Raw genomic sequence first — 125,204 nt, 5'->3', positions numbered from 1 at the left:
GACTGTATTCTAATCCAGCCACCCACTAACTGCCTGACCTTGGCAATTTCCTTGACATTCACTCTTCTTAGATGAGAAATGTTTGTGTTAAGGCCGTACCCTGGGAGAGAGCATGCATGTGTCAATTTTCAGTGTGCTGTGGTCCGAGGCACCGAATCAACCCAAGATGACACAAGAGGCTGCAGCAAGGCAAGATTTAATGCAGAGCAGCACAGGAGAAGGGAAGAGGAGGAAGATCAGGGCTGCAGAACAGACTCGGAGCTAAACTGTGACCCCGAATGCCAGTTGAAGCAACTATTTAAGCACAAAAATTATAGACATTTGTTGCCAAGTTACAGTTACAATTTTCACCAATCAGGTATAGAAATTGGGACTTCGTTGAACCTTCATCATTGTCAATCGATAAACAATGGCTTGCAATTGAACCAATCAGATTCATTTGTTCTTTCTCTTGTTAGGGACAGCTGTAATGTTTCTAGAGAAGTAAAAATGCATAATGACTTTGTCTGTGGTTTAAGGAGGAGGTAGGTCAGCTATTGGAAAGTTCTCAGCTCCCCTAAGGCTTGGGAATCTGAACTTTGTTTTACCATACGGGTAATGTGGAGTCTGCAGTCAGAATGGCAGTACTTTAGCCGAGGTGCTTTGCCTGCTACCCTCGGGGTGGACCCTGCCATGTAAGCACTTCTGGGCACACACAGAGAGTAAGCGCATCCTGGGTGAGTGGCATGTCATTATACTCACCTTCAGTCAGGACATGTTTATGGGAATGCCAGGCTAGACCAGGGGTCTCACACAGGAGCCCACAGAAAAGAAGCAGGGACAGTCTCATGTGGTTTGAGGGGGGCTTTGTTGTTATGGTTTTTTGTTTTGTTTTGGCTTTTCTTATGGTGTTTTTTTTAATTGTTTTTATTGAGCTATATATTTTTCTCCACTCCTCTCCCTTCCTCCCCTCCCCCTCCCTTTATACCCCCCTTCCTCCGCCCTCCCCTTTTACCCTCTCCCTCCCTTCTCCCCCCATATTCTACCCTCTCCCATAATCTTCATACTCCCAATTTACTCAGAATATCTTGTATTTTTCTACTTCCCATATAGATTAGATTATGGTGTGTTTTTAAAATGAAGACATTTCACAGAAAAATCAAGATTTCCAGTTTCCTTCAGAGTCTTCTGCAGACATGAGCATGTGTGTGCCTGCATGGCACAGCTTCTGCTTCTCAATAGATGTGTCCTTCCCAGGGGCACTCTCGACGCTGGCTGGTTTCCAGGGCAGTCCTTGGAGGGGATCCAAGGCAGCTCAGGAGTGCTTGTGTGCAGACATGTTCTCTGGGAAGAAGCAGGACAGGACCAGGAGCTAGCCTCCTCATAAGCTCTGGTTCCAACAGAGGCCAGAGAGCAGCTGCCTGCCCTCTTTGGAGATCTAAGACTGTGAGTCGGACACTAATTACAGACGGTAGTAACTGAGGACCCAGGGACTCTGCTGGTAAAATGCTCGCCGTGGTAGCAGGAGGACCTAAGTTGGGATCCCCAGGACCCACATAAAGAGCTGGGCACAATCGCACACATCTCCAATGTTGGCACTGGGAAATGGAGACAGTGGCTCCCTGGGGCATGCTGGCCACATAGACAAAGTTGTGATCTCGGGTTCAGTGAGAGATCTCGTCTCAAAATAAATGAGGCAAAGAGCGGTTACTGCCTCACCACCGGCCTCAGGCCTTCTCAGGCTCTCGTGCACTCCCACACACATACACGCACGTAAGGACATGTTACACACAAGCATGTACGTACACATACACGCACATAAGGACATATGTACACACAAGCATGTACGCACACATACACGCACGAAAGATTACAGGAATAGGTCTGAAATAGGGTAGACAATGGTCTCCCCAGAAAGCATTTAGAGCTCTTTTAAAAACAAGTTTGTTAAATACATTTTGAAAGCCCACAAATGAGACATACAAGAATGATGTTTTCCTAGTGTCCCTGGATTCTTTCAGGATGACAAATCAATCCCTATTGATAAATATTAACTGAGCCCTCACTGCATGGAAGAGGTAGGCTCGGGGGTGTCCAGGAGCATCCAGAGACATCATCTCTGTCCTGCCCCCTTAGCCGGCAGGAAATTGCTTGAAAGAAAGATTGTCACCTAAGCAGGAATGAATGCAGCACCAAAAACATAGGCTATTATTACAGAGATGTTCTGGATAAAAGACAACAGAAGACACAAGAAGAGGCATCTGGCCCTTGAACAGACAGTGCAAGCAGGGTTTTCTCTCTGGGATCCTTTGTGTAGACAAGGAAGTCAGAAAGGTTAAGCAAACAGCAGCCCCACTTTTACAACCCAATTGGCCCCTGGTTTTGGATTCTTTTAAGAATAAAGGCTGCTTCCCTGCTCCTCAGTCTGTTACTCCCAGCCTGCATTCCTGCACCCAAGTCTTGGCTCTTGCTGGGAATTTGTCTAGCTTGAGCCATGAGAGGAATCCATCAGAGAAAGGTTGGCACATAGCTTCCCTAAAAGAAAAAATATAAACTTTTTTAAGTCTATAGTTCAAAAAAATCTCGGCCTTTAGTAGAACCTTCCAGCATTTTCTTACCTGGTACCACTGCAAACCCAAATATGTAGAGCAAACCCCTAAACAGTGGGCTATACCCCTTCCCCAGTAGCAGGGTTTGAGTAATGAAGGATATAATGAGAAACTTCTCCCACTCTTCGAAGGGACACAGTCAAGGACAGGAGAGCTCTCCCCAATTCCTGCAGGGCAAGTAGAAGCTGCTGGCCCAGTTTCTGAGAAACAGCCCTCCTCACATCTTATGTGATTCTTGATAGATTGGATCTAGAGTTAACTAAAACCCCTAGCCTCGAGGCACACCTGTGGGGTGGTTTTAGGTAACAGGCTCATTTGAGGTGGGAAGACCCACCTTTAATCTGGGCCACACTTCTAGTGGCAGCCTGGATAAAGGACATGGAAGAAAGAAGCAATCTCCCTCTCCTCTCTCTCTTTCTCTCTCTGCCTGCTTGCGCTTGCCCTTGCTAGCAAGTCCATGCCTTTACTTACATTAGAGCCCACTTCTCCGGGATTCCTGTGTACACTGAAGACCAGCTGAGACACCTGGACTCGTGAATTAAACCACCACTGGATTCTCAGACTTTCCATTGGTAGACAGCCATTGATAAACTAGCTGAACCACAGCCTGTAAGCCACATTAATAAATCCCCTTCTCTCTAAACAGAATTCTTCTACCAGTTCTGTTCCTCTGCATCGTGGTTCTCAGTCTTCCTAAAGCTGCAACCCTTAATACAGGTCCTCCCTTAAATACAGTTTTATGGTGGTGACCCCATCCATAAAATTATTTTCATTGCTACTTCATAGCAGTAATTTTGCTACTGTTATTAATTGTAATTTAAATATCTATGTTTTCTGATGGTCTTAGGTGACCCTCTGAAAGGGTCAGTTGACTCCCAAGAAAATCGCAACCTACAGGTTGAAAACCACTGATCTAAAGAGTCCTGATTAACACATCTTGTTTTCTTCCCCCAAGACATTCAGGCTTCACTATTCTCCCACCAGACGCCAACCAAATTGGTTTAGAATGTTCTAGCCAAGAGCCAGGAAAAACATGCCTGTGGTTAGTGTAGAACAGTAATCAGGAGCCCCCTGCACCCTTCCCACCCATGGGGCAGGGCCTTAATTTCCACAGTCCATGAATGGGTTGGCGTGCAGCAAAAACAGACCCCTAGCACCAGACACATGGGGGCCCGAGAAGGCAAAGAGAAATGGGTTAGGATCACAGCCTTTCACACTGTGGGCATCTCAGGGTTGTCCTTAGCTATCATCAAGCTTGCCCCTGAACCTGCCATCTGCTTCTGAGAGCCATTGGCCTTCCTATGACATCCACATTGACTTCAGAGTGCCCAGCCAACAGCCATCTATGAAGACCCTGGGCCATGGCTTAGAATGCAGAGGACTTCCATAGTCTCTGGGCGTTTGAAACTCAGCCTGGACCTGTCGTGATGGGAAAGTCACTGAACACAGACTGCCTTCAACAGACCCAGACTTCTTAAGTGTTTACTAGAACATTATTTCTAACTTTACAACCCCCAAGGGCGAGGTCAAAGGTAGACTTAATGTTTTCTGATGATAATTACATCATCTTTAACTATTGTTTCCTGAAGTAAAATATTTACTTTTGTCTGTGCATGCACACACACACACGTGCACACGCGTGCACACATGTACACATGCCACAGTGGCAAATACGAAAGTCAGGCAGCATCTTGTTCAAACTGGCTCTCGTTTTCCACAATGTAGATCCCAGGGATCAAACCCAGTTTGTCAGGCTTGGCAGCACGTCTTTGCCCACGGAACCACCCCACTGGCCCAGAAGCAGACTTTTCCTAAGCAGTCTTGTTAGCACTCACTGATGGAAGATAGGTGAACGGGAGTCTAGGCATGGGTGGTAACAGCAGCCCCCCCTCGAGACTGCTTCATTCCAGGTACCCGTAAACCCCAGTTCTTATTATTTAATGTGCCCATCTGTTCTGCTGAAACAGAAAAAGGGGAAAGCCTACAAAGTGGAATTGTTTTTAATTCCAATTGTGTATAGCAAAAACAAGGAGAACATGTTTAACTATCACTTAAGCAGACATGAACATAACATGCTGTAGTTTTTCTAGTTTTTCTGAACTCGTGGGCTGTTTCTCTGACTTGCTGTGAATAGCAGCTGTACGTGAACCCCAAGATCCTGCCTTTGTACTGCAGGACCCGGCACTTGCTCGGCCTTTGCAGTGCAGGACCTGCACCTGCTCGACTAACTTGCTGTTGCTGGTGGCCTGCACTCATCTGTTTGGTCAAATGTCCCCGGCTGTGAGTCAGAAGTCAGCAGAGACTGAGCTGGCAGTGACAGGGAAGCCATTCCGTAAGTGTCTTTTCCTAGCCTTGGTGGTGAGCAGAGCAGGAGTGCATGGCGGGGTGGGGGTGTCTTTGGTTCTGTCCGGGAAAGGCAATGAGGTCCACTCCAACCATGCTTCCTTTCCTAAGAGGGTGAGCAAGCAGGACCATATCAGACGGCTGTGTTCAGTGGCTTCTTTCACTTCCTCCTCCACATAGTCTGGGGGGGGGGGGGCAGCAACAGGGCACCAGGGCACCAGGACTTATCTGTGTGACCTTTACCTCCGACCCAATAGAGCCATGTCTTCTCTCCGGTGTCAGACTCTCAGAAGGGTCCTGTGACGTAGAACTCTGAGTCCCAAGGACTCAAGGTCAGCAGCTTGATAAGGAACGCCAAGAGTTAAGAAACTGAAGAACAGGCTAGTGTGTTAGATGGAGACATGGAGTCAGGTGGCCCCACAGGTCCCAGCCGCCCTCCCCCTTGGTGATGTCAGCACGCAAAGCACCACAGAAGTATAGTTTCCATTCTGTAACTTTGCCATTGACCAGTGAGGAAACTGAGACCCAGAGCAGGGGAACAATGTCAAATATGACCCCAGCTTTGTCTGGGATCGTGGTAGAAAAAAAGCACACATATCTAGAAGTGAATGCTGACTCTTCCCAAGTTGCCAGTCACTGACTGCTTGACCTGAGTCTAATTAACTACCCTGAGGCCCCTGTTTTCTCACCTGGAAACGAAAACCTCATTTGCTCCCCAATTTTTGTAGTATTCTAGAAGCTACACAAAGAAATGAACATGTTACATTCAGAGCCATGACTGGCATTAAAGGAGCCACTTATTCTTGTGGTTACTACTTTAACCACAACCACAGACCCCAGTGCTCCAGGCTGGAGTGGAAGTCTAGTGACGCTGGTGACTTCTATAGCAACTCAGTCATGAACTCTTGGATGCACGTGAAGGGTGTTGGGGGGAGGGGATCAGGAAGGGTGAACGGCTGGGGCCACAGAGGCAGGCCAGCCACAGGAAAACCCTTTCCACAGCCAAACCTCCTCATGCACGTTTCCAGCTGTGTTTCAGCCCAAGATCAAGGTGGGGACAAAGGGGGCAGCCCCCACCGACAGGCTGCTGGCCACTGCTGGCCGCCTGTCCTGCTTAGAGTGCCTCTCCCCACATCTGCTTTGTGTACCTGGGCTCCTTTTGAGTACATATGAAAGCAAGATCTTATTGACAATAAAGCTTGAAAAATCCAGGGTTTTATGATGGCTAAGAAGCACCAGCCATTTCTTTTAGGCCACCAACCAGCTCCCAAATCCTGACACAGAGACTTATTATTAGTTTTGAATGCTTGGCCTAGCTTAGGCATGTTTTTGACTAGCCCCTTCAACTTAAATTAGCCTGTTTCTCTTTGTCTACCTTTGCCCCGGGACTTATTACCTTTCTTACTTCCATATATCTTACTTTCACTGCTTCTCTGCGTGTGGCTGACGATTCTCTCCTTCTCTCATTCCTTCTTGTACTTCTTGGCCTAGACTTCTCTTCCTATTTATTCTCTGTACCCGGCAGCCCTGGCTGCCCTTTCTCCTGCCTCACTATTAGCTGTCCAGCTCTTTATTAGATCAATCAGGTGCCTTAGGCAGGCAAGATGAAACAGATGCAACACATCTTTACATCATTAAACAAATAGAACAAAAAAATTACATATTTAAAGTAACATTTACACAGTTAAAGTAATAGTATTAACACCATTAGAGTAATATCCCACCGCATAAACAAATGTAACACATCTTACCTAGTTAAAATGACATTCTACAACACTAAGGTCATCTTCTGCCTTAAAAAAAAATTCTAGCCAGGGTGGCATATGCTTTTAATCCCAGCACTCAGGAAGCAGAGGCAGGTGGATCTCTGAGTTCAAGGCCAACCTGGTCTACAAGAGCGAGTTCCAAAACAACCAGGGCTACACAGAGAAACTCTGTTTGGAAAAGCAAAACAAATTCTATAAACTAGAATTGGAAAGGTTGTTCAGTCAGTAAAGTGCTTGCCACACAGACTTCAGTACCTAAATCCAATCCCCTGAAGCCACACCAGAAACACCCAGCATGGTGCTGTGTACTTGCTTACTAGAGCTGGAGTCAGGGAGAAGGCAGATCCCTGGAGCCTGTGCCCAGCCAGCCTGGCTTAATCTTCCAGCCCCGGGTCGCAGTGAGTGATCCTGTCTCTATAAAACAAGACGCAAAGCTCCTGGGGGACAAAACCCAAAGCTGACCTCTGCCCTCCACCCACACACGCACCAGCACACACGTACAGCCAGGGACATCGAAACATCTCTAAGCTATTATGACTTGCACTGCTCCTTAAACAGAAGACTCTGAATTTGCCGGCTCAGCACTCGTGGCTGAGTGTCTACACAGATTTGAGCGGGAAGGGGGATGACGACATAGGGCTAAGCGGCTGGGACCTCCTCAGTTTTCACCAGCTTCCTGCTCTGCACCCGAGGATTAGGCCATAGAGCTTACTCTCACAGGCCAGACACTTAAGTATTTCTAGGGGACTCATTTGTGTTCTATACTCCTCCATGCACAAAGTTAATTACACCTTGTTAATTACCCAGAATCCCATCCAGTCCTGACTGCTTTGCAGCAGCCACACACCGTATAAAAGCTGTTAGATCAGGCAGTCCCCTTCAGTGTCAAAGGTCTGACTGCTGGGGAACTGAGACAGACTGAAACCTTTGTGGTGGGTGCCTCTGAGATCCAAAGGAACAGGTGTGGGTGAGAAGGACATGGGTGGAGGCACACATAATCACTTGCTTCTCTAAATAATCACGGATTACCTAGAACTTCTGATTCCCACCCCCACCCCAGATTTGTGAATGCTAGGATATAGGTTTTTGCCTACATGCCCAGTTTTCTGTGTGCTGGGGATCAAAGCCAGGTCCTCCTGTATACTAAACAAACACCCTATCAACTAAGCCACAGCCCTCAGCCTGAGTCTGCTTCCTTGATCCTCCTTCACAGCCCCACCACAGACCACCAGATCCGAGTGAACGAGCACAAGGCCCGGGAGATGATTCCTCTTCTGAAATTTCTTAGAAGAATGAAGCAAGTGCCCCGGGCAGAGGGGGCGGCCTCCAAAAGGCTTAGTTCCTTTCCGAAGCAGAAGTTCTGCTCCCTGGCTGTTCCCTGGGCACTTAGTGGTTCTTCGGTGATGCCCCCTCTATTTCAAGAGCCCCCAAAAGTAAGCAGGGTGGCTACAGATGAGATTTTGGTACTTTCCAAAATTAAACTATTTCCCTTGGTAAATTTCCAGCTTATGAACTCACTAATCTGAAAACAGGATGTGGCGAGTGTGAGATCAGACGGCCTGCTCTTTACTCTTTACACTGGGGCAGAAAGGGAGAGGGGGTGGGAGAGAGGCGGGACCAAAGAGTGGTCCAGGCCCAGTGGTCAGGGCCCAGGATCTTGAGAAATGTCACCACTTCACCAAGAGCACTTGAGAATGGGTGACTTTTAACACCAGGAAGGGATACAGGGAGATCGTAGAATTCTTTACTATTAGAATTGAGAGGCCCAAGCTAAGCTGAGTGGCATATGCCTGGGATCCCAGTCCTTGAGAAACTGAGGCAGGCGGGTCACTAATTCTAAACCAGCCTGGACTGTATGGCAAGACCCTGCCTGAAAAAAAAAATTAAAAGCAGAAGAATGGGAAGCCTCAGAGATCACCTCTGACCATGCTTACACAGATCATGGAGATCACGTTTGGAGGGAGGGGGTTCCTAAGACACAACACTTGTCTTCAGGCAGACATTCCCCCTTCCAAGTTGAACCCCCAAAAGTCTTTACTCCACCAGCCAGCCAGATGCCCAGTCCAGTCCTGCAGGATCACCTGACTGCTAGAAACATGAGGCGAGTGGGTCTGTCATGGGTGGGAGAGAGACACACACACCTCCACATGCAGAACAAAACCCAGCAAGGCGACTCATGCCCGTAATTTTTGCACTACGAAAGCTGAGGCAGGAGGATGGCTTAAAGTTTGGAATCAGCAGGGCTACAACACAGCAAGTCCTTGTCATAAATAAATAAATAAATACATACATACATACATACATACATACATACATACATAATAGATCCAGTTAGAAGTCAAAACCAGATAGAGAACCACGAGCCATCAGAACAGGGCCATTAGACACCTGAGTACAGAAGGTGCCCTTGTGAGATTTCTGTTCACAAAAACACAAGTCGGTTTTTTTTGCTTGTTTGTTTTGTTTTTATCTTTTAAACCTTACTTGCATCCTGACACTAAGTTCCCTAACTCTTTTGATTAATATAAAGAGAATCATAGGGAATAAGAGGCCATGTGCTTGTGTATATACATGTGTGTTTATGCATGTATGTATGTGTCTGTAAAATGCTGCGTGTATGTGTGTGAATGACAGTCACAACCACTTCACTGCTGCACCCAGTTTTGTTGGCGCACAATGCCCTGAGAACCGCACCATCTCACTGCTGTCTGCCGCATCCACAGCTGGGTGGAGCCTGCAGGATGCTGGGCTCTTTGCAAGAACCCACTGTGGTAAGGTTCAGACTTGCTGCTTTTCCGCTCATGCTCTGGCAGGATTTCAGACTGGAGCTCAATGCTGCTTGTGTGTCCTTTGCATTTGTTGTACTGAGTACCCCACATGTGCAGTCATTGCGGGAGTCAGCTAGCAACGTGACCCCACCAGATGCAATCTGGGTCTCCGTTTCCTAGTTTCCTCGTGGGAGGAGCGCTCGCCCCGCCCCTGGCCAGCCTCAGGAACCAGCCCAGCCCTACCCACTCACTCAGGCCCTGCTTCCCTCGGCATCTACCCGCTATCCTGGTTCTTAGCACGGAGGACGCTCCCGCTCGCTCGCATCGCCGGATGAGAGAAGGCGGCGGTGCGCAGGTTGGTTGCCAGGCACCCGCAGATCCACCCCCCCCGCCCCCCAAGTGCTGCGAACGTCAGGAGGACGTTGGTTCGCGCTGAAGAACCCTCCAGGGTCCTACATCCCTCGCCCTTCCCAAGCGGTGCCCTGGTCCCTTGTCACCGCAGCTCTGCGCTCAGCTCTGATCTCGTCCTGACATGGACTTGGCAGGTCGATAGTCATCTGCTGGAAGAAATGGGGTCGGGAGGGCAGGGGGCCACAGGCAGGCGGCCCGACAGCATGCCCCAGGCTATGGGTGACAGCTGCGCCATGGGATCCCAATATGGGCACTGTCACCCCGACGGTCCAGGAGAAGTGGGTGTGGCCCAAGTATGACTTCCTGAGTTGGGCTTGGGAAGAGGGCTCTGCAGGGTCTGCGGTGCCAATGTCTTGGACTTCAAGGGAGGGGAGGTCCCTGCTCCTCTGTCACCATCATGACTGATGCACAATGCCCCAGGCAGGGTAGGGTCATCAGAGGCCTTCCTGCTACCTTTGGTGGCCTTAGTCATAGACTCCACAGTCTTAGTCTTAGAGACCACGTGTTCAATCCATTTTTTCAAGATAGGGTAACCAAGTGACAGTGTGAGAAAGTGGCATTTCCCCAAGGCCGCCCAGATACCCTAGAGGACCAAGAACTTGAATTTTGGACCTGCTTTCACGACCCTTGGGGTTTCCATCAGAAAGCTGAGCCTCACTGTTCTAGAGAATTCTACATGGCTCAGAGTCCCGGCAGGGGGGCGAGGGGGGGGTGTTGGCAGGCAACCTGTGGTTCTCAGGCAGGGAACCATGACTCTGGAGAACCACAGCATCGCTTTCTTCCTGTGACTGTCGCTTGCTTGTTCTCACTCTGAAAAATGTCTGGACACTCCTAAAGGTTTCAGTCTCTGTCCAGGGGCTTTTTCTAACCACAAAGGGTAATCCCTACTCCATCCCTACTGTGACTCAGCTGTGACGTCTACCACACAGCCAGAGGAGAAGATAAAGTCACAGGAAGGGTGGCCCAGGCTAGAACCCACCTCTCTCTACAGGCTCCATAAGGCCTCCGCTCTCCTTGACAGACCCTCCCTGGTCTGAAACCTCAAGATGGCCTCCAGCTCAGCAAGCGACCCCCGCCCAGCTCCTGATGAAAATGAGTTTCCATTTGGTTGCCCCCCAGCTGCCTCCCAGGACCCCTCAGAGCCCAGGGCTCTCTGCTGCACCACCTGTCTCTCTGAGAAACTGAGGTGAGGGGGTCAAAGAGCCAAGGGCCGGTGGGAAGAATGTCCAGGGAGGGACCCTGATGGGAGGCGAGACTGAAGAGATCGGCTGGCTGTGGACAGGCAACCTCACCCATTGAGCTTCTAGTTCCACGCTCTGTTCTTCCGTACATCGCCCCCTGGCCCGAGACAGGTGTGTCAGTAGCCACAGACAGCTGTCTGTCCATCATTATTGAGGTGGAACTTTAAGCACCTCTCGGCCACTTCCTAGTATGTGGCCTGGTTTGAACCTCGGGTCTCCGAACCCTGACTTCTTGCCCGTGGAGCTACTTTCTGTCTCAGAACTATTACAAGGCTCCATCAGTAATATTCCCCAACCTCTCACAGTAATGAACAGAAGCCCTCTTGGCAAATACCATACTGCAATAAAACACCCTTTTGTTTTTTTAAACCCAGTTAATGGGGGCAAACATGCAATAGGGTGTATGTTTATGCTTAAAGTGTAAATATCCAGGATGTGCTGCATCGATAGCAGCGATGACACCCTGCCTCGGCCATCGCTGTGCACCAAGTGCTCCATCCCTGTGTCTTCCGTCAGCCTGCCCATCAGTCACTACCCTATGTGGAGCTGGGAACTGCAAAGCCCCCAGAGACAAAGTCACTTACCACCTGTGGGTTTTCTGGTAAAGATCCCATAAAGGGCCGTGGGCCACAGGCATGACCTTTTCTTCGGGACCTTACAGCTTGCCAATGTGGGGGAAACTGAATCAGTCAAACGAGAAGTTCAAATTCGGTGACTAAGGGGCGAGGCAGGAACCCGGCGGGAGGCTGTAGAGGGCAGGAGGCTGTAGCAGTGGAAAGGCTGTGGGGGTGGAGGTCCCAACTGACTGGGCTTCCTGGCCAGCTGATGCTCTGGGCTCACCTCCTCCCCCACCCCCTTAAACCCGGCAGAGGAGGGAGCAGAAGCCGGCTGGAGAGTGCAGGTCCCAGCCAGAGGTGCCTCTGCCCTGCTCTGCCTTGACTTGCGCTCCCGTGGCCCATCCAAGGCTGCATTTTCTGGCCTCATTTTCCTCACCCAGAAACGGGCCAGCAGCACCCACTCTGGGTCAGAACCACTGGTGCAGGTGCCCCACGCTGTGCCCGTTCCAGAGAGACGGTCCCCGAGACGCTTTCTTGCTCTAATAGGCCGTGATCAGCTGCCACGGCCAAGAAATAAGAGACCAGAACCACACACACGGCACTGAGAAGAACAAATGGAGTTCCACACCACAACTTCTTGCCTAGACCTTGAGATTGGAAGTGTTTGGGTTTCTGCAAGTCAGTGCATGGGATAATTCTCCCTGTAGAGACCCTGTAACCAGGCACTGGGGTGGGTATTTCTACAGAGAGACATCCACAATCCCACTACCTGGGTGAGGAAAGGTACCACCAGGTCAAAGCAGGTGGGGATGCAGGGGCAACTCACTGCAAGCTTCAGGAAACAGTGGGTGCCTGCGGCACGGAAGCTTTGACGGTGGGGCTCCAGGATGGTGGAATTACTACAAGGGGCAAAGTCTGGGCTTTGAAGTCTGTCAGGAAGGTGGCAAATGATGGACAGCAAGGGCCAGCGAGGTGTGGTAATTGAGAATCTTGTTCATGTTTCCCCAGAGATGGTGAAGATCTGATCTGTCCCAAATGCAGAGCAGAAAACCTCCAACTTGTGAGCCCAGGAAGCCTTCTGACTCAGGAGAAGGTATGTCAGCATCTGACCATCTCTGGGGACTGATGGCTCAGTCTGTGAAGACCTAAATTTACTCACTAGAACCCACGTAATGAAAGCTGTGTGTGATGATACCTGCAATGCCAGCGCTGGGGAGGAGATGCGGGGACCCCTGGGACTCACTGGCCAGCTAGCCTAGCCTACAAAGTGAGTTCCCAGCTAACCAGAAACTTTGTCTCTAAAAGAAAGACGGGGGGGGGGGGGGTGGACGGCAGGAACGTGAGAAACTGCTCCAGAGGTTGCAGAGTGGGTAGTTGCCCATGTGGCCCATGACTTGCAGAAGCATCTCTGCTTTGTCTTGAGCCCACAATGAATTCACTTCCCCAGCAAGGCAGAGACAACAGCACATTGTCCTAAGCCACTTGGTAGGCTCTGATCTATTTAGAATTGGAACCCCCTTCTAGACCAGGAGTCCAAAAACTGGTTCCTGGACCAAACCCAGCCCGTCTCTTGGTTTTATACACAGCCCACAGGATAAGGAAGTTTTGTGTGTTTTAACTGATGGAAGAAACTGTATTTAGGAATTCAAAAGGACTCTATAGCATGCCAACTCTATGATCATAAAGCAAGTTCCACTAGTATCTAGCCACCCTCACTCTCCCTTATTGTCTGTGGCTGCTTCCTCCCTACAGTGGCAGAGCTGAGCACTTATAACAGAAATTTCAAAACCCCAAAGTTTATCCTCCAGCCCCTTACTTGGGAACTTCAGCCAGAGAGATATCATTTTCTATTCAAGCCAAGCTCCACATCCAGGAGTAAGAAACACCTTCGGACCTTTGGAAGGGGCCAGAGAGACATGCTTATGCAACAGCCTTGAAATCTAGTCCAGACCTTCCCACCAAGATAAAAAGACCTTCATAGGGTACCTGTGTAGCCCAGAGGTCTCCAGGTCCCACCAACTGCTGACGAAAAGTATAGAAATGTATTTGGTGTTATAAGTTAAATTATCTCAGCTTAGAGAGTCAATCTAAAGAGTGTGGACTTCCTTTATGTCACGGCATGAAGGTAGATAAGAATTTTGGGTAAACCTTTTACCAGATACAGAACAAGGACAGCAATCTTTATGTTAATCTCACAATTAAGATCCCGAACAATCTTGTGTGAGTTCCAAAGTCCAACCATGTAGCAGTCGCTGCATAACACCTGACTTCTTGGATGACGGGTGAGGAAGACACACTGGGACTTCAATGCCAGAGCCCCTCAGTGGCCAGGATCTCAGTTTGGTCATCCTCTCTGTCCCCACAGTGAGACAAACGAAGCTGCTTTTGGCCAAAGCTCCCTCCAGCAGTGAACAGTGGCCCACAGGTCCAGACCTCGGTGTACAGGAGTGGATTTATTTCTGTCAGTGTTTGGCTGGAAGCAAACTTGTTTTCAGACCCTGTTTCTCCTTTGGTAAAATGCAGATGCTAAGTTGGCTCTTCCCAGGATCTACGACATTTGAGTGGTGGGTCAACAGCTGCCAAGGCCCCCCTCCCTCCCTCCCTCCCATTGGCCCAGATGCAGAAGGGGCTCCACACCTGTTCCCCCTTCCTTTGCACCAGTCTCTGTCATTCAGAGTGTGGGGACTTCCTACCCTGCCCACAGCTGACTGAAGGGCTTTCCCTTCCATTTTTGGCAGCCTCCCCCTCCTGTGGGCCCTCAGAGAATAATAATAATAGCGGTCAAGTTAATTTCCAGGGAAGAACTTCTTAGCCTCCCTGTCTGACTGTCTCTGACCTGCTTCACAGACACCTTACCGTGGCCTCTGGGCCTGACGTGTGCAGCTCAGGAAAGGGGCTCTGTGCTTTCCAGCTTGCTTTCTTCTTTCCCCTTAGCAAAATTAAAACACAGCTCTTGTATACATGTAGGTAGCATGGGTGAGACACACTTTAATGTCACTTCATCTAGCATCTTTAGTTTCTTTGCATCTTTGTCAAGATAAACCCTATACACACGGAAGGCTTGGGTGAAAGGAGTGTCTGGAGCCGAGCCGGCAGTGATGTGTAGGTAAAGCCTTTATGTCCGTCTGTAAGCGACATGAATAGGAAGGCCTTGTGTCTGGCTTTCAGAGAAATGTAGCAGCAAAGCCCTTGCTATGTTTGGGTTAATCAGGAGAGGCTGAGAAATTGTTCTGAGACTGTTTAACCCTTGAGGAACTGTTTTTCTAGAGAGTCTCACTCGGTGTGTGTGAGAGCTATTGACCTTGGTCCTAAGACACTCCTGGCAGGCACAGAGCTCTTCCTTTTGCTTATGGCCATAATGAAAAGGGGCTGAGATTGTTGTGGGCTATCTGCTCTCATGGGCAGCAAGAGCAAGAAGTCTTTGGTTGTTGGAATCTTTCCCAGCTCCTATTAACCTTGTACATGTTTGAATAAAGTAACTGGAGTGAGCAAGCTGGGTGTCGGTCTTTTCCAAGAAGGCTGAACCCACTGCTCCTTTGGAAAGTTTAAAACTTAACATCTTGGAGAGCTTCTCTCTCTACTGCAGCACGATGACCCAACATCAAACAATATTATCCCATATTTTCCCCTGCCCCAGACTCTAAAGACTTGAGGGACTTCCAGGGCTCAGCCAGAGCACAGATTGAAATTTGCTTCTTTAGACGAACAAAGTAAGGAACCAGAGAGATGGCTCAGTGGTGAAGAACACTGCCTGTATGGACCACAGGGGAGTTACATGGGGACTCCTCTGATCCGGCCCCTGACGGGAATGTGGGGACTTTTAACCTGAGGAAAGTGACTAAGCCAGGCCTTTGCAGATGGTAACTCCCACCTTTTTGTCTGCATGTCTGAGGGAACCTAGGAGACAGAAGCTGGGCAAAGAGGCCAGACTGGAGAGCAGCTGAGCTCAGCCCAAGGTGCCCATCTCACAAACCCTGCTGCTATCCTCCCCTGAGTCTGTAATAGATCATCATCGCCTTACATAGGGCCACAGAAGCATCAGCTAGTTACCAACATAGCAAGCAAACATGAGAAGGTCAGTGATAACATAGAGAGGCTACTCTTGTCTGGAATGACCTTCCTGAACAATTGACAATAGGGTAGAGGACAAACCAGGAGCTGGGGGTAGGGAAGGGCTGGGCAGATGAGAGTTTTTGCTGTGAAAGCATGAGGACCCATGTTCAAATCCCCAGAACCTCTGCTAAAAAGGGGGGGCCAGACTTGGCCATGCATACTTGTAACACCAGCCATGTGAGGGGTGGAGACAGAAAGATTTCTGGAGCTTGTTGTTCACCAGCCTAGCTCTAGGTTCAGTGAGAGACCCTGTCTCAAGGGACAAAGTCTCAAGGTGGAAAGCAATGAGAGTGATAGTGCAGGGTATCTGATGTGGGTGCAAGCACACACACACACACACAGATGCACAAACACACATGCACACATACACGCACATACACACATATACACACATGCATGTACACACAGATACACATGATGCGCATATACACACATACACATGACGCGCGCGCACATATACACGTGTGCATACACACATACACACATGTATATACACATAAACACATACACATACACACACATATACACACAGCACACATACATATACACACACATACGCATGGTACACACACACATATACACACACATGTGCGCACACACACATATACATACACACACAAACAAAACAAACCAGGAACTAGGAAATAACATTTGATTATGTTTGCTGAGACCCCAAAAAGGGAATTCTGCTTCTCTCACATTCTTCCCTCTGAGGTCCAGTCAGAAAGATTGGTTTGTGGCTCATGATAATGCCATGGTCTTCTCTAGAACCCCAAATAACAGGAACTTAAGCAGTCTTGTGTAACTTCCAGTGTGTGCATGTAGTGGGCTCCTGCCACCTGGGGTTGTCTTTTCAAAGCAGGGAACTCGCGGCACTGTAACATGACCCCTCCACATGCCATGGCTTCTGGCCACCATGGTGACTTCTTCCATTATTTGGCTGAACCCAAGTGGGCTTCCTTCAAGGAAGGCCAGTCAGCCTTCTGTTCCCAGGGTCCTGGTGTGTGGGAAAGCACTAATCATGTGTCCCCCGTGTCTGTGCTCTCTGAAGTGCACTAACCAGTGTGACTCCCCATCTTTACACTCCTAAATGTGACATGTGCTCTCTGAAGTGTGTGTCTCCCATCTTTACCCTCTTAAATATGACATGTGCTCCTAGAAGTGCACTAACCAGTGTGAACTCTCCACTTTTACACTCCTAAATGTGACAGTTTGCATCTATAATCTGAGCCCTCCAACAACATCCTGTTAGTACCCTTGATTTATTAATAGTTAATATATGAAGGCCGAGGGCAAAGGAAGTGCTGGTAGCTGACCCTAAATCGATGGCAGAGCCAGGCTCCAACCTGTGCTCCTAGACTGGTAGTATTTGCTCCGTTTCAATGTCAAGTGGAAAATCAGCTCCCAAATGGTTTATACATGACCTCTGCACCTGGCAGGAGCAGTCAGACTCTGTAGGCACGAAGGCAAGGTAGGGCGAGCACCCTAGATTACCTGGGTGAGCACAACATACCACAGGATCCTTGTGAGGAGACAAGCATCCCTGGGGGGTGGGGGATGTTGACTTGGATGATGCAGAGAGGACCCTCAGGCCAGGAGCTGCAGGCAGCTCGAAGAGGAGCAAGCTGCTGCCAGCACCCTCACGGTAGGACTGTGAGATTATAAGTTGTGTTGTGTTAAACCACTTAGTGTTGTCACAGCTACAAGGGGTTAGCGATGAGCACGTATGTGTATCACCTCGTGTTCTTACAACAGCTAGCGGGTGGATTAGCGTTAGTCATTTTGCAGATGGCGAAACTAAACCTAGGAGGACTTAGTAACTCTCCCAGTGCCATGACACTATGACAGTGTATCCACACAGAGCGCCTCCTGGAGCCCACACCCGAGTCCATGGTAAGGAGTGGGTGATGGGTGACCAGAACTGGCATCCTGACTAACCCTAGGGCTTCAGAAGACCACTTGAGTTACCCCTGCCCATCTTTCAGCATTCAGTGCCAGTCGCAGTAAACTCCTCTGCATGCCTCATCATTAGGACCAGCCAGACATCCACACAGCCCACAGCAGGCTGTCCTGCCCGCAGGCCCTGCTTATCCACAGGTACATCCCACTGTGTGAGCAATGCCCGAATTCAAGTGTTAACTGTCCCACTTTCTTGTCCTTATCCCTCTGGGGACTATCGACTTCAAGCCACAAAGGATGGGGACCATAGGCATGGAATCTGACCAAGAGGGTCCTGGGTCAGAAATACCTGGCATCTGGTGCACCTGAGCCACATGCCATCACTAGTGACCTCTTGGAGAGGCTGTATTGAGGCCGATTCCCACAGCCAGGTTATCTCCCTGCTGGGACCCCTTTTGCCTGTCCCCATCAAACATCTGTTTCCTATTCTTGGTTGGGAACAGTCTGCCCTGTCGCAGAGGGCAGTGGGACAGGTGGGAGGCCCTTTGATAGGCCAGGCTCTGCATCCCAAACCAACTGTGTGAATGAGCTTTGAGAAAAATGAGCCTTGTGACTTAGTTTCTGCTCAGCCCTGAAGCCTCCCCTCCTTTTCTTTCATCCTAAACCCCTTGATTATTCTGTCCGAAAAAAAAAAAGTTCTCATGAAATGAAGACATCATTTACAGGTAAAAAAAAAAGTGCTCATTTTAGGTGTACAGTTTGCTAAAGTCCTGGTTAACGTACAAAATCAGGTGACTCCCCACTACCGAGATGGCACATGTCCTGCCCCACAGAGCTGGTCATTTCCTACCCACACAACCCACTCCAGACTGGTGACAGGCAGCAGCTGCCTCTCGGGACCATATTGCTCCCCTAAACTTTCTTCAGAAGGATGCCCTGGAGTACGTACCACCAAGTGGGCCACATTCCCAGCCCTATGAAAGCATTTTACAGAAAGCTGAGCCCTGCTTGCGTAAATCACTCATAACTTACAATCGGCCTGCAGATAACGCACATATTCCACTCCCAGGATGCATTCAGGGGAAGCAGAAACTCATGTCTACACAGAGATGTGTGTGCACATAAGGCCTGGGCTCGGTCCCCTGAATCTCATGAGCAATATTTGTGACATATGCTTATACTCAGCACTCAGGAATGGAGGCGGGAGAATCAGAACTTCAAGGCTGCCTGGGTGTAATGGCACATGCCTTTAGTCCCAGTGCTTGGGAGACAGGCAAGAAGATTTCTGTGAGTTTAGGGCTAGCCTGTTCTACATAGCAAGTTCCAGACCAGCCATGGCTACATAATGAGACACTGGATAAATAATAATGATAATAATAATAACAACTTCGGTAAGTTTTCCAGTGTGTCTTTACTATTTTGCTTTCATTGCTCCACATCCTTGCTGGGATGGCCTTACCATGCTAGTCCAGCTCTCCTGACACGTAGGAGCATCGCTCTTCTGTTGCAGTGACAGGCACGTTCCCCCTTCATGGAGCTCTTTTTGTGAAGTATCTCTGAAGAGCGGCAGTTCACTCCAGAGCTGTGCACACTCTCTCCCAACAGGATGGAATGAGCTGTTTCAAATGACAGCAGGGCTCCATCCTCTTTCTGTAGAACGATTACAGAAGGGCGAGACTCCAAAGGTGGAGCAGAAGGAACAGAGCGAGGAGAGTCACGAGCCTAGCCAGTTCTGGCCTTGTTGGCTCCTGTCACTTTAAGTGAGTCCTTGGGGTGGCCCCGGGTGTGCTTCCCAGCATCCAGTGACACCGTTATCATTTCCAGGTTCACCCTGAGGTGTCTGAGGCTGGAGTCATGTGTCCCTTTGCAGGTGTTGGCTGTTCCTTCAAGGTAAGTGACTGCATGTCAAATCTGTCCTTGGTCCCAGCCCCATCCCCCCTCCCAAAACACCAAGCTATTCCTCTGGTGTTTCATGCTAATGAGATGCCAAACAACAAATCCAGCTCTTAAGTCGTTGTACTATGGGAAGTTTTCCTTAATGCCTCACCTAAACTCTGGAGCATCCCTCAAGAGCTTAGTCCCCACACCTCTCTCCATGGTCCTGAATCATCTCTCTGCTCAAGGGCAGGGCAGAACGTTCACGCTAGAGACCTGGGTGTTAGCTGTGTGGGGGTCTCTAGGGGCTGTCTTCCTGTACGTGGCTTCATCCCCGCCCTTCCCCATAGAGACAGCCACTTCCCCTTTGCTGGGAGAATGTTCTGGCTCTGTTTGGTGGCCTTGGACGCCATGTCTCCTTGCTGGTCCCCTGGGTCTCCTTCCACTGTACATTTGCAACTCTCCCTCTCTCCTCAGGGGAGCCCACAATCCATGCAGGAGCACGAGGCCACCTCCCAGGCCTCCCACCTGCACCTGCTGCTGGGGGTCCTAAAAGAGTGGAAGTCCTTGTCAGGCTCCAACCTGGGCTCCACGCCCATGGCCCTGGAGCGGAACCTGTCAGAGCTGCAGCTTCAGGCGGCCGTGGAAGTGACTGGGGACCTGGAGGTTGACTGCTACAGGGCACCTTGCTGTGAAAGCCAGGATGAACAGGCCTTATGGCACCTCCTGAAAGAGAAACAGTTGGCTCAGCTGGAGGAGAAACTGCGTGTGTTTGAGAATATCGTGGCTGTCCTCAACAAGGAGGTGGAGGCTTCCCACCTAGCACTGGCCGCCTCCATCCACCAGAGCCAGCTGGACCGAGAGCACATCCTGAGCTTGGAGCAGAGGGTGAGTGAGATGGGCAAGTGCTCTTGACGTCAGCTCGGGGTGCCCCTATGCCCTCCAGCCTTCTAGTTATTCATCCTGCCCAAAGCTGTTGCTCCTTCCTAACCCAAATGTCCCCTCTATCCCAGCACCTATTGGGAAGACCCTAGTCTGAAGCTTGGGAAAAAGCCAATGCCATGCTGTCCGGTGCTTCAGGTCTTCTGGTTAGAATAGGCCTGGAACGCTCCCCCCTCCTCCGTTCCATTGCTGGGCAGTTCCACTGTTACACAGCCCCTCCTTTCGTAGAGCTGCTTTCCCAGTACTGGTCCTGGTTGTGATCTTTGGGGCCCACAGAGCAACAGGCTTGCCTGTCCCCACTCCTACTGTCCAGAGCAGTCAGTGCTCACAACCTAACAGATGATTTCCTTCAGTGCCCTCATCTGTTCTTCAGAGTATGGGGTGCCAGGATGTTCTCCTATGCTGCCTCAGTTTCTACAGACATCCCCATGCAGAGCGTAGTCCCAGACTGACCAGTCCGTAGTTCTGAGCCCACCTCCTCCATTCCGGGGGTCACACTACTCCTAATGGAGTCAGTCACCAGACTCATGTCACTCTTTTTAAAACAGCAACATTATTTCGCTGTGTCCCACTTAGCTGGGCCTGCTTTTAGTTCCGCCTCTACCACACCCGACCAGTTAGATCCGAGCCATTCACCTTCCATCTCCCAGCTAAGTTTATCCTTTCAGATGTCTCTGTGGAAACTCATTAGCAGAGGCAGGCACTGGGCTCCAATGGCCAGGCAGCTCTTCACCCCTGCTGTAAAGTAGGTTCCCCGGGGCAGCAAGGGTTCCCATTGCACCATCAGACTTCTGGCTCCACTCTTGGAGCTTAGTACTACGCAAGGTGTGGACATAGAAAGACAGGAGCCCGCCATGGGGAGGCAGCCTGGGCAGGAAGAGGAAGTCATTGTAAGAGTCGTGAAACACAGTGAGAGAGACTCACCAACTAGGACCGTGACTGGAGGCTTTACAGGAGGGGCTCTGTGAGCTGGGCTCCCACTGAATGATAGGAGCTGGCCAGGGGAACAAGAAGAGAAAGGGACGCCAAGCATGGGACAGGTGCGGGCACTAGGTGACACTCAGCCAGGGAAACCTCTCTGGGTTGATATATCCCTAGTCCCACTATCCCCTCCAGTCCCCCAAGCTGGGTGCTGGTACCCCTGGCTGACCAGCCTTCCCTGCAGGTGGTGGAGTTGCAACAGACCCTGGCCCAAAAGGATCAGGTCCTGGGCAAGCTGGAGCAGAGCCTGCGGCTCATGGAGGAGGCCTCCTTTGATGGCACTTTCCTGTGGAAGATCACCAATGTCACCAGACGGTGTCATGAGTCAGTGTGTGGCAGGACTATCAGCCTCTTCTCTCCAGGTAACTCCCTGTGGGCACAGAGACTGGTAGGAGAGACAGCATCCAGCGGGTCTGGGAGACAAGAAGCAAGAACAGCCATGCTAAGTCGGCCTGGAGTCCCTGCCAGTGATGGGGGAGACACAGACTGTGCTCTCTGAACCACGGCTCTGCCAGCACAGCCGCTGCCCTCTCTCCTTCCTGGATGTCAATTGCACTCTGCAAAGAGGCTATGGGATGAGAAGGGGGATAGGAGCCGAAACTCAACAGTCAGAGAGGTACAGCCTCTGGTGTCACTGCCCAGATGGCCATCTGCAGTAGGAGGCAGAGGACCCAGCCGGTCCCTGGGGAGCTGTGTGCCTGGGGAGATCCCGGGCATCAGAGGATTGGGTGATGCTTCCCTGTTTCAGGTCCCTTGCTGGACTTGACAGAGTAGTGACTTGACACTCTTGTTATTCACTAACTGGTAATCAAATGCACACGTGCATGCATGTGTGTGTATTCACATACAGATGGCATACATATAATATTTACATGCAGCACTGGATCTGTTTAACCACACCATCTTCCAGGACCAGGCCATTCCTGGATGTGACATCTGAGAGCCTTACCAAGTACTTGCCCTCCCAGTCTCATTTTATAGCAAATCACCTGAAGCAAGGAGGTGGGGTCCCCAGCAGGGGGTCTGCTTAGAGCCAGGTGCAGAGCTGTGCCCAAGGACGTACCATCAGGGAGAGAGCCACGGGGGCCCCCATGCTTGGTCACCGAGGATGGCTTGCCTCTTGGGGCCATTCCCAAGGGTTGATAGTAGAATCAAAAAGGGCCTTCTCACAGCAGCCTCCAGGGAGGACCCAACCTTTGGGCAGCCGAGAAAACCAGTGCCAAGATCTGGGAAGCCTGACTGGACCTTAACCCTAATTCTGCCCCAGCACATAAAACAACGCCCACCCACCTCCCTTTCTGGGCTCAATCTCTAGTGACTTGAGGGTTGGTTAAGATGGTAGATTCCACATGTAGCTTAAGACAAGCAGCATGGCACCACAGGGAAGTGGTAAAACCACAGATGCCAGATCACCCACTGAGCCAGAACCATCAAGTGGGAGCCTTCTCTGTGACCAGAAAGCCAGCTGCCAACCCCTAGGCTAGGCAACCTCCAAGAGCGTGGCCTTCATCGATACTCTCCTAGAGAAGAGAGCCAGGCCCCAAACCACACTGTGCTCAGTCCCTGCCTGCTGCACCCCATCTCCTCACCTGTGCTGACCCTGCCTCCGCCTTTCAGCTTTCTACACGGCCAAGTATGGTTACAAGTTGTGTCTGCGATTGTACCTGAATGGGGACGGCTCAGGCAAGAAGACCCACCTGTCCTTGTTCATCGTCATCATGAGAGGAGAGTATGATGCTCTACTGCCCTGGCCATTCCGGAACAAGGTACGGGCCCAGGAGAAGATGGGTTTGGGAAGGGCATGGTGACTTTAGCAATGCACCTGAGGTCTGGGCAGGTCTCCTGTGCTTACTGTATCAATTTCCTTATATAAAATGAAGCTGAGTGCAAATCCAGCAACCGAGGCTCCTGCCCACTGAGTAGAGCTTCGATGTCTGGAACAGAACTCTCTGGAGGAGCACTGGGATTTTTTAAAGCCCTCCCCAGGAATTCTAGTGCCAACAAGTTTAAGGGCAGCGTCAGCAAGGAGAAGCAGTGTGTTCCCTGGGGCACATTCAAGGGTTCCTGCCGGGGCAGAGCTTGTGTCATGCTAGGAGATCTGCTTCTCAGGGGCATTCAGGATCTGCCCTGGGTACACCAGAGCTCAGTGAAAGCCCCGTCCCCAGTCTGCTCTTGTTTTCTGCCTGGCAACAGAGGTCCCAACAGAAGTTGACACATCACCATGTAGGCACCTGTGCCCTGCATCCTTGTCAGGGCACCCTAGTCTCTGCAGCCAATTTAGTTATAGTAACAGAACCCCTGGGGAAATGGTGAATCCAGTTCTCAGAACCCACACCAAACACCAGGTGTGAGTACCTGCCATCCCAGTACTGGGAAGGAGGAGTTGTGAGGACCTCTGGGGCTTGCCATCCAGCCAGCAGAGCTTCACCAGTGATCTCCAAGTCTGAATAATAATAATAATAATAGCAATAGAGGAAGGCCTGTGATTTGCACACACACACACACACACACAGAGAGAGAGAGAGAGAGAGAGAGAGAGAGAGAATTCCCATTGGGTGAGACAGTGAAGGACAAAACCTGAAGCCGCCATAATACCAGATGTTCCTTCTGCCCCATGGGCCTCTCTCTAGTGCAGATGTCAGTCTTTTTCACCTCTGCTTCCTCTCCATATAGAACATGGTACCTCTTCTCTATGGTCAGAGGTACAGCCCACGCAGTGGGCATGGAGCCATCTGAGCCCAAACAACTGGGCTCCCATGAGAACCAATGCTATCCCCTAAGCCCTGAACCCTCCAGCTATCCCTACCCTGCAGGTCACCTTCATGCTACTCGACCAGAACAACCGTGAACACGCCATTGATGCCTTCAGGCCCGACCTGAGCTCGGCCTCCTTCCAGCGGCCGCAGAGTGAGACCAACGTGGCCAGTGGCTGCCCGCTCTTCTTCCCCCTCAGCAAGCTGCAGTCGCCCAAGCACGCCTACGTAAAAGATGACACAATGTTCCTCAAGTGCATTGTGGACACCAGTGCTTAGGGATGGGGCAAGTCTCCTGAGGGGCACCAACTCAGACTAGGGGACTTAGCTGGATAGGCCTCCAGGCCCTGCCCTTGGAGCCCACAGTGCAAGACAAGGATGGGCTGCAGCTGGCGTGACCAGAGTGCCACAACGGTTTGGTTGTGTCTACGGGGAGAGCAGGAGAACTGGAGCTGTGCCTGCAGAGACACAGTGGAGAAGGCAAAAGTGCTCTCTTCACACAGACTACATAACGCCAGGAGGCAGGCACACCCGCAGGCTGGCACACCAGGAGACCGGCACACCAGGAGGCTGGCACACCAGGAGACTGGCACACAAGGAGACCGGCACACAAGCAGACTAGCATGCCAGCAGACCAGCATGCCAGCAGGTCCTGAATGTTGAGACCACCTTAAGACTGGCCTGAGGCATGGATGTTGAGCCAAGGCTGTGGGGCCTAAGCAGAGGAGCACTCCCACTGGAAAGGTCTCTGTAGTGGAAACTGGAAACACGTCCAGTCTCTCTGTCCAGACTCAGATCTAGGACCACGGGCAGAAGGGTCAGACGCTAGTGTGAATTTGACCTGCCCGGGGCTGGGTTCCTATGTTAACAGATAAATCCGGAAGCTGTACCAGGAAAGGCTTGCTGGTTGGGTTCGAAGACCTTTGATGTTTTTATAGACGAAACAAATAATAACAAGCTCCCTGTCCCTGGTGAGGCTACCCCCACAGAGGACTCTGGAGAAATACCCAGGAGCCTCATATCCTTCCAGATCCCCACTCTCCTAACCTTGCAGCCCAGGTTCCCGACAGACAGGAGCACACCCAGGTCACATAAAGATCTTGCCATGCATATCGGGGCTGGTGTCCAAGACACGGCGTCTCCACGGCTGCTCACAGAGTGCCCAGCCAAAGTGGGACTGCTACACTCCTGGGGACCACTGTTCCTCCATTCATGCATCTTCCTGCCAGAAAGAATCCTCGGCATTCCTTCCCTCCCTTCTTCCTGTACCCCCTCCTGCCCCCTCTCGAAAGTCTCCAGTAGCCCACAATGGTTTCACACTCACTCTATGGTCAAGGATAGTGTCGAATTCCTGCTTCTCCTGCCTGCAGCCCCCAAGTGCTGGGATTGTCGGTGTGTGTCCCCTGCCTGGTTCCATGAAGTGCTGGGGACAAGTTCTGCTCCTGGGCAGCTGTGGGTAGCTCCTACGCCCAGCCCTGCCGGGGAAACAGTGAGACGTGCAGCCCACTCTCCTGAATCTCCTAGTTTTCAGCAGAGCATGATCACTAAATTAGGGTGATGGGGAAAGCACGGGTTCCACTGGACAAATCAGGGAAGGCCTCGCAGACGTGAGCTTTAAACCAGCCTGAACTACATTAAAATCGGGAAGATCTGGGTGTGGAGGAGAGGACAGCCTTGGAGGGATAGGACGCGTCTTGGCTGCAAGCAGGGATTGAGTGACCAACGGCCGAAGGGGAAGGCAGAAAGGCTGGGTCAGCCAGAACACAGACAGGCCAGCTGGCCAGAACACAATCACCAAATGCTGAGCTGTGGCGCACCTGCAGGGCCCTTGGCCTGTTAGCAGAGGATGAGATAATGGCTTAAACAGATCATTTATCTTCCAGAGAACCCTGTGCTTATCTCTTCCAGGAGATTCAGGAGTCAGGGAGGCAAGCTGCTAGTAAATCCTGTTTCACCGGATCCTCACGACCCCCACTGTGGTACCCAAGCTTGTGCCCATTTACAGATGGGGACGCTAAGGCCTGAGCAACCATGGCAGGGGCTGGCAATTCAAGCCCCATCTTTGGTGTCCAGCTCCCCTCCCTTCCGCCAGGTTTTCTTCCAGTGACACCTCTAAATACGACAAGGTTGCATCTCCATCTGTCCTGGGAAGGTGACAAGTTCTTCACCAAGCCTGAGGGCCAACTCTGCAGGACAATGCCAATCCCACAGTGGCCCTGACGACATTTGCTCAGAGGCTACATTGTCATGTCCACAGGTGACCCACAGAAAATTACTGAAGTGGGAACGCCCGTGATTCATGCCTTTAACCTGGAGGTTCTATGGAGGTGAGAAACACTTATAGCAAAGTTGGGAAAGTAGCCCTGGGCGGAAAGAAAAGTCGTCATGATCCCAGAGACTAGAGAGTGCTGCTTGGAAGAGTTTAGCGAGTTTTCTTGTGTTTTAAAAACAGTATTTTATAGATGGAGACACAAACTCGGAAAGGTCAAATCATTTCTCGGGCAAACAGGCAATAGGCAGATCTCAGCCAGCACAGTCAGGGGCTCACTGCTCACTGTGGTACCCTCCTGGGGACTGAGGCGAGTGGTATGGAAGCAAATGGGAAGGGGCAAGCCCCCGGAACAGCTGCCAGCCAGCCCCTCAGGCTCCCTCTGCAGTAGAGGTGCCCGCCATTTGCAGCACTCTGACTCTGAGGGAGGCTTCTTGTGTGGGATCTCCCAAGGACCCTGTGCCAGGAACTGGATTTCATTTGCCTCCACATCTGGGGCATGCACGCACACACACATGTATGTGTTTAAGCAGAGTGCATGCATGTGGCACACATGGGGTTTATGGAGCACAGCAGAGGGAGCTGGATAAGACAGTCACCTGGGCCACGGGCATTCTGCTGGGGCTTTTCCTCAAGCCCCAGCCATCTCAAAGCCTTTTTCTCCTGGCAAAGTCCAAGAGATGCAGTGGTAACAAAACTGGCCAGATCCCACCAGAGAGCAATAGCAAGGTTCATAGTGGGGCAGCGCTAGGCCAGGCCACCTACCAAGTTAGTAGCTTCTCCTCTCCTCTCTGATGGGCGGGGAGGAGGTCAGCTGAACCATTTTCCCACCCTGCCTATGGCCCTCAGCCTCCTGTAGGCCATGGAGTAGCTGGATCCATTCCCCCAGCAATAGGGACTGTAGGACTGTACTCTTGCAGAGTTAGCAGACGTGCCCCCCTCTTATCTGTCTCTCTCTCTCTCTTTCTCTCTCTCTCCCCTCGTGTGTGTGTGTATGTGTGTGCACACATACATGTACATATATGCAAAGGTGCTTAGAGGGGAATGCTCATACACACGTGTGCATGTGTGGAGGCCGGAGCAGTCTGGAGTGTTGTTCCTCAGGAGGTTTCACCTTGTTTTTTGAGACCGGGTCTCTCACTGTGACCCAGAGCTCAGGTGGTTTCACCTTGTTTTTTGAGACCGGGTCTCTCACTGTGACCCAGAGCTCACAGATTTGCAAGGCTGGCTTGCAATAGGCCCTAGGAATCCACCTGCTTGTCCCTCTGCGATGTCAGAATTTCAAGCAAATACCAGCACTCCTGGCTTTTTATGTGGTCACTGGAGACTGAACTCGGATCCTCACGTTTGGGCAGCAGGCACTTGGGCACCAACTGAACCGTCTTCCCAGGCAGGTCCCTTTGCAGAGGTTTTAGGAGAAGAACCTGGAGGCGCTGAGGGGCCACTCAGGGAAGCATCTCCTCTAAAAAGGCCAAGCCACTGTGGGCTTAGGCCTTCCTGGAACGCCCAGGAGCCTTCTGGTGTCACTCTGTGTGGGAGAGTCCCTTGTACACAAAACTAATCTCTCTGTATACTCTCACGATCATGCACAACTCCATCTCTGGAGAAGAGCCCAGCCTAGCAGTGAGATGGAACCCCCTGAGACATGAGCACCTCCCTGCGGCCACTGTCCTGGAAAGTCCATGCCCCATACACACCTTGTAATGTGGGGGTGATAAATGCACTCCAAACCAAGGCCATCAGAGCATGTGGCGTGCCGTTTCCTTCTGTGTTGGTTAAAGCAATCTCTCTCTATCTCTGGGCTCTGCCCTTTGACCAGGTGGGTGATAGTAGACACAGACCTTGAGCGCCAACCTTATCAGAAGCCTGTTTTCACTATGCCTTAGTTCCTCCATCTGTTAAATGAGGCTGTTATGTCCTGTGATGTCTACTGAGCACCCACCACACATTGCCAGAACTTAGATCTCCTACTATACATATCACACACACACACACATGCACATACGTGCACACACATGCACAAGTACACACATACATGTGCACACACATACACAGGTACACATATACAGATACACATGGGCACACATACACGTGCACACACATACACAGGTACACATACATGTACACACACATATACTGGTATACACACATACATACACACACGTATACACATAGACACAGGTACACATACACACATACACACACACACACACACACACCCCTGCCAGGATAGTTCCCTTTGCAGACAGTAATCATTTTACCTTCTGCTGATAGCACCCTAATGTTCACAGCTTATCAGTTTCACAGGAAGGCAAGTGTGGTCTTGTCTGCATATGAAGTAACTTGCCCTGGGGCCCATAGTTAGTTCTGACAGGTCACACTCTCACCTTTGCCCCCGGAGCTACCCTACCCAGTATGGTGGTCACGACATGTGGGCGCAGAGCAATGCAGGCTGAAGACAGCCCTCCATATGCTCAGACCTGGGCATGGGAATATGTTATCTTACCTGGCAAAATGGGGTTTGCAGAGGCAGTTCAGTTAAACAACTTTTTTGGGGGAGTATCATGGACTACCCAGGGGTCCAAGGTCATCACTAAAGAGATTATAAAAAGAACCAGAGGAGATAAAAAATAATGACAGAAACAGAAAGAGGTGACAACAGAAACTTCAGTTAGGTGGGTGCAACTTGACGCGGAGAAAGAGGCCCCAAGTCTGCATGCAGCACAAGGGACACCATTCCCTAGGGAGCGACTGTGAATGTCGCTGCAGGCTTTCAACCTCTGGGTCCGAACCACCGCATTTGTGCCAATGTGTTCCGGTAGCCACAGGAAGTGAACACAGCCCTTGAAGTGTGCCTGCACCCAGTTGAGAAGTGCCGAACCTATAACACAGACTTCGCAGCGAAGAGAGAATGTCGCTTAGCTCATTGACGTTTTATGTGGCTGACAGGCTAAAGCAATTTCAACATTCTGGGTAGATTGGATTTCTAGGAAACCTAGAAACACATCCGTAGTCCATGTGAGCTTGACACCCAACCACACTAGAGGACTCTTTCCATCGCCTTGGCCAGAAGGAACAGCCCCCCCCCTCCCCGGTGGCCTGTGGCCAGTTCCGCAGAGCTGAAGATGGGGATCCCCCTATGCACACATCCCCTGCAGGTGGGGAGCCCTGGTGGTGAGTGTCCCCACTCCAGCTTCCCCCACTCCCATCTGTCTCCAGGCCAGCCTGATGTCCCTGTAAGACATGATGGCTATTTTTAGCTCCCGCTGCCTCGGCACAGCTGGCTCTGAAGCTTTGCTGAGTGTAACCCAGCCCCAACCGCCATTTCCCTGCCGACAGGGGTCTTAGGAGGGGTCAGTTCAATAGTTCTGGGGCCCTTCTGGGCCTATAAGCAAGCTCCCAACCTCCCTAGCAAGGATAAGGGCCACAGTCCACGTTTTCGGATAATGAAACTGAGGTTCCTCTAGGCTCAGATGTGGTCGGGCTGGATCTTAGAAAGAAGCCATCTAACTGCAGCCTTCCTCGCAGCCTGACATTGGCAGGGTAAAGCTGGAGGTCTGCCCACTCAGTGCCAGCTGCTTTAGGGTCTCACACAAGCTTCCCCAGGGGCAGAGGGGGGAGCATTTTGTGCCTGGGAAAGTAATTTTGTTTTGATTTTTTTTCAGTGATGGGGCTTGATCCCAGGGCCCCTGGTGCACTAAGTGTCTTCCCTACCACACCCTCAGCCCTAGAGAAGTATTCTAAGCAAGACAAAAGCTAGCAGGCAACGTGGAGGAGGCTTGTGCGTAAACGGTTTTACTAACTAAGCCATCTCACAGGCCCACAGGCAAATGTGCTCGTGAGTGGTCCTTTTCTGTAAAATGGAGTCACAGCGACAATGTGGTCGCTTACAGGCTTGGAGTAAACAGGGGAAGCAAACTAATCTACATAGAGTTCTCAGCCCCAGGCCTGGCTCTGGAAACAACGCAGTAGAGCCATTGCTGTGACCCCGCCGGACCCTCCCAACCACCAGTGTGTAGAACAGGACACTTGCAGCAAAATCATGTGTTTGTTTATGTGCTGGGGATTGAATTCGGGGTCTCACGTGTGCTAAGTGCACGCTCTACCACTGAGCTACTCCCCGTCCCCAGCTTCTCTGTAGCCATCCAGGGGCTGATAAAGCAATGGCACTTGTTTTTTAATCTACAGACTGACACCCAGGCAGTTTGGGGGATGTGCACAGGATTGTATTGTATCAAGTTATTGTATCAAGAAGCTGTGAAGCAAACTCAGGCTGCTACTGTGCCTTTGGCCAGGCCCATCCTAATGCCTTCCTCAGCACCGCACTGCCCGCCCCTAGGTTCAGCCTCCCGTGCCCCTTGCACATCATAGTATACTCCGAAGCTGACAGTTTCACCCGTGCCCTGGTTAATTTGACCCATCAGCCTGGTTTCCTTGCAGTTTCCAGCTTTTCAGGTGTGACTGGAAAGGGGTTTTGTGGATGTAATTACCGCTTATAATTGGTCGGTTTAATTAAAGGATTATCCTGGTCGATCTGTTAGCAGGTGCTAGGAAACAAACTGAGATTTACCTGAAGAAGAAAGTCATCTTGTGGGCGGGAGCGGCAGCTGGCCTGACCAGGGTGGGGCCTACTGGCCTCAGCAGACCCCACAATCAAGCCAGTTCTTTGTGATAATCAACCCGAATGATTCAGCCCAGAACATTATTTTACCCCCACTCAATGTTATTTCTAAATGTGAATTTGTTTTTAAATGTATAAAATAAATCATAATTCAAAGTAAGGTCTAGTCTTACTTTATACTAAGTAAACTGGATTTCAACAAAGCCATTCAAATAATTATATTTAGGAGCCCTCTAGCCATTACATAAACACACGCAGCGATCACATTCCCTAAAACCCTGGATGGTAGGAACAGAGGGAGGCTTAACACTGACTGGTGTCTGCGCTTTGTTTTCTTACAGGGCCAGTCCCTAGCCTTCTGCCTCTTGGTTACTGCTGGGCTCCAGGGAGTAAAGTTATTCAGGGCAGAGCAGATGGAGTACAAGGAATCAGCACTGAATTAAGAGTCATGCCTGGACTGGGGCCCCACCATGCTTCTTGCTGTGCAACCTTGGAACTGTCACGTTGCCAGCTCTGAACCCCACTTTGGTCTTGGACAAAGTTGGTGAAGAGGGTCCTGAGTCCTGAGCAATCAGGATGCTCCAGCCTTTACAATGGGTATAAATGTCCTTGCCCGTGGAAGACCCTCGGATGTGAGCTGAAGCAGAGGGGAAGGGTGCTGACTGAAGAGAGGGAAGATTTACGGCTTCTTCTACTGAGCAGTTATTTGGAATTCATCCATTGCATCCTCTTGATGCCTTCTGGGAGCCCTGCCCAAGGCTAATGCCAGTGCTCAGGGTGTGTGGATGGGTAGCAACACGTGAGTGGAATAAATACGCCCTCCGGCAGCCAGAGGTGCGCCAGCGGCTACAGGGCAGGAGGACTTAGCCGCTAGACCCACCAGCCAGTGCCCCAGCACCTACAACAGGGTGCGGCTCATGCAGCACCAGCCCCTGGTGGCCTGAAACTTCTCCCATGCAGCCAGGCCAGAGCCCCTCTTAGGAGATGATCTGGAGACAAGGGCCAGGTGGCCCCAGAGGCAGTGCGTCCCAAGGATCTGTTGCTCTGTTGAAGGGCTGTAACTTGAGCCTCCGCTGGGGGTAGAGTGGAAAGGGAAACCCTGTGTTTCTATGCTGACCTTCCCTCTCCCTTTTCTTCTCCATTTAAGGAAGTCTGCGGCTTTTGAATTTACACTTTTAATTACTAGATGATATCCAGGATAGGCCAAGACTAAGAATTTAAACATGTAAACTATGTTAAAAATGACTCCTAATTTCAGTGTCAAAGAATGGATGAAGTTGGTCACTTACCTCAGGGAATTAGATGAAGGTAGTCTCAGAAGGGAGCATTGGAAGCTGTGGAATTGGTTCAACTTGGAAAATGAAAATTTTGTGTCCACGTGCCTGTCCATGTGCCCGTGGGGACGGGGTCCAATTTTTGACTTAATATTGACTTCAACTTGAATTTTTTTTTAATTTCACACTCACACATTTAAGTGCTTAAATTTATCTATTTTTTCAAAATCTTTAATAAAGTTACTCAGACCTTGGAAATTGCGGGGACATCAGAAGACTGACATTCAGGACCCCCGAGTCAACTTTCACACCAGGGAAAATGTCTCCCTTCTTCCTGTAGCTGGGTCTTGTCATGGGATTGGGATCACAGAACAGTCAGTGGTGACTGATCTGAAGAACGAACAGGAAGCCATTGCTTAGCACCCACATCTGCCAGGCAGGGTGCATGGTGGCCTCTCCTTATCAGAAACCTACAGCTACCCTGGCCGTGCATCAGCTCCCCACGGGTTGTCAGCAGAGTGCCAAGCCTCCCTGCGGTGCTTTCACAGGGGGAGAGTCGACCCCCCCTGACTGTCCACTGGGAACCTACCCTCAGAGGCTGCCCTCCATCATCCGCAGGACCGCTCCAGGCTACGACACAACACATCCATCGAGCCAGAAAATCCAGTCACTGCTCGAGATGACCCTGGAGGGATTCGGGGACAGCTGGGAAAGGTTTGCTTCTCAAGCATGACAACCCGAGTTCAGTCCTCAGGACACACGTAAAACTGCCAGGCACAACAGTGTGGTTTGGTGATTCCAGCACTGGGGATCAGGGGTCAGCTGGCCTCACCTGTTTGGGGAACTCCGGGTTCAGTGAGAGACCCTGTCTCAGGGGAGATTAATGGCACTCCTGAGGATGACATTCAGGACTGTCCTCTGACCTCCGTGTATGCACACACGTTATATACCTGCATACATACAACATGAACACACACAAATACGCATGCATACACATATATAAAAATAAAAAATGGGACTTGAGAGATAGATCAGCTGTTAAGAGTATGTGCTGTTCTTGGAGAGAAGTGAGATTTAGTCCTGAGAGCCCACAATGAGCAGCTCACGGCCACCTGTAACTCCAGCTCCAGGGCATCAGACATCTCTGGCATCTCAGTCACTTGCATGAATGTGCACATATCCACAGGCAGACATGTAGTTAAAAATAAAACAAATCTTAAAAAAATAAAATAAAATGTAAAAAGTTGACATCACGGAAGGAGCAGGGAACCCTGCTGGAAACCCTTAGAGCCTTTAAAAGATGGACATCAAGGGCAAGGGTAAATGAGGAGAGTGATGGGCAGACAGGAAGCACCTTTAGCCCCTCAGCATGCTGGGAGAGGAACGGGGCAGCCACTAGTAGAGCTAGCTCCCTGCTGTCATTGCTGTACCCCAAACTTGGTAAGCAGGTATCCAGCTCTGGGCCAAGCAGTGGAGGAAATATGGACCCGTGGCTTTCTCGCCAAGACTCGTTGCTTACACTTTGGGCCTCACTCAGACACAAGCCTCGTCAATACATGACTGAATGAAGGTCATGTTTCAGGATATCCTCATTTTTTTTCTTTTTTTTTCTTTTTTTTAATTTTTTTAATTAATTTATTTATTTATTAAAGATTTCTGCCTCCTCCCCCGCTACCACCTCCTATTTCCCTCCCCCTCCCCCAATCAAGTCCCCCTCCCTCGTCAGGCCTAAGAGCAATCAAGGTTCCCTGCCCTGTGGGAAGTTCAAGGACCACCCACCTCCATCCAGGTCTAGTAAGGTGAGCATCCAAACTGCATAGGCTCCCACAAAGCCAGTACATGCAGTAGGATCAAAAACCCAGTGCCATTGTTCTTGAGTTCTCAGTAGTCCTCATTGTCTGCTATGTTCAGCGAGTCCAGTTTTATCCCATGCTTTTTCAGACCCAGGCCAGCTGGCCTTGGTGAGTTCCCAAAAGAACATCCCCATTGTCTCAGTGTGTGGGTGCACCCCTCGCGGTCCTGAGTTCCTTGCTCATGCTCTCTCTCCTTCTGTTACTGATTTGGACCTTGAGATTTCAGTCCAGTGCTCCAATGTGGATCTCTGTCTCTGTTTCCTTTCATCGCCTGATAAAGGTTAATATTCAGGAGGATGCCTATATGTTTTTCTTTGGGTTCACCACTCTTGGGAATATACCCAAGAAATGCCCTATCATACAACAAAAGTATATGCTCAACTATGTTCATTGTTTGTAATAGCCAGAACCTGGAAACAACCTAGACGCCCTTCAATGGAAGAATGGATGAAGAAAGTATGGAATATATACATATTAGAGTACTACTCAGCAGTAAAAAACAATCACTTCCTGAATTTTGCATGCAAATGGATGGAAATAGAAAACACTATCCTGAGTGAGGTAAGCCAGACCCAAAAAGAGGAACATGGGATGTACTCACTCATATTTGGTTTCTAGCCATAAATAAAGGACATTGAGCCTATAATTCATGATCCTAGAGAAGCTAAATAAGGATATCCTCATTTTTAAAACAATCTCAGTTGCCTCTTATCAGGTGGTTGCCCTGGACAGGCACTTTTTCTACACCATCACATCCGGTCCTCCCAACAACTCTGATGAAGCAGGTAATAATTGTTGCTATTATTATTATTATTATCATCAACATCATCTGTATAGCTGAGGAAACCGAGGCAGACATAGATACAGTGGCTGAAGTCTCGGCCCCTGGGAAATGACAGGACTATTGTATATCATCTATAAGCCTCTGCTTTCCACTCCCCTGTCCCTGCCCCCTCGACCCTCCTCCTGCCCTCAGCCCCCTGGCCCTCCCCCTCCCGACCCCGTTTCCGGAGCACCTGTTCTGTGTGAAGTGCTGGGTGCTTCATTCAAGTAGTGATTCATTCTCATAGTCTCTTCTTTAATCATCTTTTCTTTTCTGGAGCTCTTAACTGTTTGTCGGGCTCGTTTATTTATAACACGCCGTCTTCCAGAAGGCACTTCGTGTCCTCAGTGGAGAGGGATTACAGGCACACCAGGCTCGGCTGTGACCACGTGGAGAACAAAAGGCAGAGGTACCAGAAGGAGCCGCAAGCTCCCAGAACAGGCCTGCATTCTCTGGGGGAGGCCACAAATCGCCTGCCCGCGGAGCTTTCTAACCGACAAAGCTCGACCCTACACAGCACAGTACTGGTGTCACAGACTCCCACACACTGTTACTGAGGCCAAATAAACCTCTCAGGGGCCCTCAGACCAGGAGTCTAAGAGGACACTGCTAATCCTGAGTAGTCATGTCCCCAAATAATCTCCAGCTGGCACACGCTGCACAAATCTCTGGGGACTGTTTCCGGAGCCCTGCTCTGTGTGGACCCACCGAGGAGGCTCTGCAGACAGAGACCAAAGTCTTCGAGGCAGGCTCATCCCTTTCTAGTTCAATATGCAGGCCGTCAGAGCACACATTTGTAGGAAATGACAAGGGGCTTTTTATTAGCCTGAACTTTGTTTTGAATTGTTTGAATTAATTGTTAAGAAGTTAGAACTTTTCACTGGCTAGTGGCAGCTCACACCTTTAATCCCTGCAGTCAGGAGGCAGAGGCAGGCAGTTTGAGGCCAGCCTGGTCTACAGAATGAGTTCCAGGACAACCAGGGCTAGACAGAGAAACCCTGTTTCAAAAAGTCAAAATTGAAACCTAAACAAAAAAAGTTAGAATTTTTCACACATGCACACATAAATACAGATTGTTGCCAATCTCTTTTAAAAGGAGAAATTTGACAACAAGAAGCCCGTATTCAACAAAGGACAAGAATTGGTTATAGCCACATTTCCCATCTCTCCAAGGGTCTGTGACTGTCCTGTTGGCCTCTAATGCCCCTCCCCAGCTCCACAAGTTACCTGGAGTCTGCAGCCAGTCTTAGGATGTCGTATGTATCAGAACGCCAGCTACCCAGGGTCCCAGGTCAGGCTCCTTGGACTGGAGTGGCAAGAGGTATACAGGCTTTCTTCTTGCCGCTGGCTATGGCAGGACAGACCGGGAGAGGCTGGGCAGCACTTAGACAAGCGCATAGTCCTGCCTGTCCATGCAATTGACGGAGAGTTTTCTTTCAACACATCACGGGGCTTCAGAGGTTGTGAGATGAAGTGGATGTCCGGGGCATAGGTCCTATAAATGGCTGTGTCATTCCTGACACATGTTGTCAGTTAGTGCCCTTCTTCATGACTGCACAGGAGAACAACCTAAAGGAAGTTCTTCAACACACGGCCTCCAACCCCATTCCTGGACCATACCCTTGACCAGCTCAACAGAAAGCTGTGTTGGGGGACATTGAACCGGGCACCCCCATACAAGCAGTCTGTTAGGAGAAATGAAATGGGCAGAGAACTGAGGCACAGGCAGGGGAATCGAACCCTGCCTGTTGTGTCCTAACCACAAGAGAGGCTGGGGCTGTCTGGGAAGTGAATATCCAGACATGAAGAAGGGGGCAGTATGTCCCAGCCAAGGTGGGTGTAGTCCAAGATTCTGAGTGGAAATTGAGGACACAGCTGGATCGAGGGTGGGCTAGAGAGTATGGGAAGACACAGAGACGGGCAGGTCTATATTCTACAAAGTCTCGTAACTGGACGTAGTGGCACAGTGCCTATAATCCCAGCACTGGGGAGGTGAAGCCAGGGCTGTGACTTTGGAGCCAGCTACAGTCAGAAGGCTCCTCTGGAGGGCCTTTGATGAGACAGAGTTACCAAAGAGGACTCTGGAAAGGAATCGAGCCTGAGACAAGGAAGAGATAGGGGCAGAAAACAAGGGTCCCGTCAGCCTCTTCAGTTAACGCTACAAAGCTGCTTCCCTCCTCGGTCCACACCCTTTCAAACAGTCTGAATCACAGACCATCTGTGCAAAGGATGTGTTTATCTGCTCTTTGAAAGCTGTGGTTTCTCTTTACCAGCTCCTGGGCCCCATCCTTCAGTTAGACCAGACACGGAGGAGGAATGAAGGAGGATCCTCTTGCTAACGAGTGCCGTCCAGGGGCCTCGGCGTAGCCTGTGGCGTCACTGGCTCTGCCGCCAGAAGTTTCTCATTTCTAACTGGGCAAAGTTTTCGGGACATTTTTATGGGCTGCCCCAAAGCCAGCTGGAAGCTCTTTTTCCATAAACTCTCCCGAAGACAAGTAGCCAAATTTCACATACTTAAAATGAAAATGTCAAAAGGGCTGCTAGAAAGAAAACATTGTGGGCTCATTTATGAGGCTGTAGCTCACAAAAGCTGGGTACGATGGGTACAGCAGCATCACAGTGGGTACAGTGGGTATGGTGGGTACAGTGGGTATGATGGCATCGTGGTGGGTACAGTGGGTACAATGGTATCACAGTGGGTACAGTGGGTATGGTGGTCACAGTGGGTATGGTGGTCACAGTGGCATCACAGTGGGTACAGTGGGCACAGTGAGTATGGTGGGCACAGTAGCATCACAGTGGGTGCAGAGGCATCACAGTGGGTGCAGTGGCATCACAGTGGGTGCAGTGGTATCTCAATGGGTATGGTGGGCACACTGGGTATGTTGGCATCTGCCCATTGTATTACATTGGTGATAGATGTTGGTTTGTTTATTTGATATCCTTGGTTGTTTGTTTATTGATTTTTTAGGACAGGGGTATTATGGAATCCAGGCTGTCCTCAAACTTGCTTTGTAGACAAAGATGACCTTGAACTTCTAATCCTGGAAGCTAACATTTCAAGGGTGTGCCACCATTCCCGATGTATGTGGTGCTAAGGCTCAAACCTGGGACCTTGTACAAGCAAGGCAAACACTTTACCAGCTGAGCTACACTCCAGCCTCTTTCTTGAGTTTTGTTGTTGTTGTTGTTTGTTTACTTGTTTGGGCAAAAGCGGTGGTCAAACTAGAACAATGGCAGTAGTCAAATGAGGACAACGATGACCGCTTGTTTGTCAAGTTACCCAGCAAACACTGGACACCCTGAGCAGAACAACAAGGTGAGAAGCTGCCTTGGCCATCACTGCCTGTTCCTACCACCCACAAGGTTCAAAATATTTTCTTCATTTACAGTGTTTGTAGGTTCAATACCCTCATTTCTCAGAGGAGGGAATCATGGTTCTTCAAGACCAACGTTTCGATCTAGTAGGTGGTACATACAACTTGGTCTTGAGTCAAGATGGATTAATTCTAGGTTCTGTGTCGTTAGCTTACGTTGGGCTATTGCTTCAAGAGGGTAGTTGTCACTTGGAATCTTCCCAGTACCCAGATAGATCATAAAACTCTGTTAGGGACAATTCCCCATTTTGAGGAATGGAAAGCTAACATTTACCTTGCCCGGCTGGCATCACGATAAAGACTGCCGTGTCTCCCTGGAGAGCAGACAGGCATGTGTGAAAGCAGCTTCGGATGACATCAGATCACTCTCCCAGGCTGACCCCTGGAGAAGACCCTGGAGTACACCGGGCCCCACGTAGTGGAGTTCTGCAGTTCCCTGGGTCATTGCCTTGTACTGTTATCTAGTCGCTTGCTGGCACCACAGGCCCTTGCTGTCCTTCAGCAAGATCCCACTTTGCCTAAGATGGGAGGAGTTCAGCCTGGTGGCTTTAAGCAAGACTCTGCAGGGATAGACAGCACTCGGGTCCTAGCTCTTCATCCTGTTGCAGAGCTGACTGAATAATGAGTTTCTGGGGTGCTCTGGACCCCTCTGGACGCTGTGAAAATGCTGGCACAGCCTCCTCACCATGGTAACACAGGGCCATAGGTGTGAATTGCCATAGGTGTAAATGTCCTAAGAAGCCAGGCCTAGTCTCTCACCTGTGGCTCAGGGCCAGCTTCCAGATCTGCCCGAAGATTCCTCTGGTCCTTCCGTTCCTATCTGGGCCCTTTGGAAGGTCATGACTGTGGAGAAGGTGACTACAGGAAAAGCCATGGCCTTGGAGGGCTGAAGAAGAAAAGTGTGGGATCTTTGAACAGAAGGCAAGACTGGAAAGGAGAACAGGACCCACAACTGCCGTGAGGTGCAGGCGATGAGCCTTGAGGAGCCTGAGCAGCCTCTGCCCTCACAGACTCCAAACGTGTGTGTTTCAGTTGATTTGGGGACAACATGAGACAGATGCATATCCATATGCAATACTTATAAGGGACATTTGTGGAATTAGCTGGTAAGGCTGTATCGGGGCGGCAAGTTTGGAATCTGCAGAGTATATCATTTTCACTTTGAACACCTTCAACTGAGTGGGGCCCGCTCACACTAGGGAGGGTCATTTCCTTAACTTAACCGGTGTGCACAGACCTAGGTGTCACCTTCACAACCACACCCAGACTGGCATTTGATTACACAGTGGGGGCCCACAGCCTAAGCAAGTTGACACCAAAGCTGCCAATAACACAGAGAAGGAAGCCCACGCGACACCTCCTGTGATGGACAGAGGAGGCTGCAAGCTGAGTGGGCTAAACGTGGACATAGGAAATGCCAGGGCGGATGGCCAGTCATGTAGAAACTGTGGTCACTCCGAAGGTGCATTACCAAGTACTTGGATGGGCCTGGCAGGCTGGGTGAGCATGTTACCTGTGGTTTCAGTCCCTCTAGCTCCCTTTTGAGTCCCCTGTATTCTGTACAGACTAAGGCTGTCTCCGGAGAGGCATGTCCCTCTGTTCACCCAATCTCCTGTTTCTTATCTCCCTGCCTTGGCATCTCTTTGCTTTGACTTCCTTTCAAACTGTGTCCACTATTCCCAACTCTACACTGCTCATGTCTCCCCTGCAGACCAGCCTCTTTAGATAACCTGCTGGCCTGTCCCCTGACCACTTGAACTTCACATGCCATACTCTGCCCTGGGGCTTGACGAAGCTTCACTGTTGGGGGCATCCTGTGATTTGAAACACACCGCATGAAAATGCACTCTAGGTTAGCGGGTTCCTACCTCGTGACAGCTCCCACACACTGAGCACCACCCCTCCCAACGTGAAACTCTACCTGGATCTTTCTTCTCCTTTGAGGTGGGAGAACAAGGGACCCAGACTGTGGTCTTAGAAGAAGCCAAAAGGCCCCAGCTAATCCTCTTAAACTTATTGCCCCAATATTGGGAACAGAACAGACAAAAGATGGGGCAAGGCAAGAGTTTGCTGCAAGAGTAAAGGCCTCTTTGTCTCTGAAGAACCTCAGGATCCTGATGACAGGTTCATAGCTCTCCAAGCAGAAAGGGGTCCTGAAGGGCCTCTCATACCTTCCCACTCCAGCAAGGATTCCCTTCAAAATTGTTTCATGTCACATAATTTATTTATTTATTTATTTATTTATTTATTTATTTATTTATTTATTGGTTTTTCGAGACAGGGTTTCTCTGTAGCTTTGGAGCCTGTCCTGGAACTCCCTTTGTAGACCAGGCTGGCCTCGAACTCACAGAGATCCGCCTGCCTCTGCCTCCCGAGTGCTGGGATTAAAGGCGTGCGCCACCACCGCCCAGCCTTGTGACATAATTTTTAAAGCAAACATTGGTGGTAGAAAGACTGGATGGGGCTGGAGAGGTGGCTCAACAGGGGAAAGTGTGGCTGCTCTTCCACCTGCTGCCTTCTGGCCTCCATGGCGCCACATGCGTGGAAGCAAAACCCTATACACGTTAAATTTTAAAAAAAGAAAGAGGAAGAGTTAGCTTCTCCCAGGAGGAACCCCTTAATTTGTGTCCAATACAAAGTGGTCAGCCTTGCAATCACACACACACAAACAACAAAAACAGACTTGGGCCACCGGGTCTTTAATCCCAGCATGTGGGAGACAGAGGCAGGAGGATCTATGCCAATTCAAGACCAGCCTGGTTTACAGAATGAGTTCCAGGACAGGTTGCAAAGGTACAGAAAAACCCTGTCTTGAAAAACCAACAAAAACAAACAATCAATCAAACTCGGCAGATTATATATTTATATATTTGTGCACACAGACATAAATACACACATATGTTGCATCTACATATATATGTAACAATACTGATTGGAGAAGAAGCGGAATCCACTTGAGAGATGGGGGAGACCTCAAAGGAGTAGGGGAGGGAATTTAGGGAGAGGTGAAGGGGGAAGGGAGGAAAGGAAAGGGGAAGTGATATAATTATATTTTAACTAAATCGTAAAAATAATTTAAAAGAAAAGACTCCAGGGACTGCCTGAGAGCTGACAAGACAATGCCAGCAGATCTGGCTTCTGCACTGATTTCCCACTCAGCCTGAAAGTCTTCCCTGCTTCCCTGTCCTTCCCCCACATGAAAAAGGGGACTTAGGAGTTGACGTGGGAGGTCCTCTCAGCTAGCTCCCTGGCCCCAGTGGCCATGTCTAACTTCCATCGGTGTGATTGTGAATATGTCACGTAGCTTCCTTAGCCACAGGTGAGGAAGTTCTGCCTTCCTGGAGCCTTGCTCACCCTGCAGCTGTGGGCGTGGGGTGAGACAGCATGTAGGTGAAATATCATGATATCAAAGGTGTCCTAGGCTGCAAATGGACATTCGCTGAGGCAGAAGGCCACACGTTAAGGGCTGGGGAGGAGGCACTGGGCTCGATGGCTTAACTTTGCTTCTGTCCGGTGCTCTGTGCGGTGCAGGTTGTCACTCCAAGATGAAATTTTAAGCTCTCTGTGGCAGCAGGCAGCTCCATTTTCTCCGAAGGACTGAACCCCAAACAACCATAAAAAGGCTTATTTTATTGACAGTTACACAAAGTGTTTCCTAGTACCAAGGTCCCTAACCCCAATTTACACATCTTACTACTGAAGAAGAGCGCACACGCTGCCCCCCACGGCTCTAGTCCTTTATTATGTATCGCTTGCAATACACAATAATACCAAAAGCTTCTGGTGTGCCTGAGGCTTCTCGTGACCAAAGTCACAAGGTGAGGTGGCAGCAAAGCCCCTTCAGCTGGGCAATCACTGCTTTTCCACAAGGATTCTTCAAGGTCAGAGTAGCTCTAAACAACAGCTCTTCATTCTGACGTCTGCCCTGATACAAAGATTCTGCTAAACTCCTGCAACCGCCTCAGTTTCCATCTCTCAAGACCAAAATGGAACAACACACCATAGAAGCAAGAAGACAAAGCCTGGCAGTGGTGGCACACGCCTTTATTCTCAGCACTCGGGAGGCAGAGGCAGGCAGATCTCTATGAGTCCAAGGCCAGCCTGGTCTAACACCCAGAGCTGAAACACAGAGAAGCCCTGTCTTGTAAAACCATTATTTAAAAAAATAAAATAAAAGAGAGAGAGAGAGAGAGAGAGAGAGAGAGAGAGAAAATCATTCTCAAAATCTCAAATATAAAACTTAAAGTTAGAATAGGTCAAGTATTTACGTGAGATCATGTATGATGAATGACAGAAAACCACACATTTGTTCTAAACGTTAACCACTGAGCAGCCCTGGTTAGTTAAGTATTTGTTTCAGGTTACCCCATAAAGGAGACACAAGGACCAAGGTCACAGGATCAAATGATTCAATTACTGGGGGAGGGGAGCAGAATACAGGAAGTCACTCTTGTGTGCTCAAAGCCAGCCTGCTTATCTGACCCCATCTCTGGCAATTACCTGCTGATGTATCTGTCCTGCTTCTCCCCACACCAGCTCTGGGCCAAGGACAACTTGAGGCCATTGGCTGGACTTTATCTTTATAGCACAAGATCCCAACAGACAGGTGTCCACAGCATGGCTCCCGAACTGACTGTTGAATGTTGAAAGTAGATACGAAAGACAACTATTTTTTCTTTGTTTTATTTTGGTTTGGTTTTGGTTTTTCGAGATAGGATTTCTCCATGTAGCCCTGGCTGTCTTGAAACTCACTCTGTAGACCAGGCTGGCCTAGAACTTAGAAATCCACATGTCCCTGCCCCCTGAGTGCTGGAATTAAAGGCATGTGTCACCACCAATCAGATAGGACTAATTCATTTTTAACAGATGGAGAGACTGTATTCCATAGTGACGTGGGGGTGGGGTAGCAGCAGTTCCAGTTCCATGAGCTGGCAAAGGTTCCCTTTCTACAGGAATAGACAACTTGACTTCTTTTATTTACCCACAAAAGCCACAGGTAAAAAGTGTTTATGGCTTGGCAGCTAACCAAGGCCACAGGCACTTCAACAGGTCACAGGCTGACCCCACCAACCCACTCATTTTCAAATAGTGTTAATGGCTGTGTTTTCTACTATAATTTGAAAACACCTGCCAGGCAGTGGTGGTGCACGCCTTTAATCCCAGCACTTAGGAGGCAGAGGCAGGTGGACCTCTATGAGTTTGAGGCCAGCCTGGTCTACAGAGTGAGTTCCAGAACAGGCTCCAAAGCTACACAGAGAAACCTGTCTCAAAAAGCAGAAAAAAAGAAAGGAAGGAAGGAAGGAAGGAAGGAAGGAAGGAAGGAAGGAAGGAAGGAAGGAAGGAGAAAACACCTCCATGATAAAATCATTCTAAGCTGACCTCCAAATTTAGACACAGAACACAGACCCATCTAACTAGTCACCTGAACGATAATTATTTCCATAGACTGAATGACCATAATATCCAATATTTGTGTAAAACATTCATTTCATATAGAACCTTCATGGATATTGCTTAGGACTTGAGTAAAGGGTTCTGAAACGAAATGATGTTTTTTCAAAGTAAGTTAGTGACTGTGTGCTAAACAAGCGAGTTAGGATTGGTGCACTGCACTCCAGGAAAAGTGATTTAAGTGTAAGACGGAGACCATCGCGGGTGGCTTGTATTTCTTCCTTGCACATTTCTACATCTTCCTTAACCGAATATAAAAGGGGCAGTGCTGAGTGAAGAGGAGGCACAGCTGAGGGGATGGAGCATGTCCTGGTGTGATGCATGCGTGTGCATGTGTGCATGCAGGTGTATGTGCGTGTGTGTGCAGGCACGCGTGCGTGCATGTGTGTGTGCGCATGCGTACGTGCACACGCATGTGTGCATTGTGTGTGCATGTGCATGTGTGCGCGCGTGTGTGTACGTGTATGTGCATGCGTGTGCATGCATGCGTGCGTGCGTGTGTGTGTGTGTGTGTGCCCCTGCCACTCTAACCCTCCACCCTCTCCCTGACATCTGTCAAGCTTGGCTCACCAAGTTGTGACAAATCTTAAAAGAGGAAGGCAACTGATGGCAGACCTAGGAGGAGCTGTGGCCTTAACCACCCTGCACACTTAAGTGGCACTGCATCCCAAGCCTCCACATTCGTAATCATCTCAGGACCTCCTGTGCCCATCTTGATGATGACCAGCTGTCCCAAACGTGGAATGTGGGTCTTTCCTAGGAGACTTGAACAAACACCTATTCGCCCCAAATGGAGAGAGCAAAGAATTGACTCCATTCTAGCCTATGCTGTGAACCAATGGGTTTATTGCCACTAATTGTAGCAGGGTGACAACCTACATCACCAAAATGCCCACGCCATTATGAGTGACAGCTCACTAAATCTCCTCCCTTAGATCTCCCCGCCCTGCAGTTAGCTTTGTTAAGTCTTCTCTCTCCAGATAGAGTTTACTACATTGGGGTGGGTTTATTTATATGTGTGCAAATGTGTTTGCCCATGTGTACACACGTCTGAAGGCAATGTCAGATGTCCTTCCTCTACTTTCTTGGGGTCTTGGGTGCCTCGCATCTTCACAGTGACCAGATTATTTGTAACTCCTCCCTGGGAGACATGAACACTTTTTTTTCTCTCACCAAACCTGGAGCTTGCTGTCTCAGCTAGACTAGGTGTCCAGTGAGCCCCCATGTCTGCTGTGAGCCCCCATGTCTGCTGTGAGCCCCCATGTCTGCTGTGAGCCCCCATGTCTGCTATCTCCACTCTGAGTTCTGTGGTTACAGAAGCAAACCACTGTGCTCAGCTTCTGTGTGAGCTCTGGGCATTTGAAGTCATAGCCTCACGCCTGTTACACACTTAACTCACTGAGCCAGCTCCCCAGCTCCCTTCGTTACTACTTTTATGACCTTACAGAGGGGCAGAGGTTGCAGATCTTCTCATTTTCATGAACTTCCCGGGTCCTGTAGGCTTCAAGGCTCCTAGTTACTCCCTCTTTCCTCCAGGAGGAAAAGTCCAGAAGCAGAGGGAGAGCCGCAGGCTAGGAAGGAGATAAGTAGAGATGACTAAAGGCCAGTCACCAGCTCCGTCACATCCTCATACTTGGACATATTTGGTCTTTTCTAAGAAAGAAATTGTACAGATCTGATTAAACCCTCTTTGTGCTTCTTTCCAATCTCAGGCCACACACACACACACACACACACACACACACCAGTCCAGTATCGTTCATTGCCCACAGATGGCTAATACCTCTATACCCCCTGACTATCACTAAAACCTTGCACAGTGCAGTCTCGCAGGTTTAAATGAACATTTTCTATCCCAGGCTACCTATCTACGTCCCTGTTCATCTGTTCCTAGTATGTATGTATGTTAGGGTCCATTGTCTTAGTTTAATTTCTCTCAGAATATACTTCTATTTTTGTTTGTTTGTTTGTTTGCTATTATATGTTGAGTACCATTAAACTGGAAGTACCCGTATCTTAAATCCCACTTGATGTTTCCCCACCAGGTCTCCAAAGTCCTAGCTATTGACATCCCATCAGCAGAACCTGAGAGGCCCTGGCACTGCCCCTAACTACCCCCACTCTCTGAGACAGGCAGATGTTAACTCTTTGCTACCCTGGGGACATGAGATGATGCCACAACATGGCCCTTCTCATTTGCATCTCCCACATGGCTGATGAAGGTGAACGTCTCTTTATATTTTTGGTCATCTTGGCCATTTGGGTTTTCTCTTTGGGGAAGGATCTGTTGATATCTTTTGTCTGGTCTTAAATTTTAAATCAGTTTTATTTAAGGCTTTTCAACATCAACAACCCTTTTAAAAACAACAACAAGCAAAGAACACAGAATTGCAGCAAACAGCATTCTTTTTTAAATAATTTATTTATTTTTATTTTATGTGCATTGGTGTTTCACCTGCATGTATGTCTGTGAGGATGTCAGATCCCCTGGAACAGGAGTTAGACAGTTCTTGTTGCGGGTGCTGGAAATTGAACCCGGGTCCTCTGGAAGAGCAACCAGTGCTGTAACTGCTGAGCCATCTCTCCAGGCCCCTAGCAAACAGCATTCTTATGAGGAAAAACGTGGAGTGATCATGAATCTGTATGTCATGCTTGCACAAGGATCATACTAAATTTCTCTGTATAATTCCAATTTTAGTCTATATACTGCCTAAGCAAGAACTGATCATTTATTGATTGATTGGTTGGTTGATTTCTTTAAGACAGGGTCTCACCATGAAGTTTTGACTATCCTGGAACACACTCTATAGACCAGGCTGGCCTCGAACTCTCAGAGATCCGCCTTCCTCTGCCTCCCAAGAGTAGGAACTAAAGGTGTGCACCACCACAACCCGGCTCACTGTTCACTTTTTAACGTGGATTTTTTTTTTCTTTTAAACACTGCCTGGCCCATTAGTTCCAGCCTCTTATTGACTAGTTTTTACATATTGATCTAACCCATTTTTAATATTCTGTGTAGCACCACAAGCTGGCTTACCAGGAAAAGATCTTAACCTGCGTCTGTCTGGAGTGGGAGAATCATGGCAACTGTCTGACTCGGCTTCTTTCTCCCAGCATTCTGTTCTGTTTACTCCACCCACCTAAGGGTTGGCCTATCAAATGGGCCTAGGCAGTTTCTTTATTAATTAACCAATGAAAGCAATAGATTAGAAAGAAATCACTCTCTTGAACCCCTGGACTCCTTGATGAAGCTCATCAGAGCTTGTGGGCCTGGCTCAGCATGCTTGTCGTGCGAGGATTGTGTCTTCTGAGCGTGTAGTCAAATGCTGTCAGGTGGTCATGGCACCAGTCTCTTCTCTGTGCTAGGTCCCAGGAAAGGAGCCCTGGGAAGATACTCACTTCCCTTGCCAATCTTGTTTCTGTTCTCACAGCTTTGCTTTCTCTTACGTGCTCTGGCCTGCCTGCTCCTCTTCAGGACCCTGTCCTGAGGGGAGTGATGTATGGGACTGATGAATAAGCGTCTCATTATCAGGGTCTGACCTGGAGTGGCCTGGGCACTATCACCACTCTGTAATCCACCTTGTGGGTAAGAAGATTCCAGAAGTTTGACTATAGGTTCCCTTGAGTAGTGCGAATAGGCATTAGCATGTGCCAATCTGCTTCCTGCTGGGCAAGTATTTAACGTGGATTTTTAAATTTTGTGTGTGCCAGTCCATTCGATTCCCTCCTCCTGAAGCATGTGCCTCCCATTCCTGCATCCTACCAGAAACTAAGCCTCTAAATCACAGTGAATGACACACCTTTCTTGTGGCATTACGGTGTCCTGCCTTGTCCTTCTCGCTTCTCACTTCACACACAAGGCCTCTTTGTAATTTACCAAAGCACCTGCTCATTTCTGTATCAACCTTTACTGGGGCAACGGCCCTGTGAGGCAGAGTAGTGTTGCCACCACCCAAAAAATGTGGTGCATAAACCGTGGGGACTAGCTCACCCACAATCCCTCAGCTCAGAAGCAGGGCTGACTTCGGAGCAAGAATTCCCCAATTCCATGCCCAGATCTTCTTTTTACATAAATGTGTTGCCCCAACACCAGACTGCAGGCCCTATTTCTCTTCCTCACCTGTGTGCCCTAAGCCCGGAGTCATACCCTATGCAAGGGAACAGAGGGTGAGTACATATTTCTTGACAAAGCACACTATTCCCCTTCTGCATGCCTGTGGACTGACAGGGGCTTTGCATACGGTGCCCCCTAACCTTCCCAACAGCTGAAATGACACACTCAGGGTCTCACACCCAGGGATGGGTGGCGCCAGCCTGTGAGCTGCAGAGACGTGCTTCCTCTGCTATCTCTGCCCCTGGAATCCTAAAGGTGCTGCTGGCCAGCCTAGAGGCTCTTGAGAGCATCCCCGACAGACTAGTGTTATCTCTGCTGAAAGTGACTAAACGCAGGTGTCTTTGAATTGGTCTTCCTAGACTGGAAGATCCTGTCTGATGGGATTGCTACCAACTTCCTTTCCAGACTCAGCAAAAGGAAGACAGGTTCTCAGATAACTAGGTTCTGGGTTGGGTCAAAGACCCAGAATGAGGGCAGTAAGACAGGAGGCGCAGGAATACTAGGGGATGAGGGGGAATGAGGAAGGGTGGAAGAGGACTCCTGTATCTCAAGCTAGGAAACAGGCAGACAGGAGCTTCAGGCTGCACTGCCAACATCCAAGAAGCAGAGGGCCAATGTGGGCCACTGGACAATGAGCAAGGAAGGCTCCCATGAATGCCCTCACTCGGCAGGGGTGTGTGCAGGCACCTTGGTAGCAGGTGCAATGGGCACTTCAGACTGAAGGCTGAATGTGAGTGAGGGGTGTCAGCCAGCACTCTCTCCAGCCCTGGTGCCAAGAGTGAGTCTGGATGGGAACACTCTGTCTTGTCGAGACTATCAACAAGATCTGTCCTAAGTGCTGTGTTTGTGCACGTGGTGTATGTGACTGCCTCTTTTGCATTGTATCTCTGCAGTGCGTGGGTGGCATGCCCGCGTGGGTCTTGTGGTTACTGTGTCGGCGCTCTATCCTTGCTGACTTATGTGCCTTACACGTGGTTCCGCGGGAGCCTATGCTGAGGGGACAGTGTCATTTTGAGTGTGTCTGGTTCTCTGAGGCTTGCCCTGGTCTCCCGGAGGTGGAGTGGGATATTGGTGCTGTAAGATCAAGGTGCTGGGCGACCTACCCGGGTCATCCAGAGTCTGGGTGTAACTCTCTGCGTGTGGTGTGCGCACGCCTGCCCAGCCGTGGTTCTGTGCAGCTGAGTTTCCGCGTGTGCCAGCTCGACTCGCTGCGCGGGGGCGGCCCCGGGAGGCGCTGCGGGGCCCCGCCAGCCACGGGCTCCAATGGCGAAGCCGGTGCGGCCCCTGCTAATTACATAAGCGGGGACGTCAATAATTCGCGGGAAAACGCGAAAAAGATGGCGCTCCGCGCCCTGGGGGCCCCTTCCTGAGCGCACCGGCCCCTCCCTCTCCGCGTCCCCTCCTCCCTGCGGCGCCCCCGCCCCGCCCCGCCCCCGCCGAGACCCCTACCCCGGCCCCACGGGCGGACACTCGGCCGGGCAGCCGCGGGCCGAGCGCACCACCGCCGCCGATGTGCCTGGTGGCCAGACTCCAAGTGGGACCGGCGAACGCGCTGCCTCGCGGTAAGTCCCGCGCCGCGGGCGCCCCGGGAGACTCCGCGTTTCACGCTTCAATCCCTACACACTACCCCTCTTCTAGAAACCTCTCGGTACTAGGTTGAGTCCTTCAGTCCCCGGGCGGGGGTGGAGTCCTGTGGAGCTGCGCGCTTGTGGGATGGGGACGGAGATGGAGACCGAGCGGTACCCTCAGAGCAGCGGGAATCCCAGCCACATCCCCAGCCCACCGCAGGGTGTGGGTGACAGGTCTCCGTTTGTGGCCGCGCGTCTTTTCTTTTTCATACGAAGCTGTGGAGGGGAGGATAGGAGGGCATTTGGGATTTTGCTCACGTCCAAAGTCAGGCTATGACGGACTGGGAGCGGGGAAAGTTTGCAGTTGGAGCAACTGAGGAAAGGAGTGCCTGAAGCCGAAGGGGACATTGCTGCAAGCTGTCCTCCCCCCCACCCTCAGAACACCCTTTTAAAAAGCCAACGGCCGCCCCGGAGCGGCCTTGGCGCATGAATCATCCGCGCTTCCTGCCCCCGCCGGGCCCCCGCGCGCCCAGTGCCGCGGATTTGAACTGGACGCCGACGGGAACCCGCAAACAAGCATTTCTGTGGCGATGGGTTTGAATCAGCCAATCACAGCCCGCGGGGGCCCGCTCCAGGAGGATGGAGGCGGGGTGGGGGGCCCCCCCGCTACCCGGGGGCCCAGCCCGGCCTCGGGGGGCGCAGCGACCCGGCCTGCCCCCAAAAGCTCAGCGGGGGAGGAAATGTCAGTTTGTGAACCTGCCGAGGCCGGTCCCGCTCCAGCCAGAGCAAGTAGGGACCTCACAGCGCCCTAAGAGCCAAGTGCCAAGGAAGAGGGCAAGAGTTCTGACTACAGCTCCTACCTGGTGCTTGTGCCTCTGCCCAGGAGTAAAAGACAGGAAGGAGATAGCAGAAGGAGGTAGACACCCGCTATCTGGACAGCCAACACCCTGACTCCATTGCCCCAGGGCCCCTCACGCGCACACGTGTACTTAGTCTCACAGACGGACTGGCACATTGCCACAGACAGTGTCCTTGCAGTCTCTGAAGAGGCACTCACATGAAAAACACACCCAGAGCTGTCTTTCTGTCAGCAGGCTGGGCACCAGGTCCCCAGCACCTAGGCAGAGAGAGGGAACCAGAGCAGGACCGCCCCCACCGTCCCCACACACTGCAACATAGGGAAGCCGAGTTTGACCCGAAGAGAGTGTGTATGGTGGGGCATGGTGCCAGGTGAGCCCACAGAGAGAAGAAGGCAATAAGGCTGAACACCAACCAGTTAAGGTTTGGGGAAGCATAAGTTTTCTGAAAGATTCAGGTTGGGGAAGCCAGGGTGACCTGGGGACTCCTCACTCCAGGTGCCAGGTAGTAGGAAGCAACGGGCTCAAGAAATAGGCTTGGAAAAGGTGAATGAATTAATTGATGGAAAAAGATGAGGGCAGAACTGAAAGCTGGGAGAGAGGGCAGGATGCTTGGCAGGGATGCTCAGGCCACTGTACCAGAAGCTGCTGTGGCAGCCCGCTGGCTGGAGAAGTTTTCTGATGTGTTGGGCTGGTATGGCCACTGTGCATGTGGACGAAAGCATGGGCAAGTTTAAATGTCCATGAAATCATCAAACAGTTGAGAACAGAGATGGGGGGGGTGGGTGTTTACAAAAGGCACATGACTTTGTCACCCCTGTTCCCAAGCTACCCCAAAAGTTTTCACTGCGAGGTGGGCTTTTCTCTGAACACATTCAGGGGAGACTTGAAGTCTTAAGTGCTTGCTCCCTCAGAGCTGAGCCCAGAGGGTTTGCTTACAGGACAAGGCCTCCGCCTCCTAGGACAGGTAGTGGGATTCTTCTTTCTCTCCTGGTGTCAGCAGAAACTGATGGAGACTCAAGCTCTGGAACCAGGGACTCGGGAAGTCTATGGTGCCACCAGTCACCTCCCTAACAAGGGGACCCTGTCTAAAACCAAAAAGAACTTCAAAGACTTGATGTCCAAACTGACAGAGGGACAGTATGTGCTGTGCCGGTGGACGGATGGGCTGTACTACCTCGGCAAGATCAAGAGGGTGAGTCTTCCCTGCCGCAGGCCCAGGTCAGGGCCATTCTGTTCACTCCTTGTCCCTCATTCCTAGAAGCTGAAAGTGGAAGGAACCAGAGCCTGGCTTCGCAGGCTCCGTCCTCAGGAGCCAGCGTGTCCCAGCAGGTTTTCTAGAGAACTTAAGCAAACCACCAGACTAGGAGGACATGAATGACACACTAGCCTGTTCTGCTCTTAAAAACATGCCCATGCAACTGTCACCCTGTCCCTGGTGGCCCTACTCCAAGGTGGCGAGAACAGTGCCCGTCTCTCCTGGCCTACCTGTCTTCAGAAGCACAAAGCACAGGATTTGGAGGAAGACCCCCCCTCCCTGCTGTTCCTTCATGCTGCCCCTCTCCTGTCTCAGGTCAGCAGTCCTAAGCAAAGCTGCCTTGTAACTTTTGAAGATAATTCCAAATACTGGGTCCTGTGGAAGGACATACAGCACGGTGAGTGTCCGAGGTCCCTGGGCCTCCCCCCCTCCCCCCCCCCCCCCGTGTCCACTCTTTCTTCTCTGCCTTCACCCTTTTTCCTGGCACCTTGGGCCCACCATGGATGATGATCGGATTTCTGCTGTCTGACACTGAGCCCCTGCCTGAATGCTCACACTTCAGGAGGGAGGCAGGGCAGATGGGGGAGGGGCTCAGGCAAAGACTAGAACTAAGAGTGCTAGGACTTGGTCTCAGGCCTGCAGTTTGTGTCCTTCCTGAATGTTTGGTGTCTGCTACTGTAGGACTAGGGAGGAGGAGGAGACCAGAGGACAGGGGTTCAGCTATAGAAGTGAACTGTGTTCCTTACCTGCATGTGAAGAAATTGGTGGGGAATCTCTAAATCTCTACCCCTAGGCAAGGAGGTAGGGGTGAGGCAAAGCCAGGAGAGCGTGAAATAGCCTTGCCTGGATGAAGCTGGGTCAGCTTTCAGGATGAAGGAGAGCTGGGCTGGGTACCACCCGCCTTCAGACAGCTGAATCTGTTATAGACATAGCCAGTCGGGATCGTTCAGGCTCTACAAGACAGATTTGGGTAGTCACAACACCCATGTATTTTTATCATGGAACTCCAGACACTAACTATGACAACTGGCATGAGAGAAGAACCCTATTAAATATCACACGTCCTTAACAGAACAGAGGCAGGTTCTAGGGTCAGACAGCCCCTGGACCATGTTCCAGATCTGTCTCCTACTGGCTACACAGCCTTGAGCCGTGACGTCACTTTTCTGAGTCCCCATTTCTTCAACTGAAAGGAAGAGACAGTGGAAGTCCAGGTTTCACCGGACAGTTGGGAAGAGTAGATGAGATGATCGTGTAGCTTGCTCAGCTCAGGGCCACTGTGCTGGAAGGGGGCAGTGTCTGGACTCCATGTGGGTACCACCATCCTTGGGTGTAGAACAAGGCAAGGTCAGCAGATCCATCTTGAACATCTACTGCCTCCCATATATCATGCGGGGCACTTAGGGCACAGAGGTATAACAATACCATTTCTGCCTTTACAAAACTTTCATCCTAAGGAAGAGGCAGAAGTTCAAGGCCAGCCTGAGCCACATAGCAAGACCTTTTCTCAAAACCGTTAAAAACAAAACGTTGCAGCCTTCTGGAGTAACACAACAGAAGCAACACATCAAAATGCATTTAAAGGCTGGAAAGATGGTATAGCATTAGGAGTGGGTGCTGCTCCTGCAGAACTTGAGCTTGGTTCCCAGCACCCACATCTGATGGTTCACAACCACCTGTAACTCCATCTCATGGAATCTAATGTCCTCTGCCCTCCTACGGCACCTGCACTCATGTCCACACACAGACACGCATATACCCATAAGTAGAAATTAATTTAAAAGTCATTTTCACTTCTTGCCTCTTACTCCTCTCTTACCTCTTCTTTTCTCTCTTGCTTCTCTTGTCTTTTTTGTTTCTTGCCTCTTCTCTGTTCCGTCTGTCTGCCCGCATCCCTCATGTCCTCACCCCAATGCACCTTCTGCTCTCTCACTGTCTCCCTGCACCTCCTCCAATAAGCCTCTTGCACTAAAAAAAATAAAATAAAATAAAAAATCTTTTTCTAACATATTTAAGGAGAATGTGGGAAGGTGGGTCAGTCAGTAAAATCTTATCTTGCTAGCACAAGCACCCAGATTTGGTCCCTAGAGCCCACATAAGAAAGTGGACATGGGACTGGAGTGGACTGGAGGTTAAGAGCCCTGGCGACTCTTCCAGAGGACCCATGTGGTGGCTCACAAACATCTGTGAGGGCAGTTCTGGGTGATTCAACACCCTCTTCTGACTGCCACAGGCACCAGGCCCACAAGTAGTGCACACACATGCATGGAGACAAAACCCATACTGGGAAAACTGGCATGGTAGTTCACACTTGTAATTCCATAAAGACAGGCAGATACTTGGAACTCACTGGCCAGTAAGCCTAGTCAGTGATCCCTAGATCTCAGTGAGACACCCCATCTCAAAAAGTCAAAATGAGGCAGTGGTGGTGGTGCACGCCTTTAATCCCAGCACTCAGGATGCAGAAGCAGGTGAGTCTCTGAGCTCGAGGCCAGCCTGGTCTTCAGGGCTAGTTCCAGAACACCCAGGGTTAGCCCCTGAGCAGTGTGGCCTGCACAATGTGCACCTGTCCGTACGTGAAGCTGTATGTGTGTATAGACACTGAAAAGTTGTGTTTGTGGGCAGTGGATGAAGTGGCTCTGTTTGCCTAGAATGTGCAGTCTTAGATTTTATGCCTGGCACCATTGCATACCTCAAAAGGAAGAAATACATTTAACATAACCACGCAAGTACTTCAGATATAAAAATGCATTTATTCTTTAACAAAAAAAGACAAATGTGAAAAAAAGATTGAAGATGAGCCAGTAAATGAAAAGCCATTTTATAACTCTGCTTCAGGGGCAGAGAGCATGCCTAGCAAGCACAGGCCCTGGGTCAGAACCCCAGCTCCAAAATAAACTAAAATAAATTAACTTGGTCACTATATCTGGACTTTGATTCAAAACATAAAATTGTAATGACATTTTAATCAGGCATTTGGAAATAAAAGTAACTTCAGGTACTATTAATAAAGGTTATGAGTGTGCTTAGAGGGAGCTCCAATCTGAAGTAGTTCTAGAAAAATGAATGGATGTCTGGGTCTTGACTTGAAATAACAAGTGGAGATGTGGGTGAGAATATAGTTGAAACAGGGTTTTCTGTGAGTTCACAGTTGATGGGAGCATTGCATTATTATCCTGTAATAAGTGTTTTAAAACATAAAAATTGTCTAGCAGAACAAGTTAGAGTAGGCAAGAGAGGGAGGCAGATGTGATCAAAAGAGCAAAGGATTAGCGGTGAGATTGCTGTGGGTTTGAATCCCACTCCCACTTAATATCTAAGCAAGGACCTTAACTTCTTGAGCCTCAGTTTCTCCATCTTTGGAACATGTTACCAGACACCTCCGAAAGGCTATGGAGGTTCGGCGAGGCAGCTTTGGGGGCCTGTTGGGAAGACCAGTGCACAGCCGGAGTTCGCCTCCTGCGCTGTGGTCATCATTATCATTGCTTTCATAACAAAAGTCCTTGACAGTTTCGTGCCCGTGCGGTATGCAATCCTGTTACCCTCTGTTCAACCTTCCCTGCTCTCCCTTCACCCGCGTCGCCTCTTCCCTCCTCTCCACCTACCCTTCTCCCAGAGGCTGTCAGTATCTGGTGTTGATGGCCCCATTCTTAGGCAGACCCAGCGTAGTCATTTGCAACTGTTAAGAGTTCATGATTGCCCCAGGGTGGTGGCGCACACCTTTGATCCCAGCACTTGGGAGGCAGGGGCAGACAAATCTCTGTGAGTTTGAGGCCAGCCTGATATACATAGTGAGTTCCAGGAAGCCAGGGCTACACAGAGAAACCTTGTCTCCAAAAAGCAAAACCAAAAAAACCTAACAAACAAAAAAGAGCTCACGATTGCAGTGGCCATGTCATGCTCAAAGAATAGCAATTCACAGCCCTTCCAGCTGTCTTATGTTATTTCCTGGGCCCCCTTCCAGTGTTTCATGAGCCTTGAAGGGTATGGTATAGATGTCTTCTTAGAGCTGAGCCCTCAACAGTAACTTTTCTCAGCATCTTGTAGAGCTGTTTCTCGACAGTTCACAGGAAACAGACACCTCTCTGTAACTGTCTATGAGTATAACGTATATTTAGAATAGTAATTGTCTATGTGTAAATGTATATTTAGAAGGCAGTTCAACGCTGTGACAACTTAGCTAAACAACAGAATTAGGTTTCCTAGTAGGAGGCCTATGAGCTCTGCCAGTTCCAAGTACAGATTACCTCCAAGTCTGGGATTTTGACTTTTTCTTGGTCCTGTGAGCTGGAGCCGAGTTGAGAGGACTTCTTTTTCAGCCGGTGTTCCAGGAGAGGAGCCCAAGTGTGACATCTGCCTGGGGAAGACATCAGGGCCAATGAATGAGATCCTCATCTGTGGGAAGTGTGGCCTGGGTGAGTGGGCCAACAGGGAAGGCCATGACTAGTGGGTCCCTCCCCCACTCACTTGCTGAGGTCCCATCTGCCTTCCTGTTTCTCCTCTGTCCCTGAAACAGGCATCCCTGCCTTGGGGAAAGCTGAGAAAGAGCAATGAGAGATCCAGTTGGGGAGGCACTGAAGCCCGTCCTTGGTTCCTCTTGAAGTGGCCAATACTGTCTTTTAGTCCCTCCTTGGGTACCACCAGCCAGTAGCCAGGAAGCTGGCAGGCAGCGCTCCCTAGGGCTTGCCATAGCTAGCCTCCCTGCCCTTGGCCAACTAGCCTTGGCCCCGAGTACTCACCGTCCCCTCCTTTGCCCTAGGTTACCACCAGCAGTGCCACATCCCCGTCGCAGGCAGTGCCAACCGCCCCCTCCTCACTCCATGGTTCTGCCGACGCTGCATCTTTGCCCTGGCTGTGAGGGTGAGCGCTCCCCTTTCCCAGCCCCTGCCTTTGTACCTCCCTGCCGACTGGGCAGACCAGAGCCTCGCAGACTCAGGCCCCAGCACCCATCACTGACTCATCACTTGGGCCTTAGAACTCAGTGTGCTCTGCCATCTTCTAGCTCTCTGTCCTAAGCCAGTTTTCAGAGCCTCTCTAAACCTCAGCTTCCCCAGCCATAAAATGGGCACCCAATAAAGGGTGGTTTGCTAAAGGACAACTTTATTTACATGCCCTTTACACGTGGTTAATTATTGTCTGTCTTGTGCTTACTATGCTACTAATGCTATTAATATCTTTGAAGGAGACAGGATGGATTTAGGATTGGTGAGAAAAAGCTCCTTGCTTTTCTGACCCTCATAAAATGCCTGGGTCTCCCCAACCCTGGCAGTTTTTCTCCTGATAGCTGTGTGCTAACACGAGTAGTTGGTGACCTGGGCCCTGTTTTTCCCCCAGAAAGGAGGTGCGCTGAAGAAAGGCGCCATCGCCAGGACGCTGCAGGCGGTGAAGATGGTGTTGTCCTACCAACCCGAGGAGCTCGAGTGGGACTCGCCCCATCGTACCAACCAACAGCAATGCTACTGCTACTGTGGCGGGCCTGGAGAGTAAGGTCGCAGGGCGGGGCACTGCGGGAGACCCGGGTTCCGGGTGGGCTGACAGGCGCCGTGAGTGACAGCCGGACACAAGAGCCCGACCTCACTGGGCGGGGCCTGAGTGACAGCTCGGGGGTGGGACCTGAGTGTCTGAAGGGCGGGTCTGGAGTGACAGCTGTGGGGCGTGTCCTAGAGTGACGTGACAGCTAGGAGGCGGGGCCTGAGCGTCAGGCTGTGAAGGCGGGACCTAAAGGGGTGGGCCCAGAGTGACAGCCTCAGAGACCTCAGTATCAGGCTGTGGAGGTGGATCTTGAAGGGGCGGACCCAGAGTGCCAGCTGGAGACAGGAGACAGGCCTGGAGTGACAGTCGCGAGGGCGGGATCTAAGTGTCAGGCCGTGGAGGCGGGAACTGGAGAGGCAGATACGCGACGTCATTTTAGGGAGAGCAGATTCTAATGATGGCCGTGTCACTCTGCAGAGATGGGGCTTTGGGAGGGAGACCTAGAGTGGTCGGTGGGGACCAGGCTTCTAGGGGCGGGTCCGGCAGGTCCGATGGCAGCAAAAAGGCAGGTATGAGTCAAGGAGCCTTAAGGGGTGGTCCCTGAAAGTCGACTCCGAGTGAGAACCTGTCCAGCGGGCAGTGGAGAGTAGAAGGCAGAGTGATTTTCTTGGAGCCACCTAAGAGCCGAGGCCTGACAGAGATGTCCATAACCCGCACAGCACCTAGCCAGCTCTGCCTCCCTGATTCTCCGTTCACTTATTAGTTTTTCCTTGTGAGCTTGTGAGCAGAGGTAACATTAAGGCTCACAGGAGCTGGGAATTGATACTCTGTTGCTGCTGCTGGTGGTAGTGCTGGCAGGAAGTGGAGATCAGTCAGGGAAACAGGTGGGTGCCCTGGTTTCCTGGAGACCTCCGGCAGGGCAGGGTCTGTGCTGGAGTCATGGAGGACAGTCTTGCCTGCCGTGGGCAGAATCTGGTCTTGCTTGTCCACCTGAGCATCCATAGACAATTGAATTTGCTCCTTTGGGCTGTCTACAATAGAGGCAGGGTCCCTACCCTCTGTGGAAGGCGGACTGCCCGCTTCCCCTGCCCTGAGTCTGAGGGCCACCTCTGATTGTCTAGAGATTACCTAAAGCCCAGCTGGGCTCTGACTACTCTGTTTGAACTGCTTCATCTCTCAAATGGGCTTAGTTACCTTAATTACCCTTGAGCTTCCCAGTATGCTGGAAGACCTAATGATTGACAGTATACGGAAACCTATATGGCATTAGTAAGTCGGTGCTTCCAAATGTTTAATGGGGCAATTGTTTAAAGGAAAAAATAAATGCACTTCCAAAAGTCTCCTCTGAAAACTAAGCCAGATCTGAAGCCAACCAGGGAATGTACGTATTAAGATGAAGGCGAAGGCGTAAGTCACAAACAATCCCACGCTAGTTTGGAATTATGATTAATATAATATTTATTTAAAGGGGAAAAAACTTACAGATCACCGTCCCAGACAACAGCCCTCTGCGCAATCAGGAAGGGAGTCTAGTCGCCGGAAGTGGAGCAGGAAGAGATAGCGAGGAGGGAAGTGGCCGCTTTTCTAAAGGGAGAGAGACCACGCCCCAATGGGCTGGTATCTCAGCGGCTATTGGCTGGAGGAGTGGAAGGACCTCCCGCAACACCTCCTCCTTTTGTTTAAGTAAGAGTTCTAAACCTACTACGAAATTATATACAATAAGTACAAATATCCTGTTCTAACTAGCTTAAGTCTTATATAATAAATAGCTTGGCCAAGTCATGAGTGGAAAGTAACTATATTTATATAGTCTTCAACCCCATCAAAGATGTGAGAAGGGAAATAATGTTACCTGAGTAATTAGGAAGTGCAATCAAACAACTTCCAAAACATGCAACAAATCACAGAGACAACTAGCTACCTGGGCAATCACCCAAGGTCACGTTTGCAGCGTTGAAGCAACCAACTTTGGCTAAGGCCTAACATAACTGACATACCATTTTCAAAGGCAAGTAACTTTTCAAAACTATCTTACCCTGTCTTGGCAGGATATGACAGTCCTGTTTTATCCATTGATGCACGCTCTGTATCTCTGTCAGTGGTTGAGGTATGGGCATTTCTTTGCCCAAAGGCCAGTTCTGCCAAAAAGAAATGCTCCAGGTGGAGTGTCTTTGGTGCTCAACATTCTCTCGGGAATAGAGCGGTGTTGCCAGGAGCAATTGTGTCTCACTACCACAAAACTCTGAGTTAGATTAAAGGCCATTTTCTACAGCTCTTTGAAGAGGTTGAAGATTATCTATCTATACTGAGTATAATCTCTATGTATCTAAAGAACCTGATTAGTCTAATTATAAATGACAAACTCAGAATACTATCGATCTATATAATTCTCAATACCTATCTAACTTAAAGACTAAGACAATAAGCGACTGTGAAACAAATGAGGACAATGACCTCCAAATATGAACAATGTACAAATATACATTACAGTATGGTAAATATATATCAATACACAAACAATATATAAGTATCTTAATCAGAGGTAGAAATGTACACTACAATATATATATATATACAATATATATATCAATACAATATATGTCAATACATAAAAAATGTTTTAAACAGAGGTAGAAACATGCATGCATACAATAGTCAATATAATTTAACTTTATATCAATATATAAGAATCGATACCAATATATTTGTCTCAAAACAATAACTCACAAGTACCAACAAGCACCAATCTATTATCCCATCATCCCTCTTTTTTTTTATTTGTTTTTAATTTTTTTCCCAAAAGATCCCTGAGCTTATAAAATTCCTCCCCCAACCCTCAACCATATACCTTCCTTTTTTTTTTTTGTTTAAACAGAAAAAGGGGAAATGATGGAGGAAGGTCATTGGTTAAAAAATAAAGAAACTACTTGGCCCTCATAGGTTAGAACATAGGTGGGTGGAGTAAACAGAACAGAATGCTGGAAGGAAGAGGAAGTGAGCTCAGACTCGATAGCTCTCCTCTCTGGGGCAGATGCGATGAAGCTCCGACCCAGGATGGACATAGGCTAGAATCTTCCTGGTAAGTGCACCTTGGGTGCTACACACATTATTAGAAATGGGCTAGTCCAGGTGTGAGAGTTAGCCGAAAAGAGGCTAGATATAATGGGCCAAGCAGTGTTTAAAAGAATACAGTTTGTGTGTTGTTATTTCGGGGCATAAGCTAGCCAGGTGACCAGGAGCTGGGGCAGCAGGAACACAGCCCGCAGCTCCCACTACATTAACCCTGTGTACATCGAGGCCAGAGACAATGGTGCATTTTTCTTCTGCTAGATGAAAGATCCAATGAGGTGACATAGCTCTGGCTTCACGGTGCTTGGTCCCTGTGGTCAATGATCCTCTTCCCCATCTCTGTGTGGGGGAAGTCTTGGAGCCTAGATGTGATGGGGTTGACCCGGCCCTTCTGTGTCTGCAGGTGGTACCTGAGGATGCTACAGTGTTGCCGCTGCAGGCAGTGGTTCCATGAAGCTTGCACACAGTGCCTTAATGAGCCTATGATGTTTGGAGACCGGTAGGTGCTAACTGGACATAGCGGACAGGGGTGACCGCAGCAACCTTCTCAGATCATCTGCCAAGATATCGTACAAAGGAGGTCTGATGTAGTCTATGCTGTCTATAGGAGACAGCTCAAGATAAAAGAGACACTAGCTATGCTAGGCCGAGAAGATGATAAAGGAACACGCTCGGCTACATGCCTAGTTTCCACTGATGTGTGCCAAACCTTAAGTAAATTCCTGCCTTCACTAAGCTCCAGTCTCTACAGATGTCTCAGGACAGAGAGTCTCTACCTTAGCCTTACCATGTTACCATAGAAGCCATGAGGGAAATGGGTGGCTTCTAATTAGTAGGGCTAAGCTAATGGGAGGCATTATATATGAAATCAAATATTATGCTTTTTTAAGTCTTGGCTGGTGGTTGGCATGTGTGTGTGCGCGCGCACACGTGTGTGTGTGTGTGTGTGTGTGGTGTGTGTGTGAGCATGTGTGCGTGTGTGTCAGAAGAGACAATGGTGTCCACTACAGCCCAACCTCTCTATGAACAGAACTTAATGCTAAGGCAGCAATATTTGGAGAGGAGTCAGGGATAGCGACATATTCCTTGGTCCCTCTTCCCTATACCACTCAGAGGCAGACAGCCCAGGAGTGGATGCCGACCGTGAGGAAGCAGGTGGGAGTGACAGGGTGACTGAGGCTGAGGGTCAGGTGCCCTCCCCTTACAGCCCCTTCTCGCCTACCCCCAGGTTCTACCTGTTCTTCTGCTCCGTGTGTAACCAAGGCCCGGAGTATATCGAGAGACTGCCCCTGCGATGGTGAGAGGATGGGACTGTCCCCACCAGCTCCTCCCTTTCCCTCTGCCCTGCCCTCACTTGGCCCTTGCCTTCCTGCCCAGGGTGGACATAGTTCACCTGGCCCTCTACAACCTGGGAGTACAGAGCAAGAAGAAGTACTTTGACTTCGAGGAGATTCTGGCTTTTGTTAACCAACACTGGGAGCTCCTGCAGCTTGGCAAGGTATGTGAGGCCTCGGTGCCAGAGATACCTACTCAGGACCCTGCAGGGCAGGGTAACATACAGATATCTGACTCGCACCCTTATGCTGCAGTTCCTTGAGTCAGAGCTTCCGAGCCTGTGCTGGGGAAGGGGCTTTGTTCTCCAGTTTGAGCAGTGGTCTTCTGGGGCCTCACTACACTGACTCAGCTTGGGAGAGCTAAGGCACCGCACCAAGTGAGGCTGGAGGCTGGAGCGGGACTCTCCACTACGGTATTTGGCCCGCACAAGATTTTCTGGCTAGGTTGGAAAGTCCAGTGTGTTTGTCATCTGCTGATCTGGTTCTGTGTTGTGTTTCCAGGGGCCTTAGTGCCCGTAAATAACAGACTTTGACACTGGCAGAGCTGGAGAGACCTAGCTACTTCTGCAGGGCTATGTAGACCTCTGCCCTAACCACACCCTTGGAGTCCTTTTTACTACTGCAGAATGAGATGTCTCCGCTCGCCACCCAAAACTTCTTTGATGAGGCAGGGTTGTACAAAACAAACAAGGGTCTTTGAGATAGTTCAGCAGGTAAGGGTACCCGCTGCCAAGCTTGAATTCAATCTTCAGGACCCATGTAGTGGAAGGAAAGAACTGACCCATGCCCCAAGTTGTCTTCTGACCTCCACAAATGTGTCATGGCATGTACATGCTATACACACACACACACACACACACACACACACACACATACACACACACACTAAAGTATAATCTTAAAAAAAAAACAAATAGGTAATTCTTACATATAGCATGCAGTTGTATATAATGTCTCCATTTATAGTGTTTGGTAAGCTATAAGACACAGAAAGCCTTGAAGGCTAGAGTCAGCATTTTTTTTTTTAGATTTATTTAATGTGAATACGTGTTTTGCTCAGATGTATGTTTGTGCACCACACACATGCCTGGTGACCACAGATGCCATAAGGAGGTGGTTGGTCCCCTGCAAGTGGAATTATGAATGGATCTTAACTACCATGTTGGTGGTGGAAATCAAAGCCCAGGTCCTCTGCAAGAACACGTGATAGTGACCCCTGAGCCACCTCTCTAGCCCCTAGAGGTGGTATTTTTTTAAATAACTTTCCTGCCTTATAGAAATCATGCATAGGAGCTAGAAAGATGACTCAGCAGCTAAGAGTACTTGCACTGCCTGTGTGAGACCCAGTTCCATTCCCTTCACATGCCAGCTCACAACTGTCTGTAGCTGCAGTTCCAGGGACCCAGCACCCTCCTCTGACCTCCATGGGCACTACATACACGGTACACATACGCACATGCAGGTAAACGCTCATAAAATAAAAATAATATGTTTTTAAAAACAATATATGTTTCTAATAGAAAGAAAATTTTAAATTATCAAAACAGAAGTATACTTTGAAAGGATCCATATTTTCACTACTCAGGAGGAATACCTAGGATTAAAGCATGGGTATATCCTGCTCCTTAACTTTTTTATGGTTCCCATGAAACAGTATATGCTATTTTAGATCATCTCTTTTATGTGGTTCCAGATTATTGATGTTTTCATAACCTTTTAAATAGTCGCACTTAATGTCCTCTCTGGTTGGGCACATTTGTGTGTGAAATTTCATCTGTGTCCCATACTTTATCTGTGTCATAGATCCCATAGGGTGGCACTACTGGTCTAGTGTGCAGATGTTTTTAAAGCAGCACTGGAGAATGAACCCAGGGCCTTATGCATGATAGGCAGTCTCCCACCGGACTGCAGCCGCAGCCTTGTAAAGTTCCTGAAGCCCTGGGGTCAGGAGTTTTCCTCTGTAGTACAGGTGGGCAGAAGAGCTCAGAGAGGTAAAAAGATTGTGAGCTAACGGCTCTCACCTGGAGGATGAGGCATCCGATGGCAGCGGTGGGCGGGGTGGGGGTCAGGCTAGTGCTCCTCTGATGCGTGTGTGTGGCTGACTGGCCTGCCGGCCTGCTTCCCTTAGCTCACCAGCACCCCTGTGACAGATCGAGGACCTCAACTCCTCAATGCTCTCAACAGTTACAAAAGCCGGTGAGTGCGGGGGGGGGGGGGCGGGGGGGGAGCTGCGAGACTCACAAGTGGGGTCTCAGTCTGAAGGTTCCCCCTACCGTGTAGCCTCCGCTCCCTGCTTGGCTCCTCCTCCTCCCACTTGCCCTCCAACCCATTGGTTGGCTGATTGCTTTTTGAGACAGGGTCTCTCTCTGGCCCAGGCCCAAACTCTTGCTCCTCCTGCTCAGCCTCCTAAGTGCTGAGTTCACAAGGGCGTGTCACCACATCCGGTGAATCCTGCACTTTGTTCCCGTCATTCCCTCTGCCTCTTGTTTCCTGGCTTCATGCATTTTGTTCTTCTGCCAGAATACATGCAGGAGACAGGGAGGCCCTTGACCACATTCCTGGCTGGGGGCTGGATTCATTCTGTGGACAGGGAGGTATATGGCCTTGCTGGTCACCTGCTCCACTCTGACAGCCCAGACCTCTTTCCTGCCCACCCCAGGTTCCTGTGTGGCAAGGAGATCAAGAAGAAAAAATGCATCTTCCGCCTGCGCATCCGCGTCCCACCCACCCCTCCGGGAAAGCTGCTTCCAGACAGGGGGCTGATGCCAAGTGAGAGAGGGGCCTCTGAGCTGCTTCGTAAGAGAGGAAAGAGCAAGCCCGGGTCAGTGCTGGTGGAGGGGCAGTGGCTACAGCCAGCGTGGGTTGTCTGACCAAGCTCACAGCTCCCTCCTGCAGGTGGGAGAAGGCTATGCAATGGGCCCAGGTGGTGTGGTGGCCCCACTGTAAGCCTGGGGTCCCTAGTCCCAGCAGGGTCCAGCTCTAGGCACTCTGGGAGAGCTAGTGAGAAGCTCACAGACTCCTCATTTCCTAGCTCCAGGGAAGCCTCATCCTGGGACCCAGCCCTGCTGCATTAGGGATAAGCAGAGAAGGTTCACAGAGTGTGATATGCCCTCATTCTCCTGGCTGGGCACAGCCTCCTCTCTAGGGGCACAAGGGCAAGGACCTTTTCTTTTTCACTTTCTAAAGCCACTCCACATTCATTGCCCCTGGGGCAGCTCCCAGGTTCACTCTGCCCTGTCCAAACCCTCCTGACCCCATACTGGCCACTGCCCCCAGCATTCCTGAGGCTTCTCACACTGAACCCCTCCCTGGCCCTCCAGCTCTGACGAGGCCACCCTTTCCCTTTTCTGTCTCCACAGTTTGTTGCCTCATGAATCCCAGCAGCAGAAAAGGCGAGTTTATAGAAGAAAAAGATCAAAGTTTTTGCTGGAAGATGCTATTCCCAGTGTTAGTTCCTGGTTTCTTATTCTCCAGTTCCACGTGCAGGGACAGTGTACACTAGGGGGTCCTGTACTGTACCCAAAACTGTCCACTTTCAGTTACAGAGAAACAGGGAAGAGACGGGTACCCTAAGACCACCACGGCCTTATCTACCCCAGGTTCTCCTGAGAGCACAGGGGTGGGGCACAGGTAGATAATATCCTGGACCCAGTTTGGACGAAACAGGGCTGTTTGGGGGCGGCAGCTTTCTAGACGTCACCTCCAGGCAGTGGCTGAGCCCCGCCAAGAACCATCTCAGCACATTTTCTTGTTCGATTATCCGCACTGAAACTCTCTTGTGGGCGGAAGTGTTAGCCATGCCTCAGGGCTCCAGCACTTTACAGTTTGCAGTACACTTTCACCAGAGCCTGGAGTCCTAACAGTGCCTCCTGTGAGCTCTGAGTAAGGCCGGCTCTGAGCTTGGCAGTGGAAGCAACTGAGTCCCAGAGAGGCAGATGGAAGTCAGACAGATGGCTGGAGAGGAGGTCAGGATTGGAATACAGGGTGGCTTGGCTCTCTGGTCACAGATTACAGTCAGGAAGAAGTGGCGGGCTTTACCCAAGGGATCAGCAGCCTTAGCATGCCATATACCTCTCAGCTGGGGATAAGGCTGCTTGGGGAGGGGGAGGTCTATTGTCCTGTGACTGATCCTGTCTCTTTTATGTCTACAGAGTGACTTCACTTCCGCCTGGAGCACCAACCACCACCTGGCCAGTATATTCGACTTCACTCTGGATGAAATTCAGAGTTTAAAAAGGTACCTGATACTCTAGAGCTGAAGGGGGCTCCACTCCCCAGCGTGAAGAAGGCACACATCCTGAGGGTGTAGACACTCTCTGCATGGGCCTTCTGAAAGTTCAGCTAAAAGATCCAGGATGCACAGGGCTGCCTGAGAATCTGTGGTACACAGCTTGTAGCATAGCGCTCTCCGCCCTCCAAAGCAGTGGTCCAGGTGCCCCACCTCTCTCCCCCCTTCTCCTGCCTCACACCTCAGACAGACAGTCTATGGCTACCTTCTCACTGTGGTTACATTAAGGCCTCTGCCCTCCCCCATCCCCAAAATCAGGATGTTTCTTCCTCAGGAAGCCCTCACTGGCCCTCCCGGACTGTGCTAGAAGCCTGCTTAGAGCTCATAGCACACCTATTTGGGTGATTCAAGGGCAAGGACTTCATCTTTTACCGCTCTGTTCCTAAAATCACTGAGGATCACTGAGGCCATAGAGCAGGAATGGGGGCATTTAGAGTGAGCCGGGAACTCGGGTCCATGTTTACCAGTTCTAACTGTGCAGTGTTAGCTAAATTCCTTAGCCCCCAGCCTCCTCACGCACTTTGTACCCGTGAAACTGCACAAGTGCCTGATGGCTCTTGGACTGTGTCACCAAGTGTGTCCGTCACTAGGGGAGGTTGGTCAGGGAAAGTTTTGTTGACTCCCGACTTCGAAGACTAAACGGGTGATAAATAAGACAGGGCAGGTCTGGGATGCGGAGAAGATGGTCTCTGCTGGATGGAGGATGCCTATCAGAGCCACAGAAGGCAGAGAGGCTCCCAGGGACCCCGAGGGCCAGGCTGGAGGCCTTGCTGAGCCTGGCCAGCAGCAGGCGTGTCTTCTCTTCCTCTCAGTGCCAGCTCAGGCCAGACCTTCTTCTCAGATGTGGACTCCACCGATGCCGCCAGCACCTCTGGCTCTGCCTCCACCAGTCTCTCCTACGACTCCAGGTGAGCTTTGCCGGGACAGCGGTCCCCAGCTTATCCACCTCCCGCTGCTGGATGAAGATATATTCTGCACTTCCAGGTCTCCATATAGAGAGGTGGGGGAGGGGGCTGGTCTGGCCCGAGTTTGCTCTGGACCCTCTATTCCAAGTTAGCAGGGTGGAAGCTGAAGTTACCTTCTGCTTGGGACAGTCTTTGTCTGCAGTGACTATGTGATCCCTCTGGTCACGCAATCTAGTTCTGGGACTGCTTGATTAGAGTTCTTTCATTCTGAGCCTCTTGGCCTCTGCGTGTCGTGACTGTGCCTCAGACCACAGGGCTCCTGCTCTCCTGGCTGTCTGATTGTATTTCAGGGTTTCCAAGAGGAAAATTCATTTATTTTAAGCCTACGTAGAGGGCAGACTGTAGGGGAAGGCAAAAGACCCTGGGGATCTGACTAAGGGTATAGCCCCTCTTATTGTGGGACACAGCCCCCTCTGCCCTCTGGCGCCTCCGTCTTCTAGAGTGTGGAGAGACTTTGTGGGTATAGACTTGAGACTGCAGTCTCTGTAAAGATGGGAACTGTTCTCTACTCTGACCTGTCGCTGCCTGGGTGTCCTTCTCGGCTGTGCCTCTGGAACTTTAATTTGGGTTCTAAGGATCAAAGCCGAGCTTCCTGCGTCCTAGGGAAGTACTCTATCCCTGAGCTACACACCCCTAGTCTTCCCGTTTCTTTGATTTCTCACTAGTGTTTCAGGCCGTGGCAGACATGTCTTGGCATCCATTAGTGTGCAGATTGTCTCGCGTATCTGTTGTGCTAACACCCCTGCTGTGTGGTACAAGGTCCTTCAGTTCCCGTCCTTGTGTAGCTCATCCAGCTCATACAAAGAACCAGGTGGCCTAAACAAGGTCTCTTGCACTGTGGGACTTCCAAAGCATATACAACAGTGACCCACCCTCCCAGATACAAAGAGCATATGCTTCAAAGCTGAACATATCTGGGTTTGAATCCTGGCCTTTGTCCTTCCCAGCTGATTTCTTCTCTGCAGCCTCAGTTTCCCTATTACAGAACTACTGTGAAGTTTGAGCAAGATAATTCGTGCCCAGGGTCCGGCACAGTACTAAGAGTACATGTCTGACTTGGTACCTAAGAGACTCTCAGGGTGAGGAATCTAATAACTGCTCCAACTCATCCCTCTCCCCTCCTGATACAGATGGACAGTAGGCAGCCGCAAGAGGAAGCTGGCAGCCAAAGCGTACATGCCCCTGCGGGCAAAGCGTAAGGCAGCCAAGCTGGATGGACGCTGCCCCTCAGACAGCAGCGCAGAGGGAGCTCTGGGCCCTGAGCAGCCAGACGAAGGCATTGACAGCCACACGTTGGAAAGCATCAGTGAAGATGACTCTTCCTTGTCCCACCTCAAGTCATCTATCACCAACTACTTTGGGGCAGCTGGGCGGTTGGCCTGTGGGGAGAAGTATCAAGTGTTGGCTCGGAGGGTCACACCTGAGGGCAAGGTTCAGTACCTGTTAGAATGGGAAGGGACAACCCCTTACTGACTAACCCTCAGGGGCTGCCTACTTCCCTGGAAACCAAAGGAGGGACAGAGAAGCCATTGGCTCCCTGTTTTCTCCAGGCTGGGGTGGTGGAGGGGAAGCAGGACAGAGCCAAAAGGGCCTGGCTGTAGCCCTACCTGCTGCCCGCCAGGCCAAAGTCTGTGCTGCTGTACCAATTGCCTGTGTCTCCAAGACCCCAGTGACTCTTTCTCATTGTACACTCCACACCCCTCAAACTGTTTATTGGTTCCTCTGGTTCCAAAATACCCTGGCTGTGACCCCTCCTGATCCTGAGGCCTAAATCTGTTTTTCATTGTCCCCAGCTCTTCATCTTCTTACCTCACCCGTTTTGGGTATTTGTGTGGTCACACATCTGCCGTGTGCACGTGTGCATCTGTCCCTCACTGGATTGCCTTCACTGGGTTCTCTCTGGACCCTGAGGGTCTCCCATTTTCTCACCAATACCCCTAATGCCAGGAAGGTAGGGGTGTCTGAGAAAGTTCAGAGTGCCTGAGACCCAAAGCCTGGGAGTGATGAACTGGGTCTCTGATGGAGAGGCCAGCAGCAGGGTCCTTTAAGTAGGCTCAGAGGAGAGACTACATGAGTCAGCTCTGAGGGTCCCAGAAGCTTGTCCCCAGGAATAACCCTTCACTGTCATCACGGAGTACAATCTGGCCTTGCTGCACAGAGGTGTTCTTAAACACTGAGATCTCAGAGGAAGTGATGGGGAGCCAAGCCAGGGTCAGACTGAATCTCAGACTCAACACAAGGTCCCACACCACACCACTGTGTGTGCAGACACACGGCCACATTCCCACGCCCTCCTGGTACCCTGGCTCCTGTCCTTGGCCCCTTCCAGGGATACATGCTGCAATTAAATGTGAAAACCAAACACTTGACCCAACAGAGAAGCACAAAGACTCCCCTCTTCTGCAGAGCACCTGCCTCGCCCTGGAACTGACAATCACTTTGGGGACAGGCTGGGATTTTTCAAGGGCCTGAATCGTTCCTTCCCTTCAGAAAGGAAGCTTTTGTCGATGATGGTATAAATAGAACCCTTAAAATGGACAAACAGCCCTATCTGGAGGGAAACCAAAATTAGGAGGTGGGCAAGGAGCCATTAGTTTGCCTGCAGAGATATTAGAAACTGACTCACTTGGTTGGAAAGTAGAAGTGCCTTGCCGTGGGAGGCAGGGATAGCAGATTGGGACCAGCCTCACTGCTGTGTGGCTTCCAGCTGGGCGGGGCTTTGCATGCTGCCAGCTGGAAGGTGAAAATGAACACCGTGGGGACATTAGTCCTATATCAGGGGCTGATGTTTCCAAGACTAGGCCTGACCCCTCCATACCTGCCTGTGAGCATTCAGGGGGTCTCAGAAGTTAGATGGCCCTTGCCTTAAACCTCAGCAACTGTAGTGCCTTGCAAAGGGACTTCTCCTCTCACTCTGGACACAGCCACTCCTTTCCCTCTGCTTCCCTGTCTTGTCTGAGGCAAGGATGAGCAGATGGGCGCTGGTCCTAGTTCTCAGTCTCACAGCTGCTGCCATTGAGGTCCCCCAGTGGAGCCAGGTGGAAGGAAAGTTGTGAGGCCAACTCCCAGGCTAGCGGTAGTGTGGGAACTGAAGTCAGATTTGTGGCCTCCTGTTAGCTTCAGTGAGCACGCCAACCTGCAACATCTGCCTTCCAGGCTGCTGGGAAATCCGGAGAGCAAGGCTGTCCCCTCCCTACTGGGCCTGAGGAGCAGGAAGGTGGTGGTGGAGCGGGGTGATAGCACAAGGCCTGACCAGGTCACCTGACTCCTAACGCCAACGTTTTACTCCCACAAGATAATGGCTGCGTTACTGTCAACTGACAGTATAACCCTGTGCACCTTTGAAAAGATTTTGGTTTTTGAATTGCTGCTTTTAATAATATTTGTTATATTAAAGTTATAATCGTGTCTGGTTTGCAGTATAAGTGTGTCCTTTGAAAGCCTGTATGCCCTGGCCCGCTGCTCCTGGCTTCCTGGAGGTTAGGCTGCTGGGGGTGAGCCCAGCCGTCGACCACCCAGCCACCCCCGCATTCTCTCGTCTATGTTCTCAGCAGTGTTCCCACCTGATACTGTGGAACTTTCTTTTTCTACCTCTACTGAGTAACAGAAAACATTTACCCTTAGGATTTGGGAATAAAGCAAGCATAGTGGCACACACCTTTAATGCCAGCACTCAGGAGGTAGAGGCGGGCAGATCTACAAAGCGAGTTCCAGGACAGCTAGGGCTGTTACACAGTGATGCCCTGTCTTGGAAAAACAAAACAAGGAAGGAAGAAAAAGAATGAATGGATGAATTTAGGAGTAAACTGGAATTCTCAGAAATGCCCCAGATCAAATACTTCACCCTTCATACTCCTTTCCTCATTGTTTACCTGATAGTTGCTGAGGCATATCAAGCCTTTTTATTAGTACTATTAACAGAGACTGTAGCCTGGGGATTAATGTAAAGATCAGGGAACTTCATTTGAATAGCATTCCAATGCCACAGCATTTGGGTATATTAGCAGCCTGAATTACCACCTTAAGTGCTCCTTTTGCTCCCAAACTTTATTTCTTGGAACATCTCTCTCAGAGTCTGTATAAAGCACACACTGTATATAAAATTGGCAAGGAAAACCCAGTGACGGCAGCAGACTGACTGCGATGGCGGCGGCCCAGAGCAAGGCCCGTAGATTAGAGCGATGGCGGCGGCTCCCTTAAGTGTCCTGGCTGGGCTTCTCCCACTCAGCACTTGGAAGTCACCTGCTTGTGTTCTTTACTTGGTGAAGGTGATTTGGCTTTGTTTTGTTGTTCTTTGTTTTGAGATGGGGTCTCCTGTGGTCCAGGCTGGCCTTGAACTCAAGGTTGTTCTGCCATAGCCTCACAAGGGCTGGGATTATTGGGTCCGCCATCACACCCAGATAAATCTTTTAATGCAGCAGTGTTTGTGTCCTCGTAAGATTTAGCTATTTTAGATAGTTATGTTTTTCCTCGTGTTCACAGTTGCCTTTTGTAGAGGTTCTGGGAATCCTAAGAACCGCTAGAAGGGAATTCCCACGTGGAGACACTGGTCTGAGACCCAACTGGTCTTCCAGAGCCTGATTTGGGGAGGACAGTGTGGGAAAGTGGCCGTCTCTTCATCCGTGGGGTGGGCCACACCCTCCAGATCTATGGTAAGGAAGAAACAACGCAAAGGATGGACGAGTGTCAGACTGACAGATGTCTTAAAGACTAGTAACTTCTTTGCCAGTGGCTACAGTAGGTTCTCAGAAACTGGCCTCTGAATAAAAAGCAGTAGGAATGTTAGATTAGAATCAGACTGGGGGGGAGGGGGAGGGCTGGAGAGATGGCTCAGAGGTTAAGAGCACTGGCTGATCTTCCAGAGGTCCTGAGTTCAATTCCCAGCAACCACATGGTGGCTCACAACCATCTGTAATGAGATCCGGTGCCCTCTTCTGGCCTGCAGGCAGACAAGGAGGCTGAACGCTGTGTACACAATAAATAAATAAATCTTTAAGTGGCTTATGCCCTCTGACCTCAGATTTCATCAGCAAAATGCTAACAAATAAGCCTAACTTACAAGGATAAGATGGGGAGCAAGTGCCCCTCTCTCCCATTTCCTGTACACGGTGGCAGACAGGTCACCAAGAAAGGCTTTTATGATGGTATATGTAACACCGAAAATGAACCAATGAAAGCCACGTTCTCTTAAGAGTTTAAGAAAATCCAAGAGAAATATATATATATATATATATACTATTTCAAAATTTAAAAGTAAACTTGTTATAAAAAAAGTTTTTATTTAAACCCTTGAAGCTGAAATGTCAACGTGGGAAATAATTCTCAGACTTGTGCAACAGACCGAGAAGATTTAGACACGCCTCTGACCTCCAGCACCTCGTGATCCGGCCCAGAAGAGAGGCCTTTCAAGGGTAGCTCCGGGTAGAGGGGAAAGCATTAGCACGGGACAGTGCACAGAGAGGTCACCCGTCTGCCACAGAGGGGAAGACTTGAGACACTGATGGAAATAGGTCCTGAAAGGAAGATCTAGAAACTGGACTTGACCTAGAAGGAGCACTGACGGCGTATCCGGGGTCCTTAGTACATCTTGTATATGTATATGTGTGTATATGTGTGTGTGTGTGTGTGTGTGTGTGTGTATGTATGTATGTGTGTGTATATATATATGTATATATATATATATATATATATATATATATATATATATATATATATATCAGAAACTGGGGTTTAAGACCAAGGACATCACCGTTCCTCAGCCATCAAAAGTACCAGTGTAATTCTCTTGCGGCTTGATGGCCCTTGGAGACCCTTCGCCATCTGGCATCTGGGGCGTAAAGTGGGGGACACAGCAGCTATCAGAACATGTTCCACTTGTCATATGGAACACCCCCTCATAGAAGAGGCCAGGACACCATAGTTGTCTGGATCCTGACTCCAACTCCCTGTGGTCCCCACGTCACGGAGTTCCCTTATGAGATTCATGGAGAGTTCAGTTCTCCCTTTTCAGAGCCTTGGGCTCGCATCCCGTGTTCACTGATCCTTGGAACAGGTGCCGGAGAGCCCTCTCGTGAGATGAGAAACTACTGTTAGACTCCATGATTCCATGTGCCTCCCTGTTCTTGATAATACATAAAATGGGGAGATCACAGCAAGGATTTACAAACTTCCGGCAGCTTCACTCGGTGCATGGATGGGGCTGCATTCCTCGAGAAGTTCAGGGGTTCCTCTGTCAGCCCCAGAAACTGTACAGCAACTCTGAAGAACACTGGTGCAGCAGGTTCCCAGGGATGAGACCCTGGCTGCAGGGGCTTTGCATGTCTGTTACAATAAGTCTAGTAAGAGTCAGGACTTATCCTCAGCTCACAAGGTTGCGTTGAAACCCATATATTCCCCTAGACTGCATAGGCTCAAGAAGCCCCTTTCCCAGCCTTATCTCTGCAAGTTCAGGAGCAACGAAAGCTTCTCTAACAAAGAAGCAATTCTGCTGACCCCTGAAATTCTATCCCTATGACTCATCATTTTGAAAAGAACACATACCAGTTTTTTTATTTGTTTGTTTGTTTGTTTGTTTTTTGGAAGACATTTATCCCACACACACACAGGTGAGAAAGGCTCTCTGTTCCCACGGAAGCAGAGGAGTGATTACATCCGGGCACTTACGGTAGTAGGCCCAGTGCCCTCACTACCACTGCCCCTCTGCCCCCACTCCTCACCCTCACACCCTCTGGCTGCCTGAAAATACACAGCACTCCAAGACAGGCTGCACTTGGCTCTTACGGACCTGGCTGGCCTTCACTTCACACCTTGAAATTCTCAGCCCTTCATTGGGCATGCACAGGTCACCTCTGTGCTGTTAGGAACCCCTGGGAAGGCAGAGGCCGGCTTCTCCCAGAGCAGTCAGGAAAGGCCTCAGCCAGCCCGCAGCCTGCAGTTTCTCTGCTTAGTTCTCCTTCATACCCTCCTCAAGCCACTTCAAATAGCGAGCATCTCCGTGGTCCATGGCAATACTGAAGACCTCTGGGATTTCAAAAGGATGAGCCAACCTTTGGAAAGAAAGCAGAACTCTGAGTGATGATGACAGGATTAACCTACATGATAAAACCCAGCCCGCAGGCTCTCTGGAGGCCCCTGCAAGCGGCTGCAGCTCACAGCTTAGTGCCCTGCGTGGTTCAGGCTGTCTGAGCCTGTTTCCTATTCAGCAGGTGCTGGGCTAGATTCGTACCTTTAGAGCAGTGGTTCTCAACCTTCCTAATGCTGTGGCCCACTAACACAGTTCTGTTGTAGATATTAGTTTAGGATGTGCTACATTTGTTTATGCTGTGGAACATTTATTTAATGATGCAAACATGTGTTGCATTCTTTTATGTTGCATTTGTTTAGCTCTGTGAGGCTGTGTTACTGTGCCTGTCTAAAACACCTGATGGTCTAATAAAGAGCTGAACGGCCAATGGTGAGGCAGGAAAAAGGAAAGGTGGGGCTGGCTGATGGCGGAGAGAATAGAGGAAGGAGCTAGACCAAGGAGAGGGGAACATAAAGGGGCCAGCCACTCAGCTACACAGCCAGCGATGGAGTGGAGAAAGAAAAGTTATACAGAAATAGAGAAAGGTAAAACCACAGAGGCAAAGGGTGGACAGGATAATTTAAGAAAAGCTGGCTAGAGCTGAGTAGTGATGGCACACACCATTAATCTCAGCACTCAGGAGACAGAGGCAGCCAGATCTCTGTGAGTTCGAGGCCAGCCTGGTCTACAAAGTGAGTTCCAAGACAGGCTCCAAAGCTACACAGAGAAATCTTTTTTTGAAAAACAAAAAAGAAAAAAGAAAGAAAAAAAAAGAAAAGAAAAGTTGCCTAGAAACAAGCCAAGCTAAGGAAGACTCCATGGTGATTTATTTGAGAACTGGGTGGCAGGCCCCAACAAAAGCCAAAGAGTAAAGAGAAAAAAAACTACACAGTTCCTCACGTTGTGGTGACCCTCAACCATAAAATTATTTCGTTGCTACTTCATGACTGTAATTTTGCTACTGTTATGAATCTTAACCCACAGGTTGAATGCTGCTGCTTAGAAATATGGATTCAAAGTCTGTGTCTGCCCTTACTAGTTCTGTGTGTTGTGGGAGCTCATTCCACCAATATCTTTGGGGTACCAGCCTTCAGGTGTGCTTCTTGTCTGTGGACATGACCGCTTATTAGGAGAGAGAGAAGGGTCCCGCTCTCTATTTGGAGGTGAAGACCGGATCAGGTGGCATGAAGTGGCCGCGTGTGATCGATCCCCAGCTTCCCTGGGCTAAACGGAAGGAACTCTGCAACTCGTTATCCCTTGTCCTGTGTCTGTGAGTCTGTTTCCCCATTGCATCCCTTAATAAATTGATGTATGTATTCACTGTGGCTCACATTACAAGTGGTGCCCCAATGTGAACTGAACAGTGGTTGGAGCTGGTCTGTGCGGCTCCCATCCCAGCCTCCCCAGCTGCTGGCGCACTTCCCATATCCGCTGAGCCCCAAGCGTTCCCAGCTGGGATGCCTGTCTGCCCTGTGTCTGTGGCTGTGGACAAGTCATTTAGTTTCTCTGAATGTCTCCACAGAAAGGGATAAAAACACCTTTTTGGCTGGATTGCTGAGAACTAGCTGAGACATGGTGTGCAAAGCACTTAGCTAGTGACCAGCGTTGCACACTCATGTTCACTATTTTCACCTCCATCCACACACATCGCCGTGTCTTCCTGCCCCTCCCCAAAGCCTGTATTTTCCATCCTACCTAGAAAATCTTCACTGTTCCTGCTGATCAACCAAACTCCCCTTTCTTGAGCCTCAAGGCCAAATAATCCCTGACCTTCGCCCACCGGGCCCTTACTGAAAGCCTGGCCCAGTCGCCTTTGCGTCATTCACCTGGCCCAGTGTCAATCATCTTCACGTCAGTCTCTCATGTGTCAGATGAATGAAATAATTCTTTGCTTACTTTCTGATCAAAGTAGTCATTGGGACGTTCTCATGAGCTTACATGGTTAATTAATCATAGTGTTTTATAAGTAGGATTGATTATCAATTTGATAAGCTTCTTTCATGGACACCAAGGCCAGAATCTTCTTTGATAAAGAGACATATAGAATTCAAAGAATCAGGCACCTTAGCAGTAAGATGAACTGTTGAAACACTTCATAGGTATACTGCATATAGTCTAATATGTATAGCAACCTGGTAGTTTGGTACCCATTTTATAGATAGACAGATGAAGCAAAAAAAATACGCATATACTAATACAAGCATTATGGTGCAACTATCAAGTAGGAAGCCAGACTTCAACATAAGAAGCAGAACTCTGGAGTTCTCCTGACTCAGAAGCTGCCCCTCACAGCTTACAGTTCGGTTCAGCCAAGCTACCTATTCCCTCACCTCTGCTGACATTAACAAAAGGGTCTTCTCTGAAGTCAGAATTGAGACTCAGCTTACAGCTCTATGGCCAGAAAATCCTAGTTTCCCTAAGATGTGAGGAGATGATTCTTACCATGCAGAGCAAGGGCGTGTAGCCCAGGTGGCACAGCAGGCCACCTGGGGTGCCCCTTAAGAACCCCACACTTGACCTACAGTCCACCCTGTCTTCAAGATGTGTGGGAGCAAAGGCTGCTCAGAGCCTGTGGGAGTGGCGACCCATGACTGGTCCAACTTGAAGACCATGCCACAAGAGGTAGCCCACACCAGACACTGCCTGGATGGCCAAGAACCGGAAGCAGGACATTCCAGAGACCCAGATAGAACCAAGCATGACTGCCCCCCCCCCAAAAAAGGTCAATGAAATGACTCCCAATGATATTTCCCTATACTCACAGGCTGGTGCCTAGCCAGTCATCAGAGTCTTCGTGCAGCCGCTGATGGGAGTACATGTACGCCCACAGCCAAACACGAGGCAGGGCTCAGGGAACCCCACAGAAGAGGGGGAGGAAGGATTGTAGGAGCCAGAGGAATTGAGGACACCACAAGAAATCCCACAAAATCAACTAACCAGGCTTCATAGGGGCTTACAGAGACTGAACCAACAAACACAGACCCTGTATGGGTCTGTGCTAGGTCCTCTGCATATACGTTGTGTTTGTATAGTTTGGTGTTCTTGTGGGACTCCTAACAGCATGAAAGTGGGTGTCTCTGACTCTTTTGCCTGCACTTCGGACCCTTCTTCCTCCTCCTGGGTTGCCTTGTCCAACCTTGATATGAGGGTTTGTGCCCAGTCTTCTTGTAAGTTGTTATATCACGTTTGGTTGATATCTCTGGGAGGCCCGTTCTTTTTTCTTTCTTTCTTTCTTTCTTTCTTTCTTTCTTTCTTTCTTTCTTTCTTTCTTTTTTTGAAGGGAAACAAAAGGAAGAGGAGATCTGGGGAGAGGAGGGGTAGGAAGAGGGACTGGTAGGAGTGGAAGGAGGGGAAATGAGGTTGGGATGTAATGTATGAGAGAATAAAATAATAATAATGAATCATTTGAAATGATCACAGACAAACCAAGTTGAAATCCATGAGGTAGTGCTTATGTTAGAAAATATCTCCAAGTGGTCTAACACATGGCCAGCACTGAGGCAACAGGTTAGATCAATGCTTCAAGTGGTAACGTGGACAAGAATCACTAGATGTGATTCTTGGGATGCAGTTCTATTCAGAGGGTCTGAAGTGACACAGGATCCCATCTCCAATACTAGAGGTAGAAGGGGACAACGTCCTTGTTGCCAATGAGAGAATTGTTTGCAAGAAAAAAAATTTTGAAACCTTGAATTTGTCATTGTAAACTTAAAACTGTCCCTAGCAGCCATCCTATTAAGCCACAATTTGCAAAATGTGAATGATGCCATTTTCTCACTAACTTCTTGGTTTTGAAAGAAAATGAGTGCTCTCCATAGAAACATGAAACATAGAAACATGTGCGCCGGGCGGTGGTGGCGCACGCCTTTAATCCCAGCACTCGAGAGGCAGAGGCAGGCGGATCTCTGTGAGTTCGAGACCAGCCTGGTCTACAAGAGCTGGTTCCAGGACAGGCTCCAAAGCTACAGAGAAATCCTGTTTCAAAAACAAACAAACAAACAAACAAAAACCATGATATTTGTGTTATTACTATATAATGGTTGTATTGTTAAGTAAGCTAAAAACAGTTTTCAAAATCCTTGGCACTTATGACTGAAAACATTCACTTTCGTGGACTTCATCAAAGATTTGGAGACCTCAGAGGTAAAGAGACCTCACTTTGTGAGTCACTGCGTCAACCACTGAGACTCAAAGTAAGCTCTGCGACTGCGTTACTCGGAACAAGCTAGAAACTGACCCATGGTGCTTTCGTGAGTCTGAATAATCTTTTTCTAAAGCATGAGGAGGCCCTGAGACCGATATTTTGAAGCCACCAGTGTAAACTGTCTCGTTCTACTCTGCATCGTCCAGATGACATGGAGTCTCTAGGAGGCGATGGCTAAACCCAGCTCTCCCTCCTCCCACATTCATTCACGCAGTGTCCAGAACATCCAGACCTAGTCCTGTGGTTCGTGACTGAGAAGGCTTACCTCACATAGGTGGACAGCCTGGAGACCTTGGAAGTCTTTGTCTTTATTAGCTGTGACAGGAAGAAAATCAATCAGCAACTTAGGACCTGAAGGCCAGCTCAACCCTCCATTCCTCCCAGGATACCAGCCCAAGTCACTCGCTTGCTAATGGACCTCAGGCATCTCAGGTGGGGCAATCTTCACAATCGGTTGATTGATGTGCATGTAAGACATCATCACTGAGCTACACCCCAGCCTCATCACTAATTCAGATCTGGAAATGGTCCTGATGTCACTCATTGTCCTATTAAGACCTCCTCTGCCCCATCCTCACTTACCAACAAGATCTCAGTGGATTCTTCTATTTCTCCCTTCCAAAAGTACCTAGAGAAGAGAACAAAATCAAATTGTAACAGACCCAAGAGGAGCCTGGCAAATTGTCAAACCTGCCCAAGTAGGTAAATTACTGAAGAGAAGTCGCCACAATCTTCCTCAAACCCATTGTGCTGGCACAAGCTAGAGTCATCAGAGAGGAGGGAGCCTCAGCTGAGAAAATGCCTCCACCAGACTGGGCTGCAGGCAGGCTGTAGAGAATTTTCTTAGTGACTGATACGAGAGGTCCCAGCCCATTGCAGGTAGTGCTATCCCTGGGCCGGTGGTCCTATTCCATAAGAAAGTAAGCTGAGCAAGCCATGAGGAGCAAGCCAGTAAGCAGCACCCTCCATGGCCTCTGCATCAGCTCCTGCCTCCAGGTGCCTGCCCTGCTTGAGTTCCTGTCCTGACTGCCTTTGACAGTGATGTGGAAGTGTGAGCCAAATAAACCCTTTCTTCTTCAGCTTGCTTTTTGGTCCTAGTGTTTCATCACAGCAATAGGAACCCTAACTACGAACCCATAAAAGAAGTCTAGAATTGGCCAAGGCCCCACGGGCCAGTCTGTCCAATCATTCTAACAAATACATTCAGCACCTATCAGTGCCTTCCTGAAGGTTATATATTGAAGATAGTTTCCTAACTCAGATTTCATGAGGTCTCCTTCCTTCCTTCCTTCCTTCCTTCCTTCCTTCCTTCCTTCCTCCCTCCCTCCCTCCCTCCCTCCCTCCCTTCCTCCCTCCCTCCTTTCCTCCCTCCCTCCTTCCTTTCCTTCCTTCTTTCCTTCCTTCCTCCCTCCCTTCCTTCCTTTCCTTCCTTCTTTGCTTCCTTCCTCCCTCCCTTCCTTCCTTCCTCCCTTCTTTGCTTCCTTCCTCCTTCCTTTCCTTCCTTCTTTCCTTCCTTCCTTCCTCCCTTCCTTCCTTCCTTCCTTCCTCCTTCCCTCTCCCTCCCTCCCTCCCTCCCTTCCTCCCTCCCTCCCTTCCTCCCTCCCTCCTTCCTTTCCTTCCTTCTTTCCTTCCTTCCTCCCTCCCTTCCTTCCTTCCTCCCTTCTTTGCTTCCTTCCTCCTTCCTTTCCTTCCTTCTTTCCTTCCTTCCTCCCTCCCTTCCTTCCTCCCTTCCTTTTTTCTTCCCTTTATTCTTCCCTCCATCAACCCTCCCCTCCATCTTTTCTTGCCTCTTCCTTTTTTATGTTGGAGCGCAAACTGCAGGCCTTGTGCATGTTAGGCAAGCAAGGACTCTGCACTGAGGTACGTGCATAAGCCTCTAGAGAACATTTTAACGATTCAGAAACTTAGGCCTCAGCCTCAGAGAGGCTAATTCAACAGACCTAGGCTGAGGCTCAGAGATCAAAAGTTAAGCCAAGTTAAGTAGCCATGCTTAGACGATGTGAGCAGTTGAGCAAACAGCGTGACTTTTCTCTCCTTTCTCTATACACAACATATTTTTGCCTTCCTTGGGAGATATAAACTGATAACAAACAAAATCTCTGAATGCAAGTCGACTGTGCAGTGTTGATTAAACACCTTTGAAACATTGACGGCTCACATTTGCCCCATGCTCTATCTGTCATCTAGGGCCCAATCTTAACACTCCCAGTCCCCTCCCTGGCCTTGGCAAAACTCACAGTGACGACGTCTTAGGCAAGATGTTCACTGAAGTGGCCAACTTCTTATCCAATATGGCCCTAGGGCAAGGAGAGGGGGTGACCACTGGAGCAAGTCCAAGGTTTTAAGAGAAGGGATGGGAATTACTGTGAATATCTGAGTCTAGGTAAAGAATCATTTAGGGTGTCCCTCCCGTGCTATGCTTTACATATGCCCTGAGAATTCTTATGTTGGAAACTTAATTCTTAACAAAACTGTAGGTGAGGACCTTGGGAAGTAATTAATGAAGTAAAAATGTGGGAACTGCAGCTGCCAGTCTTCCCTTAGGCAATGTTAGGGGAGCTGCTGGGACTAAGCTAGTACCAAGACCCAAAGCTGCAGCGCTTCCAGCACAGTGTGGCTAAGCTGAGCCCAGCAAAGCTGTGGAGGCTGGACTGCCAAGATCTAGTCCTTCGCCACCACACTGTATCCAGGAATTTATCCTGAGCCTTCAGAGTTAAAGTGCTATAGAATTTTACACTTACATGGGGTCCTGGCTACTTTTATGCCAACTTGACACAAGCTTTAGTCACCTGAGAAAAACAGTTGAGAAAATGCATCCATAAGATGGGCTGTAGGCAAACTGTGGTGCACTTTCTGAATTAATATTGATGGGGAAGGCCCAGCCCATTGTGGGTGGCACCACCCCTGGGCTAGTGGTCCTGGATTCTATAAGAAAGCAAGTTTAGCAAGCACAATGAGCAAGTCAGTAAGAGCACCCCTCCACGGCCTCTGCATCAGCTCCTGCCTCCAGGTTCCTGGCCTGCTTGAGCTCCTGTCCTGACTGCCTTCAGTGATGAACAGTGATGTGGAAGCATAAGCCAACTAAACCCTTTCCTCCCAACTTGCTTCTTGCCCATGGTGTTTTCTCACAGCAGTGAGAACCCCAGGACACGCGGGACCAGCTTTCCTTACTACTTGCTTATTTAGCCAGGGAAATGCCTGCTTCACCATTGTCCTTTAGAAGCAGGCAGCTTGTTTGGCTTCACAAGCTAGTGCTATAGCCGGTTCAGTGTTGGGGCTATGGGGATGGAGGGCCAGTGTTTTATACGCAATGTCAGGAATGCTGGGGCGCAGAGGCAGAATGCTAGGGTTTGTGTGTGTCCCCGGAATTCCTGTGCTGAGAACTAACCCCACAAATCATGTTAGTGAGTTTGGAGAGAGAGCTTTTAGAGGGCGGTTAGTGAGGTTAGGAGGGTGGGGCCCCAGGGTGGCATCAGTGACTTCAAAAGGGAAGGAAGAGAGAGGGGGGCAGCATGTTTGCCCTCCACTGCCACGTGATACCCTTGTTTGGTTGGTGTTTGTTTGTTTTTGTTTTAAAGGTTTCTGACAAACGCCTCATCGGAACCCTACTCCTGGGCCCGGTCGTAGATTTCCTCCCCTGTTCCAAGGAGGGGCTGCTCTCCCTGCTCTCCCTTGAGCCCTCTTCTTCCTTATTTATCATGAGACCTTGGGAACTGAGCTAAGGGGATGAGAAAAGGAGTTAGACTAGCAGTTGGGGGAGGAGGTAAATTGTCCCCATGGAGGCCTTCACAGTTCCTTTAGGACCTCCATGAAATCACCTATCTCTATGGGTCTCACCTCTTCTGCCCCATCAATGACTTAACATTCCCTAGCACAGCAGGAGGATCAGCCCTGAAGTCATTCCGAGCAGGGTCATCCAATGGGTTCCTCATCCCACCCCAAGCAGAAAGTATAAAGTTCATCTTTGGACAGAAAGGGTTGCCAAAAGCAAGAGAAGGGCACAGCATGGGCCCTAGGAGCACCCTGGTAGCTTCCCACTCATGTAGGGGCATCACCTAGCCCTGCACTATACCTGGCAACATCTTTGGCAATTTGCTCATTGGGACAGTTGACAAAAACAATGGAGTAAGTGCCAGAGACATGGTTCCTGGTGAGGGAGGAGTGGAACCAGAGGGTGAAGGTCCTGAGCATAGGATACGTCAAGATGACTGCCAGGATCTGTAAGGTACAAAAGAAAAGCACGGGTCAGTGACTCCTGGCTCCACCAGACTGGAATTATCTCGTCATCCCCATTCACAAAATAATTCCTGAGGTCTATATCTTGTTTTACTACTTAGAGTGTTCATGCCCAGGGTCCTGGGAAACTAGCTCAGTTAAATGAGATCACCTGAATTTGGTGGCCCATGCTTGTAATCTGAGCACTGAAGATGCAGAGGCTGGGAGATCCCTGGGGCTAACGAGATGACCAGAATATTCCTGGCACCTACTCAGCAAGTTCTAGACCAATGGCAGACCCTATCCACCCCCAACAATAAATAAATAAATAAATAAATAAATAAATAAGCAAGCCAAAGTTAAGAGCATAAGAGCACTGAATGCTGTTTCAGAGGAAAAGTTGGAAATATGGAAAATTATGCCCTGGCAATGCTGAAGCATGCATGGCAGCCCGTATATGGCGGTTCTGTTGAACTTGTCCATATTGGGTTCCATGGTCTGAGCTGATGAGAACATCTGACCAGGTCTCTTCCTCAAGAGGGCACCAGATCTCATTACAGATGGTTGTGAGCCGCCATGTGGTTGCTGGGAATTGAACTCAGGACCTTTGGAAGAGCAGGCAGCTGCTCTTAACTGCTGAGTCATCTCTCCATAGGACTTGAATTCAATTCCCAACACCCACATGGTGGCTCACAACCCAAGTTCCAGGGCATCTGATATCCTCTTCTGGCTCCCAGGGGACAGGCACATACATGGTGCAAGCAAAACGCACATACACACTGAATAAATAAATAACAAGATGAAAGACTCCTGAAAAATGATACACCAAGGTTAACCTCTGGCACCCATACACACAAGTTTACCCACACATATACAAAGTACTCATGCCTACATGTTTTCCTCTGCGTTTTGTAGCTAAGGAAAAGAAAGGAGGATCACAAATCAATAAGGCACAAAACTTTCTCAAGCCATAGCTTAAATGTTGAAGCTGAAATTTGGACTCAAGTCTGGATGATTTCAAATCCATTTCTATTGCACGAAACTGTTACTGCAGGTACTTGTGGCTGCCGCTCACTGAAGCATCTGTGACGATTATTTTTAATGTAAGCACTCATCTCTCCCAATGTTTTAGTGCATAATTTCACTTGCATTCATCTAACTGTTCCAGGTGTGGTGCATGCTGGAGTGCGAACATACCAGTTTTTTAAAATCCGGCAACACGCGCTACTGGGACTAAGTATTAGAATGACCAAGAAGTAGATTGTCCTTGGGGGAGAGCACAAGCAGGCTTTGCTGAGAAGGTGCTCTCGCTCTATTGGTTACTTTTCTCGTTGTCATGACGAGGAGCAACTTGGCTTACACACGGTGTGTGTGGCTGGGGAAGCAGGGCAAGAGGCAGAGTTGTGGCTGGCTGGGCACTAAATCACAAGGCCCCTTCCTAGCAGCCAACTTCCTCCAGTAAACAGCCTCTACCTGAAAGTTTCACCATGTCTGAAGCCACACCATCAGCTAGGAAACATGTTCGAACCCACCAGGGACATTTCATAATCATCATCAGCCTAGTACTTTCTATATCTGCCCCCATCGGTTAGTTCATGGTGACCTCACAACGCAAACATTCATTATATTCAGTTTATCTTGAAAAGTCCTCAGAGCCTTACAGTTTTACAAAAGTTCAAAGTCGGGAGACTCAAGGCAGTCTCCTGTCTGGGTGCCCCTATAATTCAAAATGTGTGCAATACCCTAATACGAGCATTCTCATTCCCAAAGGGAAGAATAGGGGCTCAGTGTGGAAAACTGAGCCAACACATGAGCAAAACCTAGCAGGGTAGACACAGACCCAGCAGGGCAGACACAGACCCTGTAACTCTTGCCCTTTACATGCCTGTAATACCAGTATCCAAGTTCCATTGCCAGCTCAGATGTAGCCTGTCCCACTTAGACCACAGATGCAGTGTACTCTGTGTGCCTTTAAGGTTAAGCCTGGAAAATCACGACCCTGGGCAGCCTGTTCCAGCCATGCACTCTCTTTTCAAATGAATTTGCAATGAAATTTTCCACGCACAGGATTTTGCCCTTAAGGCACCTTTCCTAATGCCCCAGCAGCTAAGGTTCGTTTCTCCTAAGGGCCAATAGCTTAACAAGTTCAGCTGCTTTCCCCTTGCTGGCTCCCAGTAGAATCCTTGCCACCCACATTCACAGTCGTTCTGGTCCTCTCAACGGCCACCACAATGATCCACAGGCTCTATTTACAGCAGCCCAGGGGTTCTCTAGCCCACAACTCCAAACCATTTCAGATTCCTCCCACAAATCACTTCCAGAGGCGTAGCAAACAAGAGAGTGGAGCTCAGCACACCAACAGGTTGCTTCTCACACCAATTTCCCATGCTAGTCTCTCTTGACGTTGTTCCCACCGGATACCTGACAAGAAGCAAATTAACAGAGTCAAAATTGATTTGGACTTAGTTTAAGGGAATCCAGTCAGGCTGGGGAGATGCTCACTGGCTAATGTGCTGGCTGGGCAAGCATGAAGACTTGAGCTTGGATGCCCAGCACCCAGGCAAAACTCTGGGCATGACAGCACACGCTTGTAATCTCAGTGCTAGGAGGCAGACGAGAGACTCACAAGGGCCCAGTGGACAGAGTGTAGCCAGGCAGTCAGCTCCAGGTGCAGTGAGAGACCCTACCTCAAATAAACAGAGAGCAACAGTGGAAGACACTCAACACTGACTTTCACAGATGTGTGTGCAGTTGCACAAACACATGCAGGGACACACACACACACACACACAATGGTAGCCCATCATGGTGAAGGCAATGTGTGGAAGCTGGTTGTTCACATTTTGCCGTACCAGGAAGCAGAGATTGGAGAAGCCAGCTGGTAAGTATCAAGGCCCACCTCCAATGACCTACCTTCTCCAGAGAGTCTATGTCCCTTCAAACCATACCACAAGCTGGGGACCAAGTATTCAACTTTTACATGAGCCTGTGGGCAAACATTTAAACCAAAACGCCATTTGAATAAGATCTGAAGTAGTAAGTCAGATTATTGATGGGGGCACTAAGGCACTAAACCCCCTTTAGGGTATGGAGTGGTATGGAGTATGGGGTATGGAGTGCCCTGTTTCTATGGATAGGGAGAAGATCAGAAGGCAATGAACTACGAAGGGAAGGAATTATGAAGAAAGGGATCAAACCAGGCTATGTGCATCTGGAGTCAGGTGCAGGTGTGGTGGAGGTTTGAAGTGGCGGGGGACGGACAGAGTGGCCATCAGAGCAGAAGAACAGGCCGGTGAGGAGTGGAGACTGGCCAGAAAGCAGTCTGTTTAGGAAGTCACTCACTGGCTCAGATCCTGAGCAACATGTCAGCAACTGTGGGAGAAAACAGCTGAGTTATCATTTTCTTATTATCTTCCTGACAATGCTTGAGAGGAAGAGCTGAAGTGCCTTCCATTCCAGCATCAGTATAGAGTCATTCAAAGGACAGAGGCCATCTAGGTCAGGCTGTGGCCCAGCCAGACTGAGCAAGGCCCCTCCTGTCTCCCAGCCTGGACTCATGCTTTCTTGTGGAGCATCTCTGTCCTCCCTCCATGTTATGTTACCACATGGCTTCTGACTCTAGCTCTTGACAGGCCCTGAATGTTTTGTTGCCGTTTTACTTTCTTTAAAAACATTTTCAGCTGGGCGGTGGTGGCGTGCACCTTTAATCCCAGCACTCGGGAGGCAGAGGCAGGCGGACCTCTGTGAGTTCGAGACCAGCCTGGACTACAAGAGCTAGTTCCAGGACAGGAACCAAAAAGCTACGGAGAAACCCTGTCTCGAAAAATCCCCCCCAAAAAAAAAAAACATTTTCCATATGTATGGGTTGTTATGGAATATTGGTTTAAGATGTGTTACATTTGTCTGTGCTGTGGAACATCTGTTTAATGATGCAAAGATGTGTTGCATTCTTTTATGTTGCATTTGTTTAACTCTGTGAAGCTGTGATTCTTTGCCTGTCTAAAACGCCTGATTGGTCTAATAAAGAGCTGAATGGCCAATAGCCAATAGCGAGGCAGGAGAAAGGATAGGTGGGGCTGGTGGGCAGAGAGAATAAAGAGGAGGAGAAATCTAGGCTGGGGGTGGAGAGAGAGCAAGCAAGGAGAGAGAAAAAGCAAAGGAGAGGAGGGCACCAGGGGCCAGACACCCAATCACACAGCCGAGCACAGAGTAAGAAGGAAAAAAAGAGATAAGAATAAGGATAAAAAGCCCAGAGGCAAAACATAGTTAAAGAGAAACGGGATAATTTAAGCTAGAGAAGCTGGCTAGAAACAAGCCAAGCTAAAGCTAGTCATTCATAAGTAAGAATAAATTTCTATTTATTTGGGAGAAGGATGGTGGGCCCCAAAGAGTAAAAAAGCCAGCTACAATGGGTGTTTTGTCTGCATGTATGTCCAGGTACCGTGTGCATGTCTGATGCCTGCAAAGGCCAGAGGATCCCCGTGGAACTGGAGTTACAGATGGTTGTGAATTATCATGTGGGCACTGGGAACCAAACCCAGGTCCTCTGCAAGAGCGACCAGTGCTCTTAACCACTGAACTGTCCCTCCAGGCCCCTAGGCAATGTTTGTAATGCCCTGAGTTAGATGTTAATGTTCTGGTTGAATTCTTCTTGCCTCCTACAGCTTCCACTGGTACCTTCGTTTCAACACAGCATCCTACCCTTCAGAACGGACCCCACAGCCAGGCAGCAAAAATGAACCAGCCTTTTCAAGGAGCTATCACCGTGCGTCTTTAATGAAAACTCGTTTGGTTTACAGGGCAAAAATAAAAGCACTAGAGGGAGGGATTTGGATCTTGTCAATACGGCTAACAGCTTATGGCTTCTGACGAGGTACAAAGTACTTCCTCCCCTTTTGTCAGCCTCACTAAGGAGCTGGCGATGGGACCCCACCCCCACCCCGTGCTGCTGACTCGGAGGTGCCAGAGGCCAGAGGTGGAGGTAGGGACCCCCCCTGCTGCCTGACTCAGAGATGCCAGAAATGGAGATGGGGAGTCCCCTCCCCCCTACCCCGTGCTGCCTGACTAGGAGGTACCAGAGGTGGAGGTGGGGAATCCCCCACACCACTGCCTGACTCTGAGGTGCCAGAGGTGGAGGTGGGGAATCCCCCACACCGCTGCCTGACTCCGAGGTGCCAGAGGTGGAGATGGGGACCCCTGCCGCCCCGCTGCCTGACTCCAAGGTGCCCGGGTTCTCATGAGAAGAGACGCACAGCCTGGGATCCCCAACACAAGGGAAGGGTTGTGCTTTATGGCCATAGCCCCAGTTCACCTCTTGACACATGGCTCTGCATAAATACTTGCAGGCTAGTAAAATGAACTATCGGAATGCAAGTCAGATGGCGGTGTCAAGATTACCTAACGTGGTGAAGGAAGCAAGGTTTGGGAACCATCCACTCTAAGTATTCCTGGCCTTGCTACAGTACATGGATCCCTCAATGGACCATACAATTGTTGAAACAGTGGACCCAAGGCACGAGAATTCTCTCTCCTTCTGCCCAGGATACTCACGCTAGGAGAAGAAAAAGGCTGTACTTGACGCCTCCCAGAAACAGACTTCACATACTGCTGACATTTGTTGAATCACCTTGTTGGAGACCAGACCCTAGACAATGGCAGGTCAGTAGTGAGTGAGCCACCCTGACTTGGACAGCCTACGTGTGCAGATCCGATCACAGTGAGAACGGACTTAGGGGATCCTGGGTCTTCATCCTCTTCCCAGTGTGGCTCAATCTTTTCACTATTCGGCTGTTTTAATTGACATCTCAATGGCAGCCAGGGCAGAGATTGGTGACCCCTGCGTTCCCTAACATGAGGCCTGAGCAGAGCTGTAAGCAAAAGGAGCACTTATCAAGGGAAGGTTGACCCACAAAAAAGGAATCAAGATGCTAATATTACTGGAAAGGGAGGAGGCAGCCTGCCTGTTCCTCTGCTGAGATAGCTAAGATCCGGGGCATTTCAGCCAGCAGGTGTGGGGGGGACACGTGCTGACTACAAAGTCACACTCACTGCCCTGGGAGCGTGAGGTGAGCTCACAGCCAACATACTAAGAGGCAGGAGACCATCCCGTGTTACCTAAGGCAGCCATCAGCTCAAAGTAACTAGAGGCAGGGGGCCCAAACTCAAGTCAGGGTGATTTCTGTCCTCCAGGGGACTTAGCAATGTCTGAAGACAATTCTGACTCACGACTGGGAGGGGACACTATTGTCATCTAGCAGGTAGGGATCAGAACTGCTGTCACACTGAAATACACTGCAGTTGCTATCGCCTGCCCCATTGGACAAGACCCTTAGCACTCTGGATAGTGAAAATTGTTCATGGACACCAACAAAGGACCATAAGCACATAAGGTCAGTATGCACCCAATGATGGGTGGCAGTTTAGAAAATGAATGAACGCATTTCCTGACAGAAGCATTTGCTATAACTGAAGGCGGCTATACTGACCACTGTCAAAGTCACCATTCAGTTTAACGGGAAAAGCCCTGGCTATAATTTGTGTGTTGTGTGTGCACATGTGCACAGATGTGCAGATGCACTGCGCTTGTGAAGGCCAGAGGTCAGATAGGGCATCTTCTACCTTTTAAAAAAGATTATTCTTGTTGGGCGGTGGTGGTGCACACCTTTAATCCCAGCACTCAGGAGGCAGAGGCAGGCGGATCTCTGTGAGTTCAAGGCCAGGCTGGTCTACAAGAGCTAGTTCTAGGACCAGCTCCAAAGCTACAGAGAAACCCTGTCTCAAAAAAAAATTATTCTTTGGAAACTAAAATATAATTATGTCATTCCCCTTCCCTTTCCTCCCTCCAGTCCCTCCCATTTCCCCTCCTTTTCTTTGTTATTATTACACACACACATATATAAACACATAAATATATAAATACAACCTGTTCAATCTATCTAGTGTCACACATGGATGGATGGATGGACGGACAGACGGACAGACAGATCAATTTCAGAACTGACCACTTGGTAATGGCCATCCAGTCAGGGGCGCATCCCTAGGGAAGACTAGTTTTCCTGCTCTCAGAATTCCTCCATTGCCGGTAGTTCTTTGTCCAGAGTCCAGTTTGGTTTTGAGACAGGAGGGTCTCTCACTGAACCTAGAGCTCATTGATTCAGCTAGGCTGGCTGATCAAACTGCTCCAGGGGTCTACCTGTCCCCAGCATCCCTAGTGCTGAGGTCCCAGATGTGTGCTGCTGTGCCTGGCTCTTCTTTACATAGGTGCAGGGGATCCAAACAAGGTTCATGGCAAGCGTCTACTGACTAAGGCACCTTCCCAAACTTGTTTTAAAGAAATGTCTCTACACGATAAAGTTTGGATACTGTCTTTACTATGCGTCTTTGCTAATTTTACACTTATAGGAAATACTTTATGTATCTGTTCAGTTATTTCCTATTTGATCCAGCCATTCTCTTTTTGTTGAGACAGGGTCTTGCTATGTAGCCTTGGATGGACTGAACTCATTATGTAGACCAGATAAACCTCAAACTTGCAGGGATCCCTGCGCCTCAGCCTCCTGAGTGGTGGGATAACAGGAGTGTGCTGCCATGCTAGGCTTCTTCCTCAGTGTCCTGGAGTATCTGTCTGGCCTTTAAGAGGCTAGTCGGCTTCGCAAGCTTGCGGGGAGGCAGAGGAAGCCTCACCTAACCCAGCGGTTTAACCTGTTAACCAACCTACTTTAAAGGAATTTGTAGATACCTTGACATCAACACAACATTCAGTTTCTATGTTTTCCTGGCTACAAATTCAGAACTTAAACAAAACAAACAAAAATCCTCAAAGAGATTTACAGCAGTTTCTGCAAATGAGGAAATAATGTCCAGAGAAGGGGAGCAATCCCTCCAAATGAGCACCCCGGGATGGAGAGAACCTTGGGCCTGAGCCTCTCCTCCAGTCCTGTCCTCCCCACCATTTGCGGTACGTCTGACATTACTTCCTAGGGCATTTCGGAGATGAGAAAGCAGCCCGAGAAAAGGGCAGGAAAGCACGATGGTCAGTGCGACAGCCAAAGATCCTAGCAAAGGGCTTAGGAGGAAATGTCCCAGACATTCTCATGTGCCCTGCCCTCATGGAAGACAGCCCCACTTACCCCACAGGACAGACATGAAAGGGGGCTGGTAACCCTGAGACACCAGACAGCTTCCAGGACATTGAAGACTTCCAAGGATCTCAATTCTTCTCCCACAAGCTGCTCACAGTTCAAAACCACAAGAGCAGTGAAGAGAGAAATACCTTCAGGCGGAGGACTGTTTAGGGGGCACTCACCAGGAGGCAAGTAAGGACAAATAGTCTGAGGGGGCCCGGCCGAGGGCACCGTGACTCCTGCTTGTCCATGGTGCCCGTTGCTGGGGATGTAGTTCTAGGCAGTAACTGCGGTCTGCAGCCTAGGTAGGGTGCTGGCTGTAGGCGGAACCCAGGGCCCAAACTGCAGCCTCCTCCACCCCCACATACCTTTTTCCAGGACAACGTCCACTCTGCCCCTCCCAGCCAGGCTGGCCAGGAGACCGGCCTGGAGGGAAAGAGCTGTGTTTTTCCACCACTGGTCTCACTTCTTTGAGCTTACTTTCCAGAGCTTCTCCTCAGGCAAAAAGAATGCTACTTTTCTTTCTCTTCAAGCAAAATATAAAACCATAGATATGCAGATAAAGACAAACCTTTCTTAGGAAACAAAACCTTCACAAACCACAGCACACGAAGAAGCAAAACAGATAAAAGCCTTCTGTCAACTGGCCAAAGCCACCCACAAAGACAAACAAATGAGGTAGGTACACACAGAACTGCTTCTCTGTCACACGGCCTCCCTCCTCCCTGTTCCTCCCTCCCTCTCTCCTTACCTGTACCTTAACTTTTGCTCCCTAATTCTCTCCCCAGTGAACTGACCCCTCCCTTCCCAGGCCAGTTGTCCGTTCCTAGGATTAAGCCCAGCACCGTCCTATGTACACACATCAGACACTCAGAAGCAGCACCAGGGAGGGCGCAGACTGGAGAAAAGCAGTAAGCCAGCGGCTGAGCGCTGTCCTGCAGAGTGCAGAGTCTTCAGTTGCTACGCTTTCCAACTTTTTAAAAAATTATTTTGTTCTGAGGTTAGAGGAATAGCTAAGTGTTCAAGAGCATTTACTGCTCTTCCAGAGGGCATGGGTTCAACTCTCAGAACCCACATAGCAGCTCTCAACTGCCCATAACTGCAGTTCCAGCAGACCCAACACCCTCTTCTGACCTCCACACACCACTCACACTTACACGCTTAAAAATGAACAAATCTAAAAATATATATTCCTTTTGTTCTTTGGATCTTTTTAAAAGAACGTTACTACATTTTGTCCATTTCCTTCTGTGGTGTATCTGTGCAGTTCTGGCACAGGTGACACGCTGCACCTATGGGAGTCAGAGGACAGCTCTGCGTGAGTCCGTTCTGTCTTGTCAATCAGGTGGTTTGTCCTAGGAACCAAGCTTGGCAGCAAGTGCACTCGCCTGCCGAGCTGAGCTTTTCAGTGTGGACCATCCTAACTTGGCATCTCCCAGCCCAGGGAAAGAGCTTAGATATACAGGGACCAGAATAGACTGGTTCAGGAACTGATTGATATCTAGATTACTCTTGGGGGGGGGGGGTGTTCAACAAAATATACACTTGAACTGGCGAGTTTTGAGCCAGAGCAACGGTGCTTGCCACCAAACCTGATGAACTGAGTTCAATCCCAGAACCCAGATGATGGAAAGGGAGCCCCTCTGCCCTCCACACAGTTGTTGTGACACACACTCACACCCACAGACACATACAATAAATAGTCAAACAATAATTTAAAAAATAAACTGTGGCATAAGAACAGACAGGAGTACCAATGGAACCGAATAAAAGACCCAGATATCAATCCACACATCTTCGAACACCTAGTCTTTGATAAAAAAGCAAAAAATATCAAATGGAAAAAAGAAAGCATACTTAACAAGTGGTGCTGGCATAGCTGGATATCAACATGTATGTGGATATCAACATGTATGTGATAGATACCTATCTATCACCATGCATAAAACTCAAGTCCAAATGGATCAAAGACCTCAGCATAAAGCCAGCCACACTGAACCTTATAGAAGAGAAAGTGGGAAGTATACTTGAACGCATTGGCACAGGGAACCACTTCCTAAATAGAACCCCAGCAGCACAGACACTGAGAGAAACAATTAATAAATGGGACCTCCTGAAACTGAAAAGCTGTAAAGCAAAGGACACGGTCAACAAGACAAAACGACAGCCTACAGAATGGGAAAAGATCTTCACTAACCCCACATCAGACAGAGGTCTGATCTCCAAAATATACAAAGAACTCAAGAAATTGGACACCAAAAGGTCACATAAGCCAATAAAAAAAAAAAATGGAGTACAGACCTAAACAGAGAACTCTCAACAGAGGAATCTAAAATGGCTGAAAGACACTTTAAGGAAATGTTCAACATCCTTAGTCATCAGAGAAATGCAAATCAAAACAACTCTGAGAATGGCCAAGATCAAAAACACTGATGACAACTTATGCTGGAGAGGTTGTGGGGAAAAGGGAACACTTCTGCATTGCTGGTGGGAATGCAAGCTGGTACAACCCCTTTGGATGTCAGTGTGGTGATTTCTCAGAAAATTAGGAAACAACCTTCCTCAAGATCCAGTAATACCACTTTTGGGTATATACTCAAAGGATTCTCAATTGTGCCACAAGGACATGTGCTCAACTATGTTCAAAGCAGCATTGTTTGTCATAGCCAGAACCTGGAAACAACCTAAATGCCCTCAATCGATGAATGGATAAGAAAAATGTGGTACATTTACACAATGGAGCTCTACACAGCAGAAAAAAGTAACGACAGCTTGAATTTTGCAGGAAAATGGATGGAGCTAGAAAACATTATTTTGAGTGAGGTAACCCAGACACAGAAACACAATTATCACATGTACTCACTCATAGATGGTTTTTAAACATAAAGCAAAGAAAGCCAGCCTATAAACCACAATCCCAGAGAACTTTGACAACAATGAGGACACTAAGAGAGACTTACATAGATCTAATCTACATGGGAAGTAGAAAGTAGAAAAAGACAAGATCTTCTGAGTAAATTGGGAGCATGGGGACCTTGGGGGAGGATTGAAGGGGGAAGGGGAGAGGTGGGGAGGGGAGCAGAGAAAAATGTAGAGCTCAATAAATATCAATAAAAAACTGGTAAATTTTGTTATATTTCAAACAATATAATAAACTCTCAAACAAAAATGAGGGAATATGGAAAACAAACCAAAAATTGTTTCAGACTGTGTAGAAAAACATACCATTAACCAAATCTGGACATGAGACCAGTTCACAGCCTCCAGTGGTTTAAATAGTGTTTAGACTATTTACTGTTAAAGCCCTGGTTTCCTAGCGAAAGCAATAACTAAAGTGAGTTAACTTGTTAGCTGCACATTCAGATAAATTACCTAACCTGAGATGAGCGGAGTAAGGAGAGGTTCATACTTCCTTCATAGATATGAAAAACAAAAGATTAATATTGAATAATTTACAAAACATATAACCAGCTGGGCGGTGGTGGCGCACACCTTTAATCCCAGCACTCGGGAGGCAGAGGCAGGCGGATCTCTGTGAGTTCAAGACCAGCCTGGTCTACAAGAGCTAGTTCCAGGACAGGCTCCAAAACCACAGAGAAACCCTGTCTCGAAAAACAAAACAAAACAAAAAACAAAAAACATATAACCAAGCAACAATTTCAAAAGCAGTTATTCTTTCCAACTACCTCTTTCTAGTTGTAACTGAAAAACTTAGTTATCTGTATAAAATACATAGTTAGAAAAAAAATAAGACTGAAGGTCCTGAAAAAACCTTCATAAGCATATTGAGGTAAATCAGGACTATACTATAGTCCTTCATACCTATTACTGTAACTGGAGGTTTCTCTCTTGCCCATCAATTCCCAAATAACCACTCTGAAACTTAATATTATTTATAAATGTTCAGTCGAAGACTCGGGCTTATTACTAGCTAGCTCTTACATTTAAATTAACCCATTTCTATTAATCTAAGCATTGCCACCTTGCTGTGCCCTTACCAGTTGCTGGCATGCTGGTCCTTGGGCAGCTGAATAGTGTCTCCCAGACTCCATCCTTCTCCTATATCTCTGCTTGGATTTCCCATCTGGCTGTATCCTGCCTTGTCATAGGCCAAAGCAGCTTTATTGATCAACCAATGAGAGCAACACAATTCATAGCAAACAGAAAGACATCCCACAGCATATTACATTAATGAAAATGGGCATTGATAATGACCATTTAACTCAGTTCTTTTCATGAGATGTTATTGCTCACCACCTGCTCAATGACTAGACTGGATGGTATGGTGTGTGACTGGTGTGGGTGTGACAGCAGGGGAGACCACCAGCCTCCGAGCTTCTGTTTTCTTATAGTCGATTCTCAGGTTAGATCTCAAAGTCCAATTGTGCATGAATGGCTTTGGCAGTATCTTGAGACACAAACTCTCAGTCTTAACGCCACAGCCTGGAATTACAAGCAGCACCTCCAGAGGCCTTTTATTCCTATCAATCCTCCCACTTCTCCTCCTTATGAAATCCTGTGTCTCCCTTCCGGGCCCGTGTCAGACTTTGCCTCAGACTCGGATCCTGCATCCTTCTCCATTTCCTACTTCATTTGTTTCCGGTCTCTTTGTTTTTATAAGTTCTCTTCTATGTCTTTATAGGTTATTTAGAAATCCACTGCAATCTTTTACTACATTTTTTATTGGTGTATGGAGGGGTGTGTGTCTAAGTGCCAGCACTCCCACACCAGTATGGCATCCATATGACAACCTGTGGAGTCTCTCCTTCCCACCAAGAGCAATGGAACTCAGATCTGTAGTTGGTTGTTTTTTTATTCTTTGCTCTTTTATTCTTTTGGGGGCCTGCCACCCAGTTACCAAATAAATATACACAGAGACATATATTTTCTTTGTTGTTTTTTTTTTTTTTTTTTTTTTTTTTTTTTTTTTTTTTTTTTTTTTTTTGGTTTTTCATGACAGGGTTTCTCTGTGGCTTTGGAGCCTGTCCTGGAACTAGCTCTGTAGACCAGGCTGGTCTCGAACTCACAGAGATCCGCCTGCCTCTGCCTCCCGAGTGCTGGGATTAAAGGCGTGCGCCACCACCACCCGGCTGACATATATTTTCTTATGAATGCCCAGCCTTAGCTTGGCTTGTGGTAGCTTTTCTTAACTTTAATTATCTCATCTACCTTTTGTTTCTGGGCTTTTTCCTTTTCTTACTTCTGTATATCTTACTTTCAATCTTATTCTGTGGCTGGCTGTGTAGTTGGGTGACTGGCCCCTGAAGTCTTCCTCCTTATCCTTTTTTTCGATATTTTTTCTCCTTCTATTTATTCTCTCTGCCTGCCAACCCCTCCTATTCTTTCTCCTTGTTATTGGCCGTTCAGCTCTTTATTAGACCATCATGTGTTTTAGACAGGCACAGTAACACAGCTTCAACAGAGCTAAACAAATGCAACATAAAAATATGTAACACGTGTTTGCATCATTAAATAAATGTTCCACAGCATAAACAAATGAACACATCTTCAGCTAATATTCTACAACACTGATCAATTTGACAACACGTGCCTTTACCTGCTGAGCCATCTCATAGGCACAGGATCCCTATCAATTGCAGCCAGTGAGGGAGGGCTGAGGCCTGGCATACACAGCTTCCAATTTCCTTAGAGTTATCTTTAATCTTTGCTTGTAAGGACTGGTCTTCTTGTCTATGGATAGACTCTTGGTTTGCTGTTTTCACTTTTCTTAATGTTAGCCTTAACCCATCAGTTTAACAGATTCTTATTCAAACTCATCAGCTCTAGTGAAACAGGCGAGAATTCACAACATACTCCTACAGTTTCTACCAAGCTTTAAGAATGGTTGGCTACGTGTCATTTTTTACTTCTTTTACAACTACTAAAAGTAATGTAAGGCCCCTGTGTTTCTTTGTCTTATTTGTTATTGTTGCGTTTTTATGGTTTTCAAGACAGGATTTCTCTGTATAACAATCCTGACTGTCTGGAACTTGCTCTGTAGACCATGCTGACCTCCAACTTATAGAGATACGCCTGTCTCTGCCTCCTGAGTGCTGGTTTAAAGTGTGTGCTCCCACTGCCTAGCAGCCGCTGTGTTTCATAAGTGAGCTGTTTTTTTTTTCTTTCAATGCAGTGAGAAAACTGATCTAATGTCTTCTTGGTGCTTCAAAAATACGATTCAAGGGCTACAGAAAACAAGCCTCTGGGGGGAAGTGGGGAGAAGAGCCATAATATCAACATTAGAATAAGCAAAGGAGAGTTTGGATGACTGGTACTTTTGTCCAAAATCACCAGCACCTTTAATTCAAGATTTTTCTCTGCCAGTTAGTCTAGGCTTCAAGACTATAACAATCATGAAGTAATCCAGAAAAAAGGCAATGGTTATTGATACTTCTGGGTGAACAAGGCATAAAACAGGAAAAATGGTGGTTTCTTCTTTTCAAAAGACAAGTGCGACTAGGGTCTTTGTAAAGCCACAGAATTTTATTTTTTCACCTGAGTGTCTGGCATGCACTCACACAGAGGGATATCACATCCTTGGTCTTTTCTAAGCTTTCTGGATTTTTGTCTCTTTCCTTAAAAGTACAGGAAGCAATACTTCCCAAACAGGCTCATTTCTTCGGCTGAGGACCAGATGAAGTCCACAGCTCTGGACTTTCCAACTGCTTGAAATAGCTGGCTGTTATCTTAGTTAGGGTTCCTATTGCCTCAACAAAATGCCATGATCAAAAAGCAAGTTGGGGAGAAAAGGGGTTTATTTGTTTATATCTCCATAATGTGGTTTATTATCGAAGAAAAAGTCAGGACAGGAACTCAAACAGGGAAGGAACTGAATGAAGCAGACAGCATGGAAGGCACTGTTTACTGGCTTGCTCCTCACGGCTTGCTCAGTCTGCTTCCTAATAGAACCCAAGACCACCAGCCCAGGGGATCGCCCCACACACAATTTGTTAAGCCCTCCCTTATCAATTACTTAGTAAGAAAATGCCCTACAACTGGATCAGTTTCTCAACTGAGGTTCCCTCCTTTCAGATAACTCTGAGCTGTGTGTCTGGTTGACATAAGATTCGCCTGCACATCTGTCGCCTAGCTTTTAATGGTTCTTCCTCCTCCAATAATGTCGTATTTCTCAAGACAGCAGCGATTTCCGAACTTTTTCTCATGCTTTCATGAAACAGATATGGATTGCCCTTGACCGTTGGTTCCCACCTATAGGTGCATTTGGCTTGGTTGCAAACGGCCTTCAGAGCCTGAGGCCAGCCCCTCTACTGCTTGGACCTCCACTCCAAAGACAAATGCAGTGTCCATCCTCTGGATGATTTCATCACACACAGCATCTTGAAGATGCCGGAAACTTTCTGCCCCAAACGTCTCTTAATCAAGCTTCCAGTAGCACGACAGATGTCAACATGGTGCCGCATCACGTCTGGGTTCCAGTTCTCAGAACTTCGTCACGTCTTCCTGAGGTAGGACCATGTACCTTGACTTGATAATTCCGGTTCCGCCACGGAGGACTTTGAGGAGATCACGCACAACGCCTCTTGGTTCCCCGGACGTCCTCACCGTCACAGACGTCCGGGTGCAGCAAGCCTAGCAAGTGCAGCAACTCGGCCCTAACTACAAAGGGGCGTGCACCGCTCTGGGCAAGTCCCCAAGGATCCCTCGCGAGACTTGACAGATTTGTGAGCGGCGTCCCTCCGATCTCGCGAGACTCGGAGAAGGCCCCGGGATCCTAACAGGTGGGCGGGCAGACTGGCGCCAGAAAGATGGCGGCGCAGGCAGTGGAACTCCTGAGGGAGGTGGCCCGGCTGGAGGCGCCGCTGGAGGAACTGCGTGCGCTGCAGTCCGTGGTGCACGCTGTGCCGCTCCACGAGCTTCGCGAGCAGGCGGCGGAACTACGCCTCGGCCCGCTCTTCTCCTTGCTTAACGGGAACAATCGGTGAGAGAAGCCCGGGGCTTGGGAGACGGCTGGGTAGGCATGGCCCCATGGGTTTGCGGGAGAAAAGTGAAGGTTGTCCAATTGCCAAAACCCCACAAATGCGTGTTGACCACGTCTTGACGCTTCACCTCTTCAAATAGGATCTTGTGCTGGAAGTGTGGCGGGATCCCTCGCATGCCTTTTAATTTCAGCGCCGATGTACGAATGCGTGTTCCCTTGCATGGCAGTGTACTGTGTACAGAAGGGTAGTCATAACAGATGGGTGAGACAGCAAGAACTAGAAACAACCAAATTAAGGACATAGCTTATAGTGCAATCACCCAGCTATTTAGAAATTGGAGTTCTGTATGTGAATATGAAAATGTTGAGTGGGGGAAAAAGGAAATTGCAAAGCTAATGATCCCGATATGTGTAATGTATATAATCCATTGTATCCCCTACAGGCTAAACTGCATAACCCAGGATTATCTGTAGAAACTGCGGTTAAATTGTTAGCGTAACAACTTTTGATTTAATATGCGTCTATAGTTTTAAATTAAAAGCATCTTGTATTTGGTCATTTGATCATTTAATGGATTTATTTGAAAAGATAGTGAGCTCTTTGGTCAACACTGATGCTTTCGGGGGCTTGCTTCCCTCCTCTATGCTCTCTTCAGAGAGCTTTCACTCCTCTTGCTGGTCTGTTGAGTTGGCTTTACAGTCGCTGTTTTAGTGGTTATTTCCTTTTCTGGCCGTTCCTCACCCTGCAGCCAGAGTTAACGTGTCAGGTCAGTTGGGCTGGCTTGTCCCTGGCTACCCTTGCCTACAGTGGGAAATCATGACTAGAGAGTCTGGCCGTGGGCCCTTGCTGCTCAATGTCCAGTCAGCTTTCCAGTGTAACTTCTATCATTTGCTCCACCTATCATGTAACACCACTAACGTCCCTCAGGCGTGACTTGCAATTTCTTAACGTCTTTCATACCATTACTTTCTAACTGTGTGCCCTCTTCTTGGTCCCTGTTCTATGAAGGCCCTGCGGAAGGGCCATCCCTCCAACTGCACACAACTGTGTGCTCCGACATCTTAGTGGATGTTATCATCGTCTCTGTCAGTGATTCTGGACACAGTTCCTTTGTTTCAGTTCTGTGTCCTCTGTGACAGGAACCACATTTTGTTCCTCTGCATCTCCTGGGCGCTGAACATAGAATACATACTAAATACAAGATGCGGCTTGTGGCTTTTAACAGGGGTCCCAGCTCCAGTTTCTGTTGTCTGTTTTGTTTTTTGCCGTAGGATCTTGCTATATAGAGCAATGTGTAGCCCAGGCTATCTCACAGGGCTCCCACCGCTCCTCGCCAGCTTTTCCTGTGGAAAATGAAAAGACTGGAAAGTCACCCTGCGAGTTGGGAAGTTTAGAGTGAAGTGGAAAAGACAGTTTGCTGCTTGATGGGGTCCTAGTCTGGGGAGCAATTTTCATGTGCTCTGTCTGTCAGTGGCAGGCAATCTGTGGGAGTGGTTTTTGTCCGGATAATTCTGGAAGCTTCCACCTTACACTACTGTTATTGTGGAGAGACCATGTAAGAGACTGCTGATTGGGAATCTGATTCTGTTGGTGAAGTCTGATCTTACACTGTTTGTGAGGATATAATTAACACCTAAGATTACTGATACACACCATAGAAGTCAAACAAGAACCATTCTGACTTCACCACCTCCAGCTTGTTTGGCAGCTAAGGGTCACATAGGACCTACAGTTTATACACAATACAGTTTAACCCATCACTACTTTTTAAGTTCTTTTCATGGGAAATTGTGTGCGTGCATGCGTGTGTGTGTGTGTGTGTGTGTGTGTACACCTTCTGGGAGTCCATTCTAACCTTTTTACTGTTGAGACAAGACCTCTCTTGTTTTTTTTTCTACCACCACCCATCCAGTCCAGTGGTTTCCAACCTTCCTTGATATAGATATGAATAATTTGCATTGGTATGGATTTTAAGGTCAATTTTGTTATATGTATATGTATTTCTGATATTAAGGTATTGTGATTGTATAGTTCATTTAAAAATGTAATGTCTAATTAAGAGATATAGGTTAATAGATAATCATCTATAATAGTCAAGTTTGTAGCCATGTTAGTTAGATTTTCTAGATTATACGATAGTTCCTGCCTGAGACCAGCACAGTTCAGCATGGCGGAGCTGAGCCGCTCCCGCCTCAGAGCCATTTGGTGCCCCTGAGCCACACAAACTTCCAGGCACACAGCAGTCCACATTGCCATCAAGCAAGCCATAGCACTTTACTCCAAATGCTCCCTTCAAAAGCTCTGTCTCCTGCAGGAGCCAGACAGAGATCGCGATGGCGGCACAGCCCAGAAAGCCGGCATTTTAAAACAGCCAGTCTTTTCCTGCTGCTGAGTCAGGAAAATTTCTTTGCGGCAAGCCACCCACAAACAGCAAAAAGCTGCATTAAACTCTCCCCCCCCCCTTTTTTTTTAAGCCTTCTAAGGTTTTCAAGTGGATTTAGTTACCACATTGGGCGCCACTCTGTAGTGAATGGAGCGGCAAGCCGCTTCCCGCCGCCCGGCTCCTGCACTGCTAGCTTTACCCAAAATAATTACACGGAAACTATATTCTTTTAAACACTGCTTGGCCCATTAGCTCTAGCCTCTCACTGGCCAACTCTCACATCTTGATTAACCCACCTCCAACAATCTGTAGCACCACGAGGTGGTGGCCCACCAGGAAGGATCTTAATCTGCGTCCATCTTGGAGAGGAGAGGCATGGCAACTGCCTGGCTTGGCTTCTTTCTCCCAGAATTCTGTTCTGTCTATTCCACCCACCTAAGGGCTGGCCTACCAAAGGCCAAGCAGTTTCTTTATTAATTAACCAATGAAAGCAACAGATAGATAGATGACACTCCCACATCACTTCCTAATGCTACGACCCTGTAATGTAGTTAGTTCCTCATGTTGTGGTCCCCCACCATAAAATTGTTTTTGTTGCTGCTTCATAACTGTAATTTAGCTGCTCTTGTGAATTGTGATATAAACACCTCATGTTTTTCTGAGGGGTCACGACCCACAGGTTGAGAACCTCTGCTCCAGGCTAGCTGGCCCATGATCATCTTGCCCTGTCTGGTGCAAACTGCTATATCCAGCTTTTCCCATGGATTCTGCGAGTCATCAGGCCTTGCTTGGCAAGTCTTTTCACAGAGTCATCCAACTTCTGTGGGTTCTGGGAATCCCAGCTCAGATCCTCTGCGGAAGGCCTCATTCTTCCTTGGCAAATGCTTTACCCACTGAGCCATCGCCCCAGCCCTTGTGCTTGTTTTTAAGGCTTTTGATTTGTTTTGTCACGATCTAGGAAAGTTAGGGCAGTTTAATTCTGTACTGGCATCGGGCATAGATTAGCCCATTTATTTATATTGCCTATTAAAAGACAAGTTGATCTTGCAACAAGAGCTGTACCTGTAGTGGGTCGTCAACATGCTCGGATTGGTCTACTTTCTGGTAGCTTTCCCTCTTCTCCAGCTTGGCTGCTGCATCACTGGTTCACTCCTTCCTCATATTCTCTCTCTTCTTCATATTCGTTTGTTCTTTCTGCCTCCTTGGCATTAGGGATTGAACCGAGGCGTTGTACATGCTAAGCATGTGTTCTACCACAGAGTTCCATCCCCAGCCCCCAAGAGATTTCTGTAAGCTAAATGTCATTATGTTAATTCTCTGCATAAAGCCACTTGACCACTTGGCATTGCTTCTCTGGAAAAAGTCTACATTTCAAGGATGGCATAAGAGACTCTGTGCACGTTTAGTTTCCTTTCTTACATTCAGCTCACCCATTTACCACCTCCCCCCAGTTCTGACCAGTCATGACATGCTCCATGAGGTTCCTCTCAAGTTTTAATACAGTAGCTTATTTCTCTGCTTTCTTTATGCTGCTACTTCCCCTGCTTGAAACACCTGTCTAAGTCATTTGTTCCGTTTTTCATAATACTTAGTTTGGCATTGCTGCCCCTGGAAGCCTTATCCATACCTTGCAAACTTATTTTTAATCTCCCACGGCTTCTATCCCTATCTTACAGCATTTGTCTGTAATATGTCGTGTATGTGTGTGTGTGTTCTACCAGAGTGAGCTTTCCGAGGCTCGACCATATGTTCTGTCTGTCTCTGTAGCCCCAACACAGGCATTGTAGATAATAGATACATACGAAATGTCTAATATGTGACTAGAACCTGCTACCTTGAAAAAAATCTTTAGGAAGAAATTGTCATGGTGCCAAGTTTTAGGTGTTCGGTGGTTGTGTCCAGTCTGACATGATGTGGATAAGCTCTGTGGTGTCTCCTTTAGGGAACAGATCGCTTTGTGTGTATCCATTCTGGAGAGGTTGCTCCAAGCTGTGGAGCCAGTTCACTTGGCCAGGAACCTCAGGGTTGACCTACAGAAGGGACTGACTCACACAGATGATTCTGTAAAATCCCTCACTCTGTCCCAGGTATGGAATTTTAGTAGTAAACACACAGCCGTTCACTGTCAGCTGTTCATTGAACACCGGGTGTCATGCCATTGCTGTTTGAGTTAACAAGACACACCTGTTGTTTTTTTAAGGAGTGCTTAGTCTGAAAAAAAATGATTTTAGGTATTTAAAAGTTACTTTGCGACATTATTTTGTTTTGAAGAAGCATGAACTAAGTGTAAAGTTCATTAAGCCAACACGTTAAGATAGTAACTGTGATCACAGCAGCCAAACCATCATTGCATTTGTGTGAAGTGCTGCTGGGGTCATAGGTACACAGCTGGTTACCCAGTAGACATCCACAGCCGTCTCTTTTCTGCATGTGTACATGTGTACTCAGTTGGGGTGGTGTTTACTCATTGCCAGAGACTATGGCAGATGCTTGCCCATCTTTATTTGATCATCTTACTGCCCTAGAAATAAAAATTGTACTCCTATTTTGTATTACTTAATTTAAAAATTAAACTCAAAGTAATCTATACAAGATTTGTGCAAATCTAAAAGTTAGTATGTTAGGATTCATATTGTTTTGATTCACCTGTCTGCTCTCTTTACCCACTATTTATTGCTCCTTTCCATATTTGTGTTTGGCTTTAATGAATTTGGATCCTTGTGTATTTGTAGTGATTTGTATAGTAGCTGTAATAACTACTTGTAAATGTGTTCTCCATGGAAAAAGTGTCTCTCTGCTTGTTTGTTTTGTTTTCTTTCAGATTGGAAGAATTGTTGAAAATTCTGAAGCTGTTACTGAGATTCTGAACAATGTAGATCTGTTAAAACAGATTGTTTATTGCATTGGTGGAGAGAATCTATCTGTTGCCAAAGTGGTGAGTTTGCTAGAACACTCTCAGCCAACTGTGCGAGGCATGGTGTCCTGGAGTCAGCAGAGAAGGGTTAGTGGATGGTTTTTGTAGGATTAAGGTAGAATCGAATCTGCAGTCTGGTGTCAGACACATAGCAGGGAGCTCCTAAGGCACATCTACGTTGTCTATCAGATTTACATTTGGTTGCTCAGTGTTTTCCAGTTATAAATAACAGTAGCTAAAATGTGAATACCTGTTAGATTAGGTATTTTATATGCTAATTTTCATATCAAGTGTAGGAAGTAGGTATAAATATTCTGTACTTTTCTGACAAGAAGTATTTTCTTTTCATATAAGGCTATCAAATCCCTGTCAAGAATATCACTAACCCAAGCTGGACTGGAAGCTTTATTTGAAAGTAATTTGCTGGATGATTTGAAAAATGTAATGAAAACAAATGATGTCGTCCGATACAGGGTCTATGAGGTAAAACTAGAGACTCACTTTCTAATGCTTTCAAAACGGTAGTAAATTACAAAGGAAGACAAAGTGGCTCGTTTGCATACAGTATATAGTCTGCGTTAGATCCTGTATGATATGGTGGTCACAGTATCGAGATGCATTCGCAGCCCAAGGTATGAGATGGTCACAGACATACTTACAGCGTGCTGTGAGTATTACTTTTAACGAGACTCCAGTGAAAAACTGTCGGTACTGCAGTGGGCAGAATTGGCTCTTCTTTCCACCAGTTTTCTGTTGAACACTACTAAAATCCTCACACACACCATCTTTCATTCCTTTTGTGTGTTTACACTTGGTATGTGTGCATGTGGGGGCCAGAGGTCAGTCTGTGTCGTTCCTCAGCTCTACCTTGTTCTTTGAGATGGGGCCTCATGGGCCTGGAATCCACTGATTAGACTAAGCCGCCTGGCCGGTGAGCTCCAGGGACCTGCCTGTCTTTGCCTACCCAGCAATGGAATTATAATAGCATGCAGTTGCACCTGGTGTTTTAACATGGGTCCTTATGCTTGTATGTTAGCACTGTAGTGACCAAACTATATTAGCCCCTGTGTCATTGATTAATATAGTAAATGTTGTATGTATTAATGTCGCTTTTGAAGAAGTAGTTGTCCCAAGTTCATACACATAAGTAAGTACCACATCTAAAATGAAGCCGTTTATAATCTACTTCCCTCACCAGCTCTAGTTTTCCCTTGTCTGTTTCCTCTGCGTCCTGGCTCATTATTCCTTACCAAAGTTTTCATTGCGAAGATTGTGAGGTCCCATCCCCTGCTTTCATGTTCATGCTATGCTCAGGCAAATCCGCCTGTGTGAGAAGACGCTCATGCATGAACTTGTAGCCCATACCTCTCTTCCGAGTTAAGACTTCAGCCTTCATGTAGCTCCTTACTTACTGTTGCCCCCACATTCATGCTTACTGAATTCCTGGTCTGTGCCGTCTTCGCAGAAGCTTGTTTTCCCTGTCACACACCCCATCACGTTAGTTTCACTTAGGTTGTGTCTTTCTCCCTCGCTGGCGTAGCTGCCACCACCCTAGCCCACCCTACCAGTACCACTTTCTGCACTGCTGTATTTGTATCCAAATGAGTTTCCCTTCATTTTTCTCATCCCTAGTTTCTCTTAAGTACGGTCAGTACTGTTTCCCCAATTATATTTTAATTGATACGCTAAGTCATGTGTATTTGTGGTGTACAGATAATGTTTGTAGCACACATAGGACTGATCTTTGGGCCAGGGAAATGGCTTGATGAGTACTCACTTGCTGCTAAGCCTGATGACCTGAAATTTGGTCTCCAGATCCTTATGGCAGAAGGAGAGAGCCAATTCTCACAAGTTGTCTTCTGGTCCCCACCTCCCCTCATACACAAAATAAGTAAAGATGTAAAAAACAAATTCCTGATTTGACCACTTCTGCTTACAGCCGCTCAGCATCCTTTGTCTTTCATTAAGCTTCCGAACATACTTCTCAAATGGAGATGTGACAGACAGACGTGCGGACACATTTTGCTGTTTTGTTTTGTGGTGCTTAGATATAGGCCCTGTACATAGTAGGCAAGTGCTCTTCTACTGGTGTGTGTGTGTGTGTGAGTAAGTGTGTGTGTGTGTGTGTGTGCCATTTGAAAGACTCGTTTTTTGTGTTTGTTGATGCTGTAAGCTTTTATGCCCTGATTAATGGTTTCTTGGTGGAATTAGACATATACCTAGATGCAGTGAACCATTTCTCTATTCATAGTAATTTGTTTTTATGTTCACTGAAGTTTTACAGTTCAGTAAGTTGCGAATTGTTAAGAATTCAATTACATATATAGTAACTCAAAATGAGATCTAACAGATTTGAGTTGTTTTGACCTTTTTTTCTCTTGGTTTTTTCAGCTAATTGTAGAGATTGCTTCTGTGTCCTCAGAATCCTTAAACTACTGTACCACAAGTGGGTTGGTGACCCAGCTCCTGAGAGAACTGACGGGTGAGGACGTACTGGTCAGGTATGTAGACTCAAAGTTCTTAGCGAGAAAGGCCCTTTTTCGGAGGGCCAGGAAGCAACTGTGAGCTTAGTGTGGTTTGTGCTGTTGGAGACTGTACAGAGTTTGCAGTCTCTGGGCTGCTGTTTATCTTCAGGAAGCATTTTAGGAAATTGCTCGTTAGATCACGGTATAATGAGTTTGGCAAAGCCCTGCAAGATGTTGTAGCTATTTTCCTATGACCATACCCTCTGTCCCTGACCAAGTGTGCTCTTTGCTTTAGTATATTCCTGCTCTGTTACAGAAATAGTACTGGGCCTCCAGTCAGAAGGTCAGGCCTCAGATCTGAGCTCCATAGTAACAAGTTAGGAAATTGTGTAGTTCTTGTGTTGTCTTCTGAACAGGGCACCATGACATGAAAGGGCCTTTCAGATGTGAGGGTATAAATAAAATACAACCAGTGTGAAAGCAGTTTTAAAATGCTCTTCATTTTTGTCCTTTTTGATTTCAGAGCCACCTGTATAGAAATGGTGACGTCACTAGCATATACCCATCATGGACGACAATACCTTGCTCAGGAAGGAGTCATTGACCAGATATCTAATATAATTGTTGGAGCAGATTCAGACCCTTTCTCTGGCTTCTATTTGCCAGGTGAGAGCAGCTGAGTTACATGGGCTTCTGAAGGGCAGAGGTTACCCTTCCTAGTGCTGCTTCCAATACAAGACATCTGCAGCCTCAGTGGTGGGTCACCGTTGAGTGATTCAGTAAATCCAAGTTGTTCAATAGAGTACTAAATAGTTGTTCACCAGAGTACTAAAGTGAAGACAAAAAACATGCCAGCAAATCTAAAAATGCATTTGATTTTTAAAAAATTCAGTATCTTTTTAGCTTGAGAGTTCAATTAGTATAAAAGAAGAGATGCGTCTTAGCACAGTACAGGCCATGTGAGACAAGTCTGTAGCTGATGGTGTGCTCAAGTGAGAAGTTCAGTGCAGTGTGGGAAATTCTAGACATGTTGGAAAGGGGAAAAATAAAAGGCTTCTAAATCTAAGAGGAAGATAGGAAATTGTTCCTGTTCATGGGTGTGTGGGCGGCATGATCTTGTGGTGGGAGGCTGCTTGTTGGTTTCCTGCCGCCCAGCTAGCTTAGACCCAAAATAATCACACAGACACTGTATTAATTAAATCACTGCTTGGCCCATTAGCTCTAGCTTCTTATTGGCTAACTCTTATTAATTTAACCCATTTCTATTAATCTGTGTATCGCCACGTAGCAGTGGCTTACCGGCAAAATTTCAGCATGTCTGACTCCATGGCTTCTCTCTGCCTCTGTCCTTCTTCCTCCCAGCATTCAGCTTAGCTTTCCCTGCCTACCTAAGTTCTGCCTTGCTATAGGACTGAAGCAGTTTCTTTATTTATTAATGGTAATCACAGCACACAGAGGGGACTCCCACATCATGATCTTACGTGCAGGATGCTTCATAGACTCCACCAAGAGATTGTCAACAGCTCAGAAATGATTAAGTGAAGTTGTAGGATCAACAGCTACAAAATTAATAGCCTTCTCCACTAAGGAATTGTCCAAGAGAGCTCAAGGAAACACTACCATTGTGATAACTTCTGAAAAAATAATACTTGGTGATTGAAACACCATCTTACTCCTAGAAAGACACACAGACTAATAGGACAGAACGGAAAAAAAGTAAATGCGTGTATTCACGCATGCCCAAAACATACAGTGGAGAGTAAATTGTTCTCAGTAAGTGATGCTAAAAGGCAAAACTGGATATTTAAATGAAGAATGAAATTGAACCCTCATCTCACATCATAGAACTCAACACAGTATAATGAAGGACTAAAACACAAGGTGTGAAACTGAAGCTGCTGCCAGAAATGTAGTGGGGAAAGCTTCAGGCTGGTCTGGGCCAAGATGGTCTTGGTCATTGTACCAAAACATCTGCTCAGACAAGGAGACAGTCACCAGAGTGAGATGCAGTCTGGGGTTAGAGGAGTATTTGCAAACTAGGAAAGAATCATCCAGAATATAAGGGACGCAAACGGTTGGTAGCAAGAAAACAGACCAGTTAAAAATCAGCAGAGGAACGGGCGGTGGGGAGCATGCCAGTAATCCCAGCACTCGGGAAGCAGAGGCAGGAGGATCTCTGAGTTTGATGCCAGCCTGGTCTACAGAGTAAGTTCTGGGACAGCCAGGTATATACAGAGAAACTCTGTCCCAAAAACCAAAAGAGAAAGAAAAAAAAAAGTTCAGTGAGAAGTAAATCAAAATAGCAGTAATGACATTGACTGTGTGTACCAGACCCATGGGGTCCTGGGGAGAGATGGTAGGGGAGGATTCATGCCACCCATTGTATTCTGATTTGTCTTTCGTCAGTACTTGTAGTAGCTGAAGGTTCATGCCCCTTGTGGGGTCTCCTGGTTAACAGTTTCTTTCAATAATGTCTTCAAGCTTGGTCTTTACATGGTCTCTCTTCCTCTCCTCTAAATCTGTCGCTCCCTCACCCTTTCTTCTCTTCCTTTTCCCATCTCTGTCTCTTCCTTTCTTTCTGTCTCTTCCTCCCTCCTCCCTCTCTTCCTCTCTCCCCCTCTGTCTCTCTCTTCCTCGCTCTCCCTCTCTCGCCCCTCCTGACTGTAATTCACTGTATAGACCAGGCTGGCCTCAAGCTCATAGATGCTTCTCTGCCTCAGCCTCTCAGAAGCACACATCTCATGGGTCTTTCAGCCTCCTTATTGACTCTGTTCTGTAGGCAGCACAGTGTTTGTTTGTCTTCTCTTTTTGACCTGCAGTTTATTAATATTCCTGTGGAAACATGGTCCCCAATTTGTCTTACCCCTCTGTTAAAGTATTTTTTTATGAATATATTTAGGATTTGTGAAGTTTTTTGGAAACCTGGCTGTCATGGATAGTCCTCAGCAGATCTGTGAGCGCTACCCTGTCTTTCTGGAAAAAGTGTTTGAAATGGCAGACAGTCAGGACCCCACCATGATTGGTGTAGCCATGGACACTGTTGGAATTCTGGGATCCAGTGTTGAAGGCAAGCAGGTTTTACAGAAGACAGGTTGGTATGATTGACCTTGGCTTTCATAAGATGTTATTTTCACTTCTGGCCGGGATTCAGGGCACAGGTCCATCTGCTGACGGTTAACTGTTAAGGGACTACTTGTATAGGCTTGTATAGCCTTTACCCTGGTGTGCACTCCTCTGAGTCTGTGGCTTTTACTCCTTGCTAAATTTAGGTTACTTCACACAACAGGGACCACACAGCGTTTACAGTTAACCATCTTCCTTGACTGCTTTTTATGGTGTAGCTCGTGTCGTGTCCTGTCCCGGTCCCCTCGCTGCTGGAAGCTGTGTGGACTTCACTCACGTCGTCCTCTAGGCCTCACTCTCCTCATTTACACAGCAGCACAGCAGCAGCTTCTTCAGGGGTTGACAGTCAGGGAAGAAAAGTGTGTGCCAAGTGTTTATGTTAAGAAAGATGCATGTGTGCAATATCCTTGACTGTCTCCTTGCACAACAAATTCTAGTACAGGAAAGGAGACAGTCAAACAGCACTATTTAACACACTTGCAAAGTACATGTTGAAAATTGATGCATTGCATGCACAGCCCCTGCACTGTTCCTTATGGTTCTTAAGTGCTTTCCCTGTGGCATCCACTTCTCAGTCCTGCCTGCATGGAGCGGCTGTAGTCCTTCCCAGATACAGGAGCAGAAATGCAGGAGACTTCCCGAGCTTGTGCAGACCGAGGCCTTTGATCCAGTCCTGTATGCCATGCTCACCCTAAGTAGCAAGTAGAATGCTGTGTTTGGGTCTATCACGTGGTCTCTGAACACATCCCTCTTTGTGTGTTTTAGGTGGATAATCACAATGCATGAAAGAATAAATTGCCCTTTGCACTTCACACCTATTAGGATAGTCATTTTTTTTTTTAATTAAGAAAGCATAATAAGTGTTCAGATGTTGAAAACTCCCATGTTTTCTGATCAGACTATGAAATGGTGCAGTTGCTATGGAAAACAGTATGGAAGTTCCACTGAAAAATTAAACATAGAATTAACATGACCCAGCAATTCCACCTCTAGACATAAACTAAACAATATGGAAAGCACAGGCTCAAGCAGTTTCTGTATACTCCTGTTCCAGCACTATCAGTCGACTCAGTAATTGGAAACTGGTGTGCATCGCTGGATAAGTGATGCTGGTTGGCATCTCCTTGTAAAAGGATGACATTGTGGCACAAGCTGTAGCCCAGAGGAAATCTGAAAACATTTTATACTAAGGCATGGAAGATGGGTTTTGCATTATTTCACAGACAGGATTGTGGAGAGTGGATACCAGGACATGAGAGAAGGGGGGTGGGTACAGAGTTAGAGTTTGGGTTGTTGGAGACAGTCTGGAGATGGTGATGGTGCATTAACTGTTTGAGGTGGTTAAACTGGTAGGTTTTGTTATGTGTCACCATTAATCCTTCACAGGAACCCGCTTTGAACGTCTCCTCATGAGGATAGGATATCAAGCAAAGAATGCTTCCACAGAGCTAAAAACTAGATGTTTGGATGCAGTTTCTTCTCTTCTGTATTTATCAGTAAGTAGATGGAGAAATTATTGAAGGGCAGTAGGGTATGTTTGGGAGGATGCATCGGCTTGGCACTAGTCAGCCATGGGTGTTCACATGGGTGTCGTGTTTCCACGGTAATTAAGACAATAACCTGGTGGTGCATGCCTTTGGTCCCAGCAACTTAGGAGGGAGACAGAGGCGGGAAGAGTCTCTGAGCTCCAGGACAGCCAAGGCTGCATGGAGAAACCCTGTCTTCGAAAAACAAAAAAAGATGATCACCTTCATTATGTAACTAATTGCATGAAAAGTTTTTGGCAATATTTTTATTTACTTAAGTGTTCCATACATGTATACATAAACTTTGATTGTATCCACTCCTCTTCAACATCCCTTCCATGTTCCTCCAATGTTCTCCCAACTTCATGCCTGTCTTCTTCCTTTCTTTCATAACTACTGAATCCAATCCATGTGCACAAGGCTATGAGGTCATAGCCACACTTGCAAAGACTGTCCCTCCCCTAGCTGCTGTCAACTGCTATAGCTCTTCCTCATCTCTAGTGGGATTTTGGCTGACTTGTGCAAATAGCAGACAGCCACCCCTACTAGGAGTTTATGAGTGCCGCCATCATGCTCTGTCTAGAAGATAATATTTCAGAGCCTTCCTCCCCAGCACCAACGCTTGCATTCTTCCGCAGTGCTCCCTGAGCATTGGCGAGTTGGGGGTTGATACAGATCTTACTTTAGGCTGAGCAATTAAGTCATTTATTCATGGTAGCCGCCGCCCACTGCAAAAAGAAACATCTCTGACCAAAGTTGTTGGAGGCAGCACAAATTTAAGTATAAATGTGACCAGTAAGTAAGACAGCAATAGTATGCTCCCCTCTAAGACCTATGACTTCCTCAACTACGAGCTTTTTTATTTAATTACTTTATTTTGTGTGTGTGGATGTTTTCTTGTATGTATGTCTGTGCACCACATGTCTGCAATCCCCTCAGACGCCAGAAGAAGGCATCAGATCACCTGGAACTGGAATTACAAGTAGTTGTGAGCTTCCACGTGGGTGCTGAGAACCAAACAAGGTCATCAGAAAGAGCATCTGGTGCTCATAACCTCTGAGTCATCTCTCCAGTCCCCAGCTATGGCTTTTTGACAAGATTTACAGTACCAAGCATGAGTTCCTTCTCATGAAGCAGTGCTCGGGTTTAGTCAGAGGTGGTCATCCACATAACAGTCATTGCGCTCTGCACCAGGGACACGTCTTTCATTGAAAGTCAAATGACATCTCTTCTCCCTGGAAGCCTGCATAGTGCTTTCTAGTACCATAGAAGCTAGCTGGCTGAGGCAGAATTTCCTAGTCATTGGTTTCTCTGTGCCAACAAAGTTTGGGTGTCTTTGGGAAGAGGGTTACCATTTAGTTATGGTGGGCAACCAAGAGCAATGGGCATACCCTGTTTTAATTGGGGGGGGTGCTCTCTGGGACCTCCCAGTTAACTTGTAAAGAGTTCCTAAGGTTTTCATTTAATAACCCATTTCTTCTGGGAACAGCATTGTCTACTCATGCAGGATACCGGTATTCAAATTCCATTAAAATCGGGAGGGGGGACTTCTTTAGTTCTGGTTAGCTTACCCATGACCCTCTCCTTACCTCCTAACTTTTATTTATTGTTGTGTCTGAGACAAGGAGGGATGGGGGAAGGTGTATCTGTATGGGTTCACATGCCATGGTACACATATGGAGGTCAGGGGACAACTTTGCAAAGTCAATATTCTCTCTTCCTACTTTTTTTTTGTAGTTTATTTATTTATTGTGTATACAGTGTTCTGTCTGTCTGTATGCTTGCTGGCCAGAAGAGGGCACCAGATCTCATTACAGATGGCTGTGAGCCACCATGTGGTTGTTGGGAATTGAACTCAGGGCCTCTGGAAGAGCAGTCAGTGCTCTTAACCTCTGAGCCATCTCACGGGCCTGATTACTAACGTTCTAAGTATAGAGTGGAGCAGTAGAACTACGGACCCTGGAGAGAACTCCATACCCTCCAACAGAAATGGGTTTGGGGTGAGTTCTGCACAGGTGGCTCTCTGGTGCTGTTTACACCAGTCTCTGCATGGTGGGGTGAGTTCTGCACAGGCGGCTCTCTGGTGCTGTTTACACCAGTCTCTGCACAGTCGTTGCCAACCTTGTCGTGAGTGTTTCCCTCTCTGTCTCACAGCCTGAGCAGCAGACTGATGACTTCCTGAGGATGGCGGAATCCTGGTTTTCCTCCTTATCGCGAGACTCCCTGGAACTCTTTCGTGGCATCAGTAACCAGCCCTTTCCTGAACTACACTGTGCTGCCTTGAAAGTGTTCACAGTAGGTATTCTCTTGTCTACAAGTCCTTATGTGACTTCCAGCTCAACACAGAGCACGCAGAGTGAGCTAGCCACTGAGTGCGCACACAGCAGTTTCTGCGCTGCTGCTACTGCGGGGGCCAGTGGGGGAGACACATATGTCAGCAGTTTGTCAGTAAAAGGAATCCAGTGCTGTTCGAGGTTGAACAAGCTGCTGTTGGATCACAGATTACCCCAGTTTGTGCTCAGCCTCTTTCCTGAGCCTTAATTGCTGCTGTACCTTCTGGCACTTAGTGCACGGTGATGCCTGTTTGCCAGTTTCTTACCTCTGACCTTTGCTGTGCTTTCTGACCTCAACACTGCTAATTTATCAAGCAGTAGCATCAGCACACTGCCTGAGTCTACAGTGGAGTTGAGTGGTTCCTGTTCTCATGTGTGATACATTACTTCAGCAGATGCTGAGTTTCCCCTGCCTGCTAGATGTTGAGCCTTTTCTGAACTTCCATTCTGTAGAGGGAGCCAGACCATAAATATAGTTAGAAAGTTGGCTATAAAATTACAGCTGAGGTATTACACCTGTTGAAATGTGCATTAACTCCTTCCTGTGTTTACCCTCTTAGCCCCAGCACTTAGCACTGTGCCCGCTGTCCGGGCTGATATAATCACATTAGTGGTCTTATCACGGGATCCAGGACACACACTAGGCCATGCTGGGAGGAAATGAGGGAGGAAGACTTCCTAAAGCATGTCTTAACACAGGTGTTCCTGTCATCTTCGAGACTGCCAATTTAGGTATAAAACAGTAAGACTTTAGTCAGTCCTCTCCTAAGCTACGTGTCTTTGCCTTCTCAAGCCGCCGTCCCGCAATCAGTCATGGATCAGGTAATGCAGTTTGTTGAGCCAAGTCGGCAGTTCGTAAAGGACTCAATTCGGCTGGTTAAAAGATGCACCAAGCCCGACAGAAAAGAATTCCAGAAGATTGCCATGGCCACAGCCATAGGATTTGCTATCATGGGATTCATTGGATTCTTTGTGAAACTGATCCATATCCCTATTAATAACATTATTGTGGGTGGCTGAATGCTTTCTCTTCGCGGGAACTAGGAGCAAATGAGGGTGTGAGAAGCTTATGAAGTAAAAAGTTGCCTGTATACTTTGTGTTTTCCTTTCCTTTTTCCCTCCCCAAGAGGTTTTGTATTTCTAAACTAAAATAATTTCAAAATAAACATTTTTCCCATGACAAAAAAAAAAAAAAAAACAGTAAGACTTTAAAAGTGCTTCGGGATGCTTCACCTTTGAACCAGCCATTTGCATTCATGTCTCATGACCTTAGTTCTTGCTCTTCTGACCCTGATTTGATGAGGGTGGGCAGCTCGTGCTGCCAGCCTAAGGAGGAAACGAGGCTATAAGCATACTAAATACTACATTACTACAATGAGTTTTCGATAAACATGTAGGTTGCTGACTCATTATTTTAAAATTTGAAAAAGACTGAAAAATAGGAGATTTCAGATCACAAAGTTGTGTGCTTACATTCCGTCTTGGTTTTAGCATTGATTCGTGGAGTGCAGTATTTCCAGAGGGAAGGTGATTAGTGTGCTCCTTACCTCTGCCCATCCCCACTCACCGTCCTCGTTCCTCAGTCTGACTGTCAGGAATGAACGCAGGTTTACAGGCTGGTACTGACGGTCCTCCTACATCAGTCCAGATCAGACTCTTAGACTGGTTTAGAATGCATCTGGTTTAAGAGAGGCCATCCCATTGGCACCCAGCAGGGTCTACAGGGAACCCCATCTCAAGAGTGTCCCTGAAGCATCGTTGTCTCCTCTGGCTTTGCTCTGCTTTGGTACCATTTCAGTGTTGTCTAGAAACTGGATCTGTGTCAGCGGTTCTCAGCCTCTGGGTCACTACCTCTTTGGCAAATCTCTGTCTCCAGAAATATTTGAATTATGATTCATAACATAGCAAATTACAGTTATGAAGTAACAACAATATAATGTTACGGCTGGGGTCAGAACAGTGTGAGGAGCTGTAGTACAGGGCTGCAGTGTCAGGAGGGTGAGAATCACCGCTCTGCGTCTTTCACGTGGTAGATTACTCAAGCTGTTAGGCTCCTTATAAATAAGTCGTAACGAGCCATAGTTTACCTATCCGGGCCCATTATTAAACAGTTATAGTTTCCACAGTGTGATGAACATCTTTGTATACAAAACTTTTAGTATATAAAATTATTTAAAATATGTTTCTTGGGAATTGGTTTACTTGAACAAAGGGTGATTTTAAGGTCAGTGCTGCCACGTGTATTTCTACGTGCTGTGTTGTTCTGCGCACAGGTGCACCTTCTTAAGGCCCAGATAACTGTATTCTCTTCCATCTTTCATTTCAGGCTATTGCAAACCAGCCCTGGGCTCAGAAACTTATGTTTAACAGTCCAGGTTTTGTGGAATTTGTGATGGACCGTTCTGTGGAACATGACAAAGCTTCTAAGGATGCCAAATATGAACTGGTTAAAGCACTTGCCAATTCCAAGACAGTTGCAGAGATCTTTGGGAACTCAAATTATTTAAGACTCAGAACCTACCTAAGTGAAGGTCCGTACTACGTAAAACCTGTTGCCACGACAGCAGTGGAAGGAGCTGATTGATTTCTTCCAGTTAGGACAGAAGACCGTGTTTTGGCCAGAATTTCTCAAGGCATATGATTCCATCCATGTTTTAGAGAGCAGGGCTTCCCTCATCCAGAGCTCCCATGGAGTGCTGGGGCAGCTTGCATCAGCAGTGCCGTTCCTGTGTCAGCGCCGTGGCACGGCCATGAGCGCGAGCGCTTTCCCAGGCCTCTGGTTATCTCTGCTGCAAGGTCAAAGGTTTGTTTTCTCACCGAGTTTCCATGGGCACACTCGTGACTTCATTTAAAAATAAAATGAAGCCAAAATGACTCTGATTTCTTTTCAGCGCCTTTCTTTTTCCTTATCTGATTTCACCTCAGAATCTTGTATATCTTGGGTAGTCCCTGAAAAATAAGTCACTTGAAATCATTGAAATGTATTATTTGTACACAAGGAATAAATAGTTTTAATAAGATTTCTTGGTGACTTTTCCTTTGAAAATGAAAAATCTCTAAAAATTGTTTGGGATTGGTACTTTTGCTGTTTGTCGATTTTACCATGTTATGTTACCGGGGAGGGAGGAGAACTGACGTCTTACCTTGTGAAGGGCTTGGAGTGATTTCTCTGATCCATGGGAGTTAGCTGGAGAAGACAGTGCACAAACTGATGCTGTCTCTCTGGCCTCCAGATGGTTCTCCCTCGCCTGTTTTCTAGTGATACTGTCTATATACAGTACAATGCTGTACACACAAAATTAGTTGTCCAGAGGTTTCTGCCTGAGCTTGGCAGTGACCAACCAGGAAGTTCAGAACCAGGAAGTGTTCCTTTTAGGCTGTGTTGAGATTGATGTGTCATCCCTTCCTGTGACATGGCTCTCAAGTGACTGGACTCCTTCCTAGTCCGGTTCATCGTTTCTCCTGTGTCTCTGAGTTGCCTTTTCCCATACTGGCCGTTTCTCTGCTGCCCATATCACAAATTGGGACACAGCCAGATATTTCCTGGCATGAAATATTCAAAGTGACTTTTGCTGTCCTAGAATTCACTCTGTAGCTGGCCTCAAACTCAGAGATAAGTATATCACATGGTGAAAAACATAACCATTGTAAGTGTACTTTTTAGTGGCATTTTATATGTGCAGATATCATACAGTGATTACTGCCATCCATCTCCAAGACTTTACCTATAAAACTAGATTTCATACCCATTGAATGGTAACTCCCCACCCCTGCCAACCACAATCCTCAGTCATGATGTTGACTTGTTTTTATTGTTGTTGTTGTTTTTTTTAATTTATTGTGTATACAATGTTCTGCCTGCAGGCCAAAAGAGAGTACCAGATCTCATTATAGATGGTTGTGAGCCATCATGTGGTTGCTGGGAATTGAACTTGGGACCTCTGGAAGAACAGCCAGTGCTCTTAACCGCTGACCCATCTCTCCAGTCCCTGACTTAATTAACCACAGGATTCAGAGGAGGGCCTGCTCTCCTGTATATGGCCTGTATTCTCATTTTGGCTTTTCTTTTTTCTTTTCTTTTTTTAAAACAAGGTTTCTCTGAGTAGCCCTGCCTGACCTGGATCTCACTCTGTAGACCAGGCTGGCCTAGAAATTAGAAAGCCACCTGCCTCTGCCTCTGCCTCCTGAGCACTGGGTTTAAAGGCATGCGCTACCACCTGGTTCTCAATCTGCTTCTGTGCTTTCTTTTCAGATGTTAATAAGAGCTGTACATTACTATTTTGCATTTAATAAGCAAGTGTGTGTGAGAGTGTGACTTTCACAAACTAAAACAGCCCGGAGAAGGCTTAAGGACACAACAAACACTGACAAAATGGCCAGGTGTAAAGACAGCATAGGCTTAGACGCATGGCTTGCCTCTGGGGTGACCAACAGCCGTATCTGCCCGTGAAACCCCAAAGACCGGGGGGGGGGGGGTTGGCACATCTCTCAAACCTCTACAACTGGTCCACAGACCCTCTTGGAGTTCATACTCCCACCTCCACCACCAGTGAGCAGCCCTGTACTCCACATTGCTGAGAAATGCTGTATATGCCCCATTCCTGATCCTAATCCCAAGGTTCCACAGCCCTGTGTTTAGGAAACAGACTTAGAGTGCACCCCATGGTGGGGTGAGCAGCAGCTCTGCACTGCTCCGTGCCATCCGTGGTGGGGTGAGCAACAGCTCTCTTCTGAGACCTCTCTGCACTGCTCCGTGCACACTCAGGGTGACATGCACCCCGTGGTGGAGTGAGCAGCAGCTCTCTTCTGAGACCTCTCTGCACTGCTCCGTGCTCGCCTGCAGGGTGCCGTTTCCCAGGCACGCTGTCACCTGTCTCCTTTCCATCATGATAAGCGGTCTAGGAAGCACTCCATCTGTCCCCTTGCTGCTGCAGTTTATACACTTGACCGTTTGGAACCCAGGCCCAGCCAAACAGTGTGAATGAAGTGTTTTTGAGCTGCATAGAGCCTTGCCCCTCAAGATATAGACATATCTAATGAAGAAGCTATTTCCCTTCAAGGCCTACACGAATATGTCACCCTGACTGCAGGGTACGAGAGCTTTGATCCAAGGAGCAACCTTAGTGATTGAACTTTCATGATACTCCTTCACAGAAACATCCTTGGCTTGTCGGTATCACCCCACCGTCCGGGAGGAATAACCACTGCATCTCACCTTCCTGCATCTGAACTTGCCTGAGGTGCTCAAGTATCCCACTAGATGGGGGATGAAGTCAGTGCTGCACTGCTTCCCACCCACCAGAAGCCATGCCGCAACTGTGCCCCACCATACCCGGGCATGGCTGCCATGGCAGTTCAAGTCACAGGCCTGCACCACTGCTGTGTCCTGACACTCCGAGATGTGCATCACCACTAAGCAGCTCACTGCATGCCATGCTCAAGCCGCCACTGTCCTTGTTGACTTCAGAACCCAAACTGCAACTGTGTTCCACTACCTAGCATCTGCAGCTGTTGTATAGCAGTTTTGATGAGGCTGACGTTCTCCATCCTACAGGGAAGCTCTCTTAAGCAGGGAAGTAAAACAGTCTCAGGAAATCCTTAAAACTGAGCAGATTCACTAAGCCCCCTTCCCCTCCCAGAATAAGAGTCCTCCTCAGACAGGACAACCAGGGAGAGATTTAGCCCAACAAAATGACTAGAAAAGGACACTCCTACCTGTTGAGGTGCCTGCAGGCTGGGGTGGGCTTTGATGTTGTAGCTGTCTGAGTCATTCCTGCTCTTGTATGTAACCCCTTGCCCATATTCCTCTAACTCCAGTAACACGCATTGGTTCACCAAGCTGCACTTTGGTGGTGTCTATACTTGGGTCTGTTGTGTGCTCTCTATCTGGGGTAAGTAGAGGTGTGTGTAGTGTCTTCCCAGAAAGAGTTTTGTCACACAACAGCGTCTCTGGAACACATTCCTCCCTGGGCCATGATGCTCAGCACCAGATTCACAGTGGTATCTTTGTCCCGTGGGTCTGAGCCGCTGTGGAATTGCCTAGAATGACAGCCCTTGGCGTGGTGGGAAAGTGTGTATCCACCCATGCCTGAGAGTGGACCTGTTCGCATGCCACAGGAGCTCAGCTGTCCAGTGGGACACGAAGCCCTGGAACACAGTGAAACCAGGCTCAGCACCGTCAGGGGCCCTCTCAGGTAGGTCAGTCCTGTGAAAACTTAGAACAGGGCTGACCCCTGAGTCCTTTCACCAAGAGCCCTAAAACCTGTCTTGCCACAGAAACATGGACCCCAGGCCACTAAAGCACCCACAGCCATTGATGACATTGACTCCAGCCAAAGCTCTACAGAAGCAGCCCTGGTAGATATTGTAGAATTAGGAGAAAACACCCCATCATCTAGTAAGAGATTAATGATCAAAATAGATGAGAAAAAAATTAATTAAAAGTGGGGAAAATAGGGTGGGTGGTGATGGCACACACCTTCAATCCCAGCACTCGGGAGGCAGATGGATCTCTGTGAGTTCGATGCCAGCCTGGTCTACGTAGCAAGTTCTAAGACAGACTCCAAAGTTACACAGAGAAACCCTATCTATCTCAAGAAAAAAAAAATGGAGAAAACGTGTGAACTACAATAGCAAGAATCTGAGAAACTGATTTTTTTTGTTTTTCAATACAGGGTTTCTCCGTGTAGTCCTGGCTGCCCTGGAAATCACTCTGTAGATCAGGCTAGCTTCAGACTCAGAGGTCTGCCTCTGCCTCTGCCTCCTGAGTGCTGGGATTAAAGGCGTGTGCCACCACCACCTAAGCCAGCAAGAAACAATTCAAAACCAAGCAAAAAAAAAAAAATCAATTGACATTTCTCAAGGAAGATATGTAAATGGCCAATAGAGCTGGCACAGTGATGTCATCTGGTAGTAGCGGCTACTCAGAGGTGGAGGTAGTTAACCCAGGAATTCAAGACCAACCAGGGGAGCTGGCCCCAATGGCATGGGCCTAGGAGAGCTGACTCTGTCCCTCACCTGAGCCCCGCCCTACATCTTGGGCCTTGGGTTGGCCCACCCTAACATCTACCCCATCTCTGACCTGTGAAGGGACTGGTCCTGTGGAAGAATAACCGCAGGACCTCCATGACTCGGCAACAGCTGGATAGCGGAGAGGCGCTTCAGAGAGGGTCCAGTGATGATCCCTTATGGCATAGGCCTTGAGCTGGACCAATAGCTCATTGCAATGAGCACTTTGTGGATGGGGCTGATTGGACAAAAGGATTTCTTGTGTGACACACAGCAGCACCCAAAGCCACTAGGATGGATGAAGATGTTGGAAAGACAGAGAAGTGAGGTGTTTTTTGTTTTGTTTTTTAATTGACTTGGGGGGGTTCTTTTGGGAGAAAGCATCAAGGGTGAGGGGAGGATATGGAGGGGCTGTGAGGTGAGTGGAATTGGGGTGCATGATGTGAAATTCCCAAAGAATCAATAAAAAATAAATAAAATAAAAAATTTAAAAAATGTTTAAAGAAAGGAAAGAAGGAAGAAAGAGAAAATATCATTTGCACCAACATGTAGGAACGAGAGGACACCATAGCAAGTGAAATAAGCCAAGCTCAAAAGACAGAACCACATTATTATTCACACAGGCAGTGTTAAAAATGCCAAACTCAGGGGAATAATGATTTCTAGATTCACAGGGTTCTTAGTCAAACAATATCGGTCTGATAGAAATAAGTTCAGGATTGGGGCTGAGAGATGACTCAGTGGTTAAAAGCACTGGCTGCACTTCCAGAGGATCTGGGTTCAATTCCCCGCACCTACATGGCAGCTCACAATTGTTTCTGACTCCAGTTCCAGAGGATCTGACACCTTCATACCAATGTACATACAATAAAAGAAATAAGTTCAGGAAATCTATTATATTTCACAATAATTATAGTTAAGATAGATAGATAGACGGTAGATCATATATATGGTACACACACATACACACATATGAAAACTGCTAGGAATATACATTTTAAGTGTTTTTACCACAAAAAGTATATAAGGGAACATATGTTAAATAATGGATTTAGGCATTGCATAATGTACTACACTATTTTTGACTCATATGGGCCAGTGAGATGGCTCAGTGGGTAAGGGTGATTTCTGTGAAGTCTAATGATTCGAGTTCCATTCCTAGACTGCACATGTTGGAAGGAGAGAACTGACTCCTCTTGTTCTTTGTCCTGTGACCTCTATACACTCCCTGTGACACATATACATACACATGCATATGTACACACACGAATAAAATAAATGTAATTTTTTAAATGTGTATCACTGCACACCACAATATATGTTGTAATGAAATTTAATGTTCTCTCTTTTCTGAAAGATTTTATTTTGAAAAGAATCACACCATACTAATCTAAATGTCTTAAAACAACAAAAAGGAGACATCAAGATTGAGTGCATCAGAGCACTAAGAACATTTTGTGGTTTTGCTAGGCGTGAATAGAGATTCAGAGCTGCTACATGACATGGGGACAAAGAGTTGCTTCCTACACTGAGCCAACAGCAATTTAAAAACAAGTGAATATGGGGTTGGAGAGATGGCTCAGTGGTTAAGAGCATTGCTTGCTCTTCCAAAGGTCCTGAGTTCAATTCCCAGCAACCACATGGTGGCTCACAACCATCTGTAATAAGGTCTGGTGCCCTCTTCTGGCATGCAGGCATACACACAGATAGAATATTGTATACATAACAAATAAATAAATATTTAAAAAAAAAAAACAAGTGAATACTACCCGCCAAAGTGCACAGCATTGCCTTGTGCAATCCCCACGTGAAAACGGCTAAAGCCGTTGAGGCATGTCAGAAGTTTGCAGGAAATGAGCCCATAGTAAGTCTCAAACAGTGAACATGCTTTCCCATCATTCATATCTCTCCATGCCAGGGAAGTTTCAGCATCTGTAGCTTCTGAGGATGTAAAGATGAACTTGAACTTGTAGCAACATCTGTTTTATACAATGTGTCTCTTCTTGAGCTATGGATGGGTATAAGACCACCGGACTTCTCCAAAGCTACAGAGAAACCCTGTCTCGAAAAAAACAAACAACAACAACAACAAAAAAAAGACCAACGGACTTACCACAAATCCTAGGTCTACGAGCTAGTTCCAGGACAGACTCCAAAGCTACAGAGAAAAAAACAAAACAAAACAAAACAAAACAAAACAAACAAAAAAACAAAAAACAAAAAAAACCCCACACACATGTCTGAGCCATGTCTTGGGGCACTGTAAAGGCCTCACCACTGCAGCAGCCAGGGTACTCACCAAGAGGGACAAATTCTTGGCTGGGGATCTCTGTTAGGATTATCCTGGTGAGTAACACTTCCTACATAGATACCTTCTAGATGTTCTTTTAGACTGAGTAGATAGTCCACCAAGCCTGGTTGGTGGATAAACATCTTTTCATCAGCTTTGAGTATGAGGGCATTAGGACAAAAGACACAGCTCACTGCGTCATTAAGATGCTCTTCAGGGTCTGGTTTTCAGAACTGTCCAAGAAGATCCCTTCAGTTACGTCGTTATTCTCCTGAGACTCGATGTCTGTCTCTTCCTGCGTAGTTACCAGAGCAAACAGTGTAAAGACTGGGTAGCCTTGGACACTGGTCACACTACCCCAGGTTTTCCTGATGCGCTCCCTTCTTGCTCCACTCCCTGGGCTACTGAAGATAGAAAGAGCAGAAAGATGGCTTCCCATTACATGCCTCCAGCTGGCTCAAAACATAGTCCGTGGCCGGGCGGTGGTGGCGCACGCCTTTAATCCCAGCACTTGGGAGGCAGAGGCAAGCGGATCTCTGTGAGTTCGAGACCAGCCTGGTCTACAAGAGCTAGTTCCAGGACAGGCTCCAAAACCACAGAGAAACCCTGTCTCGAAAAACCAAAAAAAAAAACAAAAACAAAAAAAAACAAAAAAAACCATAGTCCGTGGAGGGAGTACTTCTTATGAATCCCATGTTGGGTTTTCTTGCCTTGTTCTTAATTTCAAGAATTTTCATATCGACATGAGGCAAAGAATGTAAAAAGTATTCTTCCACAAAGTTAGCTCCAAAGAGCAAGGCGTGAAATACTATGACATTAAACAAAATGAAACCCGAAGTCTGCAGAACGTCACCTAAGAAGAAAGGTGGTTACGAGCCTTTAAGTTTCATTCCAGTCGGTCCCTGTTTATTCCTCCCACCAGCCTGAAGGGGCTTCTCACAGTACTTAGCAGTACATTCTATTTTAAATGTTTATTATTACTTCTACTAGATTGCAGTCTCCCAGGTCACAAGCATTATGTGTCTCTCTTCTCCAGCATTTGCCAGAAAATGGACACTGAGCACAATGTTAGCAGTTTACTTCCTTGTTTGGGTGGAAGTTTATACACACACACACACACACACACACATAATTATAAACTAGATACTGTATGATACACTGAAGATACAAAGAAGGATCAGGCACAGCTATATTGATGCCACATATCGAGTGACATAATCATTTAATCATTGTGATTAAAACCTACAGGAGACATACATACAACTCTTCCTTGAATGGAAGCCCTTGGATCAGTTTCCTCTCTGATTACAAAGGGCTTCTGGCATGTGTGTGGATGTGGACAGATTCCTACTATCTGCAGGGAGCATTCTCTTCAGAGACCTAGGTGGACCTGTGCCAAGTTTATTCCATCTCATTCAGAGAGAGGGACAGTGCCCACCGGGAAGGGAGCGTGCGGAATTGTAACGACCAGGAACCTTTAAAGGACTCAGAACTGTGTTAGAGCCTGCTCTTAGGAAGTGGCTTAGGTAAGCTACCTCTCAGTGGGCCTTTGCTGAGTGTCAGCCCCGGGCTGGGCACTTCATACTTACTGCACTTAGCCACAGTGACACCCCTTTGGGTAGATTAACTTCCAAATCCAGATGAGCACCTGAGAGGTTTAATAATTTGCCTAAGAGCGCACTGTGGGAAAGGGATTGAGAGAGGCTCCAGTTCTGAACTTGGATCTGCCAGTGCCTAAAGTTCACTGTGACTACTGAGGACCTCTGACCCCAGAACCTGCAGTGACAAACAGCACTCCTTGTCATTTTTCTCAGTGCTAACAATTCACATGGAGAACGGTCGATTCCAACAGCTATCAAATGCTTCGGAGATGATCCGAAACTTACCTGCATGTTGTCTGTGAGCAATCTCGGGGCTTTGGAAATTATTAAGTTCACATGCCAAGTTCTGCGCAAGAGAATGCCGGGCTAAGCACAGCCTGCAGGCAATTGTAGTAAAACACCTTGAGCCTCAGACTTTAAGGATAAGGCTTCTTCCCAATCACCCTGAGCTTCTGTCCCAGAATACTGGGCACCTGCATAGGACAGGCTAACATGTCCTTATCGTGTTATGACTGGATAGAATCCAGAACAAAAGAGGAAAAGCAAGACTTGATGTGTTCACCCTGTGCGTCTCATGGAACAGACTCCTTATAGTCATGATGTACTCCAGGTAAAATACGTGTGGAAGTTCAAAGAACCCTTCACCCACTTCACCCACACCATGATTGCACAGCATCCCCTCCCAAAGAGAAAAATAATGTGTGGGTGTCTCTTGAGAATAATGCCTAATCCCCAGTACATTATAAAACCACTCTGAACTTTGAGAAATATATGCCCATATTTTTTCTCCCCAAAGAAACATTATATATTCAATGTGTCTCATTGAGAGAGATTCTGAATTCCTGCTTTAAGTTATAATTTTTGTGTTGTTGTTGTTGTTGTTTTGCTTTTTCGAGACAGGGTTTCTCTGTGGTTTTGGAGCCTGTCCTGGAACTAGCTCTTGTAGACCAGGCTGATCTCGAACTCACAGAGATCCGCCTGCCTCTGCCTCCCAAGTGCTGGGATTAAAGGCGTACGCCACCACCGCCCGGCTCTGCTTTAAATGATGTACGACATTTACTAAATCATAAGAAATCCTGCTGAGTGGTGGTGGCTCATGCCCTTAATCCCAATACTTGAGAGGCAGAGGCTAGTGGATCTCTGAGTTCGAGGTCAGCCTAGACTATAGAGTGAGTTCCAGGACAGC

General features: G+C 48.2%; 6 protein-coding genes and 1 non-coding gene across 8 annotated transcripts; 4 read left to right on the top strand and 3 right to left on the bottom strand.

Annotated features, from left to right (window-relative positions):
- Positions 1 to 9,808: 9,808 nt before the first annotated feature.
- Positions 9,809 to 25,125, top strand: Traf1 (TNF receptor associated factor 1). The gene is made up of 8 exons (XM_057755395.1): positions 9,809 to 9,820; positions 10,868 to 11,062; positions 12,683 to 12,767; positions 19,511 to 19,576; positions 20,039 to 20,449; positions 21,669 to 21,846; positions 23,102 to 23,250; positions 24,298 to 25,125. The coding sequence occupies exons 2-8, from the start codon at positions 10,923 to 10,925 to the stop codon at positions 24,514 to 24,516; spliced, it is 1,248 nt and encodes a 415-aa protein (XP_057611378.1). The 5' UTR covers positions 9,809 to 9,820; positions 10,868 to 10,922; the 3' UTR covers positions 24,517 to 25,125.
- Positions 25,126 to 46,521: 21,396 nt separating this feature from the next.
- LOC130864987 (U6 spliceosomal RNA) lies at positions 46,522 to 46,627 on the bottom strand. Its single transcript, XR_009056031.1, has one exon. It is a non-coding gene; the product is annotated as a U6 spliceosomal RNA (small nuclear RNA).
- Positions 46,628 to 49,401: 2,774 nt separating this feature from the next.
- Phf19 (PHD finger protein 19) lies at positions 49,402 to 70,232 on the top strand. The gene is made up of 15 exons (XM_057755101.1): positions 49,402 to 49,581; positions 51,445 to 51,639; positions 52,018 to 52,099; positions 56,022 to 56,117; positions 56,462 to 56,562; positions 57,037 to 57,185; positions 60,647 to 60,742; positions 61,472 to 61,540; positions 61,621 to 61,741; positions 63,706 to 63,773; positions 64,237 to 64,398; positions 64,937 to 65,024; positions 65,729 to 65,814; positions 66,678 to 66,773; positions 67,961 to 70,232. The coding sequence occupies exons 2-15, from the start codon at positions 51,454 to 51,456 to the stop codon at positions 68,301 to 68,303; spliced, it is 1,743 nt and encodes a 580-aa protein (XP_057611084.1). The 5' UTR covers positions 49,402 to 49,581; positions 51,445 to 51,453; the 3' UTR covers positions 68,304 to 70,232.
- Positions 70,233 to 73,394: 3,162 nt separating this feature from the next.
- On the bottom strand, positions 73,395 to 90,729 carry LOC130864828 (protein CutA homolog). Its single transcript, XM_057755612.1, has 6 exons — positions 90,618 to 90,729; positions 82,170 to 82,315; positions 80,335 to 80,394; positions 78,680 to 78,725; positions 78,363 to 78,412; positions 73,395 to 73,876 (listed from the first exon to the last, which is right to left on the bottom strand). The coding sequence occupies exons 1-6, from the start codon at positions 90,684 to 90,686 to the stop codon at positions 73,774 to 73,776; spliced, it is 474 nt and encodes a 157-aa protein (XP_057611595.1). The 5' UTR covers positions 90,687 to 90,729; the 3' UTR covers positions 73,395 to 73,773.
- A 7,454-nt stretch (positions 90,730 to 98,183) lies between these two features.
- Psmd5 (proteasome 26S subunit, non-ATPase 5) lies at positions 98,184 to 116,139 on the top strand. Of its 2 annotated transcripts, XM_057755484.1 has the most exons (10): positions 98,184 to 98,374; positions 102,701 to 102,845; positions 103,580 to 103,693; positions 104,027 to 104,155; positions 106,064 to 106,173; positions 106,661 to 106,803; positions 109,037 to 109,228; positions 110,647 to 110,756; positions 112,941 to 113,081; positions 115,446 to 116,139. In XM_057755484.1, the coding sequence occupies exons 1-10, from the start codon at positions 98,202 to 98,204 to the stop codon at positions 115,701 to 115,703; spliced, it is 1,515 nt and encodes a 504-aa protein (XP_057611467.1). In that variant the 5' UTR covers positions 98,184 to 98,201; the 3' UTR covers positions 115,704 to 116,139. The 2 variants fall into 2 exon arrangements, with proteins under 2 accessions (XP_057611467.1, XP_057611469.1); XM_057755486.1 differs by lacking the exon at positions 102,701 to 102,845 and having other exon boundaries at positions 98,241 to 98,374.
- LOC130864740 (protein transport protein Sec61 subunit gamma) lies at positions 113,856 to 114,321 on the top strand. The gene has a single exon (XM_057755487.1). It carries the CDS (start codon positions 113,933 to 113,935, stop codon positions 114,137 to 114,139), a length of 207 nt encoding a protein of 68 aa, XP_057611470.1. The 5' UTR covers positions 113,856 to 113,932; the 3' UTR covers positions 114,140 to 114,321.
- Positions 116,140 to 121,892: 5,753 nt separating the features above from the next.
- On the bottom strand, positions 121,893 to 124,309 carry B3galt9 (beta-1,3-galactosyltransferase 9). Its single transcript, XM_057754624.1, is given in 9 exon segments — positions 121,893 to 122,131; positions 122,134 to 122,164; positions 122,302 to 122,446; positions 122,448 to 122,601; positions 122,604 to 122,838; positions 122,840 to 122,913; positions 123,097 to 123,249; positions 123,252 to 123,270; positions 124,304 to 124,309. Coding segments are annotated over 9 exon segments (1,056 nt in total).
- Between the last annotated feature and the right edge of the window lie 895 nt (positions 124,310 to 125,204).

The sequence above is a fragment of the Chionomys nivalis genome, chromosome 22 (genome assembly GCF_950005125.1).
Source record: "Chionomys nivalis chromosome 22, mChiNiv1.1, whole genome shotgun sequence".
Taxonomy (NCBI): domain Eukaryota; kingdom Metazoa; phylum Chordata; class Mammalia; order Rodentia; family Cricetidae; genus Chionomys; species Chionomys nivalis.
This window is presented reverse-complemented; position numbering and strand designations above follow the sequence as displayed.

Bases quoted from the DNA above. Each gene is read 5' to 3' on its own strand.
- LOC130864740 (XM_057755487.1), top strand. From the start codon at position 113,933: ATGGATCAGGTAATGCAGTTTGTTGAGCCAAGTCGGCAGTTCGTAAAG.
- Phf19 (XM_057755101.1), top strand. From the start codon at position 51,454: ATGGAGACTCAAGCTCTGGAACCAGGGACTCGGGAAGTCTATGGTGCC. The intron at 51,640-52,017 runs GTGAGTCTTCCC...CTCCTGTCTCAG, and splicing joins ACCTCGGCAAGATCAAGAGG to GTCAGCAGTCCTAAGCAAAG. The intron at 65,815-66,677 runs GTACCTGATACT...TCTTCCTCTCAG, and splicing joins GAAATTCAGAGTTTAAAAAG to TGCCAGCTCAGGCCAGACCT.
- Traf1 (XM_057755395.1), top strand. From the start codon at position 10,923: ATGGCCTCCAGCTCAGCAAGCGACCCCCGCCCAGCTCCTGATGAAAAT. The intron at 12,768-19,510 runs GTATGTCAGCAT...TATCATTTCCAG, and splicing joins GCCTTCTGACTCAGGAGAAG to GTTCACCCTGAGGTGTCTGA. The intron at 23,251-24,297 runs GTACGGGCCCAG...CCTACCCTGCAG, and splicing joins CCTGGCCATTCCGGAACAAG to GTCACCTTCATGCTACTCGA.
- Psmd5 (XM_057755484.1), top strand. From the start codon at position 98,202: ATGGCGGCGCAGGCAGTGGAACTCCTGAGGGAGGTGGCCCGGCTGGAG. The intron at 109,229-110,646 runs GTTGGTATGATT...AATCCTTCACAG, and splicing joins GCAGGTTTTACAGAAGACAG to GAACCCGCTTTGAACGTCTC. The intron at 113,082-115,445 runs GTAGGTATTCTC...CTTTCATTTCAG, and splicing joins CTGCCTTGAAAGTGTTCACA to GCTATTGCAAACCAGCCCTG.
- LOC130864828 (XM_057755612.1), bottom strand. From the start codon at position 90,686: ATGGACAAGCAGGAGTCACGGTGCCCTCGGCCGGGCCCCCTCAGACTA. The intron at 80,395-82,169 runs GTATAGTGCAGG...TCCTTGCCCTAG, and splicing joins ATTGCCAAAGATGTTGCCAG to GGCCATATTGGATAAGAAGT. The intron at 78,726-80,334 runs GTGAGTTTTGCC...TCTCTTCTCTAG, and splicing joins TTGCCTAAGACGTCGTCACT to GTACTTTTGGAAGGGAGAAA.